Genomic DNA, 125,925 nt, shown 5'->3' on the forward strand with positions numbered 1-125,925 from the left:
TCATTGTTTGATTGATATTTTTGTCCTGAATCATGGCTAGAAATACTTTTGTTAGTCAGTACATTGTAAGTGTTATATGTTTCCTCAATTTGGACACCTACATGTATGTTCATTGTTAAAAGCCTTTTATATACTGTGTCCATTCTTCCCCGCCATTTCAATAAAATGTTAATATACTTTTTTTATTTTATTTCTGGGACATTCACCTATTTATTTTCAAAGCTTATGTCATAGATTGCTGGATATTACATTAACAAAACGGGATTAAATAAACAAGAAACAGAGAAACAGATTGTAATTCACTATTGTTCTACTAATCGATTACATAATTCTGTAAAAGACGACGTTAGATGCAGATTGCATTTATTTGGATGTTCCATCTCTAAGAATCGGAGTGATTCATCATCTATTATTGCTCTGACGTAATCTGGATCCCTCTATGAAAGTGACATATAGAAAGAAAAATACATTGTACACCGTCAAGTGAATCAATATCATTCCGTGCAGTATTCATAAAAAATAAGCCAATTTTCAATTACATCTTGTTTTCTGTATATGGGAGTTCCAGCTGATTTACAGAGTAATGTAATTTGGCGTCAGAATTCAAATAGAAAATTGCAATGTTTTACAGACCTTTTTAACGTTATCTATAAAATATTATACATACGGCTAATGACTTGGTCAGCGAGGAAAAATATATCATATATACATTGTGATTTATACGTTTTCACTTTGACGTGGATTTGGAAACTTCTTTTCAGTCTTTTGAATGAAACAAGATATGTCTTAATGGATTTTTGCAATGCAAAATACCAATTAGCGCTATAATTTATCAACATGACGTGCTATTGATATTGCACATAAAGGCAAGAAAAGGAGGTACTTTATTATAGTTTCAGAAAACCTTCCGCTGGTGAAAATAGTTGTCTGCAGCTCAATTAATATGATGGATCATCACATTACAATGCATTGATATAAGGTCTTGATTAATGCCCATTTTGTTTTTAACATGTTCTTCGACTTTCTTGAAAAACTTCATTGTTAAAGATTTTATAAACACTCATATGCACTAAAATAATTAAAGTCCAGTTAGATTTACCCATAGGTATACATGTAGTACCACGTAAGGAAAGATAAAAAAAAAAAAAAACATATTTAAATAAAATTTTTGCTTTTAAAAATCTATCAGATTTTGAATTGGTTGAATTTCAGAAAGAAATTGTAGGATCTGTTATATTATAGGTCATCATTTTTGGAACCAAAATATGCTTCTCATTTTAGGTTATTTTGTGTCACATATCTTCCTTTTTTTCTATAATTATGTTATTGTACAAACCTGGCTTTCAGATATATATTTGATTGAGCATTCCTAATTAATTTAAATCCTTAAAAGCTCTTCTGACAAACGAATATAAAAAAGAAGATGTGGTATGATTTCCAAAGAGACAACTCTCCACACGAGACCAAATGACACACAAATTTACAATAGGTCACCGTACGGCCTTCAACAATGAGTAAAGCCCATACCGCATAGTCAGCTATAAAAGTCCCCGATATGACAATGTAAAACAATTCAAACGAGAAAAATAACGGTCTTATTTATGAAGTTTATAATTGTTTGCATTGACTTAATCGGCGCAGCTGTCGATTGACTTAGTCCCGGATGGCATATCATCAGCTACTTTACTTTACGTGGTTCTGATACTATGCCTTTGCATATAAAAACGATCGCGATGCCATAAGTATTACCCGTATCGTTCCCTATGATTGACGGGTATACTGGTACATAGTTGTGTGGCCATGCACTTGAACTTCTCCCTTTGGGCAGTAAAACACATGTATTGCATGCTTAAGAGGGACGTTTGTTTAATGAGAAATGTATACTTACATTGAAGACTTGTTGGTGACATTCTGTTGTTGTTTTTTCTATGGTCGGGTTGTTGTCTCTTTGATACATTCCCCATTTCCATTCTCAATTTTTTACATTATTTAAATAATATGTTCGCAGACATGTCCGGTCGGTAAATTGGACATCAAACCCGATGCCTCGTGTAGCGAAATTTAAGCTAAATAAATAATAGAAGTTGTTTGATCTTTGGTTAACATACAAATTACTACTTTTATACTGAGTGATAGGATAAATTTTCCGAACTTCATTCCTGCTGACCAACTTTGCAGAACCCATCTTTGCTAGCCAAGGGTCAAAATGCAGTCCCCCCATCTCCACGTGGAGAGGAGGGGACAGTGGATCGTGACCCTTAGCTAGCGAAGATGTGCAGAACCTCCACATATTTGAGTATTTGTCTTCTTGAATGAACACGAAACATTTGACCTTGAAAAATAAATCACTTATAAGTGTACATTTAAAATAAAATGCGAAACTTTCTACGTCAATTTCCTGTCGCAGTTTAACTTAGATCGATTTCATTAGTGTTAAAGGAATTGTGTAGCACTTATATGGGTATTGCTTTCAAATTTTTAACTCTTGTTTTCTGAATCCGACATTAATTCGGATATACTTTGTATGTTGAAATCCGTGCATGGGAAGCATATAAGCCAAAGTCTGAGGGCTCTTAATGTGCTTTGAATCGACCGTTTAGTACCTGGTTTGATGATTTGTATTTCTTGTAATTCATTGAATCTTTCGAAACCCACGCTACCATGTACATGTTTTAGAGACAAAGGACAAAAGGGGGGGGGGGTAAATTTTGGAGATGAAACAGATCTTGTAGAATTTGACTTTCCGGAGCAATTAACTTTGTCAATGTATACATCCAACCAGCGAATTCTTCAACCAGCGAAAAGATTCCTTCTATTTTCATTTAAAAATGACTATCCAATTTCATTAGCAAATCCGAGAAACTTATATAACGCGTTTGCATTTGAGATTTGTACTTGTTTAAGCTTCATTAAGCTTTATAATAGGTTATGTGTACCCAACACTTTGAATAACATCTTACATTTAATACATAACTTGTTTGCGGTTTTTGTTTGTGGGTTGAGTGTTTTCCAGTCATTTAACATTGAGCATTTTATCCTAAAATCATTACAGGAACTCCTTTTTCAGAACGTGGATTTGTATAAGCTTTCTCCGTCTTCATATGGATGATCAAAATACAACGTATAACGTATGCTTGTTTATAGACTGAGAAGTAAAATATAATTATGTTTGTCGTATTGTGTAATCTTATTCTTGGAGCATATTGTCACTTACACATGCTAATTTATGTTTGTCCATCATTCGCTGGGGAAAACAATTTAAACTTATAACATGTCTATCACATTGATGACAGAGAGTCCGTTCTAATATAAACACAATTTTAAGTGTCATTAATACTTTATTTAATTGAATCTTAAATTGCTTAAAATCCAGTTGCATTTATTTCATGCAATTTCAGGGCGAGAACAAATTAACAATAACTACATTTTTGTACGTTGTAGGTCCTTGGGGGCAGAAGTTTTGCCTTTCAACCTGCTACCTTAAGAGTTGTTGAAAGGGTTTTAACGGAATAAAAAAGAACATCGATATTTTAAATGCTCTATTCTGTCTCTGGCAGTCTTTCTTGTTTTATTGCTGTGGGGAAAGTTACATGAAATATATAAAAAAAAAGAGTATTACATAACAATGCAGTGAAGCCAAGCTCACTAGTTATCAAACAAAATTCAAAGATCAGCATACATAATTAAAGAAAGAAACAAAGTATACATTTAATGTCGATATACACTTCTTCACTGCTTGAAACATTATTGCTAATTGAATTATATACAGCAACTTATCATTTTCTGTATAGATTTTTGTAACATCAAGCAAAAACAAAATAAAAGCTTATTTGATACATGTTACTTTGGATAGAATAACTACAAAATTGCATTAGTCGGGTTTCAATGGTAAAATAAGCAAAACGCTGGTCATGATGATGCCAAGATATCAGAGACTTGTTAGTTATGTTTTGTTTTTTGTTCAGTTATTATTGATTCGTTTTGGTGATTAGTAGATGGCCTTCATTTAAACTTTAATAGAAAATCTATATGGTATTACAAAGGATTTTTGTATTTAATTTTTATATAAATTTACAAAAGAAAGTTTTTATGAGAACAAAAACATTTCAATTAAAAACGATCGTACAGTGTTGTAATGAGATGATTCAAATTCATGAAAGGAGAATAAAAAATATCGTTCATTATAGAAGTTGATAGTGAAATTGGAAAACTATAAATAGGTTCAATTCGCTTAACGATCTTGCACTCAAAATGAATTCATACATAAAAATGAAGCTAGCAAGCAGCATGGTAGCGGAATGTAAATATCGTTAAAAATCTATTCTTCTCAAGATTATTAAAGATAGCATATATAAGCAGGAATAGATGTGATTACAGAAGTATCATTTCTGATCAATAACCTATAATATCTTGATCAATCACTGTTTGCATTTCTTAATTGATGTCTACATTTTTCTTTCGATGCTAAAGGGATGTTCTCGATGATTACAAATAGAGAGAATGTTTTGAGTATTGGCAACACTGCTATTTTACACAAATTGAACTATTTGCCGTAGATACTGAGGATTTATCAATATATTGAAAAGGATAATCAAACAACGATGTGTGTTTCTATTCAAAATAAAGTTGGAAGAAAAACAGATATACAAATATTATGGTGTTCAATTGTAACATAGCGACCATAGGAATAATGTGAGATATCAACTATTAATTAAGGTAAATGATTAATTTGTATACTTGATTTTAATTAGAGATCGTTGAAGTTTCCGATAGTTTTATATATAACATGCTAGCTTTTCTAATGATTGCAGTATGATTTTTTTGTATAGCAAATGGTATGCTTCAAAAAAGTTGCAACAATGTAAATAAATAAATAGTATTAAAATGGTTATTATTGAAGAATATATGTGCAAGACTGAAAATGATATGAGACTTATTCAAAATTGCAATTTCGTTTATGTGAATGTTCTACCCAAAAGTTGTATAAATATATCCCCCTTTATATATACAAACATCAACCTGTTGCCAAACAAAAATCAAGAAATGTTCACTGTGTGACAACTATTAATATGATATTTCTTTTATTTCTTGATTTAACCCAAAGTCAGAACCTCTGTTACATTTATCTTTCTTCAAATGTCACCAATTATCGGAGACAGAAAGCAAATCCATGGTAGACTCGATTAGTTCCAATTAATATGGACAGTGCCAGTCTTTAGTACTTACATTATGATATATTGACGTTTATTACTTACATGAGCCACCATTGTTATTATTCATGACCATGTAGAAATACGTTGACGTAATACGAATTATAGAAAACTAGTGTTTTCTAGAACGATTCCAGTCAGAGAAGGGGAGGAGGTATAATAAGTGACTTATCTATTCATCGTAGTTTATTTCCAGACAGTAGATAATAGTAGTTCTTTTAATCAGCTGATTGAAGATGGTATATTTTTGGTGGTCATATTTCATTGTTACGTGAATTTCTCGCTACATTGAAGACCTGTAGTTGTTGTTTTTTATATGGTCGTGTTGTTGTCTCTTTGACACATTCCCCATTTCCATTCTCAATTTTATTAAGTAACCTTAATATGACTGGTGCATGCATTTTTGCACATACTCCCAATTACGGTTGAACTCTGTCAGATGTAAATATGAAAGATCACGTGTTAATACGTTTGGTCATGGTCATGATTTCTTGTTTGAAGAAAACACATTTTAATGCATTTCAATATCAATAAGTTACAAAGCAAAAGGTAGTGCATATGACGTAGCAACATTTTTACGTCTCGCCTAAATATAAAAAAATGGCATTTCTATTATTTCAATATTTATTTGCACGACCTCCTGTCTATTTTGCATTAATATTTAGAGAACATTACTATGTACACAGCTGCCTGTGCTTGTGTTGTTTCACAGAAGATATTAAATAGAGAATTTTCTTGATAGCAGATACGATATTTATATATACGTTTAATTGGATATCAATATAGCAAAGGTAAATGTATATACTTTGTTTATTAAAAGAAGAGAACATAAAGTCTATTGTGAAGGTCAACGCTATTTTGAAGGTCACTGTTGATCTATTTTTGAAAGTCAATAGCAGACAACAAAGAACAATGGTTTCTGTAATCGTAGTAAAGTTTAATCAGCATACTATCATTGCTATTAGTCTACATGAAAGAGAGGGAATATATCAATGTTTTTACAACAACCAGAATAGTTAAGTCGTTTTAATTTGCTGCTTTACGATGGCTACAAGGAGAGGTAGGGTGGATTATTGAAGGATCTGAATTTATCGAGTTGAGGTAACAAAAAGATAATCACAAGACCAGTTAAAACAAACAACACGGTACACCATGACAAAAGATTTAAAATAACAGAATAAAAACAACTCACCTAAACGTTGTAAAAATTTAAAGCTTGAGCAACAACTATTCGTATTTATACGAAAACTGTTAATTGAAAACGCACATTGGTTTATATGTTTATCTATATCTCTTGCCATTTTATTCGTTTTCATTTAAAACAGGGGAAATACACCTACATGTGCAGATCATAATTATATCAATTATGCTTTTGTTTTTAGTTTGAAACGTCCTAAAGTATTACTGACTTATTGAATCCACTGTGTTGTTTTACTCTAGTCATTTGGAACCCTTTGTAGCTTGCTGTTCGGTATGTGTTACAGCTCCGTGTTAAAGGCCGTTCTTTGAACTATAATTGTTAACTTTTTTATACGTCGTGACTTGGATACAGAATTGTCTTATTGGTAATCATGGCATGTCTTCTTATTTATAATATTACATTTTTTACACGAAGAACACTCATGCTTTTCTTTTAGTTTTACATACTTTTACGTATATAAACGGATATTTAAATGTTCAACTAAATAATTATTCCCCTGCTTGCAATAAAATGAAGTTTTTTTTACTTCTAGTATCAAGTAGAGCAACAAAAACAATAAACAATTGCGGCCTATAATGATATTGATGTTGTGGCTTACTTCCAATTTGTTTATCCATCAGTTCCCATTAATCGATATTAACAAGCAGTTTGAAATTAATCACCGTCCAATATAAATATCAAAGTTTCTAAACCATGCGATTATCGATGAACTGCCACTATCCATGAGGCTAACAGTCCACTCACTCGTAACAGACATCTTGCGATTACTAGATCTACAATTATGACTGCAGAGTGGGGAAAATTTCTGTTTGGAACTCAAATTTTATTATTCATTTGTTTGTGAAAAGATTAGTTGATTATAGACGAAGGTTAAGGGTGTACAATTATAGGCTAACATTTTCTAAAATTTTAAATCATTTATCATACTTTTTTTGAAAATCTTGACATGAAAAATAAAATCTGTTAAAATTGATCTGAAGGAATGTCGCTTCGAGTTTTAGAGAAAAAATAAGCGAAAGGTATGGTCAAGACTGCTTCACCTAAAACATCATATCGAAACCGAGCATGTGAGAATAATTTTACCATAATTAAGATTTCAGTAGTTGACTATAAAAGTACTTGTCAATTACGATCCAACAACATGTACATTTTAATACGTTACATAAGTCAGCGTTTTATAAGATGCAAATTTGATTTGAACAAACTTGTATAGTGCTTTAAACTGACTACGTAATCTGCATGTACATGTTTGTGACATACTAAATGTATGATAATGTATCATACTGTCATTAACAAGTCTCATTGGTGGCTTTTTACTATTTTCTGGCATTTGGGCGGGTAGTTGTCTCTTTGGCGCATACCCCGTTTCCTTCTCAACTTTATCTTAGGAACTTTAGTAGCTGAACAATTACCGTCTTCCAGTGTTGAGGGTGAATGGTTTTATTAATATTTTTTAATTGTGTAGCCAAAGTTTTTTTAATTTGTTCATTGAAATTCAGTGGCGCATAAAAACGAGATTACTTGGCTTAACAACTTGTGGTGCATCTCCATAAAAAGAACAATCTTTTTTTTTGTATTTTGTCGAGCAAAAATAAAGTCTGCTACATACATAAACCCTGGTGTATTTGGGTTTTTTTTTTTTCTTCAAACGTTAAGATTATTTCAATTATTGAATTTCTAAAATCTTGGAAAATAGTCCATGTCTGTGCAATGTTAAAAAGAATGCATTAGCCGTGACGCTTTTTTTTTCTTTTTACGAGCAGAAAAGTGTCCGTTTATTAAAATATAAATAAGGTAGTCTACAGTATGAATCCTGTGACTTTCCGTTTTTAATTTTTCTAATAGCTCGGTATTTTTGTGATTTTACTTTTAAGTAATAAGCTTGTCTACGCGTTCTCAAAAGTCCGCGCGACAAATGTAAAACAGGAAACGTTCCTTTGGATACAATCGTTGTACAACACAGTAGAATCCGGTCTGATTGGATACGTATGTTGCAGCAAAAAAAAAGAAGATAAACAAGTGAAAATCAAAAGCTTATGAACGTCCACCTTTGCATCTTGCAAATAACTGTTAATTTTAGTTACTTTTAATTTTATCAATTCGTTGGCTGGTTGACTTGATGAATAGATAAGAAGGACAGTTTTGAAGTAACACCCACTGCCATTTTAAAGTCTTATCAGAAATTGGGTAAAGTAGCTTTCTGTAGAATAAAAATAAGACCAAGGCAATTTAGCTATATGTTTTATCCTGACAATGTGTTTTAGATTTAATTACTGAAATTATATAACTCCCAGTAATTGACAGTTTGAGCAGTCCCCACCCACCAAGAACTGAAGATAATATTCAACAAAAACATGTAACGATGAATTTCAATTAGTATTAATACTGTTTTAAACAGCCTATGTTTGCTTTCATATTAACAATTCAATATTTTATTTAACTGATAATAAAAAGTTGCAGACCTCCAAGAAGACGTCATTTAATTATATTTCTTATCTCGATATACAAATGTATATATAGCAGAAGCATAATCAATATATACTATAAAAAGTTATATAATCATACCAATCGATGGCAATAAAGAACATTCTGTCGACCACTTGCCCCTCCAATGACTTATAATGACGGATTATTTTATCGCTAGTTTGGTTACCGTTGGTTAGCAAACTTTTGAAAATAACACTTTTAAATTTGATGAGTCCGAAGCACTTTTCTGGATTAAATCCAACAGAAACTCTTAAACTCCAAAAAGTGAAAAAGAATGTATACTCAAAGAGCTTTTAATTATGATTAAATGACGTAAAAATAATGTCCAAATCTCATTTAAGTCAACTGTGTCTTTACGCGTGTTGGAACCTTAGGTCTTGATAATTACTCAAGCTACATGTATGACCTTAGAATTTAAAAGAGATCACGATTTATAAAACAGCGCTTAAGCACTAACTAGTAAGTTGATGATACCCTTGGGGTGGGATTTACTTCATGGGAATGCTCATACAAGAACATTTAAACGCCAATAATTGACAAAAAACTTGTTTACTTAATATTAAATTGTTTCCAAACATTCTCAGAATTTTATCGCATCCAATTGGCCTAAATTAACATGTTTACTCAACGACAAAAACGGCACTTCACTCATATATAAGGCTAGATTCAACTTGTTGAATACAGTACACATATAGTACAATAAGTTAACCAAAAAAAACTCATCAAAGATACTGTACCACGCTTATGACTAGACATGGCATTCGTCTACATTCGACTCTAATCAAAATCATGTTGACAATTCATAGGAAATCAAGAAATGATTTGTAATATACGGGTAATCCCTTTCTTGGAACCTAGCCAGACATTATTTTTTATCTGAGATATATAATTATTCCAGAATGTCATGAACTTCAACTAAATCCTTCTATCTAATCATCGGCGTACAATATAATTGGAAAAGAATGATTACAAAAATTTAAGGAATAACATTAATAAAATACTTTTTCTAGCACCTGTCTTGTGAATCAAAGTTATAAATTTTAGGGAGTAACCACAGCAGCAATCCTAATTTATGATCGTTCCAAGTAACAATACAACAGACAGCACAGCTTCTAAAAGAAAAAGACGGAAGATAAAACACCTGCACAAAAAAATACTGCAAATGTAAAGATCAATCAGTTATTGTAACATTCAAGTTTTATATAATAATTGTAAATGAGATATAAGAAGCGAAATATAATGTTCGAACAGAAACATACCCAAGAAATGTTGTATTCATTAAAGAAATAGCATGATTTCTTTTTTATACCTTAGAATAAGAACGAAAGTATCATTATTGACGTCTCTGACGATTTACATCGATTTTTAATATTTTCATTCTTCTACTATATTTTTACTTACCTCTTTTCGGAAATAATAATTTTCATAGATATATCGCATTTAAAAATAAAAAAGCTCGAGTGTGTCTGCAAATCATATGCAATGTTTTACTGCTGTTGGCTTAGATCCGATGTTGATTTAGAACAACTGTTGACCAACTTTGTTTTCCAAATGGTGTCATTCACCGAATATTATATCCAGTGTTCTATTTTATGGCATTATTTAAATGATACATTATTTCTGTAAGTCATGATAGTACCAGTATATGATTTTTGTGTTTGCTGTTATACATTTAATATACTAAAACTCCCCTTGGCATACATGACCATATGAGGTTTTGGCTTTTCAGAGTAGTGGGCTTAGGTTTTTATTGTCTCATTATCAGTTAAGTGCGTGTATGTATATTAGCATAGACACATCACCGAAAAAAGAAAAACTGTTTTATTTCTATGAACTCTTTGTGTGTTATTTGTTTCGAAATGTTTGTGCTGAACATAAACTTGAGTGTAAACAAGGAACAAGAAAGAAAGTTCAGGTTGTTATGTTTGCTAGGTTTAACCATAAAATCAAGTTAACATTTGTTTTATATCCCTTGAAAGAGTAACAATAGCTATAGCTAACCAAATAAATAACAGGACGGTTAACTTGCTGTCTGATCTGTTAGCACTTATATTTACATTTATAACTAATAAAGAATTCATTGTCACATAAAACAGAAGCAAGTTTTACCATTTTTTGAAATGCGAACTCGAATAGTATAGTTGTAAAACTTTGATAGTAACTGTTTTTGTAAATTGTGGTTTGAGTTCATAATTGATTTTCAATTTTTAAATGACACTGAAAGACTATGCAAGGGAAATCTATAATCATTCATACATGTGTACATACATGTTCTGCGCATTTTGACAATGCGCGCTTTGATGCGAAAAATATTTGAAAATCAAATACATTGTACCACATAAAAATTGAAAAGCCGATAAAAACCAAACAGTACAAAACGTGGAACCAAGTAGGGCAAGGAATAAGAATTTTTCATGAGGGAGATGTATTTCTTAATTTAAAGCATTTCAAAATTGCAAAAACAAGTTTTGATATTATACCATTCGTATTACCATGCCAGTATCAAAGTACCACCAACAGCGATCGTTTTAAACTACAGTAACTGACCATAACAATCATCATTATAATCAGTCTTTAGTTACATCGATACGACATTTTCTACTGCTCTCCTTCGCAATATTGTATCGCATTACGAAATCTCATGCCGTTTTGCAGTGTAAATATCCAGTAAGATGCAGCTTAAGTGTAAATTCGTTGTAGTTTATTTCAGAATCAATATTGATTAATAATTAACACATCTGCATCAACAGGAAATATCTATCAGGAGTCCAAAAATAGTCACAACGCAAAAAAGGTGCGGTTATAGATTTTTCCAATTTTAATAGACAAGGAGATTCGTCTTTTTCTTAATTGAATCTGTTGCTGTAGAACGATCTATCGACGTTGTATAAAATGACTACTAGGAAGATATTTGTTCAATGCAATGTTACTTGCTGAGAAAAACAACTTTCTAATTATTTTCAGTTTCAATTGGATATCAGGTGACGATTTCAATTCGATTAAAATTATGAGTATATAGGCCACTGAATTCACATATTCTTTTCTAATTTATTGTTCTGCAATGTTAAGTAACATACTATTTTTAATTCTTCATCAAAAAATTGACAATAAAAATTACTTAATTGCATCCCTTTAACAGATATTAACTTGTTGTAGAAATCTGATTCTTCAACAAATAGGAATTCGGCTTAAAGTACAGTTTCGCACTAAGCTGTTAACGGATACATTTTTTATCAAGTTAACAAGTTAAGGGATTGTCCTATAACTCTTTATTTTCCTCTTTAGTACTTATGGAATACTATTATTTCTCATTGTTGTGGGTGATAATTTGGGGAGATTTATGTAGTCGCTAATCAAAGCCAATATGCCTTTTTCTGTTATTGTAATGTAGTGCTGTACAGTTTTCAGACATTGTACTCGATCGAGCCACCATGTACTATATTAATGCCATAAGTGTATGAAATCTTTCAGGAAGTACAAGAACCCGTCTTAAAAGGACACATCAGAAGGATTAGATTTGTTCCTGTCCTTTTTATTGTAAATATATGTTCTTTACTGTTTCTTTGTTTGTCCACTTCATATTTGCTTACTTCATTAACATATTGCGTCCTGTGTGTTTATAACTGAATATGTTTTATATACCTCGTTTAATGAAGAATTGTAGTGTCATCACGAAATTTTTTGGTTTTAGTCATCGTTAGATTGTTATCCCATTGATGCGTATTCCATATCTTCTTCTGTTTATATTATGCTTGTACCATAAGATCAAGTCTTAAAAGCCATAAATATAAAACATTTGAAAGCATAAATGGTCCTTAACATGCTGAACAACCAAAAGCGTCTAGGTCAACCTTGATTCTGAAGTTGCAACCTTAATGGCGCTACATGTTTGACCCCACTTCACTTTCAATGTGCAAATCAAAAGTCTTGAGCCTGCTGTCTGCCATACTTGTTATTTGATCTATGCTTTGTAATTAAACCTTTGGGTTTTTCTCGTTTGAAATGGTTCGCATTATGTCATGTCGAGCCTTTCATAGATGACTGTATATATATTATTACGGTATGGGTTTTTCTCGTTTGAAATGGTTCGCATTATGTCATGTTGAACCTTTCATAGATGACTATTATTACGGTATGGGTTTTGATCATTGTAAAACATTGTCGTTGTTAACATCCACGTCATCGTGACTCTAGTGAATCATTATTTCATTGGCAATCGTCTTATTTTTATAATGTTGTTTTGCTTAACGGAGTTTTAACGTGCTAGTTTACAAGGTGGTTATCTGATCTAGACCCAAGTCGGGTTTACAGTGTTCCTTCGGGACAAAATCGTCTTTATCTTTTGTAATTAAAACAAATTAGACTTCTTCGCGTCTAACTGTCTGTCTATATATAAACGTGGTAATTTTATTATTCTAATTCTAGCATTAAGAATTAAAGATCATCCGACTTTTGATCGATATATCTCTTGAAGTCATCATATATGCACAGGAATAGTTTTATCATTCAAACTATCAATCCTCTGGTAAAGCAGTGTCTCTTTGTTCTGACATCTCCTTAAATGCGTCATTTCAGAGTGGTTTTGTTTTGCAGTTTTGGAGAAAACAAGTTACTTTAACATTAATGGAAATGTCAACTAAAACAATCAGGAGACATGAATCATGTTATGTTAATAAATTTCTAGGTGAATGAAAATGAAGGTTGACTGAACGTACCTTTAAAATTAGATAATTGAAAGGTGCAAACAAGATGTTAAAAGTGTTCATCGTTTGGCATTGTATTGTGCCAGCGTAGAATACCATTTTTCGTATTGTATTTTGAATAAAGAGCAATAGAATTTGATGAGACTGTCGATGAGACATCTCTACATCAGAGACGAAATGACATAGTCCAACGCATGGTCTTCGACTAAATGCCAGATCCATACATTATATAAATTGTATCAACAAGAATATAATGTATTTTCATTATTCAAATTGACAGTTATTATTTAGATTGTGATCATTTAGATGTGAAATTGTTGACCATTTGAATGGGAGATTGTTGACATAAAAAATCTCTGCGTTTAAAGTATCAGAAAAAAAATCGTGATCTGCAGGTTGGCAATTTAAAGAAAAAAGTATCGCTTTGGAACTATTTATCAAAGGTTTTAAACTTCTCTTTTTAAGAATCGATTGAAAATTTACTGGATATTACCGCACATCCAGACTTTTTGAAGTCTGTAAGGGGACCTAGAGTTGCTAATTCCTCTGTAATATGGTCTCATGCGGAAGGTTGTCTCATTGGCAATCACGCCACATCTATTTGTATAAGGTTAAGTAAATATCCTTGCATTTTGTGCAACGCAAGGCAAATACAGACATGGTAAATTGCACAACTTACATCACTTATAAATAGATATAACTGCACAAAGTTTCATTACATGTGATTATCTTAACCTGCAAGAAGTATATAGAAATACAAAGAAGCCAAACATATCGAAAACAAACATAACAAACATATCTGTGTTATCGACCAAAATAGAATTATGAAGTCTTCTGATAAATTTTGCAGAGTACAGTTACAGCTTTGTATTTAACACAGTTATTGACGGCTTATCTTGATAAAGTTCAGTACACTATGTGTGTTGTGTCATTATGGATGCATATATACGAAGCTTTGTCTTTTGTTAATACATAATTGAATGAACTACAAGAATAACAACCATGATTAAGTTCAGTACACTGGTTTTAAACAATGCTGAATTACCTTTGCTCTCAAACTGTTCTGGTATGAGTTTTATGCAAGGTGATATAAATCAAACTTCGAACGCTTGACATTTATAGTGCTCTTTCAATTTAAAGAATGAATTATTATAAGGTATTTATCTGACATGATTACAATATTTAAAATATGGTGCACACAAAGTCACTTCTAATTAACATTTGTCAGTGTGATGCAATAATGAATTAAAACAAAAGGATTTCAGTGTTACTATTTCAGTAAAAAATTCCATTTGACTAAATCTTCATTCTTATATACCTATCTTTACTTTTACCCGAGTCGTGTTGAACGCCTCTTTCGAATTGATCATGAAATAATGGACACCATGTATACAGACATTTTCTAATACTGATTTACATTTAGAAATTGACAAAAATGGTCGGTTAAGATCAAAGCTTTACTACGAAAGAGATGATTTCAGCATCCAGTTTGTAAACTTTCCATTTCTATGTAGCAATAATCCAGCAGCGCCTGTATATGAAGTATGTATCTTACAGTCGATACAGTATTCTTGAAGTTTTATTTCTTATTGTGATTTATCTGAATGAAGGCCCTAGGGTTGCTGTTTAAATTGAACTTATGAAGATTGCAAAGGGGTAAAGTTGTCGTCATCATTCTGACATATTTACGACACCATAAAGATACAGCTGATTGAACGTTACGGAATGTATATTCCACAGATGACGACATACATGTTCTCATAAACATAGATTGTTGAGATCTCATAAACATGTTTAACCCCGCCGCATTTTTGCGCCTGTCCCAAGTCAGGAGCCTCTGGTCTTTGTTAGTCTTGTATTATTTTTATTTTAGTTTTTTGTGTACAATTTGGAAATTAGTATGGCGTTCGTTATCACTGAACTAGTATATATTTATTTAGGGGCCAGCTGAAGGACGCCTCCGTGCCGTGTGCGGGAATTACTCGTTACATTGAAGACCTGTTGATGACCTTCTGCTGTTGGTTTTTTCTATGGTCCGGTTGTTGTCTCTTTGATACATTCCCCATTTCCATTCTCAATTTTATCTTATTGTCGTAACTATACTCAATCGCGACTTCTTTTCATCGACTGTGACACAATCGAACAAGAAAACACTTTATTTGCACTTATATAAGAAGAAGACGGCTGGTTCATGTGTAGATATGGATCTGCTTACCATTCTGTAGAATAGCACACCTGATTTTGTTTTGTAGACTCTTTGTCTTTAAGTCGCTTTTATTTCTGCCATTGCGTTATTTTTTTTTTCGATTTGTGAGTTCGAATATCCTTTGATATCGTCCGCCTCTCTTCTGTGACGCAATTCAAAACTTTACTTCAATCAACATTTTCTTGTTTATAACGAATACGTGTGATGCTAATGGAACAAGAAATTTGTTTTACCAGTTTTACGCCAAATAATCTATATGTATTTCATATGAAACCAGTTATTAAAATTTATATACAAAATGTACACTATATATAACGTTAAATGGGAATTTCTCCATTGATGATTCCATAAGACAAAACCTAAAAAAAAACATCAACAAGGATTTATTTTTTTATAAAAGCATAGATATTCAAAGTTTATACCCAATCGTTTGAGACTTTTGTGTTTTGTAATGCAAAAAGTATAAGCTGAATATATTCAAGTTGCACGATGATAAACCGTTCATTCACTCACTAGACTGAAAACACAATTATACTTTGACTTCACTATTTTAATTTGAACATCAGCAATGGCTCTTAAGTTTATGATAAAAACGTCTGGCATACACATTTAAATCCTGGTATCTTTGATAAGGTTTATTTACCATCAATATACACATGCGGTCATATGCATTCGAACAGTATAAATTATGAAACGATTATTTTGTTGTTCCAAAAAGTGAACTATTAACTTTTGTGTCACATTTGGTCGGGGAAAGGATTTACAAATATGAGGTCGGTTTGGCGCGACATTTTTTCTTATTAATTTGCCTTTGATGAAACAAGTATCACAGTGAAACACTTGCGAATCAAGACCTTTAAATAATCTCAAAATAAACACCAGGCTTAACATTTTGTAGACCAGATGCCATTTTGGCCTTAAAAAAAGTAAAATCCGAGGAAAATTCAAAACGGAAAGTCCCTTATCAACTGGCAAAATCAAATGATAAAACACATCAAACGAATGGAAAACAACTGTCATATTCCTGACTTGGTACAAGCATTTCTAAATGTAGAAAATGACTCATCAGTATTGCTCGAATAAGAAAAGTTAAAAATTCCATATAAAGAATGCAGTTATGGAGTGACCAGGACCAAATGTTCATAAAGGTTTTGTTAAATGTAGCTGTATGCTTCAAATGTAATCCACAGCGCTAGCTTTGTTAAAGTTTTGTGTGTCAAACTTGACCTCGCTTATATAGATTTGGCTATTAATTAAAGGTTCCTATATGTCTTATATATCCTGCATTCATAATTTTGGACTTGATAAAGGATAATCCATAAATCGCTTCGGGCACTCAAAATGTATAAATTGTAATGTTCCTCTCTTTTATGATTTTAGCAATTTTTTTAATAGTTCTATTTATCGTTATAATTATATAACTAAGGTTCAATGACAATTACTTCAATTTGTTTATTGTTTTTTTTCTGTAATTGTGGAACTATTTAAATATTAAACTATTAAACAAAAGCGAGACATCTAGTAGTTTACATTTCACCCCAAAATTATTAAAGTACTGTACTGCGTGTCAAGCAATAAGCAAGGACAGTTAATGTCCATCCCTTTGATGTGTTTGAGCTTTTGATTTTGCCAATTGATAAGGGACTTTCCGTTCAGTATTTTTTCATTTAACTGTCTGCGTTGAAGACATATTAGTGACGTTGTGCTGTTTTCTGTTCTTTGGTCGGTTTGTTGTATATTGTTTTGAATTTTCAACGAAGTTCAGTATTTTTGTGATTTTCCTTTTTTTATGAACAACACCACATCTTTTTAATTTGATATTCTCTTAATATCTCAATGTTAAAGTGTATTTTTTACATAGGTATCTTTAGCTAATTCAAAAATCGTTTGCCTCAAATATTAATGTTGTTTTCATTAATGCATGTATTATCATTTTATTCAGATGATATATTGCGCGAATTTATATCTTTTTGTTTTTATACCGATTGATAAAAAGCATTAGTATTGATGCTATATCCTAATTATATTAAATGTTTAAGACTTTTATCAAACGTTATTTTTAGTACAATAATTACCAACATTTCATAACAGTTCAATGCTCTTGCAATGTCTTTACATGCATATTGATTTTTCTTTCAAAGCAACATTTTCCAGAATATTATCAGAAGAATATTCCAAAAGAACTCCTGGTATTTTATACCATTGGTTACCGCTTGGCAAGCCAGATAAATTTAAATTACATTTTTATTGTTATTCGGCAACATTTTAGGCTGACAGAGATTGTTTAAGTTTTTCCTTTTTTGTTATTTTGTAACGAAAATGATAGGACTGTGAAGAGATTAAATATATATATGTAAATTATAAAATTAAATTCAAACTGAATCCGATAGAGACCTTTCGACTTTAACACAACATTCTATGTGAAAATTTCAAAAAAAAAAAAACTTTCGTATGAAATACTCATTTAAAAAAAACACTCTTTGAATGAAAAATTAGTTTCCAAATACAAAATTTTAATCCTAATATTTGTGATGAGTTTATCCTTAAAGTTATTATGTTGACCAACATTATCCCTCAAACAATGTATGTAAGGAAAAGAATTGCATGCTTTAGAGTTTAAACATATTGTGTGACATTGACAACTGACAAAATTTGTGCGAGTCGAATGTGACGTATTGCAAATTTGTTTTTGTGTAGTTACAAATGCAAGGTGTAGCTAGATACAAAATAAGTTTTTATTCAGTAATATAACGGTTTTTTTCAATTCGTTCATTTGATTGATATTGTCTAACGTTTGATTTTGTTAGGTTTTATGGAATTCCTCCTTTTCGAATTTACCTTCAAGTTCGGTATTTTTGTTGAACTTTTGTTGCAATAATTCCACATATTTTTTTTTAAGGAACAGGACTACCGTCATATATTACCCTGGTTGTGCAGTGAATACATGCTAATATCATATTGTTATTATGCTAATCTTGCCAACTCTACTTCTTTAATAACGTGCGTAAAAGACAGTTTAGTTCATTCAAGAATGAAAAGCTAAATCTAAATGGTCATTGAAATTGCCTTTGATATCGATTCCAGTCTCCTTGTTAATGATTCAGATCAACTATAAAAAGAGTTCATAATTTCTGTCTAAAACGATTCTAATTCATTCGTCTCCTTGTCTCGCCTTGATTAATGCTCTTGAGGAACGGACAGAAATTCTAAGCAGTGTTACATTGAAATCTCAGCTAACAATCTATATTATCTAATCAGGTTGTTATTTTTTTGGTCAGTTCATGTTTATTTTACGTTTTTAATTTGGCCATTTGTCATCATGATGAATTTAGTGATTGTTTTACAGTAGTTTCTTGTCGGTGTTCTGCGGATTGATCGTTCCGACATTTATTGTTGATGAACTCTTGTATGGAAATTCTTACATAATACGTATCATTTTCAAAAATAGGTATCGGTTGCTTGATCTTTGATTAGTTTTTTTTAACTATTAGTTACCGTTAATATATGATTTTTTCAAAATTTAAGTTTAAGGGGAACCCATAAATTTATGGAAATGAGTCTAATTTTTGTTATTGATCCTAAACTCAAACGATTAGAAATTTGAACTTGCTGGTGAATATTTTTACCCATTTGTGATCAAAAAGATTCGAGAGACCCAATCTTAAAGCATAAGACAAAAAGGAGATAAACGGACAACACCATTAGTCCAGTCAAACTAAGATTTAACCTCAAACTAATTGCAACAGAAAATGTTTAGTTCTAATCTATAGCATTATGCCCTTCATATACACAGAAAAAAGTCCCATAAAATATAACTTAAGGAAAACTCAAAATCAGCATTTTTAATTTCCTAGGGAAACTAACGTTGGAAGGGGAGATAACTCTTGCAAAAATGAGTCTTTTTTGGTAAGTTTTTGATTGTTTTTCTTGAAATTTATGTAAAGTATGACACTTTGATGGGGTTATAAGTTTGTATTTGTCTAAACTATATAATCGTCTGGTCATGAAATGTACAAACCCGAAGTGTTGTTGTGGGTAGTTTTATATTTTTCATGCATTTTTCATAAAGAAATTGCAAATTTGAAGCTTGGAGACCATGTTGAAAAAATAATGAGTAAATTTGGTATTGTTTATATCTGTATATTATATTTTTTCAGCAACTTACTAATCTAAAGATACTTTAAACCACAAAAAAAAAGAATACATGTTTAATTATTTTTAGGACTAGAACTCATCCGTGATACCGTGGGTCAGTGGCTGAATCTTTCTGTTTGAACCCGTCGAACTGGAACTGTGATTAGTATTCGTTTTGTTATCTTAGAAAGTCTTACTGATTTATAAAATACTACAATAGGTAACAATTTGACAATGGTTGATAGAATTTAGTAGTGTCAATCCTGTGATTATGACCCGTGTAAATAGCATAGTCCTAAATACACCGTTTGGTTGTGCCCCTGTCAGATGCGAAATGTACAGATAAGGTAAGAGATAACAGGTGAATATACTATTGGTATCGGTATCGGACTCGACCCGGAACTTCTTAATTATTGGCAATATTAATTAAGTAGAAAACAAAAGGGCCTGGAGTGGTGTAATTTTTAATCTACACCTTTGTACTATATAAGTTGTATATAAAGTTAAATTCTTTGATTCGTCGTTTTCACGTGATGACGGCTGACAAATTGGACCTCGTAGTTTTAGTATTATAGATATTTGAGATTCTTTAAATTGACATGTTGAAAAATTCAAAAATCTGGTCAACTAATGACTTACGAAATCCAGATTATAGCTTTATAAAAGATATGAAAACACCTTATGAGTTGTTTGTTACGCGCGTCTGGCATATATACAAAATTTAGTCCTGGTATCTATGATGAGTTTATTTATACTCTAAAGACCGCTAAAAAATCAAGAATCAATACATTCTGAAGAATAGAAGCGATAGAGTTATAATTTTGTATCAAATTTTTATTGATAACTCTGCCTTTTTTGCAAGAGTTATCTCTCTTTTCAATGCAAATCTCCATAGGAATTTTAAATGGTGATTTTTTTAGTCTTCCTCAAGTTAGATTTTAAGGGACTTTTTACTGTGTATATTTGGGGTATAATGCCAAAGATTAAAACTTAAAAATCTTCTGTTGCATTTACTTTCGGGTTAGGGTCAAATTTGTGCTAGATTGACTGGACTACATAACAAAAAGTCAATAAAACTAAAACATAAACAACACTCCACGCAATACCACACAGAACACGAAATAGTGAGTTAACACAACATTTTGTTTGTGGGGACCTAATTGCCCAAGAAGGGTTCATTCAGAGTTCTTTATCACCAGTTGTAACCGTCAATGATGTCCATCATGTCATGTGGAAAAAAACTTTGATACAATATAAACTCGTACAGTTTTGTTTTATAGTTAAACTGTACATAAGTGTATAACATATTGTTTAGTGTTAAAAAATAAAAGAAACAAAATCACGAACAGCAATAAAGAATTCAGAACAAACTGTACAGATTGCAACGCATAAAAAAATTACTGCATACCGATTAGCCTATATATGTGACTTTCAAATGTCATTACACGCAAAATGTCAGAATGACATATTCAATTTCACCTTTGTCATATATTTTTTTCAAGAGAGTACTATGCAATTTGAACTATTTTGATATCCTTGTTCACGATATTTTTGTGTGAAATGGTAGATGTGTGACACCTTTTGAGGAAAATGGTCGATTGATCACAACATAATTGAAATTATTTGTACCTGCTCAGTCAAACACGACTACGAACAAAGCATTCTATAAAACTTTTGAAAATTCTGGAGAGGTGCCAAAATAACGGAGACTGATAGATATACTCCATATTAGGTACAGTTGCATTGCTATTAACCGAATAATACCTATACACATACCTGACAAGTTAAATAACGACTTGTATAGACATTTTTATCTTTTTATTCATATTCATTGTCGATTCTAATCAATGGTACTTTCATCCGGTACGTAAACATTATTTATTAATTTCAAAGTTTTATAACAATATAGACTAGAACAAACACAATATGTTTTGGAAATGATGTAAATATTAACCACAGGAATTGTCAATAGATTAGTTATAATCATCGAACTATCCTGATCACGAATCTAATTCATGTTGGAGATACATGTATATTTGTGTGTTTATGGAAACAGCTGTCTTAGAACTCCTACCCACCACATGTATTGACATAGATTCATATCAAACAATCTTTTCGCATGTCTTATAAATTATTTTTTCTGTAATTGAAAATCAGAGTTGCTGTATATCCATGAAAAATGAACATTGCATAATTAGCTGTTAGTTATTGGAGTAGTGAGTTATAGGCTTCTTCTTTGTGAGATTTCATGACAGCAAGCTGTATTTACAGACTGGCATTTCTAAGGTATATTTTATCGATCAATTTGATTATTTAAAGCTTGCATTGTTTTTGTATTCATAAAAAACATGAATTGTTTGTTATTGTTTATATTAACTATTGAAATACCTGAAGATCTTTGAAAAACGTAATCATTATAGTCCTTTGTTACTGCAACACTTCGAAATCTGTAAGCAATATAAACTTGTAAAAAAATCAGCCTACTCAGAGCAAAACTTCCAAAGTAGAACGTGTAATAAGTAAAAGACCTACACATGGTAAAATCCATCAGAGATTCCAGTCTGATAATCAATAATAAAGCACGGCCTGTCACTATAATAGGAAATGCACTCAACAATTATCAAACTATGTGTTGCATCAGACGGCATCATGTAATTAATTGGTGAACAAACGTAATGTGCATGTATAGTTTTATGTCTGACATGTTTAATTAAGTACTTGTACGTGGAAAATCGCACAACAAAGCAAATATAAAGAATGTCGGTAAAGAATATGATGATATATGACAATGTTAGCACGTTGTCATTTTAGCTAGCCGTACCAGAAGCCCAAGTGGTCTTTCGTTGTCATTTGGAATCCGCAGTCCGTTGCTAAGCATCTTAATGAACTTTTTCCTTTGAAACTACACCCTCGGGATAGACCGCCTCAGATATATTTTGAAAAATTTCAGGTTTTATTGCTGGTTTTAAACTTCAGCTTCGTATTTAAGAAAGCTTTCCAACTGTCTTGATTCGAGTAAAACTGATAAGTATAATGCAGACGGAACGTGCTGACGTAAAAAAAACTCATAATCCTGGTAGCTTTTATCACTGTTTTTAACATTTACCTTTTACAGTCGATAATTTTGTTTGAGCTTTTGGTTTTGCTATTTGATTAGGGTCTTTCCTATTTGAATGTTCCCTCGAGGTCATTATTTTTGTGTTTTTACTTTTTTCATGACCTTTTTAACCTTTTATAATATATAATGATATATTAGACAGAAAGAAAAGCTGTTGAATACTTGTATCACAGGACTCTACTACAAAAAGTTAAACAAGCATATGGTAACATGGCATTACTATAGTTGTTATCGAACTTTGAGAAAATAATGTTTTACTTCATCCACAATCTATATGTAAAAGTTTAACAAAATATAATAAAAGTTTTAACCAGGAGGCATGAGACACCAATAGATCAACACCAGTTTAGTTTGAATAAATTTCTCAACGGTTTTTCTATAATTCTCTGGAACAGAAGATGATCTATGGTAAACAGTTTAGGCTTATGCCTATCGTATAAAATTGTTCATCACAAATATGTGATGCCAACTGGTTGTTTGTTCCAATCCTCTTCCAAAAAACAATTCATTGATGATATTTTTTTATAAAATATAGAATAATTTTGAGTGTACATATACTGACTTCAAAATACATGCTGAATTTATTCGCTTTAATGAAGACATGGTAGGGTTGTCGTACATTAAAAAATCGGTTTTCTTTATGTATTACTAGTATATAAAAATAAATTATCTTATTATACCGCTTTGCTTTCAAACGTTTCGACTCTTCTAATGTAATTTTAAAGAAACAAAACCCACTAGAAATCCTCTTGATTTACCTCAAGAAAACCTAATATTTTATAACATGACTTAAAGTACAATATGAAGCGTACACGCATACAAAAAAAAAACTTGTTTAAAAACGCTGTAATTATAAACAGCGTTAATTACATAACCACCCAAATGATTGATATTTTCCAGTAGTTTACCTTGGCGCAATCATATCATGAACCTCAATAAGATCTGATCAGCATTGGTAAATTATTGTGTATCAATTAGATCAAATCATTAAGATAAATACATTTTGAAAGATCAATTGATTTATAAGACTTTGATTTAGAGACGTACTGACAGCTTTCGTCTATGATCTGTCAGAAACTCTTTCTACACTTAACCTTTCATACTTCATTATTGACAGTTATTTGATGTTATAAGATTAACGAGTTGACAAATGGAATAAATAAAAATGGAAAATAACATGCAAACATGTATTTTATCATCAGCATGCATTGTAAGAGCCTTACATTTCATTATTTTAACCAGAATATGCTTGGTCGTAATTTAGGAAATAGGATTGTTTTAAATACGATATCATTCATATTTTATTGACAAATGTGATATTTAGTTTTGGGCGTTACTGAGGAAATGAACACAGGAAAGCGCTTTGGACGCATATGATTTATCAAGACTTAGTACCATTTCGATTGTTTATCACTGGTATTAAACCGATGCTGGTGTACCATTACTCCCCCTAAGAAAATTATCAGCTCGGTCGTCAGTGGTTTGGTACTATCATGATTTGTGATATTCTTTAAATTTAAGGTTTATAAATATCGATACTAGTATAGTTAAAGCTCCCTTAAGAAAAGATCTTTGAGATTTTGCCATTATTTTTTATGTAACTTTTGGCCGAATAGCTTTTTACATTTTCCCGATTTTTTTTTAATCCCTTGTTTTTAATCCCTATATTTGGTTTTGAACTTTCCTGACGATGATGAATCCAAAAGAGAACTTTGGAAACACACGATTAAACATTTATTAGGTGTCATTTTTTGTTAGTTCTGTTTTACACTGGTAATGCACAGTATGCTCCTTAAAACAGTACATGTTCGTATGTTAAGACAACAGAAAGAGAAGTAATTAAAATAATCATTCATTTATTGTTAAGGGAATAGAAAAGAAGGTTGATGGATGATGTTGCTTAATCTGTAAAATCTAAATGGATAATTCAGAAAAAATAAATAAACGGAGTTTGATTTTTTTTGTTGTTGTTGGTTTTATACATTGCTAACATGAACTCGTTAATATATTTCACATATGTATTTTCGATGAGAAGTTGCAAGCATTTTGCAAAGGTGTTACCATTATATTTGGCTACTATATGATGTATATGATCATGTATATATAGGTGAGAGAAAAAAATCATCAATATAAGGAATAAAATAAAATTCTTCTTACAAAATTTTATGTTGACAGTGACGTCAAAAGGTGAATCGTATAGATAAAATAAATAACCTTCGAATTCCTCGATTGCAAGTTTATATATTACTGTCAATACTCAAATATGCAATGCTGTCACAATGAATGTAATTGCAAATTTCTGAAATAAAACTATTGCATTACAAAAATCCCCATGAGTTAAATCTATCTGCAGTTCATTTTGCAAATCCAATTTATAATTGATGACATGGAACGATACTGCTTGAAATAAAACATTGTTCTGAATCTAATTAAAAAAATTCTAAATTAAAGACAACTTGTATTTTATTAACATTGTACAGTTAGTCTTCGCCAAACTAATTTAAGTTAAGGCAAATATAAATCATCATGGGACAAAATTTATAGCAAAATATCTTTTATTTTAAGTTTTAAATTCTAAACAGCAATTTCTCATTGCTTTCAATGACACATCTATGTCCCTCTGGGGGGGGTATACATAATTAAGTTTTGAATGGTTACGTCTGAAGGTTACAGCCCCCGCAACATGCATATATATATAAGTTGACATTGGACAGCAATGGCTGTTCTGATAAGGTCCCTAAGGTTTTAAGTTTTTTATTCTATAAGTTAATTAACATATTTGGCATTCTGAAACCTTTAGCGTTCCAGATGAAAAGCATATTTCAGAAACAATTGCTTTGTAAAAGGAATACACAGTTTATAAATAACAATAGTGATGACCATGATCTATCGAAACGTACTGGTCCGAGACCACCATTGTCGTCCCTTGATTTTCGTTGTTCGACAAACATAGTCCCTAGTGTTGACAGTGGGTTACTTGCCATTAATTTTTATACCCCTTCCAAATTTATTTCTCCATGTTTAATGCCTCAAATTGCAAGTAGGGGGATGAAATTACACTGTTAAAAAATTTGGGTCCAGAATTTTAAAGGAAAGTAGTGATTTGGTCCAGCTGAAAAAGGTTGAAAATGAGCACTTCGGAAGCTCTCAAAAGATTTCAAGACGCCCTAAACATAAAATTGTCCATATTTTGAGTTAGAGGCGATGAAGTTTTCTATAAATTTGATATAATTTGTCCCAAAAGTAGTACAACACACTGTAAAAGTTTCTTTGAGAAAGCGCAGGTGGGATTTTTTTTATTTTCATTTATGTTCTAAAAGAAATGCACTACGAATTAATTGTGTTCTCGGACCTACTATGGCCCCTTTCAAAACATCACATCTAATAGTTTTTTTTCTGATTTTTGAGAGGGTTCGCAGGCTTTTTCCTGAATGTTAATCCTCGCCCATCTCACCCACCCCAAGGAAATTACACGTATATCAAGTAAAAACTTATTTAATGGTACGTTTAAACTTAGATGCTAGTGTAAAAGAAACCACCAGGTTTGGTCATTTTTATAAGTTTTGTAACTTCTATTTTACAATTAACGACGTTAAAGCTTAAAACATATTAATTCATTAGCAAAAAAATGGTTTTTTTAAAGTATATAACGTTGATTAAAAAAAAAAGTGACTATCATTTGGAGTATGGCAAAAATGGTATAATTGCAAAGACCACTGCCATCTGAAATTTGATTGAAACACATTTATAAGCCACCATAAATCATCCGAAGGACATCGTCTATTAATACCATACAGCAAGTACTTGCGTACTAAAATTGCCTTGAGTTCATTGGCACCAATAAATGGCTCTGTAAGTTTTGTATGAAGAACTGTCTTAAACTGGGATTGCCTTTATCGGTTTTTAAAAGTAATTCGGAGAAAAACCTGCATCAAATTTAGACGTAAATTAATTGTCGTGTGGTAACATTAGGATGTTGGTCCCTTCGGTACCTACCATTTCAGACATTGCTGAAACTAACAATCATAAATGTGAGTTGATTTCCTTGACTGAATAATCATTTATTTAATGTTTCCAATAATCTGTTTTATGTTTGTATTTGAAATTAAGAATTAATTTTATTCAAAAGAAACTGACCTGGAAATGCAATTAATTGCATATTTGTTTATTGCATTTAGCAAAAAATGCCTTTTTTATTATGAAGTTCGTACAGGTGTATTACAAAATTTGTATATAATTTCTATACCACATTGATAACCGCAACAATTACTGCAGATCTCTTTAAATAAACTGAAATTACATTAATGCGTCTTTAATAGTTTATCTTTAATGTGGTTACAGCTGCACAAACAAAAAAGCACGCGAACAGCATCTGTAGAGGAAATTTAAACTTGCATACCAATCAAAATATTTGTAACTCGTGCTTCTCTTTATATATAATTAATCGAAGTTCTATTTTGGATTTAGACTATATATCACAATCCTATCTCAGAAGTTTCTATACATCAAATGAATCCATCAGTCGTTAATAAGTAGGTATTTTATATCCCTTTGGCGTGATAGCTGTTTGAACTTTTCTAAAATAACTGAGGGAATCGCCAGTAAATCACATTCTTGTCAGTAAATTACCATCTGTAATATATTGCTAAGAAAAAAAGATGAAAATTAACTAAATGTTCAAGTCGTTTTGCATATCCTAGGCTTATGTGGTTGGTCAACATATGCGAGACAACGGATAAAAGTTTTTTATTCTTCCTTCCGATTTGCAAAGATTTTTCGTCGAACGTCGATTGTTAATCCCGCTTCCGGTTAACAAAAAATAAACTGATAAAGAAACTCTCTGAGTAGAAACTTTCAAAATATATCGCTTTACTTAAAAATTAGGCAAACATAAAGCTTTGATTCTGTCCGTTTTTCCCTTTAATATATATTATGTATCTATATTACAAGGCAAACCCCCCCCCCCCCCTTCTTGTATCTTATCTAGCTCCTATTTTGCAGTCTAGTCGCGTACATGAGCTACTTTTCTATTCTTAAGAAGTCTGGAGTACACAATTTCAACGGATTTATATAGCCCGCATACCCAATTTTCCTATCACAAAAATTTACTAATAATCGTTCATAAAACATTTAAGTTCAAGACGTGTTTGAACACAAAACGGATGGTAATGATAAAAACATGCACTGTGTACGTATGGTTCCTCTTTGTTTCTTATAAATTAAAGCAACACATGAAACGTTATATTAATTTTCATATCATGGATTAAACCCTTGAACTTTCGCCTAAATCATCCTTGTTGCTATCCGTATATTACAATACATTTATATTGTACTAAAAATATGCTTTAATTTGACACATTACCCTGCCTCTCTTTTTAATTAAACACACATACATATATAATTATACGTAGCTTGAATTTACGCATTATATATACATATCAATTGTAAGTAAGATTTAATTGGATGCAAAGGGAAAATACACTAACAAGGTAACAGGCATGTTTTATTTTTTTTAATTTATACACTAGTTCAGACATTTTTTATCTGTCAATATGACGGTCATGTCGATGCTTACAACCTCTTAATTATCCAAAAACATTTAACTGTGTCAAAGCTAGTAGAGCAAATAAAGCATACAACTTTACTCCATATACGGGATTCGAGTTTATTGAAGAGAAGACCCAATAAATTGTGCGAAAAATATATATCATCCACATTACCTTTTGATTTCGACATTTGATTTGGGACTTTCTGTTTTTAATTTTCCCCAGAGTTCAGTATTTTTGTGATTTTTCTTTTTATATAAAACCTACTGTCATACGTCAATGAGTATTAAAAACGTGTTGACGATATATCAAATTCATCATTTAAGTTTTGACATCTTATTAATAATAAAACGTCAAAAAGCAATTGTTTGAACTGGATTTCTTTGTTGGTAAAACCTCAATTTTCAAAAATAAAAAAAAAGATTTGAATGAAAACTATACCTATTTACCTATTTCTGGTAAACCATAGTATTGACGGATTTTGATTTTACGTCGTTGTGTTGCTCTTGTTGAGGTACAAATGTACAACACATCAAAATTTTATACAAACTATGAATAGGAGAAATATTTATGATCAACTCGAGACTGATAAATATTCCATCATTAATATTGTTAGTAGAATTTCACAGTTATTGCCCTTTTGCCACATTAGTCGATATTTCATCAAGAAAAACTTCAAATAGGTTTATAGTCCATCAGCTGGTAGGGCAAAAATTCAGTTCTGTGTTACACCCCAGGGTACCGCATTTTTTTTGGATAAATTTTAAAAGTTATATCTGAAGAATATTTTAAGAGGTGTTAGACTTTTGAAAAAGTGTCCAAAAGGGGTTAAAAGGGGACTTATTTCAGGGTATATCAAAAATTTTGTTTTGCACATTATTACAGAAAAATGTTAAAATAACAAAGTATTTGGTACTATACTTTTTATTAAATGGAACACATCATGTCTTATTAAAACGCAGGCTAGTTTTTAATTAATTTTTGAATCGTAGAGGACCAAGAACAAAAGGGGGAGGGTCAATTTCCAAAAGTCATGATTTTGAATGAAAAGAAGCATACGTACTAATTTTCTTGATAAAAAGGTATATTTTTTCACATTGAAACATACAGCACAAAGTATATAAAGGCTGTTGAAAAAAAAATTAAAGGTAAGACACAAAAACAAAGAATCAACGACAAACACAAACATAAGCAACCAGAAATGCACGATTGTGTTACAAATTTATACATCACATTCATGAAATAACTCACATATTAAAACACACAAAACTGTCAGGGTTTCCTGATTTCTATTTTTCTTTTTAAATTTAAAAACCGCATCACCACATTTTAAGGTCACACAGAAGGTCAATCCATAGAATCATCATCAGTTTGGTCAACTGCATCTACCGAATTATCATTTTCATCTTTTCCATCATCTTCGTCGCCATCGTTACCAATATCAATGATTTGATAATGCTTATATCTACAAGCTTTCGAGCATTAACATACAACTATCTGTTCAGGATAAACCATGTTGAACACATGCACAACTTTTTTTGTCACAATCAGCCTTACATGAACAGCACATCAGAATTACCAAAGTATCTAACGTTGGTGGTTGGTCTAGCAAATTGATACTGATCAAAGCGCTCTAAACAATACATCCATAGTTGTTTGGCAACAAACCAGTGTTGTGTTTAAGAGCAGATTTCCAAATCTTCGTCTGAAAGTTGGCTTGTTTAATGTGCTTTAACATTGCATCTTTTGCATTTCAAAACGTTCTGAGATCTTTATTTATCTATATTTTTAATTTTGTAGCCATATATAGAAAACGAAATCCTCTCGAGTATTTTCACAGCTCTTCGCTAACCTCTTCCAAGGTTTCACCAAGATGGAATAGACCATCTGAAAACTCCACATAACGTGTCAAAAAGCCGAATGCTTTGCTTTTTGTCTTTACCAGACAAAACACTTACTGAATCACAACCTGTATTGGCGCGAAATCCTGGCAGTTTTCTACAAATATTCTCACCAAATTTTTACAAATTGATTGCACATTTAATAATCTGCGTTTGTAGGATGTATCTGTAAGACTTACAATTTTAGAATTGATATGCAACTATGAAAATAGTAAGCCAATACTTCCACAACAGTGTCAGAAGGTTTTTTAACAATTGAGTCGTAACCTTTGTCTGCTGTATGTTTTTTCATTATATTAAGAAACATTTTTTTATCGGCTTCTTCCTGTTTGATTATAAGCTAAAACCATTCTACGCTATTTCATTTTCAACATATATTTTGTGGCACATACTTCCGTGTGATACAAATAAATCAATACATTCAAGTGTAAATCTATAGGATTGTTTACTCTTTGCAAAACAAAAAAATTCAACAAAAGCAACTTTGTTTCCCTCAACTAACAAAAATTTCTTACATTCCCAAGAACACGATTGTGATGGTTTAGAACTTATCGTACTGATTTGCCCTACCGGACTTGCTGTTATAATTTCGTTATGAATATTGTGCGATCCTATTCAGTGACAAAATCAATGCGGGACAATTTTTAAAACTTAAAGGATGGTTTTTAAAATAACTATTCCCAAATCGAGAAAAAAGGGCTTGGTATCCTAGTAATGGTTTGAATAACTGCCATGTCATCAAATATCCACATGCTTTCCTAAGGAATGAGCCTTTTCTTAAAGACCACCCAGGACAGGTTTTATTTTTTCATTACTAGTTTACCATCAAAGTTTGCAAGAGACATTGGAAGAGGACCTTATTCAAACTGGAGAACCTATCGCATAACCAACTATCTTGTCTGGGCTATGACAAGCAGGCGACATTTTCTTTCATCTGCTCTCAATTTTTTGTTGTTCATATCAGCCATTAACTGCTTGCCTTTTATGGTCAGCTTTGCAGTGTCTGAAACAATTTCAAAACATCAGTTTCGTCTCGCTTCATTCGAGTTTTTCTGAATTCTTTTTGGACGGATGTTTCAGGGTTAACCATTCCTATCATGTCTCGAAATTTTAATGATATTGAAGCTCTTTCATGTGCATTTAGCAACCAACGTTTAACAGAATCTTTATTTAAACTGAAACCAACAAAGCCATTGTATCTCTAAGAAACCTAAGAGAGTAAAAAGTATTGACAAACCCCACAACTGACTAATTGACGTTCGTTCAAAGCGATGTTTGTCGATTGAATGACTTAACAATCTTAAGTCAATCACTTCATAGCTAAAACACAAAAACATCATAATTCGACAATTAAATGTTTGTTTTCAGTTGTAAATTGATAATGCTTATGTGTGAATACATTGTACATGTTGTATACTGAATTAAAGACGGTAATTTGATGATTTCCGGCATTTCACGAGTATTTGCACGTATATATATTTTATTAAATAATTCATATTTTAGACGTTACATAAATACTGCAAATGATTTAAACATTGCATAATGATTAATTCTCAAGTTTAATTACCTAAAAGGGGTAATTGTATAACGAATTTCTTTATGAAAGGAGAAAATATGCCTTAATTTGAACCCAAAAAATTGGATTGTTTGTAATGTAAAAAACATTTTTTTTTTTTTTAAATCTTCCGAGTTACAATTAATATGATAAGTTTTGTATCTGTTTTAGTTGTTTAAACCTATACTTTATTTTTTTTAATAGCTTTATATTAAAAAATCTAATTGAAAATTACTTAGTCATGATTGCTAAATGAGGGGACCATTTGAAGGGACGTTTTTACTCCTCTTTTGGACACTTTTTTTTTAGTCTAACACCTTGTATTTTATCAATACGATAATGAAGTTGAATGATATCATAAAAAATCGCGGTACCCTGGGGTGTAACACAAACTTCTTAACTAGCGCGCTTTTGGGAACTAGCTGATGGACTAATAACTTTTACAATATGTTGAACAGTTCTAGCATTTGATATTTTACATCCGTTTCCTTGCTTTCTTTATAACTATGAAAACAGTATTGACCTTGAAGAGATATCATGACATATGAACAACTAGAAAAAAGTAAAATCACAAAAATACTGAACTTAGAGGAAAAGGGACCAAATGAACCTCAATGAAAAAGCACGTCATATATATTGGAACTGACTTTTCGATAAAAGCCTATTCGTATACCTTTTTACTTAATGAATATAATCATTTTTGTGATATTAAACTTGCGTTTATCTTCGTGCTCAATTTGATAAAATTTTTATGTACTGGGAAAAAACAATAAAACTATTCAGTAAAGTGTCTAGACTAGTGATAAATGAAACTAAAAAAATATCGGTGAATTGATTTCAAGTATTTTTAGTATTACCAAAACATGACAATCAGATAAAATGTAGAAAAATCTATCAACTTGTTATATTTTCCCTAATGGTTCTCAAACATAACATAACTTCAGAGCTCGTGATCAGAGTAAGCATTTTTTTTGTTCGGTTTATTTTTATGTCAGTGGTTTTTGTGTGCCGTACAAATCTGTCCAGTTAATATAATTGCAACTGATTTCTACATTTTGTTCTAAAGTTGACGGATTGTTAGACCGCTGTTCACGGTTAGGGGAGGGTTGGGCGCTCATAAACATGTTTAAACCTGCCTTTGTATCTGCCTCAGCAAAGTCAGGAGCCTGTTGTTCCATGCAAACATGGTTGTTGTTGGTTCTGTCATATATTTTTTTTGTTTTTGTTTTCGTAAATTGTTTTATTTTGAAGTAGGCAGGGCCCATTAAAGCGGAATGTTTTGAATTGGGTTTTCGCATGGTTGAAGGTGTACTTTACATGAAACAAGATTAACAACAAATTAAGATTAAAAGGCACAGAGTTATTATATAGATATCCACAAATATTGACTAGGATATAACAGTATGGTCACCTCTTGGACTTTTCAGTCTGGAATTTAAACCATTGCCATTAAAGGGTTTTGTTGTGCGGAATGTATAGATAAGTAGTCGCATCCGGGCTATCCAATTTATAGAACCTGTATCGATCTCGTCATGAATATGCATTTTTTTCACACTCCTGCTATGATTTTTTATTTTAGTTTCTTGTGTATAATTCAGAGTTTGGTATGACGTCCATTTTCACTAAACCAGTGTACTTTTTTGTTTTGGGGCAGCTGAAGGACTCCACTGGGTGCGGGGGTTTTCCTCAGCGTTGACGACCCATTGGTGGCCTTCGGCTGTTGTCTGCTCTATGGTCAGGTTGTTGTCTCCCTTGACAAATTCCTCTTTTCCATTCTCAATTTTATTAAACTATTTTTAAACGTAATGTGGTAGCACGACCAATGGAACAATTATTTCTGTTTTTTCTGTTTATAATAGTAACGGATATTATAAGAATCATTTGTCGACTGTCGTCACCAGGCAAATGACAACAGAATTATGTTTTTGTCTCCCTTGATTGTCATACCTACCCTAGCATAAATTATGGATAGTTTTGTCAAAATGAATCTGCCAGTCCAAATAGTTCATGTAAAACATGAAACAATTCTACCAAAACACCTACCATATTTTTGTTTTGCTAGAAGTCACGAAACTAGAATATATATTCAAGTGTAAACAATTGTAATACATCTTTTAGTTCACATAACATTATTTTCTATCCCAAATTCATGTACTAGTATTTGGTTTTGATGTTATATCTGTTATTCTCATCGGATTTTGTCTAATGCTTAGTCCGTTTCTGTGTGTGTTACATTTTAATGTTGTGTCGTTGTTCTCCTCTTATATTTAATGCGTTTCCCTCAGTTTCAGTTTGTTACCCCAATTTTTATTTTATTTTTCCATAGATTTACGAGTTTTGAACAGCGGTATACTACTGTTGCCTTTATTTATATTTTTTTTTTAAATCGGCATTTTTTTAGCTGAAGAAAACAAAACCAAAACGTACAAAATAGGAATTCCTACTGGGTATTGACGTTTCATTAGACAGACGTGGGAATATAATGTATAGATATTTTTTTAGAAATAAAAATAAATATGATAAGAACAGATTGTTAAGTTTAGAAACTGAGAGTTTTACTATTTAATTGATAGCATCGTCGTGACTGAAAGTATTGATCTTTATAACTAAGACGTATGGAAAAGATTATATTCACTTTAGCTTTACATTCATAAATCTTAAATGTCTATTTTTTTTAACTCTTTGAAACCTACGTTTATAAGAAGATACATAATATGAGACACATTCACAAGGGATACGCATTTCATGTCATACACATATATAATACGAAGGCGTAAGTTGATTTGAGATATTGTTACGTCCCTCACATGAATTCGTGGGATCCATTGTATCATTAAACATAAACCCAAACATTGGTTGTTAGTATTTATTTAGTATGTATACTATACTGTATTATACGATAATGGGTAAGAATTTAATATATTTAAACCTGGGATATGCTAGCAATTATACCTGCCGTAAGTAAATTTTCATTTTTTTGGTAAGATGGTACATTTTTTCTGTAAAATGTTGTCCGTTGATATTGGTTGTCCTAGGAGTTAGACTATGTTTGTAATAACACGACGGGTGTCGCATGTGGAGCAGGATAGGCTTACATGTACCCTTCCGGAGCACCGGAGCTCATCCCCAGTTGTAATGGGTGTTCATGTTGCTTAGTCTTTAGTTTTCTATGTCGTGTTTTGTGTAATATTACATATGTCTGTTTGTCTTTTTTCTCGTAGTCGGTATAATTTCGGTTTTTGCACTTTGAACTTAAGTACGCTTAACTATGGCAACAGAATATGCATGCTCGAAAATCCTTTCTGTGATTGGACAAAATGCTGTCATGGTTGGTTATTTTGTTGGGTTTGAAAAAAAGTCTCGTTAATTATATCGTGATGGGAATTCAGTGAAAAACTATAAATATTTGAACTAGATCTTACAAAGATTTGTATTTTTATTAAAATAACTGTTTCTCCAATAGCTCTTGGCATCCATGACAGCTGTTTATTCTGGACAATTATATAATTTTCAATGTAAACCTTGTTGTACGAACGTACATGACTTTTAGAACGCACCTTCTAATGTGAGAGTTTCCTCGGGGTTTTGGTGAATGTAAACAGACAGATACGAGGATCGAGTATACTGAACACAAACAGAGAAAACGTTATTTAAATGTAAAATCGAATTAATAGTTTTAAACATATACTCAAATTTAAATACGTCGGATATCTTTTTTAATTTTTTAAAAGATAGTTCTTGTTTTAAACCTTGGCGATTTTCAGTTTATTTTCGATATATGAGTTTGAATGTCCCTCTTTCGCATCTTTCTTAGATAGGCGTTTTGTAACTACGTTCAGGTTTTAAACGTGCTCTTGTTGACTTTTCGCAATAATTAAGAATATCATACATTTATCACTATTTCTGTGTAATATTAAAATTCGTCGCGTTTATCTTGGTAATCTATTCCCATCATCTTCAAATACTTTCCTTCTTACTTCATTAATTTAACTTTGCATGGTGTTGCGTTACAAATACGACGTACTTGTTTGAGATATTCTAATTCGTTACAAATACGACGTACTTGTTTGAGATATTCTAATTCGTTACAAATACGACGTACTTGTTTGAGATATTCTAATTCGTTACAAATACGACGTACTTGTTTGAGATATTCTAATTCGTTACAAATACGACGTACTTGTTTGAGATATTCTAATTCGTTACAAATACGACGTGCTTGTTTGAGATATTCTAATTCGTTACAAATACGACGTACTTGTTTGAATTATTCTAATTCGTTACAAATACGACGTACTTGTTTGAGATATTCTAATTCGTTACAAATACGACGTGCTTGTTTGAGATATTCTAATTCGTTACAAATACGACGTACTTGTTTGAGATATTCTAATTCGTTACAAATACGACGTACTTGTTTGAGATATTCTAATTCGTTACAAATACGACGTACTTGTTTGAGATATTCTAATTCGTTACAAATACGACGTACTTGTTTGAGATATTCTAATTCGTTACAAATACGACGTACTTGTTTGAGATATTCTAATTCGTTACAAATACGACGTGCTTGTTTGAGATATTCTAATTCGTTACAAATACGACGTGCTTGTTTGAGATATTCTAATTAAAAAAAAACATTTTAATTGATGAACCTCTCTGTTGCAGATAGTAAAAATAACTCAATGTAATTTACATGATATATTTTTGGATTGTTAACAGTAGTAAGAGCTTATTTTATACCGTCTTCTTTTCGTCGAATGGGACCTACCGAAATATAAGTATCACAGGGTGTATACTAAGATGTGAAACACGACGGATGACACGTGTGTATCTGGATCAGTTTACGTGTAAAACACGACGGGTGACACGAGTGAATCTGGATCAGTTTACGTGTGAAACACGACGGGTGACACATGTGAATCTGGATCAGTTTACGTGTAAAACACGACGGGTGATACGAGTGAATCTGGATCAGTTTACGTCTGAAACACGACGGGTGATACGAGCGAATCTGGATCAGTTTACGTCTGAAACAAGACGGGTGATACATGTGAATCTGGATCAGTTTACGTGTGAAACACGACGGGTGACACATGTGTATCTGGATCAGTTTACGTGTGAAACACGACGGGTGATACATGTGTATCTGGATCAGTTTACGTGTGAAACACGACGGGTGACACGAGTGAATCTGGATCAGTTTACGTGTGAAACACGACGGGTGAAACATGTGTATCTGGATCAGTTTACGTGTGAAACACGACGGGTGAAACATGTGAATCTGGATCAGTTTATCCTTTCGAAGCATCTGACATTACCTCAGGTTTTTGGTGGGCTATAGTTGCTCAGTCATTAGACTGGTTTTGTAGACTCACGTTGTTTGTCCTTTCGTTTTTCGTTCGTTTCATTGTCATTGAGTTTTGTTGACTTGTGTGTTTGAATAGCTCGTCACGTGGTATCTTCTGTATCTCTCTTGAAATGTAAGTTTTGTTATATTTAATAAACTACGTAGTTTCACACATATAAAAGGGAGCTACTGGATATAATGTTTATATTTGAAAATAAAGACTCGTAAACACATAACAACTGATTTTGAGATATGGAGATAATCTTGCATTTGAACATTTGAAAGTGTCTTATGGAGTGCATGCAATACCTTACATGTGTATTACAAATATTTAAAAAAAAAATAAGCATTTTGTTTATATAGATTAGACCGTTGGTTTTCCCGTTTGAATGGTTTTACACTAGTAATTTTGGGGCCCTTTATAGCTTGTTGTTCGGTGTGAGCCAAGGCTCCGTGTTGAAGGCCGTACTTTAACCTATAATGGTTTAATTTTTAAATTGTTATTTGGATGGAGAGTTGTCTCATTGGCACTCACACCACATCTTCCTATATCTATATAATAAAAAATCGGTAAAACAGTCCAGACAAATATTCTGGTATTTACAGGGTAAAGAGGCTGTGAGCGCAAAATCATGTCGCTATAAATGAAAGTTGAGACACAGACATATTTTGTCAGTCAACCAATTCGCGATGGTAATCGTGAAACTTCTATAGTGAAAATTCTTCCTTGTACTGTAGAAATAATAAACATTTTGTAAAGATCTTTAGAAAGATGTGTTTTCGAACATATTGACAAACCGTCTATATATCGTTCTTTATAAGGATTGTTCTGAAATTTTATATTTAGGGTAAAGAAAGAAGATATATATATATACCAGGGGTGAACAAGAATGTGTCCATAGTACACGGATGCCCCACTCGCACTATCATTTTCTATGGTCAGTGGACCGTGAAATTGGGGTCAAAACTTTAATTTTGAGATAAAATTAGAAAGATTATATGATAAGTAATATGTGTTCTAAGTTTCAAGTTGATGTAACTTTAACTTCATCAAAAAATACCTGACCAAAAACTTTAACCTGAACTTGGCACTATCACTTTCTATGTTCAGCAGACCGTGAAATTGGGGTCAAAACTATAATTAAAAATAAGATAAAAAGATTATATCACGGGCAACATGTGTACTAAGTTTCAAGTTGATTGGACTTCAACTTCTTCAAAAACTAAAATGTACCTTGACCAAAAACTTTAACCTGAAGCGAACGGACGGACGGACGGACGAACGGAGGCACAGACCAGAAAACATAACTATCGTAGGTGGGGCATAAAAATACCGAATTTTGATTTTCAAAAATCTCTTTCTTGAAGAAGTAGTGTAATATGTAAGGTTGCAGTTGTGTAGTGAATTCCAAGTTCTTTGACTAGACATTCCACATAACGGTTTTAGCGTATTGTTCGAGCCTTTGTCAGATACAACAACAACTTTAACGTCATGAAGAGATGATAATGCAGCAGCAAATGTGGACTTCTTGAAAGCAAAACAATGAGTAAATGTAAATCTATATATAACCTGAATACACTAAGTTCAAACTTACATCCTTGAAAACCACATTAAAAAGCTTTCAACACTATATTGATTCCCATTATAAATATATTTATTCAGAAGACTAGAGAGTTTCAATGAATTTGATGCCTATAAAACACTCTTTATGAGCAATTTTCATGCGACCATAAAAGATAAATGATTTTTTTTTAATATATACGAATTTATAATTGATTGTACATTGACGACGAGAAATGTTTCATTTACTCAAACTTAAGCATATTAACATTAAGTAAATAAGCAGTTATACAAATGCATTTCGCATTGTTACATGTATTACTAGTAATAAAAAATCCAAAAAAAAATCTCATCTGATATTGCTTTTAACCTTTCAAATAGAGCAGGTTAAATTTATCACTAGTCAAATGCTCTTTGTTTAATAAGCAGCATCAATATTACACAGAATGGAATATATAAAATTTCTATCTGAAGATTTTTCTATAAATGCATTTTATTGATTGATGACTGCATAATTCAAAAATGGATAAAAAATCCAAAGATGCATTAGTTCATTGTGAACAAACGTGTCAGGTGTCTGTCTGGGGATGATTTAAGATCGTAAGATTGTATATTGTATTTCATAATACATTGCATCTTTCATATGGTCTGTTTAGTCCATGATTAACTGGAGTAAACTACGCAGGCGATTTATTTTGGTTTTAATCAAATTGAGCAGGTCATTTGTACGTTTAGAGTTCTTTCTTCATACATTGAATATGTCAAATGGTCAGTGTATCCTATAGCTGTAAGTAGAGTAATACTGCTCAAGTTGATACAGATCTAAGAATAAATAAAGATAAGTTTTTTTATACTTAATATTTACATGCTATCTTATTGCAACATGCAATTATATCTTAACATCCTTCGATCTGAACAATATGTATTATCAAATTTAAAACTGAAACGAATTTTCTGTTCTTCTAGTATCTGAAAGATAAAACATTTTTTTTAAGTTCTGTGGATGAGGTCAGGAGTTCAAACTTAACAAGATAAATGTAATATGTACTAATTTGTTGCTGTTAAATTCATCATACATGAAGGTTAGTGATCTTGATTGCAATAACCTGCACAAAAAATCAGCGGCCAGCTCTTCAAAATCATTTCATTTGTACGGTAATAGTTAGTTAGTGGATTTGTACTTGAGAGGTAAAATTAGTTTCTTTCAGCAGGAATATCGATATAACTCATATCTTTCTACCTTTAATTGAGTTGAGAAATACTTGTCTGATATGCTTTCCTGATTAAAAGACTTCACAATGGAACAATTTTCAGAAAATAACGTGTTGGTTGGAAAACAGTCTTTTTATTTGGAGATATACATACCAAGATCTTACATTGTTCGACTAACTTCATAGCGTGTATTTACAATATGTGTTCGTATGTTTACTTGCTTATCATGTTATTGTAAATACATTCCATGATTTTATTTCACATAGATAGTTTTATTACCAGCTTATTTCATGTTTCCTAGTTACGTTGTCTTTTGGGATTTCAACAAACATTTTACATACATAGTTTATTAGTAATGGGAACGTCTAGAACTCTTGTAAACGAAATAAATATAAGCCATATAACAACAAGACATCTTTTAAACATCATTGAAGTAGTAATCTCGTTACTACGAGAGTACATTAAAGCGAGAACAACTAATCAAACTGGTATTATGACTTCATAACAGGAAATATTTGCACAATTTCCTTGTGAATTGCACTCTAAATAACCAATCATTTGCATCTGAAGTCGTTCACTGCGTTTGTTCTACAAACATTAATTGCATGATTTCTTATTTCGGTTTTCCAAATAGTCTAAAATCGATACTTATTTTTAGCTGACGCTGACAGGTTGAGAAGAAATTAATTGTTTTCAATATGTTCTTCAGAAGGATAAACACATTGTTCGAGTCTTGTTTTCGTTAGAAAAATACATGCAGTTTGAACTTCAATCTTTTGAGGGGGAAATGGTAGGCTTAAAAAAAAATAACGAGTAAAACTGAGTTCTCTTACATATATCGTTGTTCCTGTTGATGCATCAGAAATCCGGATTTTATTAAGGTTCGCTATGTCTGCATTTAAACGATTTTTTACTTACTGGGCCAACTTTTTCACAGTGTTATATTTCGATATTTATGAATAATTTAATTTTGGATGTAACGGGTCTTCTGATTGGCTGACGTTATTTTGTTATCAGCCCATAGACATTATTTAGCAATCAACGTTTTTTCATGGTTTTCTACGGTTAAAAATGGAATTTAGAATTAAATTATAAGCTGAACTGTTAAACTCTGTATACAAAGAAAAGAACCTTTATCTTTGATGATGCATTTCTGATTATCTAGTTTGGTATTATAAAACAGTACTCACAATGCGGAAAAAATTGAGATAGCAAACTATAACGATAAATCTAAGCTACATTTTTGTAAATGAATAAAGTCATTTCACAGATCTGTGTTTTTCAAAATAACAATTAGATATGTGTATGCTACATGAAGTAAAATGCCTGTAATTCCGTGGTTGTTTTTGTTGTATTGCATGTTTGTTTTGTACATAATTCGTTTTCTCATTTGGATTGTTTAACTTAAACATTTGTCATTTCGGAGCCGTTTACAGCGTACTTAAATGTTTGCTCATTGTTGAAGGTTGGACGGTGAACTATATTTGCCTACTTCTGTGTTATTTAGTCTCTTTCAGAGAGTTGTCTCATTGGGAGTCATACCACGAAAACTTTAAATCACATCTGTAGAAAATGTACCCATTTAGATCATGCCATTTCACGTTTATGTTATACAACACCAATCCAATAAACGACCTGTAGATATTGAAAAAGGTAATCGCTATGTGTATCCTCACCAAGATACTAGTGCTTTGGTTTCGACATGATGTTTAAATTGGCATTATTTGGACTATGCATTTTCATTAAGATATTAATTAATTGTTCTAAAAATAAGGTTGCGGTTCCCTGATTCTGAATTTGACAGTTGTAGGTAATTAATCCTACATTTTATTGCAGAAAAAACATTTCTGTGTCATAAACATATGTCTTTGGTTTTTCAAAACATCGTTTTTTTTTATTTGGGATTTCTATAGAAAATTTTGTAGTCTTGAGGTTACCTGTTGACTTAACCTTGTGCACAGATAAAATAAGGGGAGAAAGATGATTGGTTAACTCCCAATGATGGTTAATTTCTTATATGCAATGAAATGTTATGTGAATTTTTTTCTATAATGCTAGACAGGATAAAACTTTACTCATGCCAAGTATTTCTTTATTTGAAACAAAGATAAATTCTGCACATTTTTTTGAAAAGTGCATATTTGACAAAGAATAATAGGGTAGATCAATGGTGGTATTACACTTAAAATAGATAAATCAGAAGATCAAAATAACATGTTTTTATGAACAGGCTGCGTAGATCTGCGTAGTCTATTTCAAATCATGTGATATAAAACCTTCGGTCTATATAAACAAACAAAGATGACATTATTATAGTGATTCCCCTAGTGAAAAATATAATTCAGATCAATTACCATGCCTACTACCGGTTAGTCAATTATACAAGTTCATGGCAACAACCATACTGCTTTCACTGAACGTCAATCATCATCCATTTCATTGGACTCGGTAGTATACAGGTTTCTCAGTGTGTTTATTGTCTATTTGACGTAAATGTGTATTAATTTGCTCTCCAGTTAGTACGGCGAAAAACAACCGGATTACCACCAATAACAGTATCGGTTGTCAATATACATTATACCATAAGATTATTTGAAAACATCTCTGTTGCAATTTCATATATGGAATCCTGGTCATTCAATTTAATCTCAAGTATTATAGAAATCGTGTCTGCTATTAATTCAAAGAAGAATATTGATTAGCCTTTGCATTGTGTAAAATACTAGTCGATCATCTATATGTTAAATTTGTCTCTATTTTAAGAACTTTATCATAAAGTTGATATCAGATAACTTCAGACTGTCCGCTAACTTTAATTTCCTTATAATAAAACAGTCATGTCTCATTTTTTATATACTGGTATTGCGCTAGGTCAATACAAGCTGGGAATATTTTATTGTATATTATAACTTAATGTATAAAAATGTTTTTATATTGGTATTGCACCAGTCCTATTTAAACCCAATCAAGCTTTTGCTTTAGTTTTACTTTTAAGAACATAATAGCTATGCTTCGGGACAATACATGTTAACTCCACCCAATGTTACCTAATACAGGATTAATATGAAAGTACCATAACACCATAATATAATTGCACCAGTTTTATTTGCCATTGGCAGAAACTAGTAAATACCGGTATTGCACCAGTTCTATATGAGCACAATCTGGAAATTTGCTCACTTTTTACTATCAAGGACATTGCAAATATGTTTATTCATTCAAAAGTCAGAGAACCATGAATAGCAAATAAGCAATAGCTGTCAAACATCTTATATACAATATTGGTTGAGAAGAATATGTAATATTTGCTTCATTAATATTCATAATTACTTTTGGTACCTCATATGTTGCTCGGGCACTTGGTTGTAAATGTTTTCTATTGATCAGTTAGGGGTAAGTAACCTTGATCGAGAATTCTAGGATTAAATGGAAGCGGCTTCATCAGAGCGCGTAAATCATAATTATTTGTGATGAAACGTGAACCATCAGTCCAACTCTTATATTACATTTATACGACCAAAGACAATCATTAAAGAACTGTCAGCTTTCGCAATCATTAATTCCACGCTATTGGACTATAATAGACATGTCTTTTCAAATTTCTCGATTGTCAAAGAAAATTCCAATAGAGTATCGAAAGGAAAGGCAATTTTAATTTTTGTCACATTCATAATCACGTGGATGGATTGATGGCTTTGATTTCTTTCTGACGACTGAGGTGAAAATGGAATTATTGATATTACGAACGTCGGGTAGTATCCAAATGATTCCTGCTAACATAAAGACAAGAGCATGATGATAATTAACCAATGGATTGATAGATGATGAATATGATAGCTGTTCCATATGTTTTAACAAATAATTAAACAGAAACATACCTTTACAAACGATTTAATGCGACATATAACGCTAAGACATGAAACGATAATAAGCTATAATTCTCAAAAGATGTCGTACCATCTGAAAAAGGAATATTTAGAAAAATGGATGTCAGTTTTAAACCGAGATAGTGATGATTTAGACGAACAGGTAAGGACAATCGTATAGTTTTTAAAACAAGTAAGGTTGTTCATTTATTAAAAAAAAAATGAAAAAGGTTAACATGTTTCTTTATTAATACAAATGTATATCCCAACATATATTTTTCTTTAATTGGTCCATCTTAATCGGATCTGTTAAATGTTTCATTTTATAAATAACAATGTTTTGGTCTCCCTTGTTTTGCAGTAAATACATATCGGTCAAAAAGAGATAGTGGTATACATGTACCAAAATGTGAAAGACTTAAAAAAATAAATCCTTAACAAAAACATCAAATGTGTAAAGTTTTTCAATGTTTCGGGGCTTTTTAAAAGATACATTTCACAACGCATTAACATCAATTTTCACCAACAGTACTTACGAATGTACATAAAACATCAAAATGAAAAGCAAGGATATTCTAAGACTTTTTCTTCTGTAATATTTCATGAAAAATATAAAAATAACGTTAAGAAATTAACAGATTATTGATGTTATAACTGATAATGATAAACATCCCATCACATTCCTCATTCTCTGATTTATTTGTAAAGAATAAAAACATATGGTTGTTTTCATAAAACAAAAAGACTACATGGAAATACTTGTTATTATTATGTCTTCTGTGTATCGACTTGGAATATGAGCATTCTCTGTCTGTTTAATGTCAAGCTTGGTGACTTTGAATGTGATAAAACATCGTCTTTCTGTTTGATGTCAAGCTTGGTGACTTTGAATGTGATAAAACATCGTCTTTCTGTTTGATGTCAATCTTGGTGACTTTGAATGTGATAAAACATCGTCTTTCTGTTTGATGTCAAGCTTGGTGACTTTGATTATGAGATCTGATTCGTCTTTCTGTTTAATATTAAGCTTAGAGCCTACTTTAGATTGACTTTAAACATAAGAACTGATTCTCTTTGTTAAATATCAAGCTTAGTGACTTTGAATATGATAAAACATCGTCTTTCTGTTTAATGTCAAGCTTTGCGCTTATTGTAGGCTGACTTTGAATATGGACACTGATTCTCTTTCTGTTTAATGTCAAGCTTAGCGCAACCACTCATGTCAATAGTGACATTTTCATCATGATGAATAATCTCCTGCTTATAGTAGAAGACAGCATGGCGAGTGTATTTCATTTGGGGCAGTAGAGTCTCATGTTGTTAGATAGCTAGCTATTGACGTTTACCCTTTAGCCATATTTGTAGTGTTACTACCTTACTGTCTCATAGACGCTTTGAACAAACCAATATTCACTCAAACCTTGAATAAAAGGCATATTGCCGTCTGAAACACAGAGTTTATTGCAACAAATCAAATTATTGTAACAAATCAAATAAATTCAAAGCATAAAATATTGCTCCTAAGGATTCTCTTTATCAGGTTATATACACTGTAATATTGTTCATTAGACTATGATTGACCAAACAACTTTAAAACTTCAAAATGATAAATTAAAATAAACATTGTTAAGAGTTGTTTCTGACATAGTACTTTACTGACACTATGATGACAACAGGTGTGGCTACATGTACATATACTATCTTCTTAGCTAGCTCTGATTTCTTGTCCGTCTTTGGTTATGATTTTTTGTTCTTTTTGGTTTATAGCTCCTCATATTTTTAATGAACTTTATATTTTCAAACATTTTGGTCTCGAGCATCACCGAAGAGTCATTGATTGTCGAAATGCGTATCTGGTGCAGAACAATCGGTACTGTTTATGTTATTATGTTACAGCGATCATATGTTGGTCAGGCGATTCAAAACTGTGTGTCAACTGTTCTTGCTCAAGCATGATGTCTTTTTGTTGGTCAAAAACTTAAAGCTTTTATTCCAGTATTTTGTAATCAAGTATGGTTAATTTCATTTAGAATTTTTTTGCTTGCGAACCGTGTAAACGATGCAGTATTGAGGATAACGGGATATGATGTTTAAACAATTAGGCATCGGAAAATTAAAGCTTAAAACAAATTCTGATTTCGAAAATAGAATTTTGTTATTTGATTTTACCGTGTGATTTTGGACTTTCCGTATTGATTTTCCTCTGAGTTCAGTATTTTTGTGATTTTTCTTTTTGCTAGCAAGCAAGAATGTACCTCTTTGTTTATTTTTATTGTCATTGGTTTCCAAATATGTTAATCCGGTTTTGTTTTAGTTTCTCTTCTGTGATATTGACGAAAATTGAAATGTCACAAACTTATTGTTAAGAGTTTATGTGGCAATAAATATTAAAACTGCATTGATTAAACCTGCAATCTTCAACTGTCTCAAGTGGAATTGAAATAGACCATTTTTTCAAACTTTGAACTCTCTGAGGTATTTTTGAAATAGACCAATTATCTGAATTAAATCATCAACTCACATAAGAGAAATTGATATAGACAAATTCTTCAATTATCCACCCTCTCAAGTACAATTGACTTATTCCAATGCTTTAATCCTGACCATACCAACTCTATTTGGTGCAATTGACATAGACCAATTCCTAATTATCGACTCTCTTTAGTGACATTGATATATACCTTTTCTCGTATCCACAACCATTTTAAAGAAAAAAACACCAATTTACAACTCTATCATGTGAAATTGATGTAGACAACTTCAAAATGCACTGATATTTCCTGAGGTAAAGTGCACTTTCTACTTATATTTTTTGTCCCATCGATTTTTATGGTTTCCTATAGCTAAAAAGGGAATGTCGTTTAAAAGTCGTCTGTAAAGTATTGTGACTATAATGTCTGTTTTTCTTTATTGACATCTGACTATAATTATACGAATAGCTTCGCATTATATGTGTTGCAGTCAAAATTGTCATAAAAGGAATACCAATGACAGGCGACAAATCTTCGAAAGAATACTTGCTAGTACAATGCAGGGAATTCTAAATCAAAAACGGTCTTGGATTACATAATAAAACCCTGATAGAAACTGTCAACACATAATAGCAGAATATTGATACGGCTGTCTCTCATTTATGCACTAAAATTGAATACTACATGATTATCATGCTATATATCACTTTGTGACAATGGAAAGTAATTATGCTGTTAATTCTGTAACAATTTTATGACAAAAGCAATTAGCATCAACTATAAATAATGAAATATTAATTTAAATAATTACAAGGTACAACTGGTTTCTTCTTGATAAAACCATCATTGCACGGACAACTCGACAGTTTTAATAATAATACTTTAAAGATATAATGCTTAGAAATAGTGCGTTATCAACTTTATTGTTACTGGTACAATGTATCTTATGATCGAATCATTTGAGGAAGTCTTTTCAAAACTGCGGCTCATGATGTACTTTGATTTGGTGTCAAATTGTTTTTCATTTGTATATTACCCTTATCAACCCAGTGTGTAGGTTACCGTTGAAATCACTGTACTGACTGCTCATTCCCTGCGAAATTAATCAAAAGCAAGTAGCAATGCATTTACCTTATGAAGAGAATTTTAAATACAGAAAAGCTTTAGAACTGAAGTGTAATTATAATAAATTTAAATGGGGAAATGACCAAACCCCATTCTGTCGCAGCACCTTTTTGTCTAAGCAATAATCAAGGGAATAAATTTGTGTGTATGTTTTCGACATGATGACAGCAGATTAAACATAAATATCAAATTTTATATTGGAGCTGTGAAACAGCATTACCTTGTCAGTTACTATGTAGGCTGACTTGACAACTGGAAACAACAATGTTATTTGATATTGTTTTCTACTGTCATCATCACTTTTCACAAAACAATCAATATTCAATCTTCAGAAATTTGAAACGAAATGTGAGTTTGAAGAGAATATCACAATTTTAAATTTCTGTTTGTAACCTGAGAAACCGTATTTACGTGGCAACGGAAGTTGAGAAGCTGTATTCACATTGAAGAGTTATTGAACGGCTTTTCTCACTAATTTTGATAGATTCAACAGCATGTCAGATTGAATTTCCTCAGAAAAGTTTTTTTTTAAATTCTAGTGAAGAAGATCTCTCAAAAATTGTCTTTTGAGGATTGAAATATTACATTGTTGGATCAAGCATTGTTGATGAGTTGTTGTAATTTTGTTATTATTCGTGGAAAGAGGAAATAATGTGATGGATTTCATACTAATCATCAAATCATACTGTATAGTAGTCAAAATGTTGCATTTACGTGCTACCTGGTGACAAGGAATGTGCAGTAATGTCATACAGTAGTAGTCAATACGTTGTAGTTACGTGCTGTCTGATGACAAGAACTGTGCAATAATGTAATAAAGTAGTAGCCAATGTGTTGTAGTTACATGCTATCTGATGACATGGAATGTGCAATAATGAAAAAGAGGGACGAAAGATACCAAAAAGACAGTCAAACTCATAAATTTAAAACAAACTGACAACGCCATGGCTAACAATGAAAAAGACAAACAGACAAACAATAGTGCACATGACACAACATAGAAAACTAAAGAATAAACAACACGAACCCCACCAAAAACTAGATAGTGTAGTAGTCAATACGTTTTAGTTACGTGCTATCTGATGACAAGGATTGTGCAATTATCTCTTACACTAGTAGTCAATACGTTTTAGTTACGTGCTGTCTGATGACAAGGATTGTGCCATTATCTCTTACAGTAGTAGTCAATGTGTTGTAGTTACGTGCTGTCTGATGACAAGGACTGTGCAATTATCTCACACAGTAGTAGTCAATTCGTTGCAGGTACGTACTGTCTCGTCAAAAGGATTGACATGTTCTATAATGTCATTCAGTAAAAGTCAATGCGCAATGCGTTGCAGTTGCATGTTGTCTGTTGCAAATAAACCAATAATAGTTACCAGGATAAAATTTTGTATTTACGCCAGACGCGCTTTTCATCTACAAAAGACTCATCAGTGACTCTCGAATTTTTGCAAACAGTTAATTTATAAATATGACCCATATGAATGATTATAATAATTCATGTCAGCACAGTGCTGACTACTGGGCTGGTGATACCCTCGGGGAATTAAAACTCCACCAGCAGTAACATCGACCCAGTGGTTGTAGATAAACTCATCAAATATACCAGGATAAAATTATGTATATGAATGGGAAATCATGGTATACATAGTAAACACATTGTGCAATGATAACTTCATTACAGTCAAGTGACAATTATTATTCTTAAATTGGAATTGTGTAAGTTCTAAACTATTTTTTCTCATGTAAAAATTCATCTAATAACATTGAATGTTATAAATCTGAAAGTTAAAAAAGTCATATAATATTTGAAAATAAGGGGGCGGGCGGGGCTGAAACTTTGAAATGTGATTAAATAAAAATACCAACTTGTAAGTAGATAACTCAACATAGACACACCCAACACCATTAGTTGCTATGTTGTAATTTGTATACTGAGTTTGAATTCCATGTGGTATCTTTCCCTTCTCCTTTCTCATGAACAAATCTATTGTCAGTTATGTTGTATGTTGTAAAATTAACACCATTCGTCAAATATTTGAAGGAAAAAAAAAAAGACAAAGAATGTGAATGGAGGTGACAAATACAATGTCACTAAAGATTAATAACAATAATTATATCAAATAAAAAATCATAGTTATCTGTGAATAGTTATGGAAGGTACCAAGATTATAATTTCATACGTCTACAACAGACTGATCAGTGACGCTTAGATCAAACTAGTTATGAAGCCAAACAAGTACAAAGTTGAAGAGCATTGAGGACTGAAAATTCCAAAAAGTTGTGCCAAATACGGCTAATGCAATCTATCCCTGGTTAAGAGAATCCTTAGTTTTTAGAAAAAATCAAAGTTTTGTATGAGGAAATTTATATATTATGACCACATATTGATATTCATGTCAATACCGAAGTTCTGACTACTGTAAAAGAGTACAAAACCTAATGACATCTGGTATTGCTTATTATTATAGAAGTACTGATATGTATATAAGGTCTTTGGGGACATCTTTTAAAGGCACATAATTCATTTAATTTCACAAATTGTCTGTGTATTGACATAGATAAGCTATCTTTGTCTGTTACTAATTTACAAAATTGTATTTATTCACGTAATCTGGCGGTGGTAACAAGATTGTTCAACTAGTTACCAAATACACACTGGAACTGTTTATGGATCCTTTAATTCGTAATCAGTTTATAAATCTCAGATGTTATATTAATTATTCAAACATTATCAACACACGCTCGCCATTCCTGATAAGATCCTTATCTGTTTTAGTCCATGGAGAATAATTTATGGATAATTATATTCACAGTTCTGCTCATTAACACTTGTAACGACTAATAAAGCTAAAGGCGGAAGGTAGCAATGACGAAACAGAGAACGAACACAAAAGAAACAAATGAAATAATAAAATAATACCGAACACCAAGGTAAATTCAAAAGGAGGAAACGCATAAGCCCAACCTCAACTATAACACCCGATTGAAAGAAAAAAAACTGTCATATTATTTTTCCGACGAAAATTTTGGAATAAATTTAGTTTTTACTGTTAGCTGAGCCTCACACCTGTATAGTCAGAAATTCACCACTATTTTGAATAAATGAATAGCACCATGCTCTCATAGTCAAACAAAAGCCGTCGAAACACAAATTATTATACTAGTACTACCTATAATAGTTTAAACATCAATCTATATATATATATACAATTGTCTTAATTTTAATAAAATGCTTCAACATTAGCATATTAAAGTTGTTGTTAAACCAGGTTTTACCATGCGCCTGGAAATATGTTGGTAAAATCCTTCAAACATTCAAATTTTAACATTTGTATCAGCTATAACAGAAGTAGTTAAGGCATTGATCTAGCTTACTTTTCCGCTCAAGGAGGTAATAATTCGAATCTTTAATATCACCCTCTTCTTTTAGATTGCTGTTTTTATATTTCTTATCTCTAAAACTATTAACAGCACAGTAGTTATCGTAGTTATTACGCATAGTTTTAATTTATCAAAAACATCGCAAGACGTTTTTAAACAAAGTATGATAGAAAGATGTTAGAAACACGTGAAACCCTTCGTGAAAATTTATATACATTTGATACATGGAAATACTAAATACAATACCATGAAAATATGAAATAAATAAGCAAACTCTATACTGTAAATAACTACATGGCCGATTAAATGAATATTAAACATACAATTTACTAGGACTTTACAGAAACAGTACATGTACATGTACTTGTACGTTTTTGTGTATATCAAATCTCTCAGATTTTGTTAGAGTTAAGGATCTTTGTAACTTCATAATTATTCCTTAGTACAGTATACAATTTACAAACATATGCGAAACTTGAGATAACGCTAGCAAAACAAAACCGTATTAACAATTGGTTACATGTATATGACTGTTCTTGTTCTCTTTAGCTACAATGTATAGATGTACTCATAGGAATTTAGAATATTTTGTTGTATATAGATTGTCATTACGACAAATCTTACTCTGTGCTCTTCACTTCAGCGTATGCGTTACTACCAACTTAGCAGTATTTGACAAAACGTTAAGAAAGATTGACCCTCAAAGCTATTCAAATTTTTACTTTATTTTGTCTTTTTAACTGTCGATTTGAGCGTCATTGATGAGTCTTTTGTAGACGAAACGCGCGTCTTGAAAATATGTTAAATTTCAATCCTGGTATATATGATGAGTTTATTTGCATATCTACTTTGCTTTCTTATATTAGAATATTATTTTTAGTTTTACGAAAAATATAAAGTTAAATTACCACCACAATAGTGAGGAAAACACACGTGGTCAAGATATCGTTTGTATGAATGCATGTGAAAAGAGAATTAACTTATACATGTGGTGCTGCAAAAATGCAGTTCTAGCATAGTCTCGTGTGGTTAATTTCTAGTGAAGAGCAGTTACCTCAGAGTCAAAAGTAGGTGAAATGCTCCAGCAATTATGTCACTTTTGACACTTATGTAGTGTATTTTCATAGTTATCTCTAAAATATTCCAACGTTTTGTTTAACGTGCTATTTAATGTAATAATTCAGATATTGTTTCTTGTTAGAGGACAGTAATTAGAAACTCACTGTCATAAGACATTGGTCTTCCTGAACTTTGTCGCTTGTTTGTACAATAATGCCTCCATTATTTATAATCATCTATTGAACACTCACATTGATGTTCAGAGTCATTTATTTTATAGACAGAAATGAGAATATATATGAAATGTGATGGCAGTGCAAAATGTGGAATTTAGATCATTTTGAGCTTTAATCCATGTCTCGTCCGTGTAATTGATTATTTAGGTCGGTGACAAGTCTAGTCGGTGATGCAAGCATTCGGACTTGATTATTTTTACTCCTTATTGAAGAAATTAGGGCGGTTATACGGTTTGAGATTGACAAAGTAAAACAAAAATATTACGAAGCAAGAGTATAACTATTTAAATCAGGTGGAAGTTGTATATAAAATAAGAAAGTCTCTTCGAATTTCAATGTGAGGAATTTTCATTGTAAACATGCATAAATGTGCTTGAATTGAAAATATAATTGGTTTGTCGTGTAGAGTCTACTCAGGAGATTTTACCCTGACAATATTATAGCAGTGGGCTGTTCTAGATTAATTGAATGAAATAGACATATTGCACATGTATATACGACGCAGAATAATCTTGTTTAAATATTTTTTATTAAAAATGTTTAAGAGTATCTTAGAATATATACGCCTTTACTAACCGTTATCAGTTTTAAAAAATCCTTTTACTTTTTAAACGTCACATTTAGCTTTTTACAAATGACTTGGATGGAGAGTTGTCTCATTGGCACTCATACCCTCTAAAGTAGGTTTTAATTTGATCGTACATTTATATTCAGTATAATACCAAATAAGTAAGCTTGTACTGTTTACACAAATAATTAGTTACAAATAATGGTTATCCCACAGACTTGTACTTCGAAAGGAATATAAACTATCGAGAATGAGCACGCGAACATGTTATTTTCTATAGTGACTTAACTGCGCTTAAAGGCATTTAATGCATGTGCAGACTTCATTTGTGCTTTATCAAAGAAAAAGAAAATATATTTATTTCAATTTTCTCAGTTGGAATACCTGAATAACAACCGTTATGATGCCGTAAATCGATACCGTCTTCGGTTTAATTAAATATATTTTATGTTTTATTGACGGAACATTTATTGGCGGTAAAACCCCGTAAAGAATTGAAAAAAATATGTTTTGATTGATAAACATGAACGATTTATTTCGTTTTAAATCAATCTAAAATTATTTAATGTTTTCTAAGAACAGTTTACTCAATTTAGAACAAAAAAAGGGGAAATATTGATTTAACATTTTGGACCAAAATTGAAAATATGCGAACAATACCTAAAATATTTTAACCTTTTATACGGATATTGGAATTTTTTCGCCGGATGATATAAATTTAAAACACAAAGCACATTATCGATATCTTCAATGCACTTACTGAAATTCTCTATATATAAGAACGATAATATATTACCATAATAATTTCTTATATAAGGACCTAACTATTTTCCTACTCTTTCCTGTCTTTTCTTTCCTTTAACTGCATGTTAAAGAAACATCGGCCTGCTTTTGTAAAATTGAACACAAAATAGAAAGAAAACTAATTTAATACTAGATTAGAATGACATGACATATTGATTCGTGTTTTGAAGTATATTATCTCCTATGGAAAGTTCGTCTCTAAGGAATCTGCGTTTGTGCATATTGTTTAAAACGAGGAGATGCGGTATGATTGCCAATGAAACAAATATACATCATACTGTATGGTCAGCTGTTGTTTAAAACGAGGAGATGCGGTATGATAGCCAATGAAACAAATATACAACATACTGTATGGTCAGCTGATCAAATATCCAGTCTTAAACAAAAATAAACAAACGGCTTGATTTATGACAAAACAATAAACGAAAAAGAAATGCTACAAACAACAACCAACAACAACCACTAACGTGTGTTGTGTCTCATATCGTTTCAGAATTTGTATCGGATTAATCCACTCCATTGTATATTAAAAACGAGTATTAAATTATATTTAGCTGAATTCCGACTACGGGTGTGCGATGTTTTTTATTGTGTTGAAAACACATGGGGCCTGGAATTGTTTTTTTACTCTTTGGTCTTGTCTCTTTGACACAATCCCCATTTCCATTCTCTATTTTACCAAGGGGTGTTAAACAAAGACGAATCCTGGTAATCACCTTTCATGGACAACATTTCTATATCTTTATATAGAGTTGGTCAACAAGAACCACTGCATATACATTTAAACATATATGGTCCTTTTTTTAAACAATTGCCTTCAAATATGTTTAGGAAATACATTCAATTTGCAAGTCTTGTAAGGCATGACACATTTGAATGAAAATTTGCATGTTTTACATTGTTTATGAGTAATCACAGATAGTATATTCGATTTTACAAAGCCGAATGACATGCCAACTTTAATCAGTAAATATCAGATAGCAGTCTCTCTGTGAGCATCAGACAGATAAGGTATATTAATTGCCTTTGACATAAGGACATCTTCGCTAAAATAAATAATTGTCTTTTATATTGTTGACCTGTACTCGATTGACCATTACAGCATTGATTTTCTGTCTAACAGTCTTGTTTATTATTATGGTATATTGATAATAGTCTAGTGTATGAATTAGATACGACAGTTAAGAGTTAACATAACAAAGGACAATAAGATTCGCGAGGCTTTTATCACTGTCAAACCTGATGGACACACGATTTAAGGCCAATGACCACACATCTAAATATGTAAACACTTAAAAAATTGTTAAAAAGCAAGGCTTCTTTATAGCTCTTTAGATAGGCAGTATTAGATTGATTTCTTCCATGTTGTAATTCTATCTATTTAATTAAAATGAAGTCTGTGATTTCTCTGTGCTTATAATATGCTTCGATGAGTAAGTAGGTCAAGGTAGAAAGATATTCATCAGAACGTTATTGGATACATAAATGAATACGTTTCTCTTAATATCTACTCTGAAAATTGCATTTATTGAAAGTATTTTTTTTTTATTAGAAATAATGCTGCATATTGATAGATAAATGTAAACAAATGTTCTATATATGATAATAGAAACTAATTAAGATATATTCTGATTCTTTCATAGTTCATTTTCAGAGCGTACCTAATAGTCCTATATGCATGGTATATGTTCTGGATATCTAAGTATTTTCAGTCATACAGCTGCTATATAAAGCTTTATAAAAGAACTTTCCACATATAATTTTAATGGCAGTGGATTGATGTGTTTGAGCTTTTGATTGTGCCATTTATTTGAATTTTGTAATTTAGATCGAAATTTTGCGATTCGATGAGCAATCAAATTATGAAAGTATACGTGGGGCAGAAATTGCCAAGGACACATTCACGTATTTTTGTTTTTCAATGTTTCTTTTCGTGATAATATTACATGTATTTTTGTGGTAATTATTGACTATACACGTTTATTACAGTTGTAAGCGTTCAAACTATTTAAATATAAATTGTTAGAGGAAAGGAAGTTGAAAATTGTCTCCCCTTTCTCTAATCCTGCTTTAAATATTACATGCATACATTGCAAGTTACGATACAAAGTATGGTAGCTATAATATAAATTGGTATGAATCCTATAGAATACAGTATTTCATTAAGATATAAAGAAACTGAGGGCTTGCAAGTTATTTTCTTTAGTGGTAATTGTTGTTCCAGACGAAATGAATCTGCATTATTCTCATACACTGATTGTCTGATTACAGTCATAATAGGAAAAAGATAGAACTTAACGTATATCAGATGTCAAAATGTTCCAAAGCACATTAAAGTAATTTTTTAGACGACACTCGGGCATATGTATGTGTGACATAACAGCTCCTTCAGACGTTCAGAGTCTGTTTTATCGATCAACGTTCCTTAACATTGTTAGACGTGTAATAACGACTAAAGCCGTTGATTGTTTCATTTATTTATAACTTTATAAATTGACTTGCAGTATTGGAAAAGCCTGGATTTTCAATCAGTATTTACCTTATCATACCTTATTGTGTTTGTTTGAGCTTGCAAATGATAACAAAAATATACGACGGAGCAACGATTGAATTTGTGAATAATTATGTTAAGAACTATAATATTTCAACAAATGAACCTGTGCATTAAAACCTACCCAGCTAAAAAAAATCTCAGAACTTCTATGTTATGATGAGGTATATCATTGATATGGAAATGATTATAATAAATAAACTGTAAATAAAAAAATGAATTTTATGAAAAACTTAGGATGTTCTACTCCAGGAATAGATTACCTTGGCTGTATAAGTATTTGTCAAAACCTTTTGAAATTTTGAATCCTCAATGCTCTTCAACTTCCTAGTACTTTATTTGGTCTGTTTTGTTATTTTAATTCGAGCTTCTTTGATGAGTCTTTTTTTTTTAGAAGAAACGCTTGTGGCGTACACAATTTTAATCCTGGTATCTATAATGATAATCAGAGAGTTAACACAGTATGAGTGGAACAAGGAAAGAACACTTGTAATCTCTTGCATTTATGGTCTTCATCTAAAATTGAAAAAGGAAATGAGGAATGTGTCAAAGAGACAACAACCCGACCATAGAGCAGACAACAACCGAAGGCCACCAATGGGTCTCCAGTGTAGCGAGAAACTCCTGCACCCGTTGGTGTCCTTCAGCTGTCCCCTTAAAAAACTAAAATTAAAATCATACAAGGCAAATGAAGGCCAGAGGCTCTCGACTTGGGACAGGCGCAAAATTGCGTCGGGGTTGAACATGTTTATGAGATCTGAACCCTCACCCTACACCTCCAGCCAATGTAGAAAATGAAACGAATAACAATACGCACATTAAATTCAGTTCGAGAAAAGTCCGAGTCCGATGTAAGAAGATGTAACAAAAGAAAATAAACAAAATGACAATTATACATAAATAACAACAGACATTTATCAGATGACTATTGGCTAAAGAAATTACTATACACAGAAAGACAGCCTATATCGTAGGATTCTCCGATACATGTTTCAAATATATGCGATGATGTAAATAAGAGGTGTTTACAACTAGTCTGTTTGGCGTATACTAGGCTTATTTCTAATACTTTGTACAAGAAGTCATATTGTCATTCAACATTTATATCACAGAACAAAATGAAACTGTTTCTCCTGGAAATAGTCTTATCTATAATACTAAAATTACGAGGTCCAATTTGCCAGCCGTCATCACGTAAAAACGATGAATCAAAGAATTCAACTTTATATATAACTAATATAGTACAATGCTGTTGATTAAAAATTACACCACTCCAGACCCTTTTGTTTTCCACATAATTAATATTGCCAATAATTAAGAAGTTCCGGGTCGAATCCGATACCGATACCAATAGTATATTCACCTGTTACCTATTACCGTTATCTGTACGTTCCGCATGTGACAGGCGCACCACCAAACGCTGTATTTAGTATTTTGCTATATATATACACGGGTCGTTATGACAGGGTTGACACTACTAAATTCAATCATTGTCACATTGTTCCCGATTGTAGCATTTTAATCAGTATGACTTTCTAAGATGACAATACGAATAATAAAAATCTGACTTAAAATAAGGCGTATAGGTACAGCATGTACAGTTTTCAATTTGTTAGCCGGAATGACGTAAAACAGCGAATCAAAGAATTCAACTTTATTTATAACTCATAAAGGACGATGCTGTTGATTAAAAAATACTCCTTTCCAGGCCCTTAAGTTTTCCAAATAAAATTAGTAATACCAATAACTGATAAGTTCCAGGTCGACGGGTTCAAACAGAAAGATGCTGAAAGCAGAGAAAACTGTGCATCCTTTTGTTTTCCAAATAAAATTAGTAATACCAATAACTGATAAGTTCCAGGTCGACGGGTTCAAACAGAAAGATGTTGAAAGCAGAGAAAACTGTGCATCTTATAATCGGCATGACTTTATCAGATGACAATACCAATACTAAAATTAGGCTTACGCATAGTTATATTCTTTAATTCAGTCACAGACCCGCGATATCACGGGTGTGTTCTAGTTTGTATTATAAATATGGGAAGTGAAATTCAATACTAGAGTTCAGCTTTACTCATGGTACTCCGAGAAAGATGCTACTATCTTATAACATGTCTTATTTGATGATTATTTCAATGTCTTCTTACCTATCTAGAAGATTAAATATTATAATTCATTTTGTAAAGCAATTGTTAGTACTACTAGAACACACCCGTGGTATCGCGGGTCCGTCACTGAATTAAAGTATATAACTATGCGCAAGCCTTATTTTAGTATTAGTATTTTTATCTGATAAAGTTATGCCGATTAAACGATACACAATTTTCTCTGCTTTCAAATCTTTCTGTTTGAACCCGTCGAACTGGAACTTATCAATTATTGGTATATTAATTATTTGAAAAACAAAAGGTCCTGGAATGGAGTATTTTTTAATCACAGCATTGTCATATATTAGTTCTAAATAAAGTTGAATTCTTTGATTCGCTGTTTTACGTCATGTCGGCTAACAAATTGAAAACTGTACCTATACGCCTTATTTTTAGTCCAGATTTTAGTATTCGTACTGTTATCTTAGAAAGTCTAAACTGATTAAAATTTGACAATTTAGTAGTTTCAACCCTGTGGATACGACCCGTGTATATAGCATATTAATCCTGAATACACCGTTTGGTGGTGCGCCTGTCAGATGCGGAACGTACAAATAAGGTAATCGGTAATAGGTGAATATACTATTGGTATCGGTATCGGACTCGATCCGGAACTTCTTAATTATTGGCAATATTAATTACGTGGAAAACAAAAGGGCCTGGAGTGGTGTAATTTTTAATCTACACCTTTGTACTATATTAGTTATATATAAAGTCGAATTCTTTGATTCCTCGATTTTACGTGATGACGGCTGACAAATTGGACCTCGTAATTTTAGTATTATAGATTAATTTATTCATCATATTTGATATTTTTAAATGAATTCAATGCAATTAAAATTAATTGTATAGATGTACTTTTCTTTAAAACATACAGTACAGTAATTTGTTTAAATCATCTTCTTTGGAGATGAGTAAGGATTAATTAGAAGGGTCGTAAAGCTACAAGGTCTCTCCATTTGTTATCCGCAGCTTTATAGTAATCCTCAATCTAAATTCCTTTAAGCTTCTTGTATATATATATTATATACATATAAAAAAATGAACAGTACGTGCAGACATGATTAAACTGGCAATTTCCATTTCTTGTTCTGTGCCGCTTAAGACCCCAAAGAAACTGTAGAGTTGATTAATATCAATTCTTTAAAGTAATCAGGCTTATTAATCTAATCTTAAATTAATTAGCAGTGCAGTCATTACAAAATTATTGATTATCTTCCAAAGATATTGAAGTTTGTTTTGACGCAAGCAAACAAACGAATACGCTTTAAAACACTCTGGGACTTTTGACTACTAAATCATTAAAACAACAGAATATACAATGGATTACATACTTGTTATGTTTATTTTAGGTTCCACCTGTGCGGGCGTCGATCATGGAGGGCTACCGAAATTCACCGGCACAGCCCTTGCTGGACGTAAGTGATCATGATCGAGAACGACCCCTGTCATATTCTTCTGATGAGGAATCGAGCAATCCTGCAACACCATATAAAAAAGTAGAGGACAAAAACAAATCAAATGGGAATAGTTGTGCAGAAAGTGATGAGGTCGAGGGAAATAAAGTAGAAAAAGAAAGCAGACAAAAGAAACATGCGAAATTTGTGTCGAGCTTGTCTCCAAAGATAACGCGATCAGATTCCGTAAAGTTTGGAAAATCAGCCAATGGTAATGTAAGTAGAAAGAACTCTCAACCAATCGGAAACTCTACACCTCCAAAACCGTCCAGACGTGTGCCAAGTTTAAAACTTAAACGTATGAGCATTGAAAGACATACAGATAAATCAGATTCAAACATGCCGTGTTTACCAAACTGCAATAAAAATAAACAAGGAAACCCGTCAATCACGATCACAATAGATTCTGACGATGATTCGGTATACAGTGATTATTTAAATACAGATTATAAAAATGACACGAATAAAGTGAAATATATTGGTGATCAAACTTCTTTGTATGGGACACCAAAGGAAGAGCTTTTTACAAATTCTCAGGAAAATATGAATTATGAGCAAAAATCTAGTCCAACCTCATTCCTAAAGGAACAAATTGTGTCTTTTTTTCAACCTTCGGATAATAAACTTGCAATGAAATTATTTGGAAATAAGAATGCTTTGATGAAAGAAAAATTGCGACATAAACGAGTTGGGAATTGGGTTATACATCCCTGTAGTAACTTTAGGTAAGTAAATGTGTCATAGAATGTTTGTAGTCAAAGTATATACTATATAATTTCCTATTTATGTATTTTGTAAACATTTCTGTTATTGTGCCCCTTTCAACACGTTTAATGGTTTCTTTCCTTGGTTTAAGCAAATGATAGTGGTTATGAAATTTACAAGGGCAACTACATGGTCAATGCTTATTCCGAATACACTTTTCTACACCTTTACAGCGTCGCAATAATTCAAAGGCAAACACATGAGCATCAGTCTCACAGCAATACTTTTTACATTTTTGTTACTCACAGGGGGTATAAAAGTGCTGGCACTATTTGTATGTGTTGGCACTATTTGTATGAGCTGGTACTATTTGCAAGTACTTGCTACGTGGGTTTTTTCCTACAAATTTTCATGCTTTCTCAAGTATGCATATCTGATAACCGTTTTTTTTAGCGTACTTAAAACTTTAAAATGATATCAATTACTGTCAAAGAAAAATGTAAATGTTAACTTATTGTGTCTGGAACTGACAGCATTTCAAATGTTTCATAAAACTGAGCCAATTGCTGATGGTACTATCTTATTTCTAAACCCTATCATATACTTGTTTTCTAGTCGATATCTGCATCCATGCATTCAGTCGTTAACTAGCGTTCGGTAAAAAATAAGAGAAGCATTTAGAACTACCTTATTTAAATCTTTTCTCAAAATTAGATAAATATATTACAAATCTATTGTATTACGTCATTTCCCAACTGTCCCATACAGCAAGATTTTCTGGTTAGGTAGATACAATCTTTCCACCAATATCAGGTTTTTGTTTATGCATGCATCAATGTCACATTTTTGATTAAATGTTTAAATGCATTCAAAATCAAGCAAGCATATGACTCGGTTCCCATAGGAGCATTTGTAAATAAAGATTCCAAGAGATATCTATTAATTTTTCGAGTAAAGGCGGCATTTTCGTAAAAATTGATGTAATAGTGAAGCAAGAAATAAGTAAAATCACAAAAATATTGAACTTCGAGTAAAACTAAAAACGGAAAGTTCTTAATCAAATGGCAAAATAAAAAAACTCAAACGCGTCCAACGAATGGGCAACAACTGTCACATTCCTGACTTTACAAAAAAAATGACGGATTAAACGTTTTATAGCTAGCTACACCTCCCACTTGTATGACATACGTAAACAATTATATTGTATTTGTTGACAACCATGTGTGAACAATACAAACAGAAATTATATGTAAAAACGTCAAAAATAGGGGTACACTAGTCAACATTGTGTAATAGATCTAAGTCGTTCTGCTTTACAGGTTCGATATTCATCTTTGGTGCGAGCTTTAAAGTTATCTTGTATATACAAAGTGCTAAGTCAGATGTACAGCATGAGTATAAAAACTACATATATTGTTATCGATAAAGATTTGGGAGCATCCAGATGGTTAATGAAGTAAACATTGAAAATAACTGCTGGTCTATGTATTCTTACAAATCTTATTTACAATGTTTCATGCGAGATATTCATATGCAATTGATATTGGATGTTGATTTTGCCAATTTTGTTTTATAAAATATCAATACTGTATTTCGTGATCCCAAAGAAAACTTTCTATGTATTATTCAAGTGTTTGGATCTGAAAGGTCAAAAGATCTGTTACATTGTCAATTTAGTCGATATTCCTTATATTTGCTTGGAATTTCGACATAAACAAGACCTTTGAATACAGTGGTGTCTGGTGTATACACTAAATATTGATTTTTCTTTATATCTTACTTTTTGACATTATTTCTAACATAAGTTATATGTTATTTAAATATATTAGATCTTTCAAAGTAGAAATAACTAATGAGAAAACTAACGGCCTGAATTATTGACCCTCCATAACCTTGAACAGTTTTATAGCGTCACACCAAGAAAACAAAATGTAAAACTGGGACTGGAACATGACTATGTGATGAGGTTAAAATAGTTTTTGAAATTTCATCATAACCTTTCTTTTTTTTACTGTCGATCAGTAGAATAACAAAATTTTCAATAAAAATCAGTACAGGAAAGGCTTTTCCCTTTTGCATTAAACCCTTTTTAGCACTTGTTTACAAATATTTATCGGGAGGCCAATAATGCCAATATCTAAAATAAATTATACAATCATATCTGGATATCTCAAATATTACAACTAAACTAGGAAAATAAATGCTACATAGGATTTCCTTGTTTTAGCGCAAATGAGTTGACCGTATAGTAAATGATGTTCCATCGTGTCCTATGTGGCATGTTGAGTATTTAATACGCAATTTCATGCCTTTCATTATTAAAAACTATTGATTAACACCATCACAGAATGTATAATTAATTTCAAATGACAATTATTCCGATTTTGATCTATCTTCTTACTTATATGAGGAAGCAAATTAAAACAGATAATTGTTGTCCGTTACAAAAGTTTTGAGAATTGTAATTGTTATTCCTTCTGAAGTTGGAATATGATAATCGTGTGGAATTTTTACATTTTTAAACATTTAATTTTTGAACACAGTATTTTCACTTACCATGAACAACAGTAGGGATGTCACGTGTGGAACGGGATCTAATTACCTACCTTTTTAGAGCACCTAAGATCACCATTGTTTTGGTGGGCTGCTTAGGTTTTATGTAATATATTGAAGACTAATGTTCGACTCTGCATCGTTTCATCTGTTTTGGGGACGATTTTTCTCGCTCTCCCTTAAATTTATAAGTTTTGGTTCTCTGCTTGGTATCTTCAACCTTGTTTATCCGAACGATAAAGTTGAATGTTTTATTACATTATTATTATGTGGTTAGATTGTAAAATATGTATAGATCTGTTTGGAATAAAAACAATGGCAGAACTATTTTAAAAGCATCCGATGGTAGACAAGCAATCAGTAAATATCAAATCTACGTGGTAGATTGCTACCTCTTACTCACAGTTTGCACATTTGTGTTACATGTATATAAAGTTCGTGTATGTCAGTTACTCTAGGCAAAAAGATGTAATGCAACGCATAGACATACATTAAGAAAAGTAAATATTTAAAACTAATAATGTAATTCATTACGCTAAGCTAATTACATTTTGTAAGTTTGGAGTGCAAAGATACATCAATTGGAATCTACCGTCAAATACCATTGCTGTAAAAGTGACAGCTCGTTTGTTAAGGGCAGGTACTTGTGATGCATTTATTGGTTTTAAAGATAAATTTGACAAAAACAATCTAAAATTAAAAATAAGTTGGCAATTGCAACATATAAAAAACAAAAAAAGTGTTTTAAACAATCATAATCTGCAGGTTGTTATCGTTGAAGTTGAAATAAAGTAATTTCTCAGTTTTCATAGATCAGTAAGTGTTCACTTTTTCCAATGGTGTATTCAGCTTTGAAAAACTTTTCATTGAAATGTTTTTGCTTCTGTTTCTAAAACTATTGGCAGATATGAAGCCATGGCTCCCATATCAACATGTATTACTTGTACATCAAACTTTTTTCTTATAAGTATAATGTAGACCTCCAACCGGTAAATTCAATATCCATGGAAAATTATCCGAATGAGAACTTCATGGCCTGAGTCATTGCAGTACGTGCATCATCATAAATAGATTTAAATGGTAATGATTAGCCGATTCTATACCAAAACCAAATTAAATCAGTCAATAATATGTATTAATACATTGTCATAAAGTGTGAGGTTCGGCTAATCACAAAACCAGGTCTAAACCACCAATTGTTCTTAAAATGTCCTAAACCAAGTCAGGAATATGGCAGTTGTTATCTAATAGTTCGTGTCTATGTATGTTGCATTGTCGATTGTTTTTTTTTTGTTGCACTTCAGTGTTTCTGTTGTTTCATTGTTTCCTTTTATAGTTGATGTGGTTGACTCGGTTTTAGTTTGTGATCCGAATTGTTTTCTCTAAAACGGTTTATAACTTTTGACCAGCGGTATACTACTTTTGTCTTTATCTATACCAGATGCTAGGCCAACTTATGACTTATTCATATTTGTTCCATTTTCAACTGACTGGCACATTAAGTTTAATATTTTCTGATAATTAATCAGGAACGAAACTAAGCACTTCATAACAAAAGTCTCAATACTCAGTTTCTAATGTCCATTGCAAGCCCATGTAATCCTTCCTTTTGATTGTATGTCTCAGCGTGCTGCTCTCATAAAAAATAATCCTATTATATCCAACATATCATTCATAGACATTGATTAGTGATCAAGTTTGATCACATATACTGCTGAGGTTGAACCAGAAACAGCAGTATAAAGACGTTTGGATCCACATGTTAAACAATTAATCTAAACGATTATAAACCATCAACAAATATCGAGCATTTGGAAGATACATAACAACAATAAGTTATAACTGTGGACAATAGAAAACTGTATTATACAAGGATTTATAGTTATAAGGATAGCTAGAGTAAACAGTAATAAACTTGTGTTCCTTAAATAGTTGAGACGAAAGCCTGTGTAATGTCTTTATCGGTTGATGATCCCTTACGTGATATTGTCGTTATCTTTCCGAGTAAAATTATATGATCTGATAATGAAGTGTCCTTTAGCGTGCAAATGTTGAATGATAAGTGTGGACAGTAGAAAACTGTATTATACTAGGATTAATAGTTGTAAGGATAGCTAGAGTAAACAGTAATAAGCGTCTTAGGTTGATCAATGGTAAAACTTGATACAAACCTAGGTCACCACTAAGTTATACAAATATTTATATTCTCAGTTGTCGGGTTGCACAAGTATGGTTTTAAACTCTGTACAGAAACGAGGTTTTATATTTCTCAGAACGAAAGGCTAAAACAGAAAAGTCATCTGACAAGTAACATACAATCTAATTTGAATATCACCTTACTTTAATTATCTATGAATGCATTGTAGGGTTTACATTTTAATTGAAATCAATTCTAAAGAATTAAAAAAACGCTCTTATATCCTAACAAAAACAAAACATACACCAAAAATGCATAAATGAGTGAAAACACGGTTCCTCCTTTTCCTATTTACGTTTCAAACGTTTTATTTTGAGGCATTTTATGGTTATTGTATTGAATAAGAAAATGAATAATTATAGTTCTGTATTTAAATACTTACAACCATCAGTAGGGAATTTCAGGATAGGAACTCTGAAAAAAACCCAGAACTCACGTTCCTTAAATGGTTGGAGAATGAGACGAAAGTCTTTGTAATGTCTTTATCGGTTGATGATCCTTTACGTGATATTGTCGTAATCTTTTCGAGTAGAATAATATGATCTGATAATGAAGTGTCCTTTAGCGTGCAAATGTTGAATGATATGGGTGGACAGTAGAAAACTGTATTATACTAGGATTAATAGTTGTAAGGATCGCTAGAGTAAACAGTAATAAGCGTCTTAGGTTGATCAATGGTTAAACTTGATACAAACCAAGGTCCTTAACAAGTTATACAAATATCTCTAAGAAGATGTGGTATGAGTGCCAATGAAACAACTCTTCATCGAAGTAATATTTTATCAAAAGTTAATCAGACAGTATAGGTCAAAGTACGGCATTCATCTAGGAGCCTTGACTCGCACTGAACGGCAAACAAACATTTGAATTGTCTTATGGGGGAGGGGGTTGCTTAAGTATGGAATAAAGTTCTGTAAAGTTAAAATGTTTTATATTACTGAGATTTAAAGAGAAAAACATTAAAAAAATTAAAAAAAATTGCACTGATGAGTTTGAACACTGTTCCACCTTTTACAAGCTAAATTATACATGCATAGATATGGCATTGCAACACGAACAGTATCCAACAGACATATTACACAAACTAAACCTTGACACGACATCACAACAGGTAGAAAATTATAATAAAATACTTGGAAATGCTGTTATGGAAAGAATGAAATATCATAACATTTGTACAAACTAATACTTATTAACATCTAGTCTAGTTACTAGACGAACAATCAAATATTTATTAGATATCACTTCACTTGCTTGAAAATAAAATCATCATCAACTGTATAAAACACGATGTCGTGTAGTATCAGATTTCAATACTAAACTCGTTCCTTGTAATAAGATTTAAGCAATGTTGTTCACAGATCAAACATAATTGATTAAAATTGTGTGTTCTTTCCAAATTGCGATAGATTAACATATGTTGGAAAAATACAATTGTTGTAAATTACAAATATGGCATTTGTTCTCGAGTAACAACTCATACATTTAGATTTATACATTAGATATACCGCTTTCTAAAATATTGAAGGAAGTAAAAGATCTGTCATGATTGTAGTTTAATATTGACACGAATTATTTCAGCCAAAACCATTAAACGGATTGAGAGCATGCAAATCTAAAAGGAACCAAAGAAAAAACAAAAACCTTCTATAGTAGTCAACATTAAATAACCTTCCAATGTATTAACCATATATTTGGTTCAATAAATTTTCATAATTTATATAATAGCTAGGAATGAACAAACAAAATTTATACAAAAATTGCCTGACTGTGCCAATCTGTGTTCATTGCATATTATAACTTTCACCCGATACTCTTGAGACCAAAGGTTGAAAATCATTCTACTGACAGTTAAGAAGAATAAAACAGAAACTTAAATAAAATTAATACGTTAACAGACCAGACAACCCCGTTGGAAGTCAACGTAGTGTGAAAGATATGAAAATTTTCGTGTTTTACACCATTTAATCATTTATGAACTTTGTGAACTGAAAATTTACGGTCTAAATGTACCCTTAATATGTTAGTATAATTCATTAACTAGGTATGTTCCATATGAATCATTCCAACACCTACATTTTGTAAGGACTGGTGGTCGGGTGCTACCCTTTTGGGCTGATGGTCCTCCAGTTGCGAAACCAAATAAGTAGTAAAAAACGCATGACTGTTATTTCCGTGGGCAAGAGACTTATGTCTTAGATAAGTGCCATTATAAATGTTCGAGATGTTTAAATGGAACATTAATTTTAAATGTTTATCATATATCTGCTATGCATAGTGATTTCGATGCAGTTTCTTGGAATGATTGATTTATAATGCCTTTAAAAAACGACTTTATGATTTAAAGTTTTGAAAAGTTTTTATGCTTAACTTATCTTTATCGCTTTACCTTTTGTGGGCGCTTCAACGTCAACCATTGATAACAATATGGATACCCTACCCAGTTTCTGTAGACTTTATTATTGTGTTACTATCTGATTGACGTTTAACCATATCTACTTACGTCCTTAACTTGTTCGCTTCTTTGCAAGTCATAAATTTAGTCTATTTTAAAGAACGACATGCTCGTTAATGCATACGAATGCACAGATCAATTTAATCTTTTATTTATCACGCACTGAATAACTCCAAAAAAATCTATCATTAACAATAATTGAAATTCAATTATATTGCATGCGTCATAAACTAAAAAAAATAAGATATAGAATTTACATGTTAAGACAATACATTGATTCATTCATCCAATTTCAGAAACAATATCAATCTAATTGAAATAAATATCCTATGTCCACGATTCGCCTACAAGAAAACGCGGACACATTGTGTGTATTTCAACAGGCTGTATAAAATTACAGCAGTTATAATTTATGTTAAATAAGGACATTATGAATTAATGAATACATAGTTTATAATTTGTCACGTGCCATACTGGTCCATCCAACATGAATATGTAAACTATCTGTATACCACACACAAATGTATGTCATGTTAGCAAACACATAAGAAAACAACTGAAAAGTTCCTTATCAATTAATCAAGACCCAACCACCGAATGAAGGATAACAATCCTTCCAGAATAAATGTTTTCATGATGCTCAAGCACAATTTCTTTGCTAAAGATTTTCCTGGATGTTTGTTATCCTTTTTTGTCAAAATATTTCCTGTCTTTTTTTTTTAAATTCGTTTTTATTTTTCCCTTGGTACCGTCTCTTCCTTTTTGTACTCGTTTGGACACTAATACATGTGATTATGTGTCTATATGATAGAGTTAATAAAAATGTTTTGTTTCTGAACTAAACGGCTACTGCGCGTTATCTTTTATATCTTTTAGTTATTCCGCAGATTGAGGTAAACTGTGAAGGTTGATTCCTAAAAACACGTTTTTTTTAACATGTTAGGTTTCAACGTATAATTAAAAAAAAAGATACGTCACCGGAGACTGTGTGTTGTTATTTTGATTTGTTTTTATTTTGTTTTTAAAAATAGAATCGGTTGCAGATACTTCGAAGGCTCTATTCATAGTTTGTCCTAATAAATATACACATCGTTGTCAATATAATTGAATTTCTCATACAAGTGAGTGGTTTAATCAACCATTGCCTACATAAGAAAATGCCTGTACCAATTCAGGAATATGACAGTTGTTATCCATTCGTTTTATGTGTTTGGGTTTTTTTGGTGAAGGACTTTCATTTTTTGAATTTTTCTCGAGGCTAAGTATTTTTTGATTTTACCTTTTTATACGTTTTTCAGATACGTTTCTATTAATGGAAATTGTACGTTACTCTTTTGCTTCCTGTACATGGTATAAAAATGTCCTGTCATTTGTTTACTTTTATTCCAGTCGTTAGCACAATTAAATAGTTACCTTGATGACGTATAAATGAATTGCCCTGTGTTTTGCTGTGTGGAATTTGCTCTCTGTTAAGGCCATACGATACAGTTTTGATCCTGTATTTACAAGTTCATGAAAATTTGCTTAGAGGCTATTTTTTACCTGATTAAATCAAATATGTAATAAAAAATATACCTTCATGTGCTACTTTTTGAGTAAAATGAGGTCGAAATTTTGTATATTTGCTCAAAATTCAGATTGGTGGCCGTAATTTCTTTTTCGAAAGAAAGACATAACTATTTTGTTATAAAAGATAAACACAAATTGTTTGTTAAATAATCGGTAATTTCTGTATTTTATAAATATTCTAAGAAAATATGCATTTTTTTAGACAGAAATAACTCATATTTATCAAATGTTCATGGATTGAGGAAAAAACGTAATGTTTTACTGCATGCTTATCAAGATTAAACAAAATCCTCTATTTACAGTTTTATAAAATTTGGGACACATAATCTCCCTGCAAAATGAAACAAAATGTCGTTTTGAAAAATAGGGGTCCATGAACTCGTTTTCAAATTAAATCAGTTTGAATGATAAAAATCAGTCGAAAAATGCATCTTTTCCCGATATGTCACAGTTTGACGTCGCGAAAATAACAAATTACGTTAGCAACGTCATTACCTTCCCTGTAACTGTATCGTATGCCCTTAAAAGCTGTACAGTGATTTGTAGTTACTCAATCCTACGTCATTTAGTCTTTATTGACAATAATACCACATCTTCTTTCACAAATGTATTTTTGAATTATAGAACGACGAAGAGATAAATATGCGATTTCTTCGTGAGAAAACTCATGATTTTCAATTGTTTTGTTCATCTATTGAAAAAAATTATTTGGTATTACCACTATGCGTTTCTCTGAAATGTTAAGGTTTTGACCTTCACAAGAGCGCAATACTATCAATTTATATAACTCTTTTCACTTAAACATCTATATGATAAAAACAGATTCACAATAAACGAGCTGTTAAATAATGTGCAAAAAGATGCTTGTTTTTACAAACAAAAGATGGCTTTGGCATTTCCAGAAATATCCTAATTAACACAGTAATGAAGAACCGAACCATTTTACAACAGATAAGACATCAAAACATTAAATACTCGGCATTCAACGAATATTTAACTAATCCATTGTTCGCTTGGATAATAAAACGTAGTATGCTGATTAGAAATAGAGAAATGTATACTAATTGTGCACGGCTAATCGTTTGTAAATGTTTTACAATATAGAGAAGATGTTTTATCACTTTGGGCACTTTTAGTTGCCCGTATTTTGATCTTTCGAACGGGTTTAGTCTTGTCAATTTTATCTTCTTATCATATTTAATTTTTATTCTTTTTTTACATACAAAAGTCATCATTTTCTCTTTCGTGCCTTGTAAATGAAGGCAACAGTAGTTTACTGGTGTTAAAAAGTCATAAATCAGTTGAGAGAAAACAAATTCGGGGTACAAACTAAGTCATGTCTCGGACTCAGAACTGAACGGATGAGCAAGTTTAGTTGCTCATTATCCTTAGCCCTTACATACTACCTATATTTCATATAGATGAAGTAACAAATAAAACATCAAATCCAACTCTGTTCAGAAACTGGTATGTTAACTTTAGTCCTCTCCAAACATGGATGAACACAAAAAAAAACAGTATATAGTTTTTTTAAGACATTCTGATTTTATCATCCTGACATATATGAAACTTTTGCATTCAACAATTAGGACCATGCTTCTTGGAGACCCATTATTTCTTATATGTAGGTACATGGCTTAGGTCGATTAATGCTAATTTTAGTTAAAATTGTCGTTGAGGAGTTACGAGACTTATTTTTTTCTTCCATGAAATTTGATAACAAGTTTCAAAATGACAAGAATAAGAGTTATACGTTATTTTCATGTAATGGAACACGTCTAAAATATTCAGAATAAAGCACTAAGGGGACGAGTAAAGAGACAATATATTACTTCCATGTTTATGGAGGATATAGGCAACCTTATAGGGCTTTTGGTTTTTTTTCTTCTATACACGTCTAGAATATCATTGGTTCAAAGCGAATACGTGGGAACCGTGTATAATGTATACACAGATTGGAAGTCGTGTTACACTAAATATACTCGATCAGAGGGCGAGGTCTTTGTTCAATACACAGTTATTAAAAGTAATAGGATCTGTTAAAGCAAACGATTAAACGCGGTTTTGTCCTCAAATAACCAAACATGATTAAAATACGTAATTATGATTAATAAAGATTCTAGACAAAAACATGTATTTGATATGTTTTTTCAGATATAATAATTGCAAAAGATCTGTTTAATGTTGTGTTCAAATTGCAATATCAAGATTCTTTGGTATTGAATTGGTATTGTTTAACGAGTACAAAAAGATCACCTCAATAGTCCATTAGGCACAAGTTACTGACTTAATGACTCATATCGATCAATATAATTACAACTGAAAAATATTTATTTTATTTTTTTACAAACACGTCTAACTTCCGTATATAAAAGGATTGTTCGTAAGATAAACTTGTTACACAATATGCTAGTAACCTAATACGATATATAAGGCGTCAGTAAAATCATCTATGGCTCGAGCTCAATATGGAATTTACTGACCCTGTATATTTCATATACGGTCGTTGCACCTTGAAACTTATGATTTGTCTAGCTCTTCATATCAGATTCGGAAATATTGACGGTCATTCGTGGAGCATAATTGAAAGTGATTTGCCGGAATATTTCTTGATTTTTTTTAATTTCATTTAAGATAAGTTTTGCGATAAAATAGAAGCCTTCTATATCGTTTAAAGGAAAATATACGAAACACAATAATTCGGGATGATTTGATGTCTTATACTTAAAGTTTAAACTCAAACATATCAAACACATGGAAAAACAACTTTCATAAGTCATAAAATAACAAGAAATTAAAGTTTGAGAAAGGTAGAAAAATCCAATTTATTTGATGATCAAACCTACCTGATTAAAACGAGAAACATCTTTCATTTTATTTCTGTTGTTGATTTTGGAAGGTAGACAATGATTCAAACCAGACATAACAGCCCGAAAACACGTTGGAGTCTTAATTAGAGAATTTGATTGTTTAATTTGGCATTCAGGAACTTGGATTAGAACATTAAATTTTAATTCAAGTGCAGTGATTGTTTGCATGTCAAGCTGCAATAATAACCTACTCTCTTAAATAACAAGAATAAATGTTTTACAAATGTTTCAGATTACCCAAGTTCTCCGGGTTTTTTTAATCTCTCTTAAAACAATAGCTGAACGCACGCTATTAGCGTTAACATGACATTTTAATTTAAGTTTAGCTCGAAAATAGAAGCCTTCTATATCGTTTAAAGGAAAATATACGAAACACAATAATTCGGGATGATTTGATGTCTTATACTTAAAGTTTAAACTCAAACATATCAAACACATGGAAAACCAACTTTCATAAGTTTGACTTGGTACAGACATTTCTTTATGTAGAAAATGGTGGAATGTAATTGTGTTGTTTAGCTAACTAAGCCTCTCACTGCATGACAGTCACATACAACTTTATTATATTGACAGCAATGTGTGAAAGTTATATTTATGATAATGAAAACACATATTTTAATTTAACAGTTTTGATATGAAAATAATATACAAAAAGGTTCAGCAACAGAGAATCCACGTGATATACAATTTTATTATTATCAAAAAAATGTTTTCTTAAATTCCAAAATTCTAAATGTATATCCGGGTTGGTTTCTTAAAGCAAAAGCAAAATTTAATGCACCTTAATTTTGTTACCAAAAAATACTCACAAGTCTATAAAAAAGCTACTAATCTAACGAATCAATTTGTAATATTGAACTACATTCAATATACGAATCAAATTGCTTTCATTAAATTCTCATAATTGAGCTAGAGAGGCGAAATTAGCAAAGAAATAATAAAACGCAGTCAAAATGTCAAAAATAACCTGACAACTCCTTGACAAGAAATAGGAGACGAAAAAAAAGAGGGCACAAATTACAACATAGAAAAACTAAACACTAAGCAACACAAACCTCACAAAAAAACGAGGATAATATTTTGTTCTCTGGAAATGTCAGCAGATACTGCTCCACATGTGACACTCGTCATGTTACCAATACATCAAGTATTAATCGGAGTGGTGAATCATAGAACCAGGCTATACATCTGGTCTTTGAAACAATTCTCAAATGAATATTTTTTAATGTCTCATCGTTTTCACAGGATTAAATAAACAAGCACTTTCTTTCTCTGTCTATTTTCAATTTATCTTAGCACATTGTTTTGAAACGATCATGCCAGCGTCATAAACAGATTGGTAACTAAGATCTGTAAAAAAAGCTTTAGGGTAAAATATTGTTTTCAAGTATATATTTTGTTTCTAACAAATGTAAACAAAAAAAGGGAAATATACTCTTGTCAGGTAATAAATTCTTCTAATCAAGTACCTGGTTTATCTTCCTTCGATGTTATCTAAGCTTAATGATCGGCGTTTGTTTTAACACTCTTGTTAAACAGACAGGTGTATACGAATACGAATAAGCATAATGATAGAAAAAGTTACTAGAAATGACTTAGTGTTTAAGATTTTACATTTTGAAAGATTGTTTATGGCTGCTATCAATTATAGAAAGGTAATCTAAATATTAACATTATAACGTCTGTTTAAACTATGACATAACTTTCGAAAAGTAAAATAATAAAAAAAAACGGAACTCCGAAATCAATTCAAATCACAAAATCCTTATCAAATGACAATTTCAAAAGTTCAAATACATTTTAAATATTTTGGCCACGAGCATCACTGAAGAGTCATATATTGTCAAAAAGCGCATCTGGTACAAGAAAATTGGTACCGTTAATTTTATTACTACCACTTGGTCGATGCCTCTGCTGGTGGACTATTAGTCCCCGAGGGTACCACCAGCCCAGTAGTCAGTACTTCGTACTGGCATGAAATAACGGATTTTTTGTGTTATTAAAATTTGCTGTTACATAATATTAAGAAATTATTAGTAATTAATTAAGGAATGCACTCCCTCATGCAAATCTCTGATTCCTTTCACGGATTTGGCTAAACTTTTTGGACCTTTTGGATAATAGCTTTTCATCTTTTATATAAGCTTTGGATTTCAAATATTTTGGCCACGAGCATCACTGAAGAGACATATATTGTCGAAATGTGCATCTGGTGCAAGAAAATTGGTACCGTTAATTTTATTATACACAGAATGAGGTGAAATTTTATTATGTTATATGTTTTTCAATCTGACAATTTTTAACATTTCGTTATAAATCTTGTAAGTACCAATGTATAATTGACTACTGAGATGATAAAACCCTCGAGTCTGAAGGTCTAGAAACAGGAAGAATCGATCAAACTAGTGTTGTGTTATAAAATGGTTCAAGCATGAAAAAAATTAAAAGGAAGTGACATTTCTTTTATCATAATTTTATTATGCCAATAGACGGAATTTGAACCTAAAGTTTATTGCCAAGACGTCGATGGACTAAAATATGTTTCTGCTATCATCTTTAAATCAAACTTTTTTTCAAAGTAAGACATTAAGTTTGTTTGCATCGACAAATTTGATTCTCGACTGGAAAATTTTAAGTTTCTTGCAAATTACTTTCCACAATGCAGGGTAAATTTTACTTTCTACCTTTTCTACCTTTGATGTCGTCTTTTCAAAGATGTGACAACCAGAAGGATCATACCTTATGAACAGTATGTTATTACCTTTAAACTTGTTTATTTCCCCAACCATACACGTAAGGTCGGATTATACGCATATGACCATATGAGTATATACCCTTATGGTCATGACTATACGCGAATGGTCCAAATACTCATATGGTCCGGAACATTTATACTGTTGTTTGTCTTGTGCTCGTTTCTCGTCTTTCGCAATTGCGTTGTCAGTTTGTTAACGACTTATGCGTTTGTATTTTCTTTTGTATATTTTGTATCTCATTTGCGCATTTCTAGAAGAAAAACCGTATTACGCCTTTGATTTCGTCTTTGATTCCGTCTGAAACATTATGTTGTAGGTTGATTATATTTGTCTCATTATGTGGATTAGATTAGTTTCAGTCTGTTTCTTTGAAGCGCATACAAAGGAACATCGTAAGTTGATTAATTTATAGTTGCTACAATGGTGGATGCGTATTGAAAAAATGGCGTTGTTTGACATTTCTTTTTATACTTCTTGATGTGATTATTTTGCATGGGTTGTGCTGGTAAATGAATTGTAGTTTCTCATATTTGACCAAATTAAACAGATGCTGTATTTGGTTTCTTTAAAAAGGCAAAACCTTACCATTGGTTTTGAATATTTTAATATACATCTTAATATTTTAAACGTTGTTTTCAGGAAGGAGAACAAAAATCAAATACAATGATCTTGGTAAATAAGGTATATGTTCTTACAGAAAGATATTAAATTTCTGTATATATATATATCAGATCCTTAAAAACCATAGAAGTACAAATTACTTTGCTTAACCATATATGTTCAAATGAAATATGTTGTACATATTAAAGGTCTGTCCAAAGCAGATCCAAAGTAGAAGTAGATCCTTCTTATCATCTAGTAGCATTTGAACTATAATAGAATCATAGCTTTTCATTTGGATAATTAACCTTTATTAAGATTTTCAATGACTTATTTTCAATTATTCTCTTCCTTAAAACACACCAACATAATTAATGCTATCTTACGCATGCAAAAGTCTGATGTTTAAATTAGAAGTTGTTATTGATACACGATGAAAACATCGCACCTTATCGTTAGACTATGAAGATTCCTTGTCTATATATGATCCATATGGCCATGTTATGAGATTGTTTAGCATTTTCAGCTAACAACTTGCAGTAAGATATGTGTTTACCATATTGTGTGTCTAAAATTGAGAATGGGGAATATATCTCAAAGACAAAAAACATATGTCGTTTTATCCTGTCAAATGGCCTAGTGATAATTTAAAAAATATATATATTGGTTTATTTTAGTGTGAAAAATTTAGTCTTATTTGTTTGTTTTTTTTTGTTTTTTTTTTGTTAGAGCAAATAACATTCTGCATACACTCTGTAATAGCACGAAACCGTCACAGCTCTGTAAATAAAAAATTTTAGTCAACAATTATTAACATCCAAACATTGTTTTAAACAGTTGTTAGAGGAAAGTATAAAACATGCCCTCGTTGTATGCTTACTGTTTGACTTTCACTTATTCACAACCGTTTGCATAATCGTTCAAAGCCTCTTGACTAAACAATTAAGGTACATTTGTGGTTTGTTTGGACACAAAAATAGTGCTATCATCTTACCATATCGATCGAACACGAATTACTGATTTGTAACCTACAACAGTGTTTGTACTATTATGTTCTTCATAATCTATAAATAAGGTTTTGTGAAGGCTGATTTAAAATGAGATGGTAAGTGACGTATATTACTAGACAAATCATATACAGAACAGATGAAACAGTAAAATAAAACATCTGCTGATTCTGTCTAACTGTTAAAGAAAGGGTACTGAGAGTTTTATCCTGCTATGTGGTTCTGAGCGTTTCCGTCTGACAGTAAATATACAATGTCCTCTGATCTCTGCAAAATCTTTTACGACCAGGAAGTAAATTGCTTGTTAAATTTATCAATAGTTGTCTCAGTCTGGGTTTTTATCTCATTGGTTTCAATATGTTTCTTTATAATAGAACATACAGATCCCGGTGTTAAATTATCAAGAATGAATAAGAATCGGAATCTTGTAGTGACTCTGAGCTTGTTATCTTGCAATATTTATGCAAACAGAATTTCTTATTTTTTGTCCTAAACAAAACTTTTAAAAGGAACACCATTTAGGGAGAAAACGCAGCTGTAAGATTCAGTAAAACAACAGGTTCTCAAATGATGGAACACATCAAGTATCAAGCATTGGATTTGCAGCATTTAAAACACAATATAGTAATTGAGGTTGGGACAAGCACAAACACAACCTTAAACGGCAAACGCGCAGTATATATAAAAGATTAAATAAACATCAAAGATTCAATTAAATATCCATTATTTTTAACTTTGTTCTCTTAAAGAAAATAAAGGTTAGATTCTAAGTTTTTCTTTGATGCGATTAAAGAATAGAACGCTCTTTATATTTCTTAAAAGTCAATCGAAGAGCATGGCGTTTTGAAACATAGTTAAAACTATATCTTATGCATCTTTTAAGAATGAACTTACAGACAACATTTAAACGAATCGTTATTGGACAATTATTTGAAAGATATTAACTTATGTGTGCATCATTTCATGTCTTGCTAGCATAATATTGGCTCATATTTCTTAATTTTATATTTCTAAACACTCTCATTAATTTTTGGTATCATTCCTTAACTAATTTTTATTACTCTTTACCTTTAAACATTGCTTACGTTAAATATATTTTCTCGTATCGTGATTGATTTGTCTTGAAAATATATGTGTTACTTTAAAACTATTTAAAACGCCTTTTTTTCTAATCGATTGAAAATTAAACGCATTGAAAACACGGCAAGTATAAGGATTTTTCTGAACTAATAATGAAACAGCACATAATCCGCTTATAACATAATCCTCTGTCAAGAAACTCGTTGGTTTGAAGCTTGCTTTTGGGTCTTAAATACAAGAAGAAGGGCGGACAACTGAGCAAAACAAGATATGACACAGTATTTTGCTGTCGTATACATGCCGTATTCTTGAGGATTCTGATAGTGCATAGTAATGCCTGTTAATTTTATTATTTATAAAATTAAGAAGATTTGATATGATTGCCAATGAGGCAACTCTCTCAAAAAAAGACCAAATGACACAGACTTAAACAACTATAAGTCAATGTACCGCTTTCTACATAAGGAATGCTCATTCCTTATGTTCAGGTATAAAAGGCCCAAGAATGACAAATATAAAACAATTCGAACGTGGAAATAAACTGTCTGATTTATGTTCAAAATAGTGATAGTCTAATTGAAGTTGCACCTTTGCACCAAAATATATCCGATTGTTTGAAGCATTAGCGGCTATGCTTGGTACTATTGAAACAATATTCTTAAGTTCTTAATTATTACGTAAAATGTTTTAAATTATCCTATTAATTTACCAATTGATGTTCCTTGCCCTGGTAATTTGTACGAAAGAACCATCAAATCCAAAACCACGTGATATCCAGTATTTTTTAATCAGAATATTTCATTTGCCTTGATTTCTTATAGACTAATTTCCGTTTCAGACATTCTTGTTTATATCTAATTCCCTCGCACGGCATTGAATTATTATTTTTGATTACTAAACACTCATGCATTGACGCAAGATTACCACTTGAATTTATCAGTAATATGGGGACGAAGTCCCCTATTACAGTAGAAAATTAAATAAAAAAAAAAAAAAAAAAGTCCGAGAAAATTTCCCGAATTTTTCATTGTACTAATGAACTCAAAATCGTTCATATTTTTTTTGTCATGCTTTGAAGTTCCGGATCGGCGCAGAAATCTGCTTCCGTTTCAGGTCTTGTTTACATGCGACTTTGAGGTAGCAATACACAGTTAGGAGTTTAGTTTCGCATTATGGCCCTGTGGATTTTTCAAATAGGAAAGTTATTGTGTAATAAAATTCATTTTTAGACAGATGAGTGCTAATTTAGCCTTCAAAGATGGTTTATAAGAGCATCAAGATTATTTTTGACATGTTTTATGGGCTGTGTTCTGTTTGACAGTCCGCATTTTCATTGCTAGACCGGCCATCGGTCCAGAAATTAATGTACTGTTTACAAACACCCTTTTTCTACACGAAGTTTTTGACGCAATTTTACAAAAAAATGAGATGAAAGACATATGATTTTCATTAGATTTGCTGAATGATATATGTACACAGTTTCAGAAAAGGTATTACTTCAAGCGATTGAAATTCTACTTTTAGCCAAATTTTGGGAAATATGTGACATCTTTACCCCCCCCCCCCCCTTTTTGCAATATTTTATAACAAATAAATGCAGATTGTTGCCATGGATACACCACAAAGCAATTATATTTTACCATTTTATATACTAGAAATAAAATCTATGGAAGATTCTGATTACATACATATGCCCATATATGACTCAAACAGTAAGCTTGATATTGCAAGAAAGCAATGAAAAGGGAATGTTAAAATTCATAAGGGCAAATTTTAGTATTTTTTCCTAACTGTTTATTGCTACCTTATGGCATACTTACCAAGCTCAGAATTGTATAATTTAAGACTTTTCATGCCACAAATCTATTGATATTTAGATTCAAAATTAGCTTCTGAGTAAATTAAGTGTTTAACAATGACAATATGTGTCAATTTTATTGTTTACAGTCCTTAGCAACCAAAATTAGACATTTTGACACTAGGCTTATATTTATACTCTATTGGCTTAACGCTTGCTTCTGATGGATTGGACTGCATGTAGTAGCCCAAGTATTGAACGCGTTGGTTTTTTTCTTGCGAATATATCAAATTATTGTTTTTATCAAGATTTTATGTTACATTTTGGCATATATTAAATGTATAGTTAAATCAGATCATCAGATGTAAGAAATTGATTCCCTATCACCAAGTTTTTTAATCAAGTCTTTGGTATGCAATAAGCATAAAGATTAACATTTTTTTGCTTAAAATTGCTAAATTTTGTACAATGTTGCATCATCAGAGATCTTATTATGATATTCAACATTAAAAAACTGACAAAAGAGGTACAGTTTTTAAGATTTGGCTAAAAATTGAGGTAGAGCCAAGATTTTACACTTTGACTTGGCACCTTTCTTAAAATCAGTTTTTGTCGCGTTTCAGTGTCAACTGCTAACCTTCATAAAATATTCATTACTCAACCAATTTTCAAAAATAAAAGTCCATTTTACTCGTTTTAGCTAGCAGAACTCAGAAAATAAGTTAAAAGGGAGAATTTGAAAAAAATATTTACTATTAAGGTAGCAATACACAGTTAGGAGTTTAGTTTCGCATTATGGCCCCTGTGGATTTTTCAAATAGGAAAGTTATTGTGTAATAAAATTCATTTTTAGACAGATGAGTGCTAATTTAGCCTTCAAAGATGGTTTATAAGAGCATCAAGATTATTTTTGACATGTTTTATGGGCTGTTTTCTGTTTGACAGTCCGCATTTTCATTGCTAGACCGGCCATTGGTCCAGAAATTAATGAACTGTTTACAAACACCCTTTTTCTACACAAAGTTTTTGACGCAATTTTACAAAAAAATGAGATGAAAGACATATGATTTTCATTAGATTTGCTGAATGATATATGTACACAGTTTCAGAAAAGGTATTACTTCAAGCGATTGAAATTCTACTTTTAGCCAAATTTTGGGGAAATATGTGACATCTTTTCCCCCCTTTTTGCAATATTTTATAACAAATAAATGCAGATTGTTGCCATGGATACACCAAAAAGCAATTATATTTTACCATTTTATATACTAGAAATAAAATCTATGGAAGATTCTGATTACATACATATGCCCATATATGACTCAAACAGTAAGCTTGATATTGCAAGAAAGCAATGAAAAGGGAATGTTAAAATTCATAAGGGCAAATTTTAGTATTTTTTCCTAACTGTTTATTGCTACCTGAATAAAATGTATAATTATCAGTCTTAGAAAGGAACTAATACTAATTCATTTAAAAAAAAATGTTTGTTATTAAAAAAACGTTACCTGATGACAACGTTTCTTTGTTTACATTGAATATGACGTCATAACTAAAATAACGTCACAACTAAAATCCCTAACAACAGAACCAAAATCGGAAACGTTACGGTATTTCCGTTTCTCTTTTTAACATTGTTGATTTAAAACAAAATCAGACTTCGTCCCCATTCACAGGTAATTCCTGCCTCTTATTATTGAAACCTTGTTGACTGATAGACTCAGAGTTTGATATCTTTACCATGATGGCAAAAGAAAAAAAAGAAAAAGCATGGCACTTTATATTTGAGAAGGCGAATCATCAAATCTTAGGAGTAATTTAATATTGGACGTTGCAATAAAGATATGCATGAAAATAATATCATAATGTAAAATCCATGTAGTACGAGTTGGAACAAAGCAGAAATCATTTCCAATTTTAAAAATGTTGGTTATTTATTGTCCATGCTAACAAATATTTTATGCATATTTTTGTCGATAATTTTATAGAACCAAGTTATAAACTAATTGTCTTCGGATACCCATCTATATAAAGGGAACTTTAGTATACCACTGTTCAATAGTCATAAATCGGTCAAGCGAAAACAAGTCTGGGTTAACAAACTAAAACTGAGGGAAACACATGTACTGTTAGAGGAAAACACGGAAAAGCAAAACTTACGCTGACATACATAGCAACATACTATTTGATACTAAATGACATATTCCATGACTTGGTACAATACATTCTAAGAAAACAAACAATGGTGGGTTTGAACCGGGTTTTATGACAAGTCAAACCTCCCGCTTATATGTTAAATATACCGCTTAAACGACAATACATCGAGACAGGAATACAGTACAAATATCATATTGTTCTTATCAAATGTTCAGGACCCCTATTTTTCAATTCTAAAGAAACCATATGCTTTATATTAAAAACAATTTTATTTTTGTCTTGTTCATACCAAAAATGATCGTCATGCCTCATTGTTATTTTTATGTCCCACCAAGGTGCAGTATATGTTTCGGTCTGTACATCCGTTTGTCCTGTCAAATATCACATAATGTCTTCGGATATTTAATTTTCAAAATTTATGTTTAATGGGCTGTTGTCTTTACATGCTCCTTTGATCTATTCTGTTAGTTGCTGAATTCCATAAATGATATTCATTTTGGAATAATTTTTTTCTCTTCTTCTTGTCTAAGGTATATAAACACGCCTGTGTGCATTAAATACACCTTTTTGGTGTTAGTTCGGATGGGTGTATCTACATGTAATCTAAGACATAATTGTTGAATGATTTAGAAACGGGTCTTTCAGCTACCTGACCATATCATTTTGAAAATCATGATAAATGACGGGTATCCAATTTCACTTGAAGACATCTTCGTGTAAATACATATAAAAAAAATATAAACTGATATTTTTGCAGTTTTATCATCGATAAAAGTGAAATCACCAGAAATAGACCCCGAGAAAAATCGAAACCGATATATCCGTAAACAAATGGCACAATCAAAAGCCCAAACACAAATACAACAAATGAAAGGATAACAACTGTCATAATCCTAACTTGGTACAGGCAGTTTCTTACGTAGATAATGATGGATGAAGACTAGTTTTGTAGCTGGCTTAACCTCTCACTTGTATGACAGTGGCATAATTACACTATATTAACATGTATGTGTGAACAAAGCAAACAGACATAATGGTTAAAAAAAATAAAAAACTGGGGTACATCATTTAACATTGTGTTATTATCTTAATATTTATAAAACAAACATATATGTTACAAAGAAACACAAAAACCCATACAGAAATGAAGGCAACCGGAGATACAATGTGTCGTAAATCAATACCACTTCAGCTTGCTATAATTATTCAATAATAAGCAGTCCAGTGCAACTGTAATGAAATAACAATGTATCGATTCCGGTTTATGTCGTTACATTTGATAGTTAATGCCTTTATGATATTATATAGACGAATGTTTCCAAATCCATGAATAACGAGGTTTGGGATATTTGACAGAATTCTATTCATTACAACGTAATGATATTGCTAAATGACTAGCAGAAGTAATGTTTTAAAATTGCATAATGAGTGTCAATATTTTGAAATATATTTTAAAGTTTGCAATGTTGTTATAATCAATTAAATTCATCGAAAACTGTTTAAAGTGTTGACATCTATTGTTAATAAACTATTTCCCAGAATGTAATTTTAAAAGGTATCATTATTATTTTGTTTATTTACATTTGGCATTGTAATGCAAATATTAAATAGCCAATTGTCAAAGTAAAAAGGTGTCAATAAGTAGGGTTAATGTACTGAAAACAAATGTATAACATATTGGTAATGTTCGTAGAAGGACAATAAATTGTTTTGTAAACAGAACATCTATTGACTGAAGGGTCGTTATGTTGTTTGAATATTGACAGAAAATTCATTGAATTCTACTGCCATAGACAATCGATGGAACACAAGTGTGAAATAAATTGAGTGTAGTAAATGTTTTTAATATATAGGGCAGATTTTAGATATAAAAGGAAAAACAAAGTTTATGGAAGTTTGCCAAACAAGTATTGATCAGATTCAATAGGATTTGTTTTTTACAAATGTGTCATGCGTTTTCGTCATTTTTTGTTTTTGCTTCCTAAGGCAACTTATCGCATATCAAAAACGAATATGTCTGAAACTTAATAAAAAAAAACCAACAGAGTAACAAAATTTCTGATTTATCTGTCTAAAACCTGACAAATTCAACTGTAAAATTTTACCAACCAACGGAACGAACGAAAAACAACTTGTATATTTCTGACTTTGTACTTGCATTTTCTATAGAAGAAGATGTGTAAAATAGCCCCTTATTTTTATCCAGATCTTTGTTGTCTTGAAAAGGGATGAATATAAGTATTTTAAGACTATGTGTGTGTTTTGTTATGTTAAGGTGTGGCACTGATCTGAATATTTCCCTATCACATTTTTTCTTCATTTTTTGCAAATCTGTAAGAATATGTTGGTTTATATAATTAAATGACATATTCTTCATTTACTAGTATGTCTGTAATGTATGAATATTATTGTGTCGATAATACTTTTTTTCTCTTAATTTCAGATTTTATTGGGATTTATTTATGTTAGTTCTGTTAATAGCCAATCTGATTATACTTCCTGTTGCCATATCATTTTTTAATGACGATCTCAGTACACACTGGATAGTATTTAACTGCATATCAGATACAGTCTTTTTCCTGGATATTGTTATTAATTTTAGAACGGGTATGTATGGTATTATAGTCAATTATTAATAACTTCATACATGGCAACATGACTTGGTGAAGGACTGATTCGTATAGAATAAGAAGGAAGAATAGAATTAACATGTGATGTTTTCCCAACAATAAAAATAAAACTTCTCTGGATTACTTTAAATTTAGAAATTAATGCGAAGTTTTTATTATTGCGAAAGTGCGACAGAGTTGTAAACGCAATAATTTAAACTCGCATTTTGAAATATTTTATATGAATTAAACAGATTTTTTTTTATCAAAATCGTAAAAATAAAAATCACATTTAAATCTGAAATGACAAAATTGTTTTAGTAAATGCACGCAATAATTTCTGAATTTACAATAAAGCATTGTGTGAAAAAGTTTCAATAAGTCCGAAATTTTCCAATATTTTGGCTTCGAACATCACTGAAGAACATAAATTGTCGGAATGTGCATCTGGTGCGGACTTTGTTCCTTAAAATAGTATTTACATTTAACACTAGCAAAAAAACTGTCATTTTGTTTCGATTCGTTTTAAGGTATCATGTGAATATGGTTATATAATTTTCTTTCTTTATTCCTTAACATATACAAATTTTAAAGTGGGAAATAGTGATATATTGTATATGAAGTCTGTAAAAATCAGAGAACATTTCAAAATGTCAATACAATACACTTCTAATGAATAGATAAATTTAGATCGATTTAGAAAAATAAAAAGCATACGAAAGATACCAAAGTGATAATGAAACTCATAAGTCGAAAACAGACTAACAAATTATAGCATGATAAAATAAACGAAAAAAAGGCGATCAAATATCATAAGTCTAAGAAAGACAACTCACTGTGCAAATGAAACATATGAATTGTTCCAACTTTAAACGCTTATTCGATTGCAAATTTCCGGAGTGATAATTTGAAGTTACTTATGTTGCATATTCGTTTTTACTCAGTATATCTGTTAACCATAATATCTCCCTACTAAAACTACAACTTCATTCTCTTTTGTTAAATGGTCAATTCTGTCATTCGATGCCAAATTGTTGTAAAGCTAAGAAAAAACAACATTGGCATATGTTTTTTCTCTGTTTGGACTTGGTTTTTTTTATGAAATAGAACTTTTATTTCAATATTGAGATCATTTATTCTTAATCACATGTTATTACAGAGTTTATCATAATTGATATCTTAAAATTGTCTACATGAAATTGAATATAGTAATCATGTTTTTTTTTTAATGCTATAATTAGAAACTATCGTCTGTTCATTTCAATTAATTGTTATGGTTGGTTTAATTGCCACTTGATATAGCATCCCGTAATCAAGGCATGGTAAACGTTTCCCTATGTTATACTGGAATATAACGAGTTAAAGCTTTTGCAACGAAGAATTAACTCCTTTTTGGAATATGTAAATTAGGGCAACAGCAGCTTAAAGATGTTCCTTTTGAGAAATCAATTAAAAGATACAAAATAAGGTAACAAAAATCCGATTGAACCACAAGAACTCAAAAGGAACTAAAACTGGGTACGTCAACTTATTAAGCCTATATTGTTATAAACACATCTCTCGCCATTCGAATTCAAATTAAGTCAAAATATTCCAATCAGGAATTTGACAAAATCGAAAAGATTTCAGATCAGACATCTGTTGTGGTATCTAAAGTGATGAAATATCGATAGTAAGTTGAGACCGACTCTCGTATAATAGGTCAATCAATTCGCGATGGTGACGTAAAACTTATGTATGTAAAAGAGGGGCGATGGGATAGAGAAAAGGCTACTGTTGAAAATGGGTATTTGACAATGGGAACGTTGAAACAATTACGTTTGTCATATATTGTAGTTTTAAGTAGTCAATTCTGATGAAATGTAAATCAGACATAGCTTTGGCAGTATTCTAAATATGAAAATTACAAATATATACTAAATGAATGTGAAAATGTTGGGAACTTTCCACTTGTTTTGGTAGTCAAAAAAACTCATCATAGATATCATGACTAAATTGTGTATATACGCCAGACGCACGTTTCGCTTAAAAAAGACTCATCAGCGACGCTCGAATCCAAAAAGTTAAAAAGGCCAAATAAAGAACGAAGTTGAAGAGCATTGAGGACCAACATTCCTAATTTTAACAAATACAGCTAAAGTAATATATGCCTTAGGTAGAGAAGACTTAGTTGAACGATCATTTAGAACCACAAATACCATTTTTTTTCCGGTTCAAATTTAACTGTTTTATTTAAAATAAAACAACAAAGCAGTGGTGTTCAACTTTTTAAAAGTTCTACATAAAAGTGCACCAATTTTTATGCATCAATGAATTGATGTTTACAAAACTTTTGATCTTTGCCTTTCGATTTATCGAATGTTTAACTCCAAGCACGTTTCTTTTTTACGCGATTTATTACTTTTCACACTTTAATTAATAGGATACTCGCTATTCCATATCGTTTTTGTGAACAGTTATTGTCTCAGTACGAATTTACTGGATTTCTTGTTAACAAAAAGAAAGTTAAATACATTTGCAGGATTATTTATCGATTTAAAGTTGTAAGCATTCTTAAGTGGTTATATCGTTGACTTTTTTTAAATCTGTACGTCATGTTTTAATATATATGTATTTTGTCAGCATAACGAGAATGGTTATCTTTGCTCATGTAAATCGAATATGTTTCTTTTCCCCGTGAGGTAATAAAATATCGCTTTGTATTAGAGCTTAATATTGACGTGTTCCTGTAATGTACACAAACAGTAGAAAATCACTTGGTTATTGTACTTAACGAAACTTATTTTAGTTTCGAAGATTCTTGTGTTTAGAAGACAATAACACAAAAACACTAATATACTTTTTATACATTAGAATTTGTCCTCTTGTGAACTCATATTAAAGCTGTCATAGCTTAGGATGTGTCAAGGGAGGGCCAAAGGATAAAGATAACAGATAACAGCTTTGTCACAATAAATCATACTGAAGGAACTTATGATGAGAAAAAAGAAAAATAACCTATCAATATCTTTATTGTAGGAGTATTAACGTGCACAAATACGAGCGAAAACGTGAAAAGTAATACTAAATTGTATGTCACCCATTGTCAGATAACGACTAGACAATCCTGGAATTGTACAATATAAAAGGTTTATTGGTTAACATTAAACTTGATAAATGCGTTGTTTTCACGTTTGTTGCATCAACATGATTGTATTGTCTGGATGTGAAGAAGGAATCGTCTAGCAATAAAACATAGTTAAAAGATGACATTCTCTATATTGGTACATTACAAAACTACCATTGTACACAAGCTTAGCAATAAAAACTATTAGATTTGATTGATCTCGGTGGTTGTTTATCCAAAACTATCAAGGATATTATTTCCCATAGGAGTCATTAGATGAGTGTAAAAAACTCCCGGTCGAGCTTAAACTGAAAGCTAAAGAGGACTGCTTCGTATTTGAGATTTTGATTTGCAAGCAAAATCCATTGTTTTTAAAGATATTAAATAAGCCATGAAATTTTATTAATGGCTTTGGTGAAGATCAGAGACTCATGACTGTAGTCGTTATATCTGTGTATAATCTCTCGGTAATATCATTTATTCAATATGTACGTCTCTGCAATTGTAATGTCATTTACCTTGAATAGTATTTTTCAATCGACCAGGTTGCTATACAAATACAATTATAGGGGTATAAATAGAATAAGACGTCGAGTCTACGACATCTGAAGAAGACAATCAAAGTTAAATAAGACATCAAGAGGCTTACATGCGTCTCTCTGGTTAGTTCATTCAAATTGTAAACCTTTTTGAATTTTTGAAAAGTATGGTGAGTAAGATGTGTTTCTTTCCCTTACTCTTTACCCTTTTGGAAACTCATTTAATGCTTGGATTTATAACTCCAACTAACCTTTTTCAAAGACTTTGTTTACCCTTGGTCTTACCATTAATTCATACATATCATTATATAACAATACATGTATATTATTTTAAATATATTTATTTATAGTGGATCGGGAAACAAGTAATTACAATTTATATAACTCCCTTTCAACTTAGCTGGTGCGAGTTCTGCTCGTGCAGCGGCATTAGTCTGTTTTTTTTCGAAATCTGCAAGGGTGAATTTTACGTGTAAGAGATACTGTTTTCTCTTAACAAGGGTCAGCCATTTATAGTTACCTTACAACAGACTTTCTTCGTTTCGCAGGACCATAATCGCAATTGGTGTCAAGGGAGAGCCAGAAATTCAGTCCCTGAAATTTTCTCACCAGAAAGGGGATCAAACAAGGAACCTCTGTATTTGTAGTCCGATGCGCTTACCACTACACCACGGCTCTCTATGTGTTATATTTACAAGTTAAACCAGTAACCTAGGTTGCATGAATATGATAAGACTTTATCTTTTTGCAGGTGTGATTGTTAATGACTTTGCAGATGAAATTATATTGGATCCAAAGCTTATCGCAAGACATTACATAAAAAGTTGGTTTTTCTTAGATTTAATAAGTTCTATTCCAATGGATTATATTTTCCTCTTATGGGACGCAGAGGCGAACCAGCTGTTCCATGCAGGTACTGAAACCAGATTGGATGTGACTCCTTATTGGCAAGGTGATCATTCTCGTATTTACACGTAGTTGTTCCTCAAGTCTTATGTATATTGAGAATTTTTTGCTCACTTTACTTCACCAGCTTTTTTTGCCATTTTCGAATACTTTACCGTTCCAATTATTTAGCGTTACTGATTATTAATCAACGATGCACTTAAATTGTTCTATAAAATAAATGTCTGACCTATTCTTTCATAATATTAGAAATATATGTATTTGAGAAAAAAAAGTTATATCAACAATGACACGTTTCCAATTTATTGCCGCTACAAATATTTTTATTTGCATTTCCTGAGATATAATTTGAATCCTTGTTTAAACAGAAGACGACCGTTCCACAATAGTTGCATTCAAACTTTCTTGCTACTATTTATATCCCTTTATTATTTGCGTTTTATTGCTGGTGTGAGAATGGTCGCCTTGCAGGGAACATATTCTACATTCTACCTGCATGTTCATAGTGTGTTTATTTATGTATCTATCTTTATTTTTTAATGTTGTTACCTGTATAATGTTTATGTATTTGCTTCTAGCTTTGTAAACCATTGTCGTCTTTCCGTTTGTTTAAATCGGAATCTTTCTGTCAACATATTTACGTTAGGCGACGTAATCTTAAATTCCTTATTTGTTTTTTGGGGGCATAACATCTCTTTCAGTACATTGAGCAATGTGAATAGTATTTTTAGTAAAAAATATTGTCACAACTATGATAAATGTTATAAACGATAAATGCATATATTCCTTATGATAGAGTTGGATAATGTGTGTTATATAGTTTAATTTCGTTTTGTTTATCTTTCAATTCTTAAAATATCCAACATGCAAACAGAAATATGTCCCACTGAATCATAGGCATAAAATGTAGAAGTACTGACAACAAATAATGGAATGCCACATAACAATAACTTGTGCGATAGACATGTTGTGCACTTTTTCTTTGTCATTTGAGTTTCAACGATTGAATGATGTTGTCAATTGTTAATGTTAAAGGACAGAATCTGAAAAAAAGGAATATAACAACTACAGGACTTGTGAGTTTTCAATCAGACATTTTCACGGTTAAAAATAAGGCATCTGTCTTGATCAAAGTTGAATGAATTTATAGCTTCAAGTGTATATTTACGTTTAATTGTATACTTCATTATATTGTATTTTTTCCCTTTTTACAACTTTGTCTATAATTTCAGTTAATTTACATTTAGTTTTGCTAGGGATATACAAAACACAGTCTGTTACTTATCTTTTATATGAATGATTTCAGAATTGATTTTTATATAAGACTATTCTCATCTTGTTCATGATACTTTTTTTAATACATATAGTATTGATATGTGTGCTATGCTTTTATGTTTGACACACAATTTGCATATGTAAAGAAACTAATACTTATATTTCTATATCGAATGATTTAACATATCAACTATTATTTTTCAGGGAGAGCCCTCCGAATGTTACGTTTAGCCAAACTGCTCAGTTTACTTAGATTGCTCAGGTTATCACGTTTAGTAAGATATGTACAGCAATGGGAAGAGGTAAAATCTTTTTCAATATATTCATGTACTGTATCTGTTGATTATATCCAGTTAAATGTCCCCTTTTATATAGGATAATATCCTAGACACAATATCAATCAGTAACCTCTATATTTATTGCAGGTACATATTTATTGGTTAAGATATACTGTACATGCTATGTATTCCATTATTAAGAGAATATGCTTTTATAACTTCTTTCACACCACATCTTCCTATATCTATTAACTAGAGCGTACGTTTCCCAGTTTGATTTGTTTTACATGTTTGATTTCAGGGCCTCATATAGCTGACTATGCAGTCTGGGGTTAGCTCATTGTTGAAAGCCGTAAAATGACATATAGCTGGTAATTTATGTGTCATTTGGTCTCTAGTGGAGAGTTGTCTCATTGGCAATTATACCACAACTTTTGTTTATATTCATATAAACTCAGATTCGTAGAATGAAAAACGTAAATAAAATATCAAAAAAGAAAATCTGGTTTGATTTCTACTGAGACAACTCTCCACAAGAGACAATGACACAGAAATTTACAATTGTAGGGCACCATACGGTCTTCAACAATGAGCAAAGCCCATACCGCATAGTCAGCTATAAAAAGCCCCAAAATGACAATGTAAAACAATTTAAAGAAGAAAACTTACGACCTTATTTATGTACAAAAAATTAACAAACAAATATGTAACAAATAAACAAACGACAACCACTGAATTACAGGCTCCTGACTTGGAACAGGCACATAAATACATAATGAGGCGAGGTTGAACATGTAAGCGGGATTCCAACCCTACCCTACCCCTAACCTGGGACAGTGGTGGTACAGTACAACATAAGAACAAACTATAAAAAATAGTTGAAAAAGGCTTAACTCATCAGATGGATAAAAATAAAAATACTCCAAATACATGTGGACGTGGCCGGTTACTTGGACATCCTAACAACAAAACGGCACTTAATACAGATCTGCGAGTACATGTAGTTACTGACAGCTAGTTCAAAGCCACTAACAACTGATGAAAAATCATCAATCAGTACACATCCAACATCCAATGGATTTAGTGAAAAGATGTCTTTGACATAAGAGAAAAACATTAAAAGCATATTTTTAACACAATACTGAGTGCTTAGGGAAACATAACTCTTACATGCATCATCCAATTAATAAGAATTCAAACCGACAGATATTATTTTTGAAAAATTATGTTTTAAAACTTGTTATGATAAGCATGATGCTTAAATATGCAAGCACTTTTCAGAGCTTTTTGATCATATGAGATTTTATAGAAGACGAATCCCAGTATAATTTATAATTTATCAATTTCACATATCATATATGTAAATTCATTAACACAATTGATATTATATATAATATATGTATATTTATCTATGTAACAATGTACCATGAACATTTCAGTACTGGTTTGAAACTCTCGATTCTTTCTCTTCTCTTTTTTCTCCTTATATCCCTTTATTTATCAAATGTGTTTGAACTGTAAATTTATTGGCCAATTTTTCATTACTCTTGTAGTCTCAATCTTTAATCTTGATATCAGTATGATGTTTTTTACGCTGCATGCTGATAAATAGCATTCAATGGTATTTTCATAAATTAACACATTTGCATATTAAAAAGTTATTCGCTGCTGAATAGCATTAAACAGCATTTTTACGGTTTCTTAGCTTTTGCTCATTTGAATTGATTTGCAACCACAATTCTAACATAGTTCATCGAGTCATCATTTTAAACACTGGAGTTATTGTTACTCCAGAAAGAAATTTTGATATTACTGGCGTTCTTTGTTTCTTTGACATATTCTGTCTAGCAATATGAACCAAAAGTCAGCATTTTTCATTACATTCAAAAAGTATTAGAACAAAAATCATAAGTATTTAAACCAGGAATATAACCAAAATCTCGGTGTTTTCCATTCGTTTGATGTGTTTCGAGTTTTTGGTTGTTCCAATTGATAACGAGTTTTCCGTTTTGCTATTTTACTTCAAAATGAAATTTTATCAAGAGACTTTTTTTAGAAATTTTATGTCCTTTTATCTAACAAATTGTTAGCAATTGGTATCAATATTGCTAAGGGGATTTCACACACAAAAATAGTTCCGGCAACTGGTATTTTGTAAAGATCTTAAAGATTTTATAATTGAACAATTTATTGTTGAACATTAAATTTGTTAGGATATTTCATTAAAGGAGTTTAACAGTTCCCAATAAATATGAGGAAAAGCTAACCCTTGAATTATATCAAGTCATTGGGATTGCAGGCAAAACATTTAAAAAATCTGGTTCTTAATTGCATTGTGCATATTGTTAGTGTGTGTGTATAAGTATCTGACGAATTAATTTAATTCAAATAATCTATTGATCTATAAAATATTCAGTTTAACTATTTTTTTTATTTTTTTTACGTGACAGTACTTGTGATATTTTGTTATCTCAAACAATTCTCTTAAAATAGAAACAAACCAATTTATTAAAACAAAGTCATTCATGATAGCTACTACAATAAACTGAAGTTGGTCTCCTCTTTAACGTAAAACAAGTAAAATAATGTAAAGGATACATCAACTCTGTTTGCATTCAGTATATTGAGTTTGCATATTGATAAATTACTTAAATACCACACCACGTTCTGAGAATTTTATATACCCATTGTAAAATTTAGGTATTTATTTTTCAATCAGTTTGAGGCCTGTCCTTGTTTGACAAAATGCGGACGTCGCAGGCGACCTGGGGTGAGTTGTCATCTGAAAAGTGATTGAACAATTATTTTGAGGTGATTTTAGCACATGACACTATGCTTTCTAGATGCACGATATTTTAGAATGTTTAGATTATAAGTTTTAGCGGTAGATTTTATATTAAGCAATATTTTCTTTATTTAATTATTTTGCATCAATCATTTCTTTAGTTAATTCATCGTAGAAGATCTCTCAACAATTTTGAAAAAAAAACGAAGAAAACTCCGTTCTCATTGACGTGTTGAATTTTCCGGTGACACTCTGAAGGATGTAGCCTGCGGCGTAAGCTGTGCCAGAACAAGTTTCAGAAAAAAAATCTCAAACAGTATTTTAGAAAAGTGAATGTAGACTTTCGTTTGCCTAACACTAACATTGGTTATTGCTGCTGACTGCTTAAAAGCTACTGTTAATGCACTGCTTGAATTTAGATCAGTTTTATTAAGATCATCAATGCTAATGGTATTAAACCTGCACAACAAATGTATTATATCAATATTTCATCTTGTAAATTATATATTGTTAAACATGACGCCGATTTAAAACTAATCATGATTAAGAAGTTTATATTTAAAACTTCAGTGGCAAACAAAAGTCGTTGGAAATTCAATATCTTACCCCTATGTCGAAATAAGGATAGTTTATTCATTATCATAATTATTATAATTTTCATTTTTATACATGCAGCGAGTTCAACTGGTATGAAAACATTCACTTTTCTAATAGTTAGAAGTCTCAAAATAATTAAGTTATCTATAAATATAAATCTTTATATGTTGTTAGGTTTTGTGGTATAAAGAAATGATACATCAGGAATCAGCAATTTTCAACATGAACAAAATGTATGGTAACATTATATTGAGACTTTCAAATTAACATAAATGTTATCAGTTAAGATCATGCATGTTACCTTTGTAATATAGTGTACTGTGTACAGAATAGAAAAACGCATGAAAAATGCTCAAAATAGAAAGAAAAAACGTAGAAAAGTTACATTATATTGCGTATTAGAAAAATAACAATAATGGGAATTGTCGAAAACTTTGATAATTATGATTTATGTAGGAAACTACTTAGCTTATGTTTTAATTTCTTGGAATAAATAAAGAATTGTAACAATTTGCCGAGGGGTCATCAAATCATATACGCTTCATTTTATTTATTTCTGCTTTTGTGTATGCTGTTTTGCATCAGTTACACATTGTTAACTCAGTGTCACTTTATTTCTGCTTTTAACTTAGCTTTGTGATTATTTGCATGAATAGCGACTATTTTGGCAATTTCACTTACTACAATAAACAGCGAATTTATAAATACATGTACTTCAACATTTTGATATATAATAAGAAACATTTCAATTAAATTTATCGAACTCTTATTTTGGATATATTTTCTTATTCAATATTGAAAAATTCTTATATTTCTGATTTTGTAATTGTATATTTTTCAGTTTCTTGCACTAGCTGGAAAATTTATGAGAATTTTCAATTTAGTTTGCCTAATGTTTTTACTTGGACATTGGAATGGATGTCTACAGTTTTTAGTTCCAATGTTACAGGACTATCCCAAAGATTCTTGGGTGTCCATTGAGGAGCTGAAGGTTTGTACCTCATAATTATTGTTCTTCTAAGTTTGTTTATTGATTTTGAAAGATGGAAAACAGGAAATGGGATTCTCTAAATTTGGGCTTAAAAGCAGCGTCGATGACGCACAGCAACACACGCGATATATTTACGCTGCATCTCAAATCCTCATATGATGAAAATATTTCTGTTGGTGCATTATTCTCTGTATATATTTGTCTTCATGGTTTTTTTATGCCACATTTCTGGACTGTGCGTCCTTTCGTTCGTCCGTCCGTTCGTCCGTCCGTCCATTCGTCCCACTTCAGGTTAAAGTCTTTGGTCGAGGTAGTTAAAGATGATTCTGCAGATCCGTGTACTTGGGACACATTCTTGTTTTATTACATATTTTCTCAAACAACTTAATTGACCGATGTAATATCGATATATAGTCGAAACCGACTAGAGTTCCAATACATACAGAAAGGCAATACGGAACAAATCGGAAAATTTAGAAGAACATGAAAGTGTCAGAACAAATATTACAGTAGAATCCCCGTACAAAAACAAACTTGTTGTCTATGAACTTTATTAAACAAAAAGGAGTGCTAGTTGCGCACGAAAGAGGAAATTGCAACATACGATGATATGGGTATTACTGAAATAATACTCAACCTTCTATATAATTAAGGAGACAGTAGCATTTAGAATCGTCGGACAATCCGAAGAAAGAAATATGTTGACTGAATTAGCGACTATATCACGCAAGTTGCCCTTTTTGTTGAACGATAAAAGAATTTTCCCTAATTTAGATAAGTCAGGTTGAGCTTTTGATTAAATTTTTGCTTAGGGACTTTTCGTTTATAATTGTCCTCGGAGTTCCGTATTTTTATTATTTCACTTTTCAGTTATATTGATGACAATAAAATTTTGGAAGATAAATACCTGATAAATATATTTTGTTTCGTGAACAATATACATTTACAGATAAGCATTCTTGTATTTTTATCCCTGTTTATATCATTCTTTTTCAATGGAAGGCTTTTCTCAATAAAGTCAGCTTCGTATGCACATATTCCAACAAAGTAATGAAATGTATACGTACTTGATAACGCTTAAGTGGAACATCGCTGTCCACAACATAGGAAACTTTGTGGTATAAACTTTGTAATCGTCGTGGATCTGAAGTCGGTTATTTTATTCACTTATAATGGTGTTTTTTTTTCGAAAAAGCTAATTTTATCACTACAAATAATCCTTCGCATTATTATTCGGAAAAGTGAAGTGATTTATACAGTAAATCAATGGCTTTTTAATTGGAGACAGTCATTCAGGCAAATACAATATCAGCATTACATTTTTGAGAAATATAGCCAAATTTCGATAAATGTCAGTGCGTGAGCAAAAAGGCTCACATATTATTGAATATAATTGGTTAAAAACAAATGTTTACGACAAAAGAGCTGATTTAAGCTTCCCCATTGTGACCTTTTCATTTGTATGTTTTAACATTCAAGTAGCGCCTGCATACAATGTTGATATATGTCAGTTGATAAGATATTCCAAGGCTTTATTTTCTTATCATAATTTCTAAAGTAGAGGGTTCTGCAAACATGGAAGCTTTTAAACAAAGAGATATATGTGGTGAATTTCGTGAAATCTTTCCTTCGCAAGTTTTACAGACGCAATGAAAAACTCTTGTGAATTATCCGTTTCAACGATGATAGCGAATATGTTCCTATGTCGTAACTTCAATCTCGTCCCCTTTTTCTAAACTATTCTTTTACCCGATGTGTTCTAGCATGAGCAATATAACGGGTGCCACATGTGGAGTAGGATCTGCTTTCACTTACGGAGCACCTAAGATCACCGTCGGCTTTGGTGGTGTTCGTGTTGCTCAGTCTTTTGTCTTTTTCATTTTTAGCCATGAGTTTGTCAGTCTATATTTGCAAGGAAGCTTTAAAACAAAGAGATCTTTTTGATTTTCCCTCTGGTTACTTTTGTCTCTTTTTTGTATAGGAAGTCTGGTTGAAAAAACTGCCTTAATATAGTGATAAAGTAGATTTAACAAAAATCCCAAACTCCGAGATAGATTCAAAAGGGATTCAGTCGGAAGAAACTCAAATGTTAGATTTTATCAAACATCAAAAGGAATGACAAACAGCTGCCATATCTCTGACTTTAAGATTTATTATAGCTATTTTGCATAATATTACATGTACTTCATTACAACGAAAACAGCCTCGTAATAAAAATGCAAGCTCTTGTCTAGATTTTATCAGTTACATGCGATATTTTCAGTCAATTGAAAGACTTTTCTTTTCTTATTTCTTTTTGTTTCCTCTTTTATAATTATAAAGATTGGAATGAATAAACAGACGTTTAATGTGTTTGTGTGAATAACATATGTTCAGTACAAAAATACATTTTCAACGGTTATTCTAAGTCGCAACAAAATATATGCATGTTTATCAAGAAGAACACGAAACGTATTTTACTAAGTCTGCTATTTATATTAATAACTCTGTATTTGCGTCAGGGTTGCATGTTCATTGAGTGTCCGGTTAAAACAGAAATAGAAAACAACTGATAATATTCCAATTTAGTCTTTCTTTAAAATACAAAAAACGCAGATGTATTCCATACGTGCAAAATGAAAACTGCCTCTAACGCCTAATTGGCATAGGCAACATAAATTTAAAACTACATTTCGTGCAACATAATTCCTTATTGATGGAATTTACATGAATTAAATATACGGAAAACGAAATAAGTAGCATTTGACATGATGTAGCATGTCACAATATTATGACGTCAAAAGATCATATAATAGTTTGGATTGGCTATTTTCATTTCAGGATGCTCCATGGTGGACACAGTACACGTGGGCGTTATTCAAAGCTCTTTCACACATGCTATGCATAGGATATGGAAGATTTCCACCTCAAAATTTGACAGATACTTGGCTCACTATTTTGAGTATGCTAAGTGGCGCCACCTGCTATGCACTATTTTTGGGTCATACCACTACTATTATACAGTCTTTTGATACATCGAGACGACTTTATAACGAGAAGGTATGGAACATTGTCATGTAAAATAAGTTATGCCTTTAACATGTTAAATGTGTTTTTATTCTCCTTTCTCCAAAACGTAATACTTGGAATCTTTCAAATCGAATTATAAAAGATTGGTATAAAATATAACAAATTAAGCATTTGCAACCTTGACATTTCTATGAAGCATAGCCTTGTTAGTCTTGATAGTACAGATTTGTATGGTAACTGTCGATATTGACCCGGCTAAAGCTTTTCTTTATTCAAATGGGTTTCATTTTTGTTAAATCAGAAGAGATTGATATGAATCATTTTAAATCATAGCCATTCTGATGAAGGTCATCTATTATCCGAAATATGTATTGATAATGATTTTTAATGTTACTTTTGTTAATATTTGTACTGTTTTTATGCGTTTATATAATTCATTTATTGTGAACATGTTTCGTTACTCGTAACGGTGAGTATAAATGTGTTTTCATTGTGGGAATAACACTGACTCATATTTGAGATGTCGACACGTTTCTTCAGACTTGAAAACTATCGTTTAAATTGAAGAATCATTTCCTAAGTAAAGAACATCGTTTATTTACATTTTCATTATTTTTTCCTTGAAGGTATTCAATGCTCAAAACTTCAGTTATATTGACAAAGATTCTAGCTCATGTCGATTTCAAGCGTGCAATGTTGTATGCATTCGTAGCTATTGTACATTTTAAAATGAAGATATCTAAAAGCATCATTTTTAGATACATATACATATAAAGTTGTCTGAAAGATTTAAAACTATTTCTTCTCAATAGTAATGGCCATTACATATAGGCAATTTTGAACTGAAACGCATCCAGTTCATTAGTGATGACCATATCTAAATTACTTAAACTCGCAATTATACTAGATAATGGAATAGTACACCCACGTAAAACGTTTTAAACTAAGCCTGGTAGGAAATCGGAAATGATTTCCATCATATTGACCATATAAAAACATGAATAAAACGATTACTACACTGTGTAAATCATCAGTTATCGTTTAATAAAGCGTCGTGGAGAATTACATGTAGAGCTTTCTATGGTTCTTAATAAAGCATGAATGTAAACCCAAACAGTTTGATTGGTGGATTTACGTCATAGTTGACTATTTGAAGTAAAGTCATCACGTGGTTTTTATTTTGGAATAAAATGTAGTATCTAATTTCAGTATTTGTATCATTTGTCTTTAGTGTAATATGTTCTTTTACAAAACGTTCAATAAGCGATGAAACAATATACTTTAGTTCCTTAGCAACAAAGCCCCATTCATCCTACAATACCTCATATATAATGTTATTGTAAATAAAGCATATACCTACAAATATTCTTGATATAATAAGTTTCATTTGTTAGTAAATTGACTGTCTTTCGTTATACCAGCCTGAAACAATTAGTCTGGATTTCTCACAAAATTATTATTATTGACAAACATGAACATGTAAATGAATTTTAATATAAAGAAAGAAAAGATATTTTAAGACACATGAATTATTTATTAAAATTATGCAAAAGTAGGCGATAGTTAAGCTTACGAGATGTTTGAAGTGAAAAAACGAAAGTACATTTTGTATTTTATATTTTTATGGGCGAACACTGAAGCACATTTGACGTACCATACACGGGTTTTATCAAATGTGTTGCCGCTCATGCTTGTTTAAATGGAATTGAGAATTTTTGAATTCGATAACACAATTATACGTTACTCTAGAGCTAGCTCAAAGTACATTGATTTTGTTGAACGAGGAATACTGATTTCTCAAAAGTTGCTAAGACAGGGCTATGAATCAATCAAATTAAGGTCATCACTCAAGGAATTTTATGGTCGCCATCATTAGCTGATTGGCCGTTATGACATAAGTGTGTCACGACGGGTGCCGTATCTAGTGCAGGAAATGCTTACCCTTCCGGAGCACCTGATTTCACTCCCGGGTTTTAGTGGAGTTCGTGTTGTTTCTTACTTATTATTTATAACTGTTGATGTAAATGTCCTTTGGTTTTGTGAGTCTTTGTTTACTCTTTGGTTTTGAGTGTTATTGTCTTCTACAGGAAGAAAGACTTTCAAATGAACATTATTGTAATGTTACAGTGTTCTAGTTGTAGACATGTTTTACGTTTAAAGCAATTATAACTAGAACAAAATATTTAATTAACATTATATAGATAAACACACCATAGATATAGAGCTTAACATTTTGTATACCTGACGTTTCATCAATGACGCTCGAACCACAGAGATAAAATAACGAATAAAGAGCAAAGTTGCAAAGCATTGAGGTCCGACAATTCCAAAATGTTTTACTAAATATTGCTACGGTGATAAAGTGTTACTTTCATTTTAAACATTTGACTATGTTTGAATATGGTATTTGAAGCTTATGTTAAATGCCATACACTTGTGAATAACGTAGAACTAATTATTCAATCTTTTATATTTCAGTTTAAACAAGTAGAGGAATACATGATATTTAGAAAGTTGCCTCATAGTCTAAGACAAAGAATTTCTGAATATTATGAACATAGATTCCAGGGGAAAATGTTCGACGAAGAGTACATTTTAACTGAACTTAATTCATGTCTACGACAGGTAATGTATTGCGATTTTTACCCCGTCTACAAGTATTTACATTACCGCTATCTGTCGGCCATTAGACAGGTAATCACAGAAGAACAATAAATGAACTCATCAAAGATACCATGATTGAAACTTTGAATAACAGCGTGACGTCACGGGGTTTAAAAGATTTACTGAACGAATTAAAATAATACGATCTCAATTGCCGCAAAACTCAGATCAAGTATACCAAATTTAGTATATCACGCTGGAATGTCTAGATCTGAATAGTTGCATGAATATTTACTCAGTTTCTTTACACTTTCAAACAGTCATAAAACTCTCGCTTATTTCTGACGTTTACTTATTTTTACATAGCGAACTAATTTTACAAGTGAGGGAACTTTCGGTTTTCGCCATCAGTTTTATGTCAATTTTATAATGGGGAATTATTGCTTCTACAATTACGCAATTCTTAAAGTTAAGTTTTGGCATGACTCAATAATCTCAAAACATTTGTTGAACTATTTATTTTTGTTTTTCGTCTTATCGTATGGTGGCGAAAGCGAAATCTGATTCCCTAGTTCATTATAAGATTAAAGAACCATCAATTGGCTCGATGCAATCAGTTACTAATACAAGCACAATCAAACACTTCAAGATTAAAGCAATTGATTGTAACAGCGCAGTACAATATCAAATATTCCTCATTTTCGTTCTTTTTTTGTCAAAAAAATAACGTTTGCACTATTTTGAAGTTAAATATTACTCGCACGAAATACCAATGTTCAGTTTTATTATGCAGGATATCATCAACCATAACTGTAGAGCTTTAGTGAAGTCTGTTCCATTTTTCACAAATGCAGATCCGCAATTTGTGTCAGAGGTGATAAGTAAACTGAAATTTGAGGTCTTTCAACCAGGGAATTTTATAATTAGAGAGGGAACAATGGGAACAAAAATGTATTTTATACAAGAAGGAATTGTGGATATTATAACAAAAGACGGAGAAGTAGCGACTTCTTTATCTGATGGGTCATATTTTGGAGGTAAGCATTTGTTTTAATGAATAATCACAGTAATTTTACAGCTACTCATGTGTGAGTGTGATAAATGGCATGCAATTATTTGAAGAAATTGTTATGAACTTATAATTGCTGTTACTTTTTTTATTATTATCATTAGCTTTTAAACCAGAGTGGGAATACATTTTATTATTAATTTTCATTATAATCTGTGTTTTATATATATATATTGATATAAATTGTGTCTAATAATAAAAAAAAATCCAACAGTAGTATTTATAAATAAAACAATGACAAAGTTTGCCTTCATAAGTATTATGAGACCGTTTTAAAAGTTATATTTAAGGTTATTCATTATTCCTATTTGTAAATGAATTTGCTAAATTGTATGAATTTAATCGCAACTTAAAAACAACACCATACACCATTGTTTTAAAATAAGGTGTCATGTTACAAAGAAAATTGTTATTACGTCAGTAAAATTCAAATTTGACTTTCCCCAGTTTTCATATCTTTGCACAATGTGTGATGGGAATTTCTATATCTATCAAAATATAACAGTTTAAAATATACAATACGTAAACAAAGCGGTTACAATATCACTTCTTCAATTGCTTTACTTATTTATACATGACACTTACGTTTTCCACTTAACTTTTCAGAAATATGTCTACTGACAAATGCAAAACGTGTAGCAAGTGTTCGAGCAGAAACGTACGTGAACTTATATTCCTTGTCTGTTGAACATTTCAACGATGTACTGGATAGATATCCAGTAATGAGACGAACAATGGAAAGTGTAGCTGCAGAGCGTCTGACTAAAATAGGGCAAAACCCAAGTATTGTCAGTAGTAGGGCAGATCTCGAGGAAGATCAAAAACTTGTTAACGAACTTGTCATGGAGTCAACTCCAGTAGTAACAAGTGCAAGTGAAGACGAAGATAAAGACTCAGATGATAGCTCTGAAAGTTCTAAAAGCTCGAAAAGAAAAAAGAAATTCAAATTTGATTTTACTGGAAAATTGCATAAAATTACAGAGGAACGAAAATCAAAATCAAGAGAAAGCTTAAAGGATGTATGTGACTCTGATAATAAAGTCAGAATGCGTAAAGCACCGTCTGGTTCTAACTTGTTTGGACTGAGGGTCCCTAAACTCGGACTTAAACATCGATTTGGAAGTGTAGGATCAAATCTAAATGCTTTATCTTCAGTACAAGAGTCTAGTCTAGAAACATGTCGGAGACCAAGCTTTTTAAATACAAAAATATTTAGAACAGGTAGATCACGTGAAAAGACTAAATCTACTGGAGGAGAAGATTCGCCATCCTCGGAAGGTCATGGCAGTCTTAAGCAATATTTAAATGTTCCTATGTATAGTAAATCCAAGTCAAAATCGACTAACGATAATTCATTATCAAGTGTCTGTGATAGTTTAAGTAAGGAAGATCCTAAATCACCGCAACCTAAATTAAATATTCCTTCTGTTGATTCACCAGTCATATCGTCTAGTGAAGATATTCCTACTGCTACGACCCCATTGGTATCGGTTGCTGTAAATAATCAGGAATATGCCAAAAAATCAGAACAAAAGTCTCCTCTAAAGGCTAGCACAAGTAAAGATAATGCAAAGAATGTTATTCCGTCAAGTCCGCCAAAACCGGACCATTTAACGATAGACATTGATGACTGTGATACAATTTCCCAGAATTCCTTCCTTTGATGGCAATGTTTCTTAGTTCGTTATTTATTATTTTCATGATGTTTTGTTATGTTCATAAAGTTCCTGACTGGTGGTAAGGGTCTGGATGGGATATAAAATAATGGGTAAAAAGTACTGAATAATGGAAAAAGTATAAAGATAACAGAACAATAGGTAAAACATTGAAAAAAGAAGAATGTCGTGCCCAAAGATAAAGAACAGAACATAAGGGTACAATTTTTTAATAAAAAAAAAATGATTTCAAGAGTTCATGAATACAGAAATGAAGAATCCCCCTTCAGACCCTCATAGATATTCACGTTTTCCCCCTTCAGACCCTCATAGATATACGCGTTTCCCCATTCAGACCCTCAAAGATATACGCGTTTCCCTATTATTTCTTTATTTATTTAATTTAAGTATAGTGTGCGGAGTGTAACGTTTTGAAATAGTATATAGTATGAATTGGTTTAGTCTCTTGAAATGATCTTATCTCATATTAATTTAAATCAAGTATTGAAAATAAACTCATCATAGATACCAGGACTAAATTCAGTATATACGCTAGACGCGCGTTTCGTCTACAAAAGACTCATGAGTGAAGAGCAATTTTCAGGGGTAAACGTATATTCCGAAATAATGTTAAAAGTGAATTTTGTCCCGAAATAGCTTATAGATATGTTTACTAAGATAATATCAAAAGTGTTTTGAAAGCGATATAAAAATAAATTATGTTTGGCTGATGTGGTTCCCTCCACTGTTCGGTATTTTGTTTCTTAATACAGAATGACAGACATTGGTAGCGCTGTCAACGATTTAAATTGAAAAAATCTTTCTTTACATATACCCTTTCTGAAAGTATTATTTTGTCCGGTACTATTAAGTATACCAAAGTTATTCATGTTATACTTTTTAACAAATTTTATTCTGCAGTTTTCAAATCTTTAGGTGTAATACACCAAATCATAGTACGTCACATCCAGTTACGATAAAGAGTCGAAACAAAGTTGCCAGTTGTAGGTAGCTAATCCTACATGTCATTGCAGTAAATACAAAATCGGGGTCATAAACATATATCTTTGGTGTTACAAAGCAATATTATTTTTAATTTGGTGTTTCTATAGGATATTTTGGAAACTTGATGTTACTTTATCTAGTAAACAGGTAAAAGCAGAAGGTGAACATTTTATTGGTGAACTTCCTGTGAAGGTTATTTTTTTTATATGCAATGAAATGATAAATATGTGAAATTTTGTCTATAGTATTACTAATGCTAATTGTTTCTTTAATTGAAACAAAGATAAATTCTGCACAATTTTTTGAAAGGTGCAAATTTAACAAAGACTAATAGGTAAAAATCACTGGTGATATTACATATTTACCACCCAGAATTGTTTTAGTTGTCACAAGATAAGAAACAATATGTTGAATATACATTGATATACTCAACGAATAAAAAGAGGTAGCTTCTGGTCAACATATTGTTTTCAACAACAGAAAAGTGCCAAAACAATATTTTAAGCAATTGTTCTGACGCATGGAAAGTCGTGAACCTATAAAATACAGACTATTAAAAAACCTAAACGAACGTGAAACCACTTACAATGTTTCTGACTTGTGACCGACACTTTAATATGCAGCTTGTGTTCTCTTTCATCTAAATTAAATTTTAAAATTTCAAAATGCTCGCATAGCATATTAAGTCCTTGGTTCGTTTTACCATGTACCATTTAGGATGCAACTGTTCTATATATATACCTGTAAGCCACGTGCAAATCTGATTGACGTACAGATCCTATGTTCACGCTACCTTTATAAAGACCTCTTCTATAGACAAAAATTATACATAGTCTCTAGATTTTAATCAGATTGGTCACATGATCAAATTGTGGTATTCGGTCATTGCATTTATAGAATTATCAACAATATTTTGCTTTCACGCAAAAAATAGTGCGTACTCTTTTCACACAAAATATATACGTCCGGTTGCATTAATACGTTATTATTAAAACTCTTCATGTTTGACGCTTTCTCATTAAGGATGCGCATTTTGTGTATTTGTCCTAATACCTGTAGTGTTGTTTTTGATATGTCCCAGTAGCACGATGCCTATCCTCTATATTAAAGCATGTAATTATAATTATTCAGAATAAGGTAATAGATGATTCTTTTCATATTAAAAACGTTTATACAAAACAAAGTTTCCAAGGGCTTTCATTTCCTTTTAATCTAAAATTGTGATAGAAGTTTTTTCTCAAGTTTTCATTTGTATGCATATAGTATACGTGTGTAGTTTTATCATAAATCTTTTGTTTGTGCATTTTTGTATTGCACATCTTACATGCATAATGTATAAAAAATCATTCAGGTATGATTGATGGTTTTAGTGCCAAAGTTTTTATATTCGTTATACACAACGAATAAAACAGATAGAGAATTACGATTGGTGTGCGTTTAGTTGCAGTTTTCTTTTCAGTTCCGTACTGGTTATTTACTGTTATAATTGTGGTGGCTAACGCCACCATAATAAAACCCTGTATAAATTTAAGTGATGTCCATGAAGCATTGTATATTATTATGTAAAAAATACTTTACAGGTTTTTATAAGTATTTTTGTTTGGTTCACTTTTTAAAATTTAATATGTTTCGAGGGATTCGTGCATTCAGAAAATGCCAAAAAAAACATGAATGTAAAGATTAAAAAACGGTACACATTAAGTTGTGGTTCGTTGACAAAACAAAAAGCTTTGACAGATAATTTCATCTTTTTTTTTTCATTCCAATATCATTCCGTTTAACTGTGTGTTAGTTTTGTTGAGTCATTTTTTGTGAATTAATGTATTTATTTTGCATTTTATTGCGACTTTTTTCACCTTTAAAGTGAAGAACTTAACGGACAATACTAAATATGTTGGAATTGTTTTAATAGTCCGTCATTGATTGCATATTAAATTTTGTTTCTATTGACAATGCAAAGTTTTGTTAAACGTTTTATTTTTGTAGCAAGATGACACGTGATATGCAACTTCAAAATTTAATGAATAAAGAGTATCAAATAACAAACAAACACAAATGTTTCACTGTATGTTGAGTTATTTTAATTAGTTGTCAAAGGTACCAAGCTTGTAATTTCATACGCCAGACGCGCGTTCCGTCTTCATAAGAGTCATCAGTGACGCTTAGATCAAAAACATTATAAAGCCAAACAAGTAAAAAGATGAAGAGCAGTGTGGACCCCAAATTCCAAAACGTTGTGCTTAATACGGCTAAGGTAAGACAATTCTTAGTATTTTGAAATATTCATATTGTTGCAGACAGGAAATTAAAAAAAATGACCGTATAATTGATATTCATGTCAACACCGAAGTGCTTACTACTGGGCCGGTGATACCCACAGGGACGACACTTTCACCAGTAGTGGCATCGACACTGTGGTGTACATAGTTGTCACAGGTATCAAGCTTATAATTTGATACGCTAGATTGGATATTTGGTGAAATGTCGTGACAAAGAACTGCGAGTTGTTTTGCTAAAGCAATCTTCATTACAAGAGATAAGGAATAGATGTTAAACGTCAATGAGACATCAACAAAACAGCAAAAACCAATCAAGACACCCAGGGGTTTCATAAGGTGTATTTACCAAATGCCAAGTTCTTAATCGGCCGGAGTTTTAAAAAAAATGGAGGGTAATTTAACTGAGACTATTATAGATCTCCCAATATAAGTGTGTATTCTCCCAAAATGACATAACAGGCATACATATAACACAAATCATTACCACTAAAGAGTTTTTTTAACATGCACATGCGCAATGGGTTGACGTTTTCTATATCACAAAATTCCAAGTTTGTATTTTCAAGACTGACAAAGGGCACAGTAACAAAACATAGTAAGCATAAGTGAAAGAAAAGTATTCAACTGTTAAAGGTATTGAGATAAATGTGAGACTGCTCGCTGTTCTTTTGTGTTTGTGTTTTTTCTGTTAAAGATGTGTTAGTACAGATAATGGTATAAAATCATATAAAACAAGAATATGTCCTACGTACACGGATGTTCCATCAGCACTATTATTTTCTATGTTCAGTAGGCCGTGTAAAATTTTGATTAGAAAGATCATATTATAAGGCACATGTGTACTACTTGGTAAGTTTCAAGTTGATTGGACTTCAACTTCATCAAAAACTACCTGATCAAAAATGTTAACCTGTAGAGGGACGGACAAACGAACGAACAAACGAACGAACGAACGAACAGACGCACAAACCAGAAAACATAATGCCCATAAATGGGACATAAAAAGATTGGTCCCGTATGGGTTTTAGTTGTGGTATATTGAAATCCAGTAACGTTCAAGTTTGAATTGAAGACAGTAAACTAAAACATTTTAGGAGATAATTTTTTATCACCTGGTGCAACAAGGTATGTGTAAAATACTTATATTTGAACAAAAACCTGTACAAACTATTGCTGAGTTCATACGTTGTTCGAATTCGCATAAGTTTAACTTGCATTCGAAGTGTTTACGTCCTAACGTCAATTTTAATTCGAATGACAATGTGCGTCAAATTGGCTTTACTGTCCAAACGACGTAACCTTTAATTCGTATTCACAAAAGCGTATTTCAAATACGAAATGGATAATTCGAATTAGCCAATTCGAATTAAAGAAGAAGAGCGTGTGAACGTGATTAGCGACTTCGATTTCAATGCGAATTAAATGTCCGTGTGAACGAGGCATGTTTACAAATTCTTTTTGTACACAACATATGTATATGTTAATAAATCGTCTATACATTAATAAGTTGGATTAGAAAACATGTCGTAGAGATAGTAAGACGATAGAGTGATGTAGATCTTTTTTTCTTTTCTGTGCTTTTTTTTTTATCATTTTTTGTAAATTGATGCATTTTTGATAAGTCGTCGGACCCAATTTTCGGGTCACGTTGACTGCTGATTCTTACCGATTTTTTTAGAAAGGAATAAACGATAAAAGTGTTTGCTGAATACAAAGTAAATTGTTGTTACACACGAATAGCAAACTCTAACACATGACGTTAAATTTTAATTCTTTCTAAATATTATATCATTTGCTAAACCTCCAAAATGAGACATTTTAATAAGTGAAGAGTACCCTTTATTTTCTACAAAGGTTTTCACTGGCATCTGTCCTCCTGGAACGTGTGCGATTTCAACCGTCATCATATCTATATGTAATTTATCAAATGGTATAGTTTCTAAAACTTGCAATTCATTCCCCTCCACATCGAGGCTAAAGAAATCAACATGTGTAACGCTTAATGCCTTCATTATTGAATAGAAAGGAAAGCACTGGACATCCACTATGTTATTGCCTGTCAGATTTTTATCCTGTACTATCTTTCCTACATTGAAACTTTTTTTGAACTGCAGCTAAAAATTGATAAAAAGCACATGTTATCATTTACATTCGAGATAAAAAAAAAAAAAATGATGAGCATCTAGTATAACAATCGGTCATATAATAAGATTTATTGAAACGGCTTGGTGGTACTACATAATTGTAGAAGGGAAAGTTCGGTACTGCGAATAGCGACAAATTAAAACGCAATCGCTTTATTATTGCAATCAAACTGTACGTATATTTAGTCTAGTGGTTCCATGATTTAAAAAAAGCTTTTTTATAAAAGCTAAAAATTGAATATCGCAAAATAAATCCTGATCTACAGTGATGTAATTTGTTAAAGCAAAGAGGCTTATTCAGTATCAAATTCTGATTGAAAATAATAATACAATAACTGAAAATTTATAAAGTGGCAACAGGTTGTGATGAAGGACACTTACACAGTTATCGTAAATTATTGACACAGTTATTTTATAGCTCTTCCTTTGTGACGCCACATGCCAACATCAAACACGCGGAAACTCGCCATGCAGTCATTGGAGTTGATTTTGAATACATATATAAGTATAATATATACATTTGGTCAAGATTCCTTACTGTTTTTTAAGAAAAAGTTAAAGCCATCTTTTTCTATATAAATAACTGAAACTATAGACTGAATTTATAGTTAAAATGTTTTGTTTGACTAACCTTTACTGGATAAGGGTAAATACTAAGACAAGCGTTTATCGTAAATGCTTTTCTGTTCTTTTTCTTTACCAATGCATAGTTTGATGGGTCAGCCTCAATCAAAAGACCGTTCCAATCCCTCAAGCGTTCAAATATCAAGGTATTTGATCTGGTTTCCCCATCGAGTGCACCACATTCCACAAAAAATCCACCTTTCTGAAATAATAAGTAAGGTTACTTACTATTTCATATATTCGACAACCCCTCTCACTCCCCACCACAACCACACACACAAAAATGTACTATTTCAGTTGGTTGGTTTAGCGGTTGGATTATTTTTGTTTTAATCTTATTTCCCCATTCGTTGAAATCTTATGAATAAATAAAGGCAACAGTAGTATACCGCTGTTAAAAACTCATAAATCCATGGACATAAAACTAAATCGGGGTAACAAACTAAAACCAAGGGAAACGCATTAAATATCAGAGGAGAACAACGACATTACACTAAAATGTAACACACACAGAAACGGACCGAGCATCAGGCAAAATCCCACGATTACATATTCTTACATGCATGCAGCTAAAAATATAGGCTTACAGAGAAGTACCAAACCATTAGGTCAATCGCTTTTTGTTGCCATGCAGGGAAGTGACGCTCATATCAAAATATTTATAATGCCAAACAAGTACAAAGTCGAAGAGCATTGAGGATTCAAAATTTCAAAAAGTTGTGCCAAATACGGCCAAGGTACTAGTAATCCATACCTGGGATAAAAAAAATCCTTAGTTTTTCAAAAATTTCAAGGTTTTGTATACAGGAAATTTATAATAATGACCACATTATTGATATTCATGTCAATATCGAAATTTTGACTACTTGGATGGTGATAACCTCGGGGACGAAACGTCCACCAGCAGTGGAATCGACCCAGTGGTGTAAATAGTTTAAGACTATGAGTGTTTGTAGATAAATGTTTTTGTGTTCGTTTAAATTGGGTTTTTTTTAATTTTTACACGATGATGACAGCTGTACCCATATTTTGACTATTCTATTTATTGTGTCTGTTAAGTTAACGCATCATTGTAAATATAACGGAAATTGATGAGACTGTCATCAAAGTGAAAGGGTAAGCGCTATAAAACCAGGTTCAATCCACCATTTTCTATTTTTCGATTGATTAGATCTCAACATCAAGGACACGAATTTGTCATTTTCTAATTTTGAAGTTTCGTAATTTATTTATAATCAAAGTTATAACAGTCTTTTGACGAGCTTGTTATATTGAAACGACGGAACGAACATCCCTAATTTGAAATTTCTATTTATGTTGCAGGAAAGGTGGCCAGTTTTTTTTTGGACGGAATATTCTCTATTTCCATTGGAAATCTATTTAATGTGAACTCGTGTGTTAAACCCGCGCGTTTAAATGTAAAAGTGTATTTTTTTAAATGCTATGTTTATATCGTACAATCTTTTTTTTTGTTAGTCAAGAAAGAAACATATAAGGGGATGACCATCTGATTTGGGGGATATGCAAAGGGGGGGGGGTACAGATTGACAGTTCATCTTCGTTTGTTGCTACGCATGCTTGTTTTTTTAAACATGTATTTTCACTGTCGAACATATTAATGGAAAGTTCAAGTTTTTTCTAGGCCAGCATATTCATTTTCCCGACAATCCCCTTTCTCCGGAAAAAATCAATGATGGTCCATTATCAAAGGGCTTTGTTTAAAATAAACACTAACACACTTACCTTAAAATTTAATCTATTATCAACAAATGCAGCTTGTCCAATGGAAGGGTCCATTACATGAGGTTGTTTCAGATTGTATGGTTGGTCTGACGGGTTTTCGATCCAGTAATTTCTTATGAGTCTGATTAACCGTGGGTCATCCATATCAACTTTTTGTTTATTGAGGCTATCCATCTCATCAAGGTAATTATCGTTATTTGTTATTTGATCAATAAACATTGTAACTTTAGTATCTGCTCTTGTATCCGTAACAAACAAAATTTTCTGAAGCTGTGATGTAATTCCCAAAAATATCAAACAAAGCGCAGAGAATGTACCAAGTTTGTAGTAATTAAAAAATCCCATTTTGCGCTGTATGAACATTTGTTGAACAAGTTGTTATTTCGATCTTTATATATTCTACCACTAAATGAAATTGTCTTTTTTATTTCAAAATGAAACGTAAAATATAATTAAAACTATAAGTATAGTAACGGAGCAAAACAGAACAGATTTTTACTCGGTGACAAATCCTACGAAAGAATTGTTATATGCAATTACGTGAGACTCCAAACTGATATTAAATAGTGATAAATGAACATTCTTCTCATTTTATTTTCTAGTAACATATCCAAACTTAATTAAGATAGTTGTTATAACTTTAAATTGATTTCGATTTCCAATATATATATTTAGATTTGTCGTATATAAATTCAAAAGAGTAACATATGTTCAGCCACGTTTGATATGAACTGATGCATAGGGAGCAATTGAAATAAAACTAATAATATGAAATGTATATAAACAAGTATAATTTCTTCTTTTCTTTATTCATTGTGGTAATTACATAAGAAGCATTAGCGGATCCAAAAGAGGGTCCGGGGGTTGTAACGCCCTTTTTTGGGGGCCGATCGAGGCATTTGAATGGGGACATATAGTTGGAACCCCCCTTTTTTTAAATGGCTGGATCCGCCCCTGAGAGGCTTGTTATACTTGACGTTACAAATTTGTAGTTAATGCTGCATATTGATATTTGGATATACACCCATGAACAAATGAGGGAGGAATTGATTCAAACAATAAATATCATAATATTCAAACTATAAATGAATATTGAGATACTAACAACAAACTAGATTTGAAAATGAATAATGAAGATACCTCTTTACTTTTTTCTTCAATAAATATATCTGTGAAGCCAAAGTGGTCGAGTGGTTTAGCGTGCCGGATACAGTGCAACCGACTTGGTGTCACGATATCTCAGTAGCATGAGATCGAATAGTTATCAAAGGTACCAGGATTATAGTTAAGTACAACAGACTCGCGTTTCGTCTCATCAGTGATGCTCATATCAAAATATTTATAAAGCCAAACAAGTACAAAGTTGAAGAGCTTTGGGGATCCAAAATTCCAAAAAGTTGTGCCAAATACGGCTAAGGTAATCTATGCCTGGGATCAGAAAATCCTTAGTTTTTCGAAAAATTCAAAGTTTTTTACCACGAAATTTATTAAAATGACCATTGATATTGAGCAGATATATCATGTTATGGAGGGGTATTTGCGAAAAATACAAGTCGAGGGACTTAAATTTCCCGAGCCGCTAGGCAAGGCAAATTTTGTCCCAAGACTTGTATTTTTTGCAAATACCCCTCCATAACATGATATATCTGTTTAATTACACCGAATAAATTTTAATTTAAACTCTCTGTACTAGGAAAAGGAAATAGTTATTTCTATTTGAGGACAAGTACTGTCATAAAATATATACCGCGGGAACTATACAGGTACGTATACGCGTTCGCGCTGTCTTTATGTAACGTCATATCCGAAAAAAGACGGGAATATGCTCGCGAGGGTAAAAAAGGAATATTCAAAATGGCAAATGGTATTTGATGCATATTCAACGGCAGTGGTGAAAAACAGGCAGATTCGTTTGAAATAAGAAAAAAATGTTAGAATAGGTGAAAAATACACTGGCTATCAGCCAATCAAAAGCTGTCATTCTTATATAAGGTGTAATTATCATGTCAACACCGAAGTGTTGACTACTGTGTTGGTGATACCCTCGGGAACGAAACGTCCACCAGGCGAGAGAAGAACAAAATATTTGCGAAAATATTGTTGGGTTGATGTTTAGACGAGATGTATATATATATATATATATATATAAGTACGTCTGAGTCAGTGACAACCCTACAACAGATGTATCCATCGGATCGCCATCAATGATGGTGATACATGGCTGTGTACATAATGTATATACAACTCGTCTAAACATCAACCCAAATTTACAGATCTAACATTGTTGGGTTGATGTTTAGACGAGTTGTATATATATATATTTGCGAAAGCAAATGTACAGATCTAACATTGTTGGGTTTATGTTTAGACGAGTTGTTTATACATTATGTACACAGCCATGTATCACCATCATTGCTGGTGATCCGATTGATAAATCTATTGTAGATGCACTGCATGCAATTTGGTGTCACGATATCTCAGTAGCATGGGTTCGAATCCCGGCGAGGAAAGAACAAACAATTTGCGAAAGCAAATTTACAGATCTAACATTGTTGGGTTGATGTTTATTCGAATTGTATATATATATATATATGTAGAGCCCAGGTGGTCGTGTGGTCTAGCGGGACGGCTGCAGTGCAGGCGGTTTGGTGTTTAGACGAGTTGTATATATATATATATATATATACAACTCGTCTAAACATCAACCCACCAATGTTAGATCTGTAAATTTGCTTTCGCAAATTTTTGGTTCTTCTCTCGCCGGGATTCGAACCCATGCTACTGTGATATCGTGACACCAAACCGCCTGCACTGCAGCCGTCCCGCTAGACCACACGACCACCTGGGCTCTCAAAAAAAGAGCTTTCGGTGGCCATATGTTACCTTTCCACGTCAGTTTTAATCTAGCGGCGTACTACAGTACATGATATATAAGGCATGAAGATGTTATTGTTACAGATCAGCTAAATTATCTATAGTAAAGGATCCTACAAATTAATGTAAGATACAGTCACAGAAAATAATTATATTCATAAGTACGTCTGAGTCAGTGACAACCCTACAACAGATGTATCCATCGGATCGCCATCCATGATGGTGATACATGGCTGTGTACATAATGTATATACAACTCGTCTAAACTTCAACCCAACAATGTTAGATCTGTAAATTTGCTTTCGCAAATTTTTGGTTCTTCCCTCGCCGGGATTCGAACCCATGCTACTGTGATATCGTGACACCAAATCGCCTGCACTGCAGCCGTCCCGCTAGACCACACGACCACCTGGGCTCTCAAAAAAAGAGCTTTCGGTGGCCATATGTTACCTTTCCACGTCAGTTTTAATCTAGCGGCGTACTACAGTACATGATATATAAGGCATGAAGATGTTATTGTTACAGATCAGCTAAATTATCTATAGTAAAGGATCCTACAAATTAATGTAAGATACAGTCACAGAAAATAATTATATTCATAAGTACGTCTGAGTCAGTGACAACCCTACAACAGATGTATCCATCGGATCGCCATCCATGATGGTGATACATGGCTGTGTACATAATGTATATACAACTCGTCTAAACATCAACCCAACAATGTTAGATCTGTAAAATCTAGACTCTAGTTTCCATCTGTATTTATTGTGTAGAGATATAATTCGTATCTACCAACTGAATTTGAATCCATATTGATTCATAAAAAAATGGGATTTCACAGACCTAAAAACGATGAAAGAACTGTAATAGGTAGTACCCAAATTGCATCTATGATTAATTCACATCCAATAAGTCGGATATTAAGTACAGCTCTTTATAAGAACCAGGCAGAGTGCCATATACATGTGATACATGGGGGGTTTCAGATTTTATCTATAATTGGCCTGGTAGAAGCAATAAATGAATCCTGCTAAAAAAATAATTTTGAGTGGGAAAATATGAGTGGTTGCCATGGTAACAGACACACAATTTTTTGGTTGTTAAGCGTGGTAAAATCCTTCAAAAATTAGCTAAATCACCACATTTCAGAGCCTGATTATGAATAGAATCATGCATTTTTCATTAATTTTCGTATGTAACATTGATAGAACTTGGTTTAAGCTTCGTTTTAGTGAAGATTGCATGTCAACCAAATTTGTAAATTTTATGAAAAATTTTGCGAAAAAAAGCATATTTTCAACTTTTCTGAAATTGGGATTTTTGCTGAATTATCAAATTTTCTCTGGTGTTTTTAAGAAAAGTGCAAATGTGTACAGAATACTTAGCACTGTAGTTATGAAGTTTGGATACTACTTTACCAAATTTGATAGAAAAATGTGTGGGATTTTTTTTAGTTTAATCACCATAGCAACCGATTTTTTCCTTGGAAACGGAGTTTTCATTTGCAGAATATTGCAGTTTAAGAGCTTAAATGTCCTGAATTGTTTTATAACCGATAAGAAAATACATAAAAGCTAACGCAAACTTTAAATTACTATCCTCAAGTGTTGTTGATTTTAATTGTTACCACGGAAAGACATATTATCCATAGCAACATCCACTAAAAAACTGCATAAATAGAAATTTATGTAAAAAAATACATAAATAGAGGGTGTTTATTTTCAAATTGGAATATGACTTCATTCTTTGCTTCACTCACAGTCTTGTCTGGGGTTTGTTTCTTCAGATTATTCAATAAATGTAATATGTAATGAAACATTGGGGTTGGGGGGGGCTTGAAAAAAGGGGGGGAGGGGTATGTTGATTTTTTTAAATGTTGCATACAAGTAGATACTTGAAAAGATAATTGCGTTTCATCGTCCGAAGACACTTTGGTTTTCGCACTTTAACTTTAGTTTAAATTAAGAGAAATCTATTAAATTTAAACACAAGGTTAATTACTATATAAAGAAGGTTTGGATTGATTTTGAGAGTTTTGTTCCCAACAGTTTAGGAATTAGGGGCCAAAAAAGGGCACATTTATGCATTTTTCTTGGTTTTCACACAATAACTTTTGTATAAGTCAATAGAAATCTATGAAATTCAAACACAATGTTTATGAACACAAAAGAAAGGTTGGGATTGATTTTGGAAGATTTGATTCCAACAGTTTAGGAAATAGGGGCCAAAAAGGGGCCCAATTAAGCATTTTTCTTGGGTTTCGCACCATAACTTTAGTATAAGTAAATAGAAATCTATGAAATTTAAACACAAGGTTATGACCATAAAAGGAAGGTTGGGATTGATTTTGGGAGTTTTGGTTCCAACAGTTTAGTAATTAGGGACCCAAAGGGTCAAAATTAAATATGTTTGATTTCATCAAAAATTTAATAATTGGGTTCTTTGAAATGCCGCATCTAACTGTGAATGTAGATTCTTAATTTTTGGTACCGTTTTCAAATTGGTCTACATTAAGGTCCAAAGGGTCCAAAATTAAACTTAGTTTGATTTTCACAAAAAATGAATTGCTAGGGTTCTTTGATATGCTGAATCTAACCATGTATCTAGATTTTGGATATTGGACCATAAAAGGGTAAATGTCCAATTTTTAAGATTTTAAGTTTAAGTTCTAAGACCACATTCATTCTGTGTCAAAAAACTATATTGTGTCAACTATTTAAACGCAATCCAAATTCAGAGCTGTATCAAGCTTGAATGTTGTGTCCATACTTGCCCCAACTGTTCAGGGCTCGAACTCTGCGGTTGTATAAAGCTGTGCCCTGTGGAGCATCTGGTTTAAATTAACAGAAAAGATAAAAAAAAAATCTACATGAAAGTCGAAAAATATAATATTGAATGTATGACAAAAAGAGGGCTCCAGAAAGGTTCTCCTAAGATCAAATGGTCACTTTTAGAAGGACGCCTCCGGGTGCGGGAATTGCTCGCTACATTGAAGACCTGTTGGTGACCTTCTAATGTTGTTTTTTTATTTGGTCGGGTTGTTGTCTCTTTGACACGTTCCCCATTTCCATTCTAAATTTTACTTTTAGAAATTTCTTTAGTTAACCAGGCCATATAAGGCAAATTATACAGTTAACAGTGACAGATTCAGCATATCAAAGAACCCCAAGAATTCAATTTTTGATGAAATCAAATAAAGTTCTATTTTGGACCCTTTAGATCTCAATGTGGACCAATTTGATAACCGGGCCCAAACATCAAAAATCTTAATACATGGTTAGATTAAGCATATATTAAAGAACCCCCATATATACAATTTTTGTTGAAATCAAACAAAGTTTAATTTTGGACCCCAATTTGGACCAACTTGAAAACTGGGCCTATAATCAAAAATTTAAATACATGTTTAGATTCAGCATATCAAAGAACCCCAAGGATTCAATTTTTGTTGATATCAAACAAAGTTTAATTTTGGACCACGACTTGTACCACTTTGAAAACTGGGCCCATAATAAAAATTCTATGTTCATGTTTATATTCAGCATATCAAAGAACCCCAAGAATTCAATTTTTGTTGAAATTAAACAAAGTTGAATTTTGGACCACGTTTTGGAACAACTTAAAAACTGGGCCCATAATAAAAAATCAAAGTACATGTTTAGATTCAGAATATCAAAGAACCCAAAGAATTCAATTTTTGTTAAAATCAAGCTAAGTTTAATTTTGGACCCTTTGGACCTTAATGTAGACCAATTTGAAAACAGGACCAAAAATTAAGAATTTGAATACACGGTTAGATTTGGCATATCAAAGAACGCCAATAATTAATTTTTTGATGAAATCAAACAAAGTTTAATTTTGGACCCTTTTGGCCCCTAATTCGTGGGGACCAAAACTCCCAAAATCAATCCAAACCTATCTTTTTTGGTCATAAACCTTGTGTTAAAATTTCATAGATTTCTATTAACTTCTAAAGTTATGGTGCAAAAACCAAGAAAAATGCTTATTTGGGACCTGTTTTTGGCCCCTTATCCTAAACTGTTGGGATTAAAACTCCCAAAATCAATCCCAACCTTCCGTTTGTGGTCATAGACATTATGTTAAAATTTCATAGATTTATGTTTACTTATACTAAAGTTATTGTGCGAAAACCAAGAAAAATGCGTATTTGGGCCCTTTTTGGCCCCTAATTCCTAAACTGTTTGGATGGACCAAAACACCCAAAATTAATCCCAACCTTTCTTTTATGGTCACTAACTCTGTGTTTAAATTTCATAGATTTCTATTTACTTTTACTAAAGTAAGAGTGCGAATACCAAATGTCTTTGGACGACGACGCAAATGTGATACCAATATACGACCAAAAAAATTTCAATTTTTGCAGTTGTATAAAGAGGAGATGTTGTATAATTGTTAATGAGACGGTTACAAGCCATTATTCCGACAGCCCATTAGTCTGACAGCCCATTAGTCCGACAGCCCATTAGTCCGACAGGCCAATGGTCCGACAGCCCATTAGTCCGACAGCCCATTGGTCTGACATCCCATTAGTCTGACAGCCCATTGGTCCGACAGCCCATGAGTCAGACAGCCCATTGGTCCGACAACCCATTTGTCTGACAGCCCATTAGTCTGACAGCCCATTGGTCCGACAGCCCATTAGTCCGACAGCCCATTGGTCCGACATCCCATTGGTCTGACAACCCATTAGTCCGACAGCCCATTGGTCCGACAGCCCATTAGTCAGACAGTCCATTGGTCCGACAGCCCATTGGTCCGACAGCCCATTAGTCTGACAGCCCATTGGTCCGACAGCCCATTAGTCTGACAGCCCATTGGTCCGACAACCCATTAGTCCAACAACCCAATAGTAATGTAGTTCATGAAAAAAATGCAACGAAAATATTCATTGGATGGAGGGATGAACTGGACGGTTGCAAGGACGGACAGACAGAGGTAAAACAGTATACCCCACTTTTTTGAAGCGGCGGTATAATGATTGGATCAACATAAAGACTTTACAACAATAATATGATATAATTATCTTTATAGCACCATAAGCCTCAGTCACAATCGGAGCCAAAACAAAATAGAAAAAAAACCAACTATATATATCAAATAACAGTCAGTATCAAGACATGTACTACATAATAATGATAATTCAAAAGAACTATTGTTTAACAATACAATCGTCAGTATCCCCCATAATAGTCAAGTTTATTGTGATAACACCGAGATGTGTTAGAAATTTGCTGAAAGAGTTCCTCCCTCAAATTATTATAAAGTGAGCATTCGATTGAAAATGACGCTCATCCTCAACTCTATCAGCTGTATCTGGCATTTTTCAATTCTTTTAAATGTAATGGGTGAGCACCAATTCGTAACTAACATATGCACTACCTTTCTTAAAATCTACGGCGTATTAGCGCCACACATTTTTAAAAATTATTCTTTCAATGTTTGCGTTACAACGCACACCTTTGCGAAATAACGCCACACCTTTGTTTTATCTTATTTCTTATTTAAGATTCAAAGGAAACAGTAGTTATTAATAGAGGAGGCTGTATATATTAAAATATATATCACCATTGTAGTCATTGCAAAGTAAAATCCTTGAATAATTAGATCATATCATTGACTTCAATAATGAGCAAAATAATTTCAGAAAATGTGGTATGAATGCAAATAAGAAAACTCTCTATCTAAGTCACTATTCCTAAAAGTAAACCATCATAGGCCAAAGTACGGTCTTCAACACGGAGCATTGGCTTACACTGAACAACAAACTACAAAGGCCCCCAGAAACGATATCCTTGTTTCTACTATTATATATATTACAAAGAAAATTGAGTAAATTGAGGTTATAAGGAAGAACAAAAATCAATCCTACTAATATAGCTATAACCGAATATAAATATACTTCCAAAGTAAGCTCTCGTTTGAGAACTGCGTAAAGTAGGTTGGCAATAAATATATAGAATGAAGATGTTTTATATATAAAATTATGTTCTCTCTATTCAAATTGCTACCCAAGCATCTTAAAAGTACTTCATTATATTGAAATGAAAATTCAATGACTTTCTATAAAAGAATCATATTCTGAGATTTAAAAAATATGTTTCCTCATTAAAAATTCATTTTAAAGCAGAATGATAAATTTGTCCATTTTACTTGGAGTTTCACAATTGTATGACATTATTTTGGATCTTTCAATTTAAATATAAGTGAATATCGATAGGGGATTAATAAAGGAATCAAAAGAGTAAAAAAATATACAGATCAATGTGCTTGTTTTCGAGATATTAGCCATTGAAATTTTGGCGGGAAAATATTCTCTCTTGACTTTTCATAGCTTTATCATTGACAAGTTTACATTCTCAAAAACTATAAAAGAATAATTTAAATTTTATAAGACTTTTAGATGGCCTAGCATTATACATGTAAAAGATTTATAAAAAGATAAATGGGGGTTAATGCCATTTTTTTAAGGCATTTTAAGGCATTCACATGAATAAAACCTGAGGTTTCTGAAAATCTGACAAAAATCCCAAAACATGACAAGCGAACTTCAATGTACCTTAACTAAGCTCTGAAGCTAAAACCAAGTTAGGGATTATCGATCTTATATATGAAATTTCTGAGAGAAAAAAAATGACTCTATTTATAATCAGGCTCTCCGACAAAACATAATCTTTTCAAGAATCTACACATGTATGATATCTTTAAAAATTAAACCTACCCCCTCCCCTTTTTTAACCTTTCAACCCCAATATTACATTATATATTACATTTGTTGAACCTTATGAAAAGAACAGAAAAGACTGTAAGTGAAGCAAACCATGCAGTCATATTCCAATTTGAAAGCAAACACCCTCTATTTGTGTATTTTTTTACATAAATTTCTATTTATGCAATTTCAGAGTAGGTGTTGCTATGGATAATATGTGTTTCCGTGGTAACAATTGAAGTCAACAACACTTGACGATTGTAATTTAACATTTGCGTTAGCTTTTATGTATTTTTCTTATCGGTTATGAAAAATTCATGACATTTAAGCTCTTAAACTGCAATATTCTGCAAATAAAAACTCCGTTTCCAAGGAAAAAATCGGTTGCTATGGTGATAAAACTTGAGAAAATCCCACGCATTTCACTATTTGATTTGGTAAAGAAGTATCCAAACTTCATAACTACAGTGCTAACTATTCTGTACACATTTGCACTTTTCTTAAAAACACCAGAGAAAATTTGATAATTCAGCAAAAATCCCAATTTTAGAAAAGTTGAAAATATGCTTTTTTTCACAAAATTTTACAAAAAATTTACAAATTTGGTTGACATGCAATCTTCATTAAAATGAAGCTTAAACCAAGTTCTATCAATGTTACATATGAAAATTAATGAAAAATGGACGATTTTATTCATAATCAGGCTCTGAATTGTGGTGATTTAGCTGCTTTTTGAAAGATTTTACCACCTTTAACAACCAAAAAATAGAGTGTCCATCACCATGGCAACCACTCATATTTTCCCACTCAAAATTATTTTTTGAGCAGTATTCATTGATTGCTTCTACTAGGCCAATTATAGAGAAAATCTGAAACCATCATGTATCGCACTCTGCCTGGTTCTTACAAAGAGCTGTACTTAAGATGTTTTGTTTTATTTCTTTCAATATTTAGAACAATTTGATATTTTTCCATGCTTACTATTTATTTTTAAGAAATGAATGATTGTAGCATTTTTTCTTATTAGTTTTGTGGACGTCTCATAGCCAGTAAACACCCCATCTGTTATAATATACTGTGGACATTTTGTTTATATTTGAATATATTTACCTATGTTGAAGGACGAGGATAGTGTCAAACCATAAAATACAATTATTAAGTCTATAGGAAATAATATTATATTTTCCACGCTGTTTTTGTAAAATAGGTGCAATTTTTGTACTCAGCATGCAATAATGTACAGTGACGTTAATATTTTATATAGACTTATGCAAGGACATTTTAAATGGATTGATTATTCCTAATCTATTTTTGAGGAACCAGGGCTTAGCTTTATATGAAATGATCAAATGAATATGGATATCATTTTTCCGAAGTCTATTCTAAAACAAAATTTGACAGATCAATTTATTCAAAACTAGTTTCGCAAATAAATAACTCATCAAGGGGATAATGTTTGCTTTTATTTGGCATAACGTTTAGAATTGTGGTGCCTGAATTCTCTTCAACTGTATATTTATTTGGCTATTGTTTCATTCTGAGCGTCACTGATGAGTATTGTATAGACGAAACGCATATCAAATTAAACGCCTGGTACCTTTGCTATCTTGACTTGCATCTCGAAATTGACAATGAGGGTCGATTGAAAACAAAACTTTACGACAAAAGAGACGATTTCAGCTTTCCGATTGTGAACTTTCCATTTCTAAGTAGCAACATTCCAGCAGTTCCTGCATATGGTGTATATATCTCCCAACTGATACGATATTACATTTCCTATCATGATTCATTTGATAGAGGGTTGTCGCTAACAAGCAAGCTAATAAATCAAGAGTTCCAAATGGTGAAGTTGAAATCATCTCTTCGTATATTTTATGGACGTCATCACGAGTTGGTTGACTGTTATGGAATAACAGTTTCACAAATGATATCAGATATGTTCCTTACATCGTAACTACAATACCCTTCCCTTTCATGAATGTGACCTACCGAATTAGACTATTTACCGGATTTGTTATCTCATAAGCAACACGACGGGTGCCACATATAGAGCAGGATCTGCTTACCCTTTCGGAGCACCTCAGATCACCCCTGGTTTTGGTGGGGTTCGTGTTGTTTATTCTTTATTTTTCTGTGTTGTTTCGTGTGTGCTATTGTTTGTCTGTTTGTCCTTTTCATGTTTTGCTATGGCGTTGTCAGTTTGTTTTCGATTTATGAGTTTGACTGTCTCTCTTGTATCTTTCGTCCCTATTTGATAACTATGAACACCACTGGGTCAACGGCATTGCATTGCAGAGGGTATTATCAGTCTATTATTCAGCACGTGGGTGTTGACACAAATATCAATTATATAGTCAATTATATAAAGTAACTGTTTGCGAAAGTACGAATTATTCGAAATACTAGAGTTTTCTTATCCCAGGCATAGATTACCTGAGCCCATAATATTCCATAATATTTGTTTTTCCTTTTGAAGCTTATATCATGAAGGAACTTCTAGTCCGTGACAGTATCAGTGAAATAAGACAACTCTCCGTACAAGTTAGAATTTGTAAAATTAAATGTTTACTTGTACATATCCATAAATCGTTGATCTGCGCAAAACAAAAATATTCCACCTCATTATAATACAAATCCATCAGAGATCAAGACGAATGGAATGTTGGCAAATTGCAATGAAAAGTTATATCGTAATAGTTTCAGAGATATCAAAAACATTATGTCATAATTATAATAAGGTATTTGTAATTATTCACTTCTTAACATCTATGTAGATACTCCACCAACAATTATATAACTAATCTAATATTGGCTGTTTAAAAATATAAAAATAATGAAAAAAACTAGGGTTTCAACTCCCTTAGCCAAAGTTGACATTAATTTATTTTTCTATTTTTTTGTCCCTTTTAGTCATACAGCTGCTCAATTGGTTCGGTACTTATGCCACTGTGGCTTTCAAATATTCAGCTTTGAGTGTTCCGCGGGTAAATATAAGTAAATCAATAAGTCTTCGGACGCATCAAGTGTGTTTATTTTTATTTGATGATCCATTTAGTTCAAATGTTATTGTCAATCGGAAAAAGAACATGAGTTTATGTTATAATTTTATTGTTTGCAGAGGGCCTCTTTTCAAAAGTAGTAGAATATTTATGTTCATATTGTTATTTCCTGATTTTTCGCAGCTTTACCTTAGTTTTTCTTATTCATATCTATAAAGATGAGGAGTTTGCCTTTGTAATATGAACTAACACTAAAATATTGTTGGCTGTAAAACATAGGTAACATGAAATGAAATTGAAAAGATTACGAGTCCCCTGTACTTGGTTTTAAAGTCTGTTAAAAATGCACCGTCGTAAAAAAAGATTATTAGCATTTATATCTATATATAATTTATATTGTAACATGTTTTGTGACACATTTATTGTTTGTGTGTTATTCTGAAACTAGAGTGTTCACTATATCCTAGTATAATTTCTTATTTAACTATTGATCTAATGCTTCTTTTGTTTTTGGATTTGTTCAGATAGTGTGGTTGGTCAATCGCTGGGATATGCCCCCCAACCCAACAATATCTATTAGATAGAGGAAAGCCAGTCTTATCTATTCCCCTCGTTCCTGAGGTATCAGGATTTCTTGATTTATAATTAATCGTTGGATAGTCCCTTTTTCTTTTAGGCGATTAATAATGCTAATAAAACTGGCAGCCCTGTGCTGTATTGTCCACCGATGTAGCGCTTTCATGCAGTTTATATTTATAAAATGAGGAGTTCGCCATTGTAATATATACCAACACTAAAATAGTGTTGGCTGTAAAACATAGGTAACATGAAATGAAATTGAAAAGACTACGAGTCCCCTGTACACTGTTTTAAAGTATGTTAATATATGCACAGTCCGACATTGAATTCTATTAAATCGTAAAACAAATAAATCGATTTTAGTACAGAAATTAGCATTTTATATCTATATATAATCTATATTGTAACATGTTTTGTGACACATGTAAATGTTTGTGTGTTATTCTGAAACTAGAGTGTTCACTATATCCTAGTATAAATTCTTGTTATTTAACTGTTAATCTAGTGCTTCTTTTGTTTTTGAATTCGGTGAGATAGTGCGGTTGGTCAACCGCTGAGACATGTACCCCAACCCCACAATATCTATTAGATAGAGGAACGTCAGTCTTATCTATTCCCTTCATTCTTGGGGTATCAAGATTTCTAGATTTATAAGTAATCGTTGAATAGTCCCTTTTTCCTCTAGGCCATAAATACTGCTAATGAAACAGGCATCCCTACGTTGTATCGTTCAATTTTTCGATGTCGCCTTTCATGTAAGAGTCCGAATTGACTCTACATAATCGAGTGTTGATCACAACTGAGATGTAAGCGTTTTCCCTTCATGATGAAGAACAGTTGCGCAAATGTCTACGGAGAAAGCCTAATGTTGAACTAGATTTGTGGCAGATACTATTTATAAAATTGAGAAAGAAAATGGGGAATGTTTCAAAGAGACAACAACCCGACCATATTATAAACAACAGCAGAAAGTCACCAACAGGTCTTCAATGTAGCGAGAATGTTTTTTTCCATTTTATATCTTTTGAAATCGAAATCCCGGGGTATAGGTGTTTTGGTACTGCTTGGAGTATTTGCTTGTCCAGTTTGTGGAATTAAAAGTTTTCATTGCAAATCTATATCTTACAAGTAAAATCGATCGTAATTATACTAAAATGTGCATGACTTACACAAGTATTTTTACTCTTACGAATTTGTTGTGAAAGAGACCCTGATCGTGTTGATGTTTCCACAGGCCAATACAATGTTGTACCTGTAAACTTGTGAACAAGTTACTGTATTGGTTTATACCATATGTATACTAAAACTTTTCATATTGATCAATGTAGGTGTTAATTCTAATGGTAGTTAAGCATTGACTATGTGTCAAGTGTCTTGTATATAATTAAGTACTAGTAGCATCTTTTTGTTCTAACAAGATCAGTAAGCGTTGGGGATTTATTTTTGAGAGTTTGTTTATAACCTATATTTTGCCTAAATAAGTGGATCTAAAGTATTGTAATCTCTAATGGTGTTGGGTATTAAGCTGTACTTGTATGAAACTCCTCTTCCTTGAGGCTGGGAACAGTGTATATGTTCTTGCTTCAGGTATTTGAAATTGATTATTGTGTCTGTTTCGATTGTTCTTGGTGATCAATACAAATTGCAAAATTGGAAAAGTATTGAAAAACAATTGCCCTCATCACTAAATAATGTGAGGTTGAAACACTTTAAATTGCAGGTGCATTTGACTTCAATCTGAATTGGCTAGGATTACCGGTTTGTTTTCCTTCCAAAGGTTATGAACTATATCAACGAGAGCAGACTCAGCTGTAAGTGGTATAAACACCAACAATCAGTCTAACATGTAACTTTTTTTTACATATTAACCTTGTAATAGTTCAAAGGTTTAGGGATATGTTAATTGTTGTTATATATATATTGGTC

The 125,925-nt window shown here is 31.8% G+C and overlaps 2 protein-coding genes across 2 annotated transcripts; one reads left to right on the forward strand and one right to left on the reverse strand.

Annotated features, from left to right (window-relative positions):
• The first annotated feature begins 4,474 nt into the window (after nucleotides 1-4,474).
• On the forward strand, nucleotides 4,475-106,071 carry LOC134716247 (potassium/sodium hyperpolarization-activated cyclic nucleotide-gated channel 1-like). The gene is made up of 10 exons (XM_063579122.1): nucleotides 4,475-4,716; nucleotides 59,751-60,580; nucleotides 84,046-84,209; nucleotides 88,608-88,808; nucleotides 90,242-90,339; nucleotides 94,539-94,688; nucleotides 97,509-97,727; nucleotides 100,176-100,322; nucleotides 101,095-101,338; nucleotides 101,977-106,071. Exons 2-10 carry the CDS (start codon nucleotides 59,775-59,777, stop codon nucleotides 103,032-103,034), a joined length of 3,087 nt encoding a protein of 1,028 aa, XP_063435192.1. The 5' UTR covers nucleotides 4,475-4,716; nucleotides 59,751-59,774; the 3' UTR covers nucleotides 103,035-106,071.
• Nucleotides 106,072-108,061: 1,990 nt separating this feature from the next.
• Nucleotides 108,062-111,412, reverse strand: LOC134716246 (uncharacterized). The gene is made up of 3 exons (XM_063579121.1): nucleotides 110,821-111,412; nucleotides 109,085-109,279; nucleotides 108,062-108,423 (listed from the first exon to the last, which is right to left on the reverse strand). The coding sequence occupies exons 1-3, from the start codon at nucleotides 111,181-111,183 to the stop codon at nucleotides 108,076-108,078; spliced, it is 906 nt and encodes a 301-aa protein (XP_063435191.1). The 5' UTR covers nucleotides 111,184-111,412; the 3' UTR covers nucleotides 108,062-108,075.
• Between the last annotated feature and the right edge of the window lie 14,513 nt (nucleotides 111,413-125,925).

Source organism: Mytilus trossulus, chromosome 4, assembly GCF_036588685.1.
Source record: "Mytilus trossulus isolate FHL-02 chromosome 4, PNRI_Mtr1.1.1.hap1, whole genome shotgun sequence".
Classification (NCBI taxonomy): domain Eukaryota; kingdom Metazoa; phylum Mollusca; class Bivalvia; order Mytilida; family Mytilidae; genus Mytilus; species Mytilus trossulus.

Excerpts from the sequence above, each read along its gene's own strand:
- LOC134716246 (XM_063579121.1), bottom strand. The coding sequence starts at position 111,183 with ATGTTCATACAGCGCAAAATGGGATTTTTTAATTACTACAAACTTGGT. Across the intron at positions 109,280-110,820 it reads ATAATAGATTAAATTTTAAG|AAAGGTGGATTTTTTGTGGA; the intron begins GTAAGTGTGTTA and ends TTATTATTTCAG. Across the intron at positions 108,424-109,084 it reads TTTACCCTTATCCAGTAAAG|CTGCAGTTCAAAAAAAGTTT; the intron begins GTTAGTCAAACA and ends ATCAATTTTTAG.
- LOC134716247 (XM_063579122.1), top strand. The coding sequence starts at position 59,775 with ATGGAGGGCTACCGAAATTCACCGGCACAGCCCTTGCTGGACGTAAGT. Across the intron at positions 88,809-90,241 it reads TGTGACTCCTTATTGGCAAG|GGAGAGCCCTCCGAATGTTA; the intron begins GTGATCATTCTC and ends ATTATTTTTCAG. Across the intron at positions 101,339-101,976 it reads TGATGGGTCATATTTTGGAG|AAATATGTCTACTGACAAAT; the intron begins GTAAGCATTTGT and ends TTAACTTTTCAG.